Source organism: Salvelinus namaycush, chromosome 2 (assembly GCF_016432855.1).
Source record: "Salvelinus namaycush isolate Seneca chromosome 2, SaNama_1.0, whole genome shotgun sequence".
Taxonomy (NCBI): Eukaryota; Metazoa; Chordata; class Actinopteri; order Salmoniformes; family Salmonidae; genus Salvelinus; species Salvelinus namaycush.
The window spans coordinates 79,449,245-79,593,423 of NC_052308.1; the positions used below are offsets into that span (position 1 = coordinate 79,449,245).

Below are 144,179 nucleotides of genomic sequence, written 5' to 3' on the forward strand. Positions count from 1 at the left end.
GAGCCTGGACAACTGAAATGTCTGATCTATTTCAATGGGATCTATCCATAGGGGGAGCCTGGACAACTGAAATGTCTGATCTATTTCAATGGGATCTATCCATAGGGGGAGCCTGGGCAACTGAAATGTCTGATCTATTTCAATGGGATCTATCCATACGGGGAGACTTGGCAACTGAAATGTCTGATCTATTTCAATGGGATCTATTCATAGGGGGAGCCTGGACAACTGAAATGTCTGATCTATTTCAATGGGATCTTTCCATAGGGGGAGCCTGGACAACTGAAATGTCTGATCTATTTCAACAGTCTGACTGTGGACATCTGTATGAAAACCAAATTAAGGGAGACATAGATATGATTAAAATATGAAAAAAATAGGTGGAGGAGATGAATCATAAACCCAAATTGAGAACCTTTTGTTTGATTAATCCCATAAGGGATGGGTTGTCAATTGGCGATTTGAAACAAAAACAAATTTCATTCATTCATGTAATAACTACTCATCAATAGGGGGCCACAAAGGGCCTTCCTGCCACTGCAAATGTTATTGGAGGTCCCTGAAAGAGATCCTAGAGGGGAATGAGAGGAGCCTAAAGCATTGAGGAATCGGAGGAGCCTGAAGCATTGCCAAAACAAACAGTTAATAATAACCACAGTTAACCTCTTGTCACGCCCTGGCCTTAGTATTCTTTGTTTTCTTTATTATTTTAGTTAGGTCAGGGTGTGACATGGGGAATGTTTGTGTTTTGTCATTTTGGGTGGTTATATGGTAAAGGGGGTGTTGGGTGTAGTGTATGAGTTTGTGTTGAGTGAATGTTTCTAGGTATGTCTATGGTTGAGTGAATGTGTCTAGGTATGTCTATGGTTGCCTGAGTGGTTCTCAATCAGAGACAGATGTCTTTCATTTGTCTCTGATTGGGAGCCATATTTAAGGCAGCCATGGGCATCATGCATTTGTGGGTAATTGTCTATGTCTAAGTGTTTAGTGTCAGCACTTATGTTTGTATAGCTTCACGGTCGTCTGTTTTGTTGTTTTGTATAGTGTTCGTTTCGTTTTCGTCTTCTTCCTTAAATAAAGAAGATGTACTTTCCACACGCTGCATTTTGGTCCTCACTCTCTCCCATTGACGATCGTGACAGAATTACCCACCAACAAACAGTGTGAAAACACCTACCTTAATATGGCTCTCAATCAGAGGAAATGAAAACCACCTGCCTCTAATTGAGAGCCATATCAGGTCACCCTTAACAAACATAGAAACACACAACATAGACTACCCACCCAAACTCACGCCCTGACCGTCAAACACATACAAAATAACAGAAAACCGGTCAGGAACGTGACACCTCTCCACTCCGACTGTTGTTAAGTTGGCATGTAGTGAGGGTTTCCCTGACAGTTGTTTGGCTAGCTTAAATAGACAATGTGTGCGAGAGTTTTAGGAAACTGGGGATCACTGCAGTACTCAAGAAGTGCTTCCCCTGGGCTGGCTGGCAGTATGTATGGACCACCATGGTGTGTGTTATCTTTAGGAAACAGGCAGGGGATCACCACAGTAGAAACAAGAAGCTGGCACTGTGTCCAGATGCGTCATTCAAACAAAAACGTAAGCTATCTAGCTAGCAATAAAGAGCTAACCTGCCAGACAATCTGCAAGCCTGTAAATCTGTGGGAACAAATCACCAGATATATGCAATGAAAACTCAATGTTATCAAATATAAAACAGATGATAAAAAACAACAATTAAAAATACTTAAAAAATAACTAAATGTGTTCATATTTACAGAGCACATACCAGCATGCAATTCAAATAGATTATATATATATATTAAAGATATGCATAACTCAGTGTTTAAATGAATTAACCAATGTTAAATGTATTTGCATGATATTGATTCTTGACTAAATCATTCACCCCCAGATAAATAGGAGAAAACATGATCTTCCCAGATGAATAAAGGAAACCGTCTCAATATCTTTGCTAACACCCTGCAGTCACCAGTAGGCTAGCTAGCTATCTATAAACAATGCCGTCTGCAAACATGGTGATGACGGTTACAAGACGGTGCATATTTACATTTGGTAAGAGAATATTTTTAATACGTTACCATTTGTGTACTAAAGGGAGCAGAGAGCGTGTGACGCAGTGGCGGCCGCAGGACAGTTTCCCTGAGGGTTGGCTAGGTCGTTGTGTAGGTGGGATGATTCCTCACCAAACTAGAACGGGAAAAAAAAGACCATTGCTTTGGGGATTATTAAAGGCGGCCATTTTGGAACATTCAGTAACGGCTGAAGGGAACGGAATGACGAGAGGCGGAGTGTTTTGTATCTACATCCAAGTTGATTGGTGAAGTCACATCGAAATTGTTATCATATTGGCTTAGATGTGTTTTTTTATTTATTTTACATTGAGCATTGATCAATGCCTTCTTGGTGGTGGCCACCAGCTTCTTAATGTTTTGCTACGGTGTGCCTAATGAACACCACCTTGATTCCAATCCAACAAGTTGAGTACAACATTATTTAGATGATTGCGATATTAAAGTTGACTGTTATTATGACTGTTTGATATAGTATTACTTTTTGGTACATGGCCCTGTTCGTGGGATAAATTGCAGGACAATGAAGCAGAGGCTCCTATCATCAGGTCTTCAGTCATCCCAGATATAACAGCTGCCATAGAGATCAAGGCTATTACCAAAGCAGCAGATACACTGGACATCCTTCTATTCAACTCATTCACAGGCAGACAGGATCATTTCCCATATTTTCATGATTTAAATCAGTCGTCCAAATAATCGACTGGATGTGAAGTGTTCCACTTCTAAACATTGATTATTGGTGGGGCCATCTAGTGGAGTTTGTATGGTCATATCCTCTGGTGCAAATGGCAGCAAATCTGCCAATAAAGCAAAGCCAAATTACCTGAGATATACAGTGCATTCAGAAAGTATTCAGACCCCTCCCCATTTTCTTCATTCATGTTTCTACAATTTGGAGTCCACCTGTGGTAAATTCAATTGATTGGACATGATTTGGAAAGGCACACGCCTGTCTATATAAGGTCCCACAGTTGTCAGAGCAAAAAAACCAAGTCATGAGGTTGAAGGAATTGTCTGTAGAGCTCCGAGACAGGATTGTGTCGAGACTCAGATCTGGGGAAGGGTACCAAAACATGTCTGCAGCGTTGAAGGTTCCTAAGAACACAGTGGCCTCCATCATTCTTGAATGGAAGAAGTTGAGAACCACTAAAACTCTTCCTAGAGCTGGCTGCCCGGCCAAACTGAGCAATCGGGAGAGAAGGTCCTTGGTCAGGGAGATGACCAAGATCCCAAAGGTCACTCTGAAAGAGCTCCAGAATTCCTCTGTGGAGATGGGAGAACCTTCCAGAAGGACAACCATCTCTGCAGCACTCCACCAATCAGGCCTTTATTGTAGAGTGGCCAGACGGAAGCCACTCCTTAGTAAAAGGAACATGACAGCCCGCTTGGAGTTTGCCAAAAGGCACCTAAAGACTCTTAGACAATGAGAAACAAGATTATCTGGTCCGATGAAACCAAAATTGAACTCTTTGGCCTGAATGCCAAATGTCACGTCTGGAGGAAACCTGGCACCATCCCTACGGTGAAGCATGGTGGTGGCAGCATCATGCTGTGGGGATATTTTTCATCGGCAGTGACTGGGAGACCAGTCAGGATCCAGGGAAAAATGAACAGAGCAAAGTACAGAGAGATCCTTAATGAAAACCTGCTCCAGAGCACTCAGGACCTCAGACTGGGCCGAAGGTTAACCTTCCAACAGGGCAACGACCCTAAGCACACAGCCAACACAACACAGGAGTGGCATCGGGACAAGTCTCTGAACGTCCTTGAGTTGCCCAGCCATAGATCGAACATCTCTGGAGAGACCTGAAAATAGCTTTGCTACGACGCTCCCTATCCAATCTGACAGAGCTTGAGAGGATCTGCAAAGAAGAATAGGAGAAAATCCTCAAATTCAGGTGTGCCAAGCTTGTAGCGTCATAACCAAGAAGACTGGAGGCTGTAATCGCTGCCAAAAGTGCTTCAACAAAGTACTGAGTAAAGGGTCTGAATACTTATGTAAATGTGATATTTCAGTTTCAGTATAAAAACTGTTTCAGTATAAATCAAAAAACCTGTTTTTGCTTTGTCATTACTGGGGTATTTTGTGTAGATTGATGAGGAAAAACAACTATTTAATACATTTTTGAACAAGGCTGTAATGTAACAAAATGTGGAAAAAATCAAGTGGTCTGAATACTTTCTGAATGTACGGTATTGGTGTGGAGGCTGGATGTATTTCTGACACAACCTTTCTGAACATGGACATCTTGGGCTTGTAAATGATCTGCTTCAGTTTGCTTCCTGTAGCTCTGTCATCGACTGTATGGGATCAAATTGGAGTTTCAAGAACAGCTCAGCAATGTGGTTTGATACCATCTCTATGATGGAGGGTCATGAAACTTATGACGCAGTGTCATGAAGAAATCCCAAATGACTTTAGGCTGTCTGTATTTCTGACAGCCAGTTCTGGATCATGGCCATGGTTGGAGACGGTCACTTGCAGGGGATAATAATTGTGGACGTGTTTGTCCAAAGATTTGTACAACTTGCTGAAAAACACAACAGCACCCCATTTAATCCAAGTGTTTCTCCTTGTAAATATATTAGATTCATATTACATGCATCCCTCCATTGACTTCACACTGCATGCTGAAGGTGAAGACCTCATACCTTTACTGTGGACCACAGAGAGATCCGATACAGGCCAGCACATTATTTTGACCATATAAGTCAACCCTGAGATCCTCACATTGCTGACACCGTAATAGATTTACAGAGAGACATGTGATCTGGAAAATAAGATCTGAATTATCCGAGCCAAGCTTGTTGGTTTTGTGGATCCATGCCACAGCATGTGACATTTCACTCCCAGATTTAGATTTTTAATGGGTATGACATTTTAATGGATTGAATCATGTAAAAAAAAATGCTGACGTGAGCAAGGCACTGGGGTGTCTCAGGCCAACTACTTTGCGGGTCGTTTTACAGAACAAAATGTATTGGATCAGCAGTTACTATCCGATCCCCCCAAGGCCCTGCTAAAATACAAATGTACAATAACAGTTTTATAATGACAGTTTACTCAACTGCTTAATGACATCTGGCAGTAAATAACAGTATATCAGGGGCCTGTAACTCCTGTTCTGGACAGCCCATCCACATGGGGTGCAGGCTTTCATTCCACCCCAGCACTAACACAGTGGTTTCAGCTAAATCAAATGATCAAAACCTTCAATTTAGCCCTGAATTACTAGAAATCAGGTTGGGATTCCTATGAGTTGGGAGCCATCAGCCAATGAAGAATAATATAATTGACTACTCTAAAATGGAGATCGCCTCAATGGCACTGCCCATGCTGTCACAGACACTATAATGGCACAGATACAAATATGAGTATATCTGTTGTTAACACACAGTATCTGCCCTCTCATTGGCTAAAATGTTCCCGTCTAATCTCACCTCCTCCCACCTGCTTTCCATCTTTGAGGACATGTATTTCAATTGTTAGAGTGGTCACTCAAATTTCTTGTCAATATAATATACAATCTTTGGATAAATCAACTTGTTGTGAAGGGTGTGTCACTCCTACAGGACTCCCAATTGCTCCTAATTACCCTAGGCCACGCCCCTTCCCTCCACACCTGTTCCCACTCCCTAATCACCTGTTGCTGCCCTTTTCCACCCCTTTCATTTCCCATATAAGCAGCATGCTTCTACCTGAATACTAGTTCATGCTTGTCGATGCCCGATTCTGTCCGTTCTTTGTGTGGGACATGAGAAAGTAATTCTGCCTTAAACTTGCCCTTGTTAATCCTTATATTCATGCCCTCAGTTTATGCTAAATGCTAAATCCTATGTAATGTTTATGACTTGAAAGACACTAGCCATACTATGACACTCCTTGATTTACACAGCAGCAAAGTGGAGCTCCAAAATGCTAAGACATAAGGTTCCCAACACAGGCCTTCTGAATGAATGATAGAAGTACACCAAAATACCAGAAAATAGCTTTTATTTGTAATATTACTCTTTTGATGAGTAATGGTTTAAGTGCCGATCTTTGATAGGGAAATATTTCATGTACAAAAACCCACAAATAGCTTGATTCCAATGAAATGCTCAACTCAAATAGAGAGATGGGCCAAGTCTCACTGATATAAAGAAGTGGTTCACTGCACTCAATTAGGATAAATGTCCCACTTGATTTTACTGCACATCTAACCAAGTACCAACACCAGTTTGTCCACACGTGATAAGTTTCCTTGATAAGTCACACTGCAAAAGGGTAGACTGTTGGCCTAACGTACTAGATCACAAGCTAATGTCACATGGGAAGTGGTTTGTCTAATGTTTTAAAATACAACTTCATGTTTCCACAACCTAACCTCCCATCGGCCTTAACAAGCCCCAACTCCAACTCCAACTCCAACTCCTAAACCTTAATCAAACCCTCATGTGCTCTGTGTTCCTGTTCCACTGTGTAATAAATACTGAACCTGAATTCTTAATCTCAATCTCCTCATTGCATTCTGACCAATGGAAACATCTTAATACAATCAATATTTTGTTCTATATTTAATTCCTTTATTTTGGGGGGATTTGCCTGTATTGAATTGTTAGGTATTACTGCACTGATAGGAACATAAGCATTTCGCTGCACCTGTGATAACATCTGTAAAAATATGTGTTACGCGACCAATAAAATGTGATTTACAACTAATCATAATCTTAAATTTAGCCCTTAATTACTTTAAATCAGGTCCAGTATGTTAGTGCTGGAGTGGAAGAAATACAATTCATTTAATTCAAGAAGTAAGCAAAATTCAAATATTTCACAATGCTTTCAAATAGACATTTCAGTTCACTTCCTGAATTTACTTGAAATGACCCCTGATCTGCATTGTGAGAAGACCCATGGTTGTAAAGTCAGATGAGGTCTTTGTGGCCAAATGCACAGTTGTCTAGTTGGGTATGACAGCTGTACATATTCCTCTGACACTGATCTAAGCTCAGTTTTATCCGGGAGGGTAACTTCTGCCCAGAGCAAGTTTGGAGCTTAGAGAAACATCTCCCTCAAATACAAAAACACAGGCCATAGATCAAGCAAGATCTTTGCACATTAAAATAACTTAATGTCATAAACATTTAGTCTGCATGGTGCTAATGTTCTCTCCAACCACAAACACGTCAAGTAAATATCGTGTCTAATAACAGTGACATCGGTGCCAGAATTAGGCTGCGTTGGCAGATATACCAAACAATAAACCTTGGCTGCAGTGAAGAGGAGAGCACAGTCCAACAAATGAAAAGGCCTTTCCCCTACACATGGTGGGCTTCCCCCTCACGGCTCAGCCACATAATGCCAGGGTATACATGGTGGGCTTCCCCTCACGGCTCAGCCACATAATGCCAGGGTACACATGGTGGGCTTCCCCTCACGGCTCAGCCACATAATGCCAGGGTATACATGGTGGGCTTCCCCTCACGGCTCAGCCACATAATGCCAGGGTATACATGGTGGGCTTCCCCTCACGGCTCAGCCACATAATGCCAGGGTATACATGGTGGGTTTCCCCTCACGGCTCAGCCACATAATGCCAGGGTATAGATGGTGGGTTTCCCCTCACGGCTCAGCCACATAATGCCAGGGTATACATGGTGGGCTTCCCCTCACGGCTCAGCCACATAATGTCAGGGTATACATGGTGGGCTTCCCCTCACGGCTCAGCCACATAATGCCAGGGTATAGATGGTGGGCTTCCACTCATGGCTCAGCCACATAATGCCAGGGTATAGATGGTGGGCTTCCCCTCACGGCTCAGCCACATAATGCCAGGGTATAGATGGTGGGCTTCCCCTCATGGCTCAGCCACATAATGCCAGGGTATAGATGGTGGGCTTCCCCTCATGGCCCAGCCACATAATGCCAGGGTATAGATGGTGGGCTTCCCCTCATGGCTCAGCCACATAATGCCAGGGTATAGATGGTGGGCTTCCCCTCATGGCTCAGCCACATAATGCCAGGGTATAGATGGTGGGCTTTCTGCAGTAAGGATACATGTATTTCATACTCTATGAGGTCACAACAGTCTTTCCTCTTCTATACAATATCGACCTGTTTCAATACACAGGGGAAATGTCCCTGATCTTACCTGTTTCAATACACAGGGGAAATGTCCCTGCGCAGGGGAAATGTCCCTGATCTTACATGTTTCAATACACAGGGGAAATGTCCCTGATCTTACATGTTTCAATACACAGGGGAAATGTCCCTGATCTTACCTGTTTCAATACACAGGGGAAATGTCCCTGATCTTACATGTTTCAATACACAGGGGAAATGTCCCTGATCTTACCTGTTTCAATACACAGGGGAAATGTCCCTGATCTTACATGTTTCAATACGCAGGGGAAATGTCCCTGATCTTACATGTTTCAATACGCAGGGGAAATGTCCCTGATCTTACATGTTTCAAGAATAGTCTAGAATGTCATTGTATGCTGTAGTGTTAAGATTTCCCTTCACTGGAACTAAGGGGCCCAAACCATGAAAACTGCCCCACACCATTATTCCTCCTCCACCAAACTTTATAATTGGCACTATGCATTCGGGTAGGTAACGTTCTCTTGGCATCCGCCAAACTCAGATTAGTCCGTCAAACTGCCAGATGGTGATTTCAGAGTTCAACCCCCCTGCTCTTCATTAAGTACCTGTGTGTTATCAGAGTTCAACCTCCCCCTGCTCTTCATTAAGTACCTGTGTGTTATCAGAATTCCCACCCCCCTGCTCTTCATTAAGTACCTGTGTGTTATCAGAGTTCAACCCCCCTTGCTCTTCATTAAGTACCTGTGTGTTATCAGAGTTCAACCTCCACCTGCTCTTCATTAAGTACCTGTGTGTTATCAGAGTTTAACCCCCCCTGGTCTTCATTAAGTACCTGTGTGTTATCAGAGTTTAACCCCCCTGCTCTTCATTAAGTACCTGTGTGTTATCAGAGTTCAACCCCCCCTGCTCTTCATTAAGTACCTGTGTGTTATCAGAGTTCAACCTCCCCCCTGCTCTTCATTAAGTACCTGTGTGTTATCAGAGTTCAACCTCCCCCCTGCTCTTCCTGGACTTCCAATGGAATTTTTTGTGTTGTTTTGTTCCTAACTTATTAGGTTCCAGAACTGTAGAATATTTCATATCTGTATCTACTCAAGGTGTAGTAACTGCCCTCTCTGATATCTGTGTTAGAATAGGCAGTCTTTAATAAACACATGCTTTCTAAGATGGCCTCTTGTTTTCCTATCTTTACACTGTATAAATAAGTGCTCCGCTCTGCACATTACAGACCCCAGGTCCCTTAACTCATCGTTCCAATAAGGCTTGTTCAACTTGTAAACTTTCCTGACTTGGGGGTGTATTCTTTATTCAGATCATTTCCCCCCCATTTCAAAATATATATCACAAAATGTTTCATACCCCTCGTATAAATCAAATTGTGTCTCTCGAAATCCAAGCAGAGTTTTGATGAGTTCTCTCAGTGTGCCATTTCAGACCATAGGAAATCATTTGGCACATTTATTTTCATACATTTAGTCCTTTGTAGGGTATGTATATTTTGCCCTGAGTGAAGCTCAGTTATCGCTCAGAAAATGTATGGCCAACAGAAAAGGTCATAAATAAAGGTCATCATTGAAGCCAGCTCAGCTGCTCAGCGGTTAACTTCAGAGTGTAATAAACGTTTGAGACATTTATATCGCTGTCAGAAATATGAGTGGAAAAAATTGTTGAAATACTGTACTGGTGTTATGTAAGTCATAAGAATCCTACTGGACCGTTTTAGCCAACTGAAATGTGAGACAAATAAAAGCACCTCTAGAATCTTCAATAGATCATGGGTCATTCGACGAAATGAGTCCCTTTTGGATAGTGAAACTTGGTGAATGAAAACATTTTATTTTGCCTAAGTTTAACATTCCTTCATAGACAGCACGTGTTCAACTTAATAAAACACATGTTTAACCATCTCAAGAGGTTAAATAAAAGAAATACGTGGCTATTAAGTGCCAAATAAAGTAACAGGGTTGAGGTTTGAAATCAGCCATAAATCTCCTCGTGACAGGGGGTATGGAAGCTTGTTGTGTGCAACAGGGAAGGTTAATTGAATGCAAGCTTCACAATTTAAAATAAACTGGTTATAACATTTCTAGCCTGTTTATCTATGGTAACAGGCTTGACATGTAATTCTTGACCCCTTTAGATTTCCACCACAAAACATAAAGAGTAGAACCAGCTCACCTGCTTTTACATAAAGAGTAGAACCAGCTCACCTGCTTTTACATAAAGAGTAGAACCAGCTCACCTGCTTTTACATAAAGAGTAGAACCAGCTCACCTGCTTTAACATAAAGAGTAGAACCAGCTCACCTGCTTTAACATAAAGAGTAGAACCAGCTCACCTGCTTTTACATAAAGAGTAGAACCAGCTCACCTGCTTTTACATAAAGAGTAGAACCAGCTCACCTGCTTTAACATAAAGAGTAGAACCAGCTCACCTGCTTTAACATAAAGAGTAGGACCAGCTCACCTGCTTTAACATAAAGAGTAGAACCAGCTCACCTGCTTAAACATAAAGATTTGACTATAAGATGTTTAATGTTTGCATAGAAAAAAATATTTAAAAAGGAATAGATTCATCATATTAAAACGAGAGTTTTAACAGAGATGCAGGGAGTCAGGAAGCAGGTACAGTGGTGAGTTTAATAATAATGAACATGGGGAGATTCAAAACAAAAGCAATATACTACATGACCAAAAGTATGTGGACTGCCTTCGAACAGCTAATTCCAAAAATCATTAGCCCGAACCATGAAAAAGAGCCCCAGACAATTATTCCTCCTGCACCAAACTTTACAGTTGGCACGATCCATTTGGGCAGGTAGCGTTCCGCCAAACTTAGTCTGTCGGACTGCCAGATGATGAAGCGTGATTCATCACTCCATAGAACGCGCTTCCACTGCTCCAGAGTCCAATTGCGGCAATCTTTACACAACTCCAGCCAATGCTTGGCGTTGGGCATTGTGATCTTAGGCTTGTGTGCGGCTGCTCGGCCATGGAAACCCATTTCATGAAGCTCCCGACGAACAGTTCTTGTGCTGACTTTACTTCCAGACCATGGCAACTCTAGCAGGGCAGAAATTTGACAAACTGACTTGTTGGAAAGTTGGATTTCTATGAGGGTGCCACGCTGAAAGTCAATGAGCTCTTCAGTAAGGCCATTCTACTGCCAATGTTTGTCTATGGAGATTGCATGGCTGTATGCTCGATTTTATACACCTGTAAGCAACGGGTGTGGCTGAATTACCGAATCCACTAATTTGAAGGGATGTCCAAATACTTTTGTATATACTGTGCATTCGGAAAGTTTTCAGACCCATTCCCTTTTTCCACATTATGTTACGTTTAAGCCTTATTCTAAAATTGATTTAAAAAAATGTCCCTCATCAATCTACACTCAATACCATGCTTCACGGTGGGAACCACATATGCGGAGATCATCTGTTCACCTACTCTGCGTCTCACAAAGACACGGCAATTGGAACAAAACATCTCAAATTTGGACTCATCAGACCAAAGGACAGATTTCCACCGGTGTAACGGCAGCCTTCCCTCTCTTCACTATAAGAGAGGGTGAAACAGGGATCGGACCAACACGCAGCGTAGCCAGTGCTCAACATGTTTAATTAAACAAAAACAGTGAACACTTACAACGAACAAAATAACAAAATGTGGCAAACCGAAACAGTCCTATCTGGTGCAGAATAGAAACACAGAGACAGGAAACAACCACCCACAATCCCCAACACAAAACAAGCCACCTATATATGATTCTCAATCAGGGACAACGATTGACAGCTGTCTCTGATTGAGAACCATATTAGGCTGGACACAGAAACAGACAAACTAGACACACAACATAGAATTCCCACCCAGCTCACGTCCTGACCAACACTAAACAAGCAAAACACATAAGAACTATGGTCAGGACGTGACAGTACCCCCCCCTGAGGTGCGGACTCCGAACGCACCCCTAAAACTCAAGGGGAGGGTCTGGGTGGGCATCTGTCCGCGGTGGCGGCTCCGGCGGTGGACGAGGACACCACTCCACCACTGTCTTTGTCCCCCTCCTTAGCGTCCTTTGAGTGGCGACCCTCGCCCCCGACCTTGGCCTAGGAATCCTCCCCAAGGCCCCCACATGATTTAGGAGACAGCTCAGGACAGAGAGGTAGCTCAGGACAGAGAGGTAGCTCAGGACAGAGAGGTAGCTCAGGACAGAGAGGTAGCTCAGGACAGAGAGGTAGCTCAGGACAGAGAGGTAGCTCAGGACAGAGGGGCAGCTCCGGACTAATGGCAGCTCCGGACTAATGGCAGCTCCGGACTGAGGGGCAGCTCATGACTGGAGGGCAGCTCATGACTGGAGGGCAGCTCATGACTGGCGGGCAGCTCATGACTGGCGGGCAGCTCATGACTGGAGGGCAGCTCATGACTGGAGGGCAGCTCATGACTGGAGGGCAGCTCATGACTGGCTGGCGGCTCTGGCGGCTCCTGACTAACGGACGGCTCTAGCGGCTCCTGACTGACGAACGGCTCTGACGGCTCGGGACAGACGGGCGGCTTTAATGGCTCGGGACAGACGGATGGCTCAGAAGGCGCTGGGCAGACGGATGGCTCAGATGGCGCTGGGCAGACGGATGGGTCAGATGGCGCTGGGCAGACGGATGGCTCAGATGGCGCTGGGCAGACGGATGGCTCAGATGGCGCTGGGCAGACGGATGGCTCAGATGGCGCTGGGCAGACGGATGGCTCAGATGGCGCTGGGCAGACGGATGGCTCAGATGGCGCTGGGCAGGCAGGCAGCTCAGACGGCGCTGGGCAGACGAGCAGTGCAGGCGGCGTTGAGCAGACGAGCAGTGCAGGCGGCGTTGGACAGACGACCGACTCTGACCTGCTGAGGCGCACAGTAGGCCTGGTGCGTGGTGCCGGAACTGGTGGTACCGGACTGGAGACACGCACATCAAGGCTAGTGCGGGGAGCAGGAACAGGGCACACTGGACTCTCGAAGCGCACTATAGGCCTGGTGCGTGGTGCCGGAACTGGTGGTACCGGACTGAGGGCACGCACCTCAGGGCGAGTGCGGGGAGAAGGAACAGTGCGTACAGGGCTCTGGAGACGCACAGGAGGCTTAGTGCGTGGTGCCGGAACTGGAGGTACTGGGCTGGAGACACGCACCACAGGGAGAGTGCGTGGAGGAGGAACAGGGCTCTGGAGACGCACAGGAAGCCTAGTGCGTGGTGTAGGCACTGATGGTACTGGGCTGGGGCCACGCACCATAAGGCGAGTGCGGGGTGCTGGAACTGGAGGTACTGGGCTGGGGCGGGAAGGTGGCGCCGGATATACCGGACCGTGCAGGCGTACTGGCTCCCTTGAGCACCGAGCCTGCCCAACCTTACCTGGTTGAATGCTCCCCGTAGCCCGTCCAGTGCGGGGAGGTGGAATAACCCGCACTGGGCTGTGTTGGCGAACCGGGGACACCATGCGTAAGGTTGGTGCCATGTACACCGGCCCGAGGAGACGTACTGGAGGCCAGATATGTAGAGCCGGCTTCATGGCACTTGGCTCAATGCTCAATCTCGCCCGGCCAGTGCGGGGAGGTGGAATAACCCGCACCGGGGTATGCACACGTACAGGAGACACCGTGCGCTCTTCCGCATAACACGGTGTCTGCCCGTACTCCCGCTCTCCACGGTAAGCATGGGAAGTGGGCACAGGTCTCCTACCTGACTTCGCCACACTATCCTTTAGCCCCCCCCCCCCCAATAAATGTTTGGGGTTTCTTCACGGGCTTCTTACCGCGTCGTCGTGCTAACCTCATTCGCCGGTATCCCTCTGCACATTGCTCCATCGAATCCCAGGCGGGCTCCGGCACTCTCCCTGGGTCAACCGACCACCTGTCTATTTCCTCCCAAGTGGTGTAACCCAGATCCGGCTCCTGCTGCCGAGCTAGCTCCTCGAAACGCCGCCTCTCTGCTTTTGCTGCCTCCAGCTCTGCTTTGGGGCGGCGATACTCCTCTGGCTCTGCCCAGGGTCCTTTTCCGTCCAGCTCGTCCTCCCATGTCCATTTCTCCTGGTCCCGCTGCTGCTGCCGCTGCTGCCCGTTGCTACGCTGCTTGGTCCGAGTTTGGTGGGTGGTTCTGTAACGGCAGCCTTCCCTCTCTTCACTATAAGAGAGGGTGAAACAGGGATCGGACCAACACGCAGCGTAGCCAGTGCTCAACATGTTTAATTAAACAAAAACAGTGAACACTTACAACGAACAAAATAACAAAATGTGGCAAACCGAAACAGTCCTATCTGGTGCAGAATACAAACACAGACAGGAAACAACCACCCACAATCCCCAACACAAAACAAGCCACCTATATATGATTCTCAATCAGGGACAACGATTGACAGCTGTCTCTGATTGAGAACCATATTAGGCTGGACACAGAAACAGACAAACTAGACACACAACATAGAATTCCCACCCAGCTCACGTCCTGACCAACACTAAACAAGCAAAACACATAAGAACTATGGTCAGGACGTGACAACCGGTCTAATGTCCATTGCTCGTGTTTCTTGGCCCAAGCAAGTCTCTTCTTCTTGTTGGTATCCTTTAGTAATGGTTTCTTTGCAGGAATTTGACCATGAAGGCCTGATTCACGCAGTCTCCTCTGAACAGTTGATGTTGAGATGTGTCTGTTACTTGAACTCTGTGAAGCATTTATTTGGGCTGCAATCTGAGGCTGGTAACTCTAATGAACTTATTCTCTGAAGCAGAGGTAACTCTGGGTCTTCCTTTCCTGTGGCGGTCCTCATGAGAGCTAGTTTCATCACAGCTCTTGATGGTTTTTGTGAATGCACTTGAATGCACTTGAAAAGTTCTTGAAATTTTCTGTATTGACTGACCTTCATGTCTTAAGGCTGTCATTTCTCTTTGCTTATTTGAGATGTTCTTGCCGTAATATGGACTTGGTCTTTTACCAAATAGGCCTATCTTCTGTATACCACCCCTACCTTGTCACAACACAACTCATTGGCTCAAACACATTAAGAAGAAAATAAATTCCACAAATTAACAAGGCACACCTGTTAATTGAAAGGCATTCCAGGTGACTACCCCATGAAGCTGGTTGAGAGAATGCCAAGAGTATGCAAAGCTGTCATCAAGGCAAAGGGTGGCTACGCTGAAGAATCTCAAATATATTTTGATTTGTTTAACACTTTTTTGGTTACTAGATGATTCCATGTGTTATTTCATAGCTTTGATGTCTTCACTATTATTCTACAATGTAGAAAATAGTAAAAATAAAGAAAAACCCTGTAATGAGTAGGTGTGTCCAAACTTTGGACTGGTGCTGTATGTACTGTATATATTTATGAAGTGGTTGATAAGGATTAATAATACTAAAGTTGAACTAAATAAGGCTTAGATTTTCATGAAAACTGTATTAGTGGTAGTGGGGCAACATGGACTCACTCAATTACAGTATTTGAGGGTCAGTGGTAGTAACATTGGAATCAGTTTGAAAAATAAAACATTTCTGATTGTCATAATTATTAGTAATTCAGTGAAATTTTATTCAGACACAAATATGACATTAAAAAGTAATGTAATGGGAGTGTGGTGCTCCTGGAAGTGGGAGGTGCTAGTGAGACACAGACACACAGAGGTCTCTCAGTCAATACATTTCCTTTCCCAGAGTGGTCCATAATTAACTTTTGCCTGGTTGGCACTTCCAACCAGATATAAGGAGGCTGAGGCCCCAGCATCCATAAGTCAGATACCTTCTTCCTCTGTGGTAAGACCTCTCCACCTCCTTAGATTTGTATATTTGTCTCATCTTTGTAGAATCTGAGGCAGTAGCTAACTGCACTGTTTGTATTGACTTCTGCATGTCTCTTGTAAGATTTGACAATATGCAATCAAGTGGCATTTATAAAAAAATATATATATATATATATTGTATTACGTGTTTTACTTTAAATGTGTTTTATTTCAAAATCTGTAACTTTCATTTACAGTAAAAAGTGGTGCTCCTGCACTTGAAAGGGTGTTCTAGAATGTAACAGGGTTTTCAGGGGAATTTATTTGAATTCCTAACAGAATGTGTAGTAAAGTGAGTTTCCACTAGGAAAATAAAAGTTATCAGGTGCACCTTTAGTTGAATTTGACATGGCTGTAATGATTGAGTTACATGTTTTCTAGCCCTTCGGGGCAAAATGGCTTTAGTTATGTGTGTTTTCACAACACTCTAGTGTTTGACAGGGTCCTCCAAGAAGTACACATTCATCTGTAGGAGGGGAAAAAGGTGAGACATGGTTTGAGTCTTCACATAAAAAGTGATGAGAATATTCTGAGCGATACCGCTCACCTAACTCTGCTGACTGGGGAGGAAGCACCACAGAGGCAATAATGTTTCTTGTTTCATCTCTTTCCTAGTTATCCGTCACCATGAGTACGGACGCTGAGATGCAAATCTACGGCAAGGCTGCCATATACCTCCGTAAATCTGAGAAGGAGAGGATGGAGGCACAAGCCATGCCCTTTGATTCAAAGAACGCCTGCTATGTGGCAGACAAGGTGGAGCTGTACCTTAAGGGTTTGGTCACTGCCAGGGCCGACGGGAAGTGTACTGTAACAGTCACGAAACCTGACGGCACTAAGGAGGTAAGCCTGATCTGAAAAGTTTTCAAATTCAAGTTTGTGTACTATAATTCTTGTAAAATCTACTAAATGCAACAACAAAGAAATACTAATGTTTTTTGTAAGCAGAAAATAACCTTCAAGTACATCATTTTTATCGCTGCTATTTAAAAATGGCATGGATTTTTTGTTATTGACTAGTAAAAAAACAGATACGTGTCAGTGGGTGATAACTAAGTAGTGGATTAATGTGGATGTACATTTTGTTACTGATTAAACTTGTATTTAATGAGCAAAAAGCATTCAGTCGTGTCCACTTTGATCTGCGTGTAAACTAGATTTCTGATTGTTTCAGGAAGGAAAAGAGTTCAAAGATGCAGACATCTATGAGATGAACCCCCCTAAGTACGACAAGATTGAGGACATGGCCATGATGACCTACCTGAATGAAGCCTCTGTGTTGTATAACCTCAAAGAGCGTTATGCAGCATGGATGATCTATGTAAGAAACCTGCACATACAAACACACACATACATTACTACACACAAATGAAAGGTAGAAACCAAAACATATCAATACAGTAGACCCACATCAGTATACCAAAGTACACCCACATCCTCACATAAATCCAGGTAAAAGTACATCTGACTTTACTAATCCACAAATGTAAATATGCTTTCATCCAGACCTACTCTGGGCTCTTCTGTGCCACGGTGAACCCCTACAAGTGGCTTCCCGTGTACGACGAAGAGGTTGTCAACGCCTACAGAGGGAAGAAGAGGATGGAGGCTCCACCCCATATCTTCTCCGTCTCTGACAACGCCTTTCAGTTCATGATGATTGGTACGATATCTCATGGATGGATGGATGGATCAATCAATCACATGTATTTATAAAGCGATTTTTACATAAGCAGATGTCACAAAGTGCTTATACAGAAACCCAGCCTAAAACCCCAAACAGCAAGCAAAGCAAATGTAGAAGCACTGTTGCTAGAAAAACTCCATAGAAAGGCAGGACCTAGAGAGAAACCTGTCTCTGAGGGGTGGCCAGTCCTCTTCTGACTGTGCCGGGTAGAGATTATAAGAGTATATGGCCATTAAGGCCAGATTGTTCTTCAAGATGTTCAAACGTTCATAGATGACCAGCATGGTCAAATAATAATCACAGTGGTTGTAGAGGGTGCAACAGGTCAGTACCTCAAGAGTAAATGTCAGTCGGATTTTCATAGCCGAACATTCAAAGGTCGAGATAGCAGGTGCGGTATATAGAGAGAGAGAGGGCGTGAGAGAGAGAGTCAAAAAACAGCAGGTCAAGGACAAGGTAGCACATCCGGTGCACAGGTTAGGGTTCCATAGCCGGAGGCAGAACAGTTGAAACTGGAGCAGCAGCACGACCAGGTGGACTAGGCACAGCCAGGAGTCATCAGGCCAGATAGTCCCGAGGCATGGTCCTAGGGCTCAGTTCCTCAGAGAGAGAGAGAATACTTAAGTTCACACAGGATACCAGATAAGACAGACTGACCCAAGCCCTATTCTTCAGTAAAGACTGAGTAAAGGTTGAGACAGAGTCTGCGTCTCTCACATGGATAGACAGACCAATACATAAAAATGTCCACAAGTGCCGATGGATTGATGGATTGATGGATGGATAGATTAAAATATACTTCAGAGAGGTATCTACTGTTTTCTAGTCTAGGTAATAACAGTCTGCTGGGAATATCTGATTTCACTACCCTTGATAAGAAAATGTTCCAAAATGAAATTCATGATGATGCTATGAATTAAATAATGTCCCCATAATGTTTCTTGAGTATGATAAGCAATATGTTTTTGTTTTCAGATAAGGAGAACCAGTCAGTCCTGATTACGTAAGTTGTTTACTAAAATGTCACTTGAGAAAGTGTTTCTATTGTAATAAGTTGGGTCACTTGGTGTGATGAAATACATTACATTATGAATAGATTATGACATTAGGTTGTGTAATAACGAGTCGATTAAAGGGAATATTTGTTAATGATTTACTTATGTTAGAAAACAGGTATTGTTCAATGCTATTTCATGGTGAAAGACAATCTGACACTCAAACATGTAACTAAAACCCCTCTTTCTCTGTCATATAAACCAGTGGAGAATCCGGTGCAGGAAAGACTGTCAACACCAAGCGTGTCATCCAGTACTTTGCCACCATTGCAGTGTCTGGTGCCAAGAAGGAAGCAGACCCTGGCAAAATGCAGGTAAGTTGTTCTTATGTTTGCCTTTTTAACACATTTCAGTTTGGTTGGCTGTGTAAACTGTTTTTCCAGTGGTGAATCCTGTTTCAAGCTATTGAGAAAAACTAACTTTACCATGTTACCAGTTTTTGAGCAACTTGTGTTTGTCTCAATCAGGGGTCTCTTGAGGATCAGATCATTGCAGCTAACCCTCTGCTGGAGTCTTACGGTAATGCCAAGACAGTGAGGAACGACAACTCGTCTCGCTTTGTAAGTATGAAGGCATACTGTGGAAGTTACCTTATATTGGAAAAATTTAATTCAGTAGTTCCCTATTGTTACACACATTTAAGATATTTTTTATTGCTGAAAATTTGAAATTCAAACTTGTCGTATTTTCAAGGTTCTAACGTCAATATCCTACATCTGTATTAATAGATCCAACATCTGTCCAACAAAACTGTAACATTTTAAAGGGGTCTATCAAAGTATAATGTTAGATTAATTTGTTGGCCTATTTCTAACCCCCATGCTCTACTACAGGGTAAATTCATCAGGATTCACTTCCAAGGTGGTAAACTGGCTAAAGCTGACATTGAGACCTGTGAGTTGGTTTTGATTGTTTCTCACTGCTTTCCTAAATTCACACAGATACATTTAAATGTAATGATATCCAACAAATTATCTCATTCTCTTTCTCTCTCTCATTCACTCTCTCTCTACTCTTTCTCTTTGTGTCGTTCTCTCTTTCTCTCTACTCTCTTTGTCATTCTCTCTCTCTCTCTCTCTCATTCACTCTCTCTCTCTTTCTCTTTGTGTCATTCTCCCTCTCCCTCTCCCCCAGACCTGCTGGAGAAGTCAAGAGTGTCCTTCCAGCTGCCCGATGAGAGAGGCTACCACATCTTCTTCCAGATGATGACAGGCCACAAACCTGAGCTAGTTGGTACGCCAGTGGAAATTATTCCCACCCCCATCTATGGAATATATTTAAAATATTCATAATCCACACTAATAATACAATGAGTATACAATGAGTACATCCAAGGTAACAAGGCATCTAGACATTTGGAAGGTCTTTGGGAAATATCTATCAAGTAATGCACTGTGATGCACTAGTCCACAAGTCTCAGTCTCCTCTTCTCATGCTATTCATTATATACTACATGTATCATTGAGTCCATCTATTGAGTAAAGGAGGGAGAGATACTGTAAAGGTAGGACAGCAGCATTCTAAGAGATTAACTGACAAGCTGTTCTCTGTTGTCCACAGAAATGGCGCTCATCACCACCAACCCCTACGACTTCCCCATGTGCAGCCAGGGTCAGATCGCTGTGGCCAGCATCAATGACAATGAAGAGCTGGATGCCACAGATGTGAGTCAAACAAAGGGTTAACCAAACTCTAGATATGGAATGGATAGGACCACCATACACACTGAATGCTCTGTGCAATTCCAACTTGGTGGCAGCTGGGAATGTTTATGTATGTTTTTGTTTGATACTAAATGCCTTGTTAGTTAGGGGTTAGGCGTGTGTCTCAAGGAACTCTTTCGTGCCTTCCAGAAGAGAGCACCACAAAGTGCCCTGTGGAACTGTGCTGCCATCTACTAATGTGTTGGCCAAGCGCAATCATGTGGAACAGAGAAGCCAGTCAAATCTATCCATCCCATTTGTTCTGCAGTGAGCAGCACAGAACTGTAGTGTAACTGAGCAAACTACCGTTCAGTTCATCACTGTTGTACTTCCTCTTTAATGCCAGGATGCCATTACCATCCTGGGCTTCACTAATGAAGAGAAGGTTGGCATCTACAAGCTGACAGGAGCTGTATTGCACCATGGAAACTTGAAATTCAAGCAGAAGCAGCGTGAGGAGCAGGCTGAGCCAGACGGCACAGAGGGTGAGTCCCACTCATAGATATACAATATGTAGAACATTAGTCCCATTCCCCAACATAGAAATAGAACACCGAAGACAGACAGTGCCACATGAAAGTCAGGCAGGAGATCATTTTTGGAGAACAAATTACAACCTCCAGAAATGTGGGTGAATCAAAACCTAACCCACAAAGAAGTTAACCAAACTATTTTGTCAGTGTGAAATCAGAAACAAGTGATCTTGTGTCCCTGAGTCTGTTGTTGTTGGTTCTCTCTCCAGTGGCTGATAAAATCGCCTACCTGCTGGGCCTGAACTCAGCTGAGATGTTGAAGGCTCTGTGCTACCCCAGAGTGAAGGTCGGCAACGAGTATGTGACCAAGGGACAGACTGTGCCTCAGGTAAGGCGGCCAAACACAGCATCTACCATTTTCTGAGCACTGGATTTATATTGGGTACGAGTGCATTGCTTTTGTTTTTCCCAAGCTTGTATCACCTTATCACTAGACATGGTCAATACCTCATGTATTAATTTGAGGTATTATCATTGCAGGTTAATAACTCAGTCAGTGCTCTGGCCAAGTCCATCTATGAGAGGATGTTCTTGTGGATGGTCATCCGTATCAATGAGATGTTGGACACCAAGAATCCAAGGCAGTTCTATATCGGTGTGCTTGACATTGCCGGGTTTGAGATCTTTGATGTGAGCATGAGACCAGAACAAGACAATTAGATGTGATTGAGATGGATTACAGTCTTGTATGATGAAATGATCCCTTTTAAAACTCCATCAACAGTACAACAGCATGGAGCAGCTGTGCATCAACTTCACCAATGAGAAACTGCAACAGTTTTTCAACCACACCATGTTCGTCCTGGAGCAAGAGGAGTACAAGAAGGAGGGAATCGTCTGGGCCTTCATTGACTTCGGCATGGACTTGGCTGCATGCATTGAGCTTATTGAGAAGGTAAGCTGTCTGTGAGGATTTTAATGGACCATTATAATGGACCATAACAGCAAAGCTCATATGGAGCGTTGTGTGAAATATTATCACAGTGGTTCAACGTATACAGTATTAAAATCACTGGGGAAGCCAATCGAGTAAAAAAAATATATATATTACAACCTATGTGTTGTGATAATTGCATTGTTTGCTCTATAACCTGTTAGTTCATGTGCCTTGCCACCGTGATATATAGGCCTAAGCCCGAGACAATAAGAAGACACAGCGGCAGAATAAATTCAACCACACCTTTGTTTCATCACAAAACCGGAGAGCAACATCTGTCCCGTGGAGTCCACAAAGCATAATGAATGTAACAAACAGTTACATAACCTACAGCATGGTCAGTCAAGTACATCTTTCTGCCATTTTCGGACCACTAAACATCTATTGATTTAGAACCACGGAGTTACTGCAAGTCACAAAGAAAACAGGAGCTGCCTCCCTCCACTATTCCAATACCATTTCAACTTCAACCTTTCAATGTCATCAAATAACCGATGCTTAGTCTAATACAGTGACAACTAAAAGATTCCAAAAACGAGTTAATTCCAATCAATGTCAGCTAAATATCACGTGGCTGTCCATGGTACTAATTTATGTGAGTAGAAAAAACATGTTGACTCACCCTACTTGTAGAGAAACGCCAATGCCATCCTCCTGTCTTTCATGTTGCTGAAACAGTCTCTGTCATACAGTACACACTTTACAATTGTGTTGTCCTTGGCTACCTGGCTAAAACCATTGCTCGCTATTCTAACTTCCTTTCCTGGGCTACGATTAGCTAGCTAGTTAACATTCGCCTTCTACACCTTGCTACATATTGAACTTCCATACTCTCAGACCAAAATAACAATGTATGAATTTATGGTTGGATCAGAATTGCTGTTAGAATCATTGGCCAGGATGGCAAATTAAGTAATACTACGAGTACAAATCCCTATCTCTATCCATGGTTAATTTAGGAAAGGGCCCATTTTAGCTAGCTAGCTATCCACTGGAGGACAACAAAAATTGTTTTTCTTTCTGTCAATAATGTTTGGATTGATGTGAAGCCAAATTCAAACTGGCTTCATTTCACACATTTTTTGGTGCACCAGGACCATTCACAGATTAGCTCACTCAGTTTAGCTCAACTCTGATTCGCAGTTATTGTATAAAAAAAAGATCAACGGAGGCCAAATGCTCGTTGTCTTCTTCCCATATATTCAATGTTACAATATCATATTAGTTTTGACAGCATCAGATATAAGAGCTACACATACAGAGAAAGAGGGGCACAGTTTTGCTCGCTCGGATGCTTTACCTGGAGAGATACATTCAGGCTCTTGCTAAGCGAGACAAAAGATATAAAATAATGTGTCATTTTTGGGGGGAAGCCTGGCTTCCCTTGGCACCCATGAATACATGCCACTGACAAGTTATCTGACTGTTGAGAACTCAATAGGAAACCTATTATGTGTCCCTAAATGAATCTAATCCTATAATAGCATGTTCACCAAATGAATAAATGTGATCCTAAATGGAAATATCACTAATTTGATATACATCTCTTTTCATAAAGCCATTGGGCATCTTCTCCATTCTTGAAGAGGAGTGCATGTTCCCCAAGTCTTCAGACACTACCTTCAAGGACAAGCTGTATGCCCAGCATCTTGGCAAAACACAGGCGTTTGAGAAGCCCAAGCCTGCCAAAGGCAAGGCAGAGGCCCACTTCTCCCTGGTGCACTACGCCGGAACTGTGGACTACAACATCACTGGGTGGCTGGAGAAGAACAAGGATCCCCTGAACGACTCAGTTTGTCAGCTGTACCAGAAGTCCGGAGTCAAAATTCTGGCTGCCCTGTATCCCCCTCCCCCACCTGAGGGTAAGACCAGCATCATGTCAAATGATTTAACTAAGCACTACTTATAACTTAGACCGAATGTTCTTTAAAATCGTTGAATGTATAGCAATCTTTCAGGGTGTTTTCACCAGGTTAATTTATTCATACACTTGGTTAATTCAAATCATACAATAGGTGTTATTTTACACAATGACATTGGCAGCATTTGCCTCTAGATACGTGTGAAGTTAACCAGAGATTCTCTGGTTTATAATTAGTGTGCTTGCTGAAGACAAGACCACTCTTCTTACATACTCTTATTATTATTCTATTTCTTCCACCTGCTCCAGGAAATGTACTTTTCTAGTTATCTTTTACTTTTCCCCATTTTAACAGATAAAGCCAAGAAAGGAGGCAAGAAGAAGGGTGGTTCCATGCAGACAGTGTCCTCCCAGTTCAGGGTGAGCTTTTGAAATGTGTAGATTCAGTCCTTTAAAATGTGCATTGATTAGCATAAATGATGTCTGAGAAAATGGTTTGTAACCCCCTTACAGGAGAACTTACATAAGCTGATGACCAACTTGAGGAGCACTCATCCTCACTTTGTGCGCTGCCTGATCCCCAACGAGTCAAAGACTCCAGGTACAGGAAATATTGACTTAAATATGTCATCTTATCAGTACAGTATCAGTGACTTTAACAATCCCAATCCATAACCTGTTTATGAGTATTAAAAGAGACTTGTTTTGTTTTACCAGGTCTGATGGAGAACTTCCTGGTTATCCACCAGCTCAGGTGTAATGGTGTACTGGAGGGTATCAGGATCTGCAGAAAGGGCTTCCCCAGCAGAATCATCTATGCTGACTTCAAGCAGAGGTACACACGTACACACACGCACACACACCACATTAAATATCTGCTCCAAGGGTTTTCCCAGCATCAGAATAGTCTTACCTGTCATGTAATATAACCAACTTATTACAACTTGACATACTTAAAAAATGTCTCCTCATTCAGGTACAAAGTACTGAATGCCAGTGTCATCCCTGAGGGCCAGTTCATGGACAACAAGAAGGCTTCTGAGAAGCTGCTTGGGTCCATTGATGTGAATCACGAGGATTACAAGTTTGGACACACCAAGGTCAGTCAAATGCCCCCAGCAAAAGCTGACAACAAAACACAACTTGAATAATAATTTAAACCTGTACCATATAAAATCTCTCCAGGTGATCTATCCATCCTTTTGTTCTTTCTTCTTCATTTAACTAATGGTAAAGGTGGAAAAACATTGTCCAGTTTTTTTCTTCAAAGTCATACATGACAAGTATAGAAGAGAAACTAAACTCATTATCATTTGCATTGTGTTATAGTCGTATGGCTGCAGATATCTGTATCTGTGCACATTATTTATCTACAGTGCCTTCAGAAAGTATTCACACCCCTTGACTTTTTCCACCTTTACCTTTGAAAAGTTGGGATTTAACTGTGATTTATTGTCAATGAGCGACACAAAATATTTGAATGTCAAAATGGAAGAAAAATTGTAATGTTTGTAAATAACAATTATGAAAAATAGAACATGATTACATAAGTATTCAACCCTCTGGGCCAACACGTTAGACTTCCTTTTGGCAGCGATTACGGCTGTGAGCCTTTCTGGTTAAGTCTCTAAGCGCTATCCACACCTGGATTGTACAATATTTGAACATTACTCTTTAAACAATTCTTCAAGCTCTGTCAAGCTGGTTGTTGATCATTGCTAGACAGCCATTTTCACGTCTTGCCATAGATTTTCATGCCGATTTAAGTCAAACTGTAGCTTGGACACTCAGGAACATTCAATATCATTTTGGTTACAACTCCAGTGTAGATTTGGCCTTCTGCTTTGGGTTATTGTCCTGCTGAAAGGTGAATTTGTCTCCTAGTGCCTTTTGGCAAGCAGACTGAATCAGATTTTCCTCTAGGGTTTTTGCCTGTGCTTTGCTCTACTCCGTTTCTTTTTATCGAAAAAAAAAAACTCCCTAGTTTTTGTCAACAACAAGCATACCCACAACATGATGCAGCCACCACCATGCTTGAAAAAATGAAGAGTGGTACTCAGTGTTGTGTTGGATTTGCCATAATGCTTTGTATTCAGGACTTAAAGTACATTTCTTTGCCACATTCTTTTGCAATTTTACTTTAGTGCTTTGTTGCAAACAGGATGCATGTTTTGGAATATTTTTTATCTGTACAGACTTTCTTCTTTTCACTCTGTCATTTATGTTGGTGTTGTGGAGTAACTACAATTTTGTTGATCCATTCTCAGTTTTCTCCTATCACAGCCATTAAACTCTGTTTTAAAGTCACCATTCGCCTCATGGTGAAATCCCTGAGCGGTTTCCTTCCGCTCTGGCAACTGAGTTAGGAAGGATGCCTATATATTTGTAGTTACTAGGTGTATTGATACACCATCCAAAGTGTAATCGATAACTTTACCCATCTACCAATAGGTGCTTTTCTTTGCGAGGCATTGGAAAAACCTCCCTGGTCTTTGTGGTTGAATCTGTGTTTGAAATTCACTGCTCGACTGAGGGACCTTACAGATAATTGTATGTGTGGGGTACAAAGATGAGGTAGTCATTCAAAAATCATGTTAAACACTATTATTGGACACAGAGTGAGTCCATGCAACTTATTATGTGACTTGTTAAGCACATTTTTACTCCTGAACTTATTTAGGCTTGCCATAACAAAGGGGTTGGATACTTATTGACCGAAGACATTTCAGCTTTCATTTCAAATTAATTAATTTGTAAAAATGTGTCTAAAAACATATTTCCACTTTGACATTATGGGGTATTGTGTGTAGGCCAGTGACACAACATCTCCAATGTAATCCATTTTAAATTCAGGCTGGAAAAAGTTGAGGGCTGTGAATATTTTCTGAAGGCTCTGTACAACAGTACAATAACTAACAACTTAGAAACAACCTATCACATGGTTTGTTTGTAACCATTGCAAAGTTAATGTTGTTTAAATCAATCAAGTGGTGTTGTTCCCCTCTTTTGATTCAACCCTTTCTATCTGTCACCATCTGTGGTTCCATTGACCATGTTAACCTGTGTCTCAGGTGTTCTTCAAAGCCGGTCTGCTGGGTGTCCTGGAGGAGATGAGAGATGAGAAGCTGGCCACTCTGGTCGGCATGGTCCAGGCTCTCAGCCGTGGATTCCTCATGAGGAGAGAGTTTAGCAAGATGATGGAGAGGAGGTGAGGAATAGCAGACATCTTGGCAAAGCTTTCTATCAACCACCTGTATCTAATGCATTATGATTACATACTGTATATGCTGTGAGTTGTTCAGAATGAGAAAGTACATCTTATAATGGTCAACTAAATCTTTTGGGTTAATTAATTTAGTCCAGAAATGGATGTAGCAACTAAGGATTCTAGCTTTATAGTTGCAGTTTGAGACTTGGCTGTTCAATTGTCATTTAAATGTGTGGCATTTAAATATTCATTCTTGAAGTATATAAAATGCCTCATGAGCTTAGCATGCACGACCTGTCAGATCTTGCATCTAGAGCACTGTCTATGAATTTAAGAGGGGTTACATTTCCCTGGCCCCCTTCCTCAGCTGTAAACAAACAGTGGCAGGTGGTTCTGTTTTGTTATTCATCTAATCCCAGAATGTAGCTTTAAGCATGTCACTCATCATGTCACTCTGTCCTTTCTGTCGACCAGAGAATCAGTTTACGCCATCCAGTACAACATCCGCTCATTCATGAATGTGAAAACCTGGCCATGGATGAAGTTGTACTTCAAGATCAAGCCCCTGCTGCAGAGCGCTGAGACTGAGAAGGAGCTGGCCAACATGAAGGAGAACTATGAGAAGATGACAACAGACCTGGCCAAGGCTCTGGCCACAAAGAAGCAAATGGAGGAGAAGTTGGTGGCCCTGACGCAGGAGAAGAACGACCTGGCACTCCAAATAGCATCTGTGAGTGAAAAACTACCCTCAAATGGGCACATTTACACACACATGAATACACACACACACACACACACACACACATAAACACTCTGAAAAGTATGTGGCTAACTCACATTTCTATTGCCCATGTTATATGCTGTATATGTTTCATGAATTTCTATTGATTTGCTCTGACATCTTTCACTAAAGTGAGGCCTCTGATTCTTCCTCCTGTTCTGAAACCAGGAAGGAGAGAGTCTGAACGATGCTGAGGAAAGGTGCGAGGGGCTCATCAAGAGCAAGATCCAGCTGGAGGCCAAACTCAAAGAGACGACCGAGAGGCTGGAGGATGAGGAGGAGATCAATGCTGAGTTGACTGCCAAGAAGAGGAAGCTGGAGGATGAGTGCTCTGAGCTGAAGAAGGACATTGATGACCTGGAGCTCACCCTGGCCAAAGTGGAGAAGGAGAAGCACGCCACTGAAAACAAGGTCTTGTGTCTTATCATAGACAGTCTAACCAAACAATAATCAACTCAAAACATAGCTTAAGAGAAATGGAATTCAAGTTGTATTGTGGGTGCAGGAACAATTAAGACACAATAGGGGAATTTCAGTTGTGGGGAACTTCCCATCTAGTGTTGAATCTACAGTGCAGTAATTGTTGACACATTTCTAATCTAAATTAAATGAATGCAATACATAACAAACTAAATCTCCCCTTTATGGTGAAGTATAATTATGTTGTGGCCATTTACAGGTTAAAAACCTGACAGAGGAGATGGCGTCTATGGATGAGAGTGTTGCCAAGCTGACCAAGGAGAAGAAAGCCCTCCAAGAGGCCCACCAGCAGACACTGGATGACCTGCAGGCAGAGGAGGACAAAGTCAACACTCTGACCAAGGCCAAGACCAAGCTGGAACAGCAAGTGGACGACGTGAGTGGAGTTTGACATTTTGGCCATGATAGTAGGTAAGATGATATTATCTTCAGTTGTTTAGATTTGAACAATATATGTGTTTTTATCTTCTAGCTTGAGGGTTCTCTGGAGCAAGAGAAGAAGCTCCGTATGGACCTTGAGAGATCCAAGAGAAAGCTGGAGGGAGATCTGAAACTGGCCCAGGAGTCCATAATGGACCTGGAGAATGACAAGCAGCAAGCTGATGAGAAAATCAAGAAGTAAACACAAGCAAATGACTACAGTATTACCTTCTATAATGGTTGTTCTTGGCTAATACGTGTTATTATGAATTAGCATTTCCATGGAGATTCTGACAAGCAAAGCGAATGGTATGATAGTCTGTCTTTACACTATCAAACCAAAACTAACTCTGAAATCAACGTGTTTTTGTTTCTTAGGAAGGAGTTTGAGACCACCCAGCTCCTCAGCAAGGTTGAGGATGAGCAGTCTCTGGGAGCTCAGCTGCAGAAGAAGATCAAGGAACTCCAGGTACAGTACAGGATATAAGCTCCAGTACAGAAAAGCACAGACTTGAATCATTTCCTGAACAACATTTTTCTGGTAGCACATTTTTCCCAGTGGCTTCTGATGGCTGATCAGTTTGGAAGGTGGTACTTCTTATTGGTGATTCTAACCGTTGTAAAGATGGTGCGTCTTACCATTGTGGGTTGGCTCCTGCATGGGACACTGTCTACAGAATATATAACTGTCTTTGTATTAAAACACATTTATGCTAAATATACATACTATTATTATTTAGTGAGGTTCAATTGTTTCAACTGTATTGTAGTGTTCATCCCCCTGCTCCTGCCCCCTGTTCTAGGCCCGTATTGAGGAGCTGGAGGAGGAAATTGAGGCTGAGCGTGCTGCCAGGGCTAAGGTTGAGAAGCAGAGGGCCGATCTCTCCAGGGAACTTGAGGAGATCAGCGAGAGGCTGGAGGAGGCCGGAGGCGCCACTGCTGCTCAGATTGAGATGAACAAGAAGCGTGAGGCTGAGTTCCAGAAGCTGCGTCGTGATCTTGAAGAGTCCACCCTGCAGCATGAGGCCACAGCCGCTGCTCTGCGCAAGAAGCAGGCCGACAGTGTGGCTGAGCTCGGGGAGCAGATCGACAACCTGCAGCGCGTCAAGCAGAAGCTGGAGAAGGAGAAGAGCGAGTACAAGATGGAGATTGATGACCTCTCCAGCAACATGGAGGCCGTCGCCAAGGCTAAGGTGAGTAGTGATGTTTTGGTAAAGCAGTGTTGAGGAGGGTCAACTACATTACCATTCAAGTGAACTGAAGTTGACAGGAGTCCCATATATAAAGTAATGATGGAACATGTTACACTAACAGGGCAATCTGGAGAAGATGTGCCGTACTCTTGAGGACCAGCTGAGTGAGCTCAAGACTAAGAATGATGAGAATGTTCGCCAGGTCAACGACATCAGCGGACAGAGAGCCAGACTCCTGACAGAAAATGGTACCAACAACAATGATCAACAAGCCAATGCTTTCCTTCAGTAAAACATAAAGTATTGTGGGCTGTATCGACTTCTTCTGAGGAGCCTCCACTGGTCCACATAGTTTCTACTGTACTATTTACCTCCGAACAACATTAACTATGATACATTAAAATACATTTTCCATCTTAGAAAACAGTGACCCTATTAACAAGATGTCCCTCTGTCCTTGCAGGTGAGTTTGGTCGCCAGCTGGAGGAGAAGGAAGCCCTGGTGTCTCAGCTGACCAGAGGCAAACAGGCCTTCACTCAGCAGGTGGAGGAGCTGAAGAGGGCTGTTGAGGAGGAGGTCAAGGTAAGGCACCCAAGATGGAAAGTTTAGAGCCATATATTTACATAGATGGTGACTACGCCACCCTCAGACTCCTAGTGTCTCTCCACCCTCAGAGACTCCTACTGTCTCTCCACCCTCAGAGACCCCTACTGTCTCTCCACCCTCAGAGACTCCTACTGTCTCTCCACCCTCAGAGACTCCTCTGTCATTTGTTTGACTATCTCTCTTATCTCTCTTTGCATTTTGTCTTTCTTTCTCACAGGCTAAAAACGCACTGGCCCACGGTGTTCAGTCTGCCCGCCATGACTGTGACCTCCTGAGGGAGCAGTTTGAGGAGGAGCAGGAGGCCAAGGCAGAGCTGCAACGCGGCATGTCCAAGGCCAATAGTGAGGTGGCTCAGTGGAGGACTAAGTATGAAACTGATGCCATCCAGCGCACAGAGGAGCTGGAGGAGGCCAAGTGAGTCACACACAACAGAAAAAACTCAAATATGGTGTGGATGGTGAGGGTGGTAGGGGGCTCTGAGAAAATGTGAGATCAACAATATGTATTGTAACATTTGTTTTCGCAACATAAAACCATCCTCTGTTGTCTAACAGGAAGAAGCTGGCCCAGCGTCTGCAGGATGCTGAGGAGACCATTGAGGCGACCAACTCCAAGTGCGCCTCCCTGGAGAAGACCAAGCAGAGGCTGCAGGGAGAGGTGGAGGACCTCATGATTGATGTTGAGAGAGCCAACGCATTGGCCGCCAACCTCGACAAGAAGCAGAGGAACTTTGACAAGGTGAAAATGAATAAACCTCACCTTAGGCTGATATTTACTGTCTGGTATATGATCAATTGTAGTATAATTGAAGCATATTTCTGATTCAAAATTCTTCATCAATGACTTCTGATGAAAATCCCATGGATTTCCCTAGGTTCTGGCAGAGTGGAAGCAGAAGTATGAGGAGGGCCAGGCTGAGCTGGAAGGAGCTCAGAAGGAGGCTCGCTCTATGAGCACTGAACTCTTCAAGATGAAGAACTCCTACGAGGAGGCTCTGGATCATCTGGAGACTCTGAAGAGAGAGAACAAGAACCTGCAACGTGAGCATTTAACAGCAGTTCTATTTGGCTCATGTTTCATTAGCAATATTAATTGCTGTTAATAAATTCACTGTTATTATGATTCAATGTCAACTTCAGTACATTGGCGATATCCACTGAAAATCTCCCAAGTGTAAACTGCTCCTGTGTGTGTGTGTGCAGAGGAGATCTCTGACCTGACTGAGCAGATCGGAGAGACTGGCAAGAGCATCCATGAGCTGGAGAAGGCCAAGAAGACCGTGGAGACAGAGAAGTCTGAGATCCAGACCGCTCTGGAGGAGGCTGAGGTACAAACTACAGCTGTTTGATGGGGAAAGCAGTGTTACACTAGCCAACGCCAGCTACAGTCCAATGATCCCTGTATTTGAGTTTATTGTAGTCATATATATTTCACTCCTACATCCAAATGTATTGAACACAATTGGCCTGACTGCTTCTGTTTGTCCAGGGAACACTGGAGCACGAGGAATCCAAGATTCTGCGTGTGCAGCTGGAGCTGAACCAGATCAAGGGTGAGGTGGACAGGAAGATCGCTGAGAAGGACGAGGAGATGGAGCAGATCAAGAGGAACAGCCAGAGGGTGGTTGACTCCATGCAGAGCACCCTGGACTCTGAGGTCAGGAGCAGGAATGATGCCCTGAGGGTGAAGAAGAAGATGGAGGGAGACCTGAACGAGATGGAGATCCAGCTGAGCCACTCCAACAGGCAGGCCGCTGAGGCCCAGAAACAGCTGAGGAATGTCCAGGGACAGCTCAAGGTAAAGGGACTGGGACAGCAGGCTCAAGAACCTGAACATGGAGAGGGATTTGTTTTGAAATCTGTAGAAAATAATAGAACAGAGGATTTGAATAGAGTGGTTTATGTACTAAAGGTAGCGATACTGGGGAAATTCTTGCCAATGAACATTTCTATCACTGATCCTATCACCCCTACTTCCACAAGTCCAAATGAACGTATGTCATTGTGAACCCCAGGATGCCCAATTGCACCTTGATGACGCCGTCCGTGTCGCAGAAGACATGAAGGAGCAGGCAGCCATGGTGGAGCGCAGAAACGGTCTGATGGTGGCTGAAATCGAGGAGCTGAGAGTTGCTCTGGAGCAGACAGAGCGAGGCCGCAAAGTGGCTGAGACTGAGCTGGTAGACGCCAGCGAGCGTGTTGGCCTGCTGCACTCCCAGGTATGGGTCAAAAGCCATTTCTAATGAAACTCAACCAGGCATACAGTTTAAACACACCTGGAATTTGACAGTGTTTGCCTTAGATTTTCATAATTTCAGTCTTGTGACTTGCAAGTTTTCTTGAGAGTCAAACAAATCATCTTGTTTCCTTCTTCAGAACACCAGCCTTCTGAACACCAAGAAGAAGCTAGAGACTGACCTGGTGCAGGTGCAGGGAGAGGTGGACGACATCGTCCAGGAGGCCAGGAATGCAGAGGAGAAGGCCAAGAAGGCAATCACTGACGTGAGTCCTTGAATTACATCAACTTGATTTGTCCCCAAGTGCCAATGGTAGCAGGGCTGGTTAAGAACAACAAAGATCTGAGGGGGACGTTATGATTGGTGCATAAATTAAACAAACTACTATTCCAGGCGGCCATGATGGCTGAGGAGCTGAAGAAGGAGCAGGACACCAGCTCTCACCTGGAGAGGATGAAGAAGAACCTGGAGGTCACAGTCAAGGACCTCCAGCACCGCCTGGATGAGGCTGAGAATCTGGCCATGAAGGGAGGCAAGAAGCAGCTCCAGAAACTGGAGTCCAGGGTGAGTTACCAGCAGGGTGGATTAGGGTGGATTGAAAGACTGATTGCTGGACATGTATTTGATACACAGGAGCATTGTTTAGTGACTTGTTCTCGATATAACCCACCTAGATCAGGGGTTCCCAAACTTCTTTGCATCGGGGACCACCCCTTTTGTGATAGCGAATTCATCAGGGACCCTCTTCATAAGATCAGAACACAACTCCTACTTTAAAGTGCATCAGAAATAGCATCCACGCAGATTTACTATGACTTCTGCAGTGCATGACTGGACTAATCAAGTCTCGGGCCCTGGGAAATAACATTTTTAAGTCCCCCTTCTTTGCATCAGAGAGAAAATGTTGCTGTTTTAAAGGTAATTTCCTGTCATTCTACACATTTAGCCTTTGGGCAAAAAAAATGTTGCAGTTTTAAATCTTAAATTATGGTGAATTTATGATCATAACAAAACAAATTATAATAATTTTACACTTATTTAGTGGAGTTGATTAAAGACCTTTAAATAAATTCAAATGTACTCATCTAGTTGCTTCATTCAGGCTCAAACTGTGGTCTCAGCAGACTTCTTCTAATCTGCCATTTCATTCATAATAATAATAATAATAATAATTCACAATAAATATCAACACAGAATATAATATACATTCATCGAATTAATGTCATAGTAATAATTTCTCTCTCTTTCGTTATGTCTCATTCACCGGCCGTTGCTAGGGAAGCTAGCGTTGCTATGTTGGGATACCAGCTAGCAGGCTAATGGCTGAATTAGCTTGTAGGCTAGCGGACGTTAATAAGTTCATAAAACCTAAAAACACAACATAACATCTCAACAAACATATGTACATACTCCAGAAACATTACCGTCTTGAATATAGGGATTTTACACTCGCTTACCTTCAAAATAAAAATATATGAATGTATTTATGTCGATGATTCTGTCTTGCTGTTGACTCAAATGGCGAACTTCTCTCAACTGCCATGGCGCGAGCCCCAAAATAGAAGCAATTAAAACATGCGAGTGGCGGCCTCTAGTCACCTTACTGGTACTGCACCATACACCACTAAACGCATGACAACATGGATAGTCATGTTACTAATACAAGAAGAATTGAGTTGTGAGCCTCCCAGACCCGTTTATCTAAGAGTTAATAACATAAATTGTGGATGAATAATATTACATTGTACTGTATTGCACCCTCTAAACGTTTTCCAAAGATCTCTGGCTGTTTAATCTGTTCTTGCTAGAAATATACATAAACAAATTGAAATGTAAATTCCACTTTGAGAACCACTGACCTAGATAATGAAAAGTTGTTGTTATTATTACAGACCCCTTCAATAAATGTTTTAAAAGAGTACATAGGAACAGATGACAATTGTGCCCCCTTGACTGGGTTGAAGACTATACCTGTTTTACAAATATTTGTTACGTCTGATTTCACGACCTCCAACAAACTCCTACGTTTATTTCTTCCACAAAGGTGCGTGAGCTCGAGACTGAGGTGGAGGCAGAGCAGAGAAGAGGTGTAGACGCGGTCAAGGGAGTCCGCAAGTATGAGCGCAGAGTCAAGGAGCTCACTTACCAGGTAAGAGAAAGTACATTCTTCACACAGACAGGTTTGTGTGTATAACTATGGCACATTGATTCTGTGATCTCCCACAGACTGAGGAGGATAAGAAGAACGTTAGCAGACTTCAGGACCTGGTTGATAAGCTGCAGATGAAAGTGAAGGCCTACAAGAGGCATTCTGAGGAAGCGGTGAGTCACAGACTTAGTCAAATACTCTGAGAGCAGACATTCAAGAAGAAAAATCCCTAGTTAACATTATAAAACTTAATGTTCATAAAATGTAGTTTGAAGTAAGTGTTGCTACAGCACATCAGTCAACAATGACAATTGATAGTGCAAGTAATTGCTGATGAAATTGTACACATTTCTGAGTGCCTCCTATGTGTTACCAACTTAAAGGAGAGGGGTTGAATATTAATTAGCTGGTCTAGTGATCGTGCTGGAGGCAGCGGTTTGATCCCCCGTTCTGCCACTCACTTTCTCTGCTCTATCATATATCTCCCTGTATACATTGCTTTCCTAAATCTGCCAATATGTGTTTTGTTGAAAATAATATTTATATTTGCTACCTGAAGCTTCAAACTTTAAATGCTGATGTTCTGCTCTCCCTCTCATTTCCTCACCCAGGAGGAAGCAGCCAATAGCCATATGTCTAAGTTCAGGAAGGTTCAGCATGAGCTGGAGGAGGCTGAGGAGCGTGCTGACATCGCTGAGACTCAGGTCAACAAGCTCAGAGCCAAGACCCGTGACTCTGGAAAGGTACAGAACTGCTTCTAAACCCATACCTGACTCATGTTCAGATATGACCACATCAACACCACCTATGATTCAGTCTTCTCAGAGGTCAATACAGACCTTTTACACTCAACTGTATTGAAGATCTCTAAGAAGAACATTTCAGGAAGCGTTAAACAATAAAGATTAATTCAGTTGGAACTTCAAAATTGAAAATCCAAGCTGAGCACTGAGCATTAAAGACTTGATCCAATCTCTTCTATCCATATATTTATCATGTTCATTATTATTACTGATCCATTATATTCTATCCATATATTTATCATGTTCATTATTATTACTGATCCATTATATTCTATCAATATATTTATCAGGTTCATTGTTATTACTGATCCATTATATTCTATCCATATATTTATCATGTTCATTATTATTACTGATCCATTATATTCTATCCATATATTTATCATGTTCATTATTACAACTGATCCATTATATTCTATCCATATATTTATCATGTTCATTGTTATTACTGATACATTATATTCTATCCATATATTTATCATGTTCATTATTATTACTGATACATTATATTATGTATTTATTCTTACAGGGAAAAGAAGTTGCTGAATAAACAAGACCAAAGTATTGAAGATCAAAGTCTTACCATTTTCCCGTGTTGCATAAAATATGATTTTCATGGTGAAATGTTGAGCGTTGATTAAAAACATGTGGATCTACATACACTTCCTTTGTGACTGTGGACTTATTACTCAGCAAACAGATTTTTAATACCCCATAAAATATTGTACTTTAAATAATGGAGCAATCTGGGATTCTAACAACAACAAAGTGGTACACCAACAAAGCGTCCACATCAGCTGAGGGATGAGGCTGGAGAAATGTAACCACTCAAATTCTCAGACTGAGCTATGGATGTAAGGACTGACCAGCTAAAAATCTAATTATAGTTTTAAGTACTTTACATCACTGATAAATGTGCTTGAGCCATCCCCCTGGCATGATATTGGCTACACTGTCTAGCTACTTCCCATTCCTTACTGAGGAAAGCAGGAGCTAGAACACTGTGCCTGCCTCATGTCATTGTGTTGCCGGTGCAAACTCTCCCCATTGAGCAGTGTAGACTGTATCATCGTGGCATCCAAATGGTGACTACCAATATTACAAGTATTTTCTTGTGTAAGCTAGCCTGACGACTCACACTAAATTATTCCGCTGATCTGTTGTTTGCTACATACTTCATTGCTGAGAGAAAACTAGCGTCCGTCCGTGGACTTGGCGTAGTGTTTGGCCAGAGCAAGGACTCTGGGAAGCTAGGCAACACGTAGGCTGCTATCTTACTCGAAATAAAATCAAGTGCGAATGAACAAATTGGAGAGAGTGACTAAAATATCACTGTAAGCCTCCCAGGGCCGTTCTGCCTCTAAGTGTTAAGAACTAACATAGTGGATTAATAATTTTGTATTGTATTACACTCTCTAAACGTTTTCTTACAGAAACATTTCAATTTGGGTTTGTCAATATAGGCCTTTTCCCCTGACTGTAAAGGGTTCAACCTTCTCAGGGCTGCAGTCCCGTTAACGGGATCGATATGACAACAGCCAGTGAAAGTGCAGGACGCCAAATTCAAACAGAAATCTCATAATTAAAATTCCTCAAGCATACAAGTATTTCACACCATTTTAAAGATACACTTCTTGTTAATCCCACCACAGTGTCCGATTTCAAAAAGGCTTTACTGCGAAAGTACCACAAATGATTATGTTAGGTCACCGCAAAATCACAGAAAAACACAGCCATTTTTCTAGCCAAAGACAGGAGTCACAAAAAGCAGAAATAGAGATAAAATTAATCACTAACCTTTGATGATCTTCATCAGATGACACTCATAGGAGTTCATGTTACACAATACATATATGTTTTGTTCGATAAAGTTCATATTTATATCCAAAAACCTCAGTTTACATTGGCGCCATGTTCAGAAATGCCTCCAAAATATCTGGAAAAATTGCAGAGAGCCACATCAAATAACATAAATACTCATCATAAACTTTGATGAAAGACACACGTTTTACAGAGAATTAAAGATACACTTGTTCTTGATGCAACCGCTGTGTCAGATTTCAAAAAAGCTTTACGGCAAAAGCACAATATTCAATAATCTGAGAACAGCGTTCAGCCACAAAAGGAAGCCATACAGTTACCCGCCAAATTGTGCAGTCACCAAAAGTCATAAATAGCATTATAAATCTTCACTTACCTTTGCTGATCTTCGTCGGAATGCACTCCCAGGACTCCCACTTCCACAAGAAATGTTCGTTTTGTTCGGTAATGTCCATAATTTATGTCCAAATAGCTACTTTTGTTAGCTTGTTTGGTAAACAAATCCAAAGTCACGAAGCGTGTTCACTAAAAGCAGACGAAATGTCAAAAAGTTCCGTAACAGTCAGTAGAAACATGTCAAACGATGTATTGAATCAATCTTTAGGATGTTTTTAACATACATCTTCAATAATGTTCCAACCGGAGAATTCCATTGTCTTCAGAAGTGTGATGGAACAGAGCTCCCTCTCATGTGAACGCGCATGGTCAGAGCATGGTCAGCTCATGACAGACCTTACTCATTCCCGTCTCCTTCGGGCACACTTCACAGTAGAAGTATCAGACAAAGTTCTACAGACTGTTGACATCTAGTGAAAGCCGTAGGAAGTGCAAACTGACCCATATCCAACTGTGTATTCGATAGGTGATGAGTTGAAAACCTACAAACCTCAGATATCCCACTTCCTGGTTGGATTTTTTTCTCAGGTTTTTGCCTGCCATATGAGTTCTGTTATACTCACAGACATCATTCAAACAGTTTTAGAAACTTCAGAGTGTTTTCTATCCAATACTAATAATAATATGCATATATTAGCAACTGGGACTGAGCAGCAGGCAGTTTACTCTGGGCACCTCTGGGCACCTTTTCATCCAAGCTACTCAATACTGCCCCTGCAGCCATAAGAAGTAGTTGTAAAACTACTTTAAATGTAAGTATATTTTTGACAATTTTTACTCCACTATATTTCTAAAGAAAATAGTGTACTTTTTACTCCATACATTTTCCCTGACACCCAAAAGTACTCGTTACATTTGGAATGCTTAGCAGAACAAGAAAATGGTCCCATTCACGTACTTATCAAGAGAACATCCCTGCTCCTCCCTACTTCCTCTGATCTGGCGGACTCACTAACACGAACGCTTTGTTTGTAAATCATGTCTGATTTACAAACAAAGTCTGTGGTGATAAAACTAATTTGTGAGCACAGACTGAGTCGTTTAAAGCCCCCTTAACATGTATTGGATCAAGAGTTACTATCCAATCCTCCCAAAGCCCTGCTAAAATACATCAAATCAAGACCCTGGTCAAATACATCAAATATGTACAATAACAGTTTTATAATGACAGTTACCTCAAATGCTTAATGACAGTTAATAACAGTATATCAGGGGCCTGCAACTCCTGTTCTGGACAGCCCATCCACATGGTATGCAGGCTCTTGTTCCATCCCAGCACTAACACAGCGGGTTCAGCTAAATCAGACAGAAAGAGGTGAAGCGAGAGGTTTAACTTTTCCCAAAATTTGTCCATGAAAATAAGCGCACGATGAGAGGGTTGTCTAATTTGGTAATCAAACATTTTTAATTGCTAATTTGCTACGTGTGTCACTTTTGCCTGAGACACCCCAGCGCTTTGGCTCACGTCAGCATTTTCTTTACATGATTCAAACGTTCAAATGTCACAGCCAGTACAAATTTAAATTGTCAGAGCCGTGTGTATAGGTGGCAGGGAAGTCAGGCGCAGGAGAGTTAAACTGAGTGTAAATGGAGACTTTTAATAAATGTCCACTTAACAATGCTCCAAACACGAAAATGTACATACATAAAATAAACATGGGTACGAGGACCCGTCGCGCACCTATACACCAATAAACAACAGTTGACATAAAACAATCCCTGACAAAGACATGAGGGGAAACAGAGGGTTAAATACACAAGAGGTAATGGATGGGATTGAAAACAGGTGTGTGGGAAGACAAGACAAAAGCAATGGAAAATGAAAAATGGATCGATGATGGCTAGAAGACCGGTGACGTCGACCGCCGAACACCGCCCGAACAAGGAGAGGCAACGACTTCGGCAGAAGTCGTGACATAAATATGGATGTGAAATGTCAAATGCTGTTGCATGGATCCACAAAACAAACAATCTTGGCTCGGTTAATTCAGATTTTATTTCCCAGATCACATATCTCTCTGTAAATCTATTACGGTGTCAGCAATGTCAGGACCTCATGGTCGACTAATAAGGTCAATATAATGTGCTGGACTGTATCGGATCTCTCTGTGGTCCACCTTTCAACATGCAGTGTGACGTCAATGGAGGGTTAAATGTAAAATAATCTAATACATTTACAAGGTTGAACACTTGGATACAATGGGGAGTTGTTGTGTTTTTCAGCAAGCTTTACAGATCTTTGGACAAACAAGTAGTCAAAATTATTACTGTCAGTAACCTTCTCCAACCATGAGCCGAAACTGGGTGTCAGAAATACATGCAGTCGTTTAGGATTGCTTTCTTACCCTCCGTCATAAAGATGGTATCAAACCACATCTGCTGAACTGTTCTCGAAACTCCAATTTGATCCCATACATTTGATGGCAGAGTTACAGGAAGTGTACCAAAGCAACAGATAATTTACAAGCCCAATATGGACATGTTCAGAAACAGGTGTGTCAGAAATACATCCAGCTTCCGCAGCAATATATCTAAGTTAATTTGGCATTGCTTCATCAGCAGATCTGCTTCCATTTGAGCCGTGCACCAGAGGATATGACCATATATGATATAGATTGTAGGAAGACACAGTCAAGTCCATAACAGAGAATATAAATAAAACTGGGAATCCCACAACCTCCCTTCAGCTGCAGCTGTTGGAACACAAGCGTCTCTGGGGGAGCAGGGGACTCTTCCTAGCCAAGCATTTTGAAGAGTCAAGACAAGTGGCAGACCGATCCACCAATGATCAATGTTTAGAAACGATTAATTGGAAGATGGATTTAAATCATGGGATAAATTGAGTGTTCCTGTCTGCCGGTGAATGAGTTGAATAGAAGGTGTTGAATAGAAAGTTGTCCAGTTTAACTGCTGCTTTAGTAATAGCCTTGACCTCTATGGCAGCTGTTATTTCTGGGATGACTGAAGACCTGATGATAGGAGCCCCTGCTTTATAGTCCTGCAATTTATCCCACGGTCAGGGCCATGTACAAAAAGTCATAATATGTTAAACAGTCATAATAACAGTCAACTTTAATATCGCAATCATCTAAATAATGTTGTACTCAACTTGTTGGATTGGAATCAGGGTTGTGTTCATTAGGCACACCGTAGCAAAACATTAAGAAGCTGGTGGCCACCGGCTTCTTAAGAAGGCATTGTTCAATGCTCAATGTTAAATTAAAGTCTTTCTACCATCACATCTAAGCCAATATGACAACAATTTCGATGAGCCTTGAGCAATCAACTTGGATGAAAGTACACAACACACTCCCCGTCTCTCGTCATGGTCCCTTCAGCCGCGTCCGAGAACCACCTGGTTTTAACGGAGTCGTTAAATGTCACCAGTGTTCCAACTTCAGTTAATTATTTCTCAATAATGCGTTAAGGTACAAATGTCAACAACCGTTCTAGGGTTAGAATTTCATTAGGATCCTCATTAGCTGTTGCTAAAGCAGCAGCTACTCTTCCTGGGGTCCACACAACATGAAATATTACATAATACAGAACATTAATAGACAAGAACAGCTCAAGGACAGAACTACGTACATTTAAAACAATAATAATAGAAGTAAAAAAAAGTCCTGTACAGACGCAACACGGAGAAAAACAGAGAGACCTATTACTGTAGACCTACATTAAAATACATCAATATACACAGGCCTACAAGTTATTTAAGTCAGATAGGGGAGAGGTTTTGTGCCATGAGGTGTTATTTTAAATGTATTTTTTGTAGCTCATTTTGCTGTGATCATTGCTCTATAAAATACTGTGGGTTTCCTTGAATTTCTTTAGAATTTGAGGACTGTGAAGATACTATCTATGGATTAAATGTTGTTTAAATCCCTTAAGAAATCATGGTATTTTTTTCTTCCAGTTTGGTGAGGAACCACCCCAATAACTTTCTAATAGCTACAATAATGTGGCACTCAGACTGACTTTCTAGCTAACCTCCCTTCCTCAAGTAGTTAATGTTTCCTCTTTCAGAACCTGTTCATAATCCACTTCCCTCTTCCTATTTACATGTTGAACACTAAGTCTGTTCAAATTCACTACATTGAAATGACATCAGTGTGGAACCAATGTGTCTGATCAACTTTCCCTCACACTCCATGGCCCTGGGACAGGACCTTTCTCTTTGGTCATGTAGAATCATGATTCCAGAGTCTCTTAATGGTTGCGTGCCAAGTCAGATTGCAATATCATATGATGCGTTTAGCTGCTTTGTTAAAGGGATAGTTCACCCAAATTACACTTTTGTTTCCTTAACCCTGTAAGCAGTCTATGGACAAGGTATGACAGCAATCCATGCTTTGGTTTAGTTTCCTTGGCAGTGGCTGGCACTGCTTCTAAATAACATTTTGTGGTACAAATCTCATTAACGTCATCGGACCGATATTTTTATGCATCATGTTCAAATCATCTATAAGGGACTTTCTTGACCTCCACAATAAATTTAGATACTTTTTAATGATTTGGGCAAAAAAAAATCTAATATCGTTCCCAGAACATAAATGGGATTTGTGCCACAAATTCTAAAACGTTAGCATTTGGAAACAGTGCCAAGGAAACTAAACCAAAGTATGCATTGCTGTCATACAGTGTAAGGAAACTAATGTGTAATTTTGTAAACATCAATTCAAGCGTAATGAGATCTAGCATGCATCTGCAATTGTGTTTAAGAACCACAGATGTCACAAAACCTGCAAATTAAAGTAAGGTTACAGAGTGGGTAACTGCTCACTGCTCCAAAAACTGCCTTCTGACACCATGTATCTAGTCTGTTTTCACTGACTGTTTGGCCTTCATTCCAACCTCTCCCGTCACTGTGGATTCTACTTATAGCTTTCTCATAAAAGTGTGAAGCCTCTGCTATGCTGACAAAGATATGTAGCCTCAAACTCATTGAAATAAATCTATATAAGTATAACATTACAGAATACATAAACATTTTTTTTCCCTAAACGGGTCAATTTCAGTCCGATTTCAATAATTGACTTGCAAATTCTTAGGCCTGTTGTGTTGTGTGTGTGTGTGGGGGGGGGGGGGGGGGGTTCTTCACCTCTGATAAACAATCAGCATTTAGTGTGAGTACTTCAGTCTCCCCTGTTTTTTTCAGCGGCAGCTGTAAGCTTCGGTCTTGTCAAGCGAAGACGTTCGCCGAAACATAAATGGTTCCCTTTCAGTCAGTCAACTTCAATACCACATACAGTAGTATGGGGTGTCACACTCTCGAGACTTCAGTTGAAGGATCTACAATCCCACCTGGCGAGACCAATGACATCCTCGCCCAGCTGGAAGCCCTGCCTAGGCGGACCTCGCTCCAAACAGTCCCTGTGCTCATTGACGTGTACTGTGTACAAAAACCCTGGAAAGATGTGTAGCATTCTTGATGAAGCTTGGAATTACCAATGGTGACTTTCCTTTCCCGGACCGAGGTGCAGGAAGATTAGATGTATTGGGTGGTCGGAGCAAATGTCTTGTCTGCCCGGGCATGGGATATGTGGTGACTGCCCGCGTCCACCATGGCTCCTGTGCACTCTGTCGCCAGTTACGGGAGGTTACTCGAACAGAGTAGCTATTCCTGCCTCCCCACGATGGAGTTGCTGGGGTAGCTCTCTTGTTTAGTATACGTAGTGTTATGTCGCTTGGTTATTCTAAACAGACCATGCTGTGGGTTCCAGCTCTGCTAAGCCACATCTCAGTTGGGTCACACAGTGTCTATTCCTACTGGGGATGATGGTTTCTGTTGATGCGGCCCTTCAGCACTAAATGTTAGCCACTCAGTTGGATGTGTCTCGCAGGCCCAGTGGTGGGACCCCCCTGCTATTGTCAGGGGCCTCCCATGGGCTGAGTTGTATCCCGCAAGGTGAATCACGACAGACACATTCCCTGAGGGTTGAGCTATACAAAAGCAACTCGATTCGGGGGGTCGGACACTGATGCGGAGCGCACTGCATGTCATTACCCAAAGTTTTTGTCGGGCCGGCTTGTGCTGGTCAGAACCCCCAGTATGTCAATGGTGGCGTGTATCAACAGACTCTGTCTCTCTCCCTACTAACCAATGAGGGACATGTTAGAAACGGACACTCCGGCGCACCAGTGGCCTCGTACACTGGCAAATGTCTTCAACCTCTCCCTGACCAAGTCTGTAATACTTACATGTTTCAAGTAGACCACCATAGTCCCTGTGCCGAAGGAATCGAAGGTAACCTGCCTAAAAGATTACTGCCCCATAGCACTCACGTCGGTAGCCGTGAAGTGCTTTGAAAGGCTGGTCATGGCTCACATCAACACCATCATCCCAGAAACCCTAGACCCACTCCAATTCGCATACCGCCCCAACAGATCCACAGACGGCGCAATCTCAATCGCACTCCACACTGCTCTTTCCCACCTGGACAAAAGGAACACCTATATGAGAATTCTATTGAATTCATTGACTACAGCTCAGCGTTCAACACCATAGCGCCCTCAAAGCTCATCTAAGCTAAGGACCCTGGGACAAAACACCTCCCTTTGCAACTGGATCCTAGACTTCCTGACGGGCTGCCCCCAGGTGGTAAGGGGAGGCAACAACACATCTGCCATGCTGATCCTCCACACTGTGGCACCTCAGGGGTGCATGCTTAGTCCCCTCCTGTACTCCCTGTTCACCCACGACTGCGTGGTCAAACACGACTCCAACACCATCATTAAGTTTGCTGACGACACAACAGTGGTGGGCCTGATCACCAACAACAATGAGACAGCCTACAGGGAGAAGGTCAGAGACCTGTCAGTGTGGTGCCAGGACAACAACCTCTCCCTTAATGTGAGCAAGACAAAGGAGCAGATCGTGGACTACAGGAAAAGGTGGGCCAAACAGGCTCCCATTAATATCGACGGGCTGTAGCAGAGCGGGTCGAGAGTTTAAAGTTCCTTGGTGTCCACATCACCAACAAACTATCATGGTCCAAACACACCTAGACAGTCGTGAGGAGGGCACGACAACACCTTTTCCCCCTCAGGAGACTGAAAAGATTTGGCATGGGTCCCCAGATGCTCAAAAAGTTTGAGAGCATCCTGACTAGTTGCATCACCGCCTGGTATGGCAACTGCTCGGCATCTGACCGTAAGGCGCTACAGAGGGTAGTGTGTACGGCCCAGTACATCACTGGGGCCAAGCTTCCTGACATCCAGGACCTATATACTAGGCGGTCATAGACTGTTCTCTCTACTACCGCACAGCAAGCGATACCGGAGCACCAAGTCTAGGACCAAAAACGCTCCTTAGCAGCTTCAACCCCCAAGCCATAAGACTGCTGTAACAATTAATCAAATGGCCACCAGACTATTTACATTGACCCCCCCCCCCCCCCCCCCCCATTTGTTTTTACACTGCTGCTTCACGCTGTCTATTATCTCTGCATATTCACTTTACCCATACCTACAATTACCCATACCTACAGGTGGAACGCTACCGTCCCACCTGCCCATAAGAAGTTTTTAATCGTATTATTATATGAAATGGAAAGCGATGGGTTAGAAGAAGCTTACATAACCACCACAAAGTAAAATGTAACATCCAAAAATGGCCAGCTATGTAAACATTAACATTGATTTATCCTGCAATAGATGTCTTTCAAATGTTAACATACATTTTTGTCTTCTTCTAATGGCTCTTCAGGGGAAAGTAATCTAAAAGTAACGAAATGTAATCAGATTACGTAACAGAGTTTGGGGATTCCATAAGTTACGTTACTGATTACAATTTTGGACAGGTAACTAGTAACTGTAATGGATTACATTTAGAAAATAACCTACCCAACCCCACATTTCTCCAGCCTAATCCCTCAGCTGTTTACCAAAAAAAATGACTATACAGTAGTCTTCTACCCAGCCAAGGAGGCACAACTGTTATCTGTTCCTATGCACTTTCACCATTTTAATTGAAGGGGTCTGTAATTATTTCTACATAAGTGGTTCCCAAAGTGGAATTTACATTTAGATTTTTATGAATATTTCTAGTAATAACAGATTAGACTACGAGTGATCTGTGGAAAATGTTTGGAGGGTACAATACAATGTAATATTATTAAACCACAATTTATGTTTTTAACCTTTAGATAAACAACATGGTTCTGAGAGTCACAGTATTCCATCAATGATCCATTTAAAAATATATATAATTTCTTCTTGTATTTGTAATATGACAATTTATTCATTTTGTTATGCAGTTACAGTGAGGGAAAAAAGTATTTGATCCCCTGCTGATTTTGTACGTTTGCCCACTGACAAAGAAATGATCAGTCTATAATTTTAATGGTAGGTTTATTTGAACAGTGAGAGACAGAATAACAAAAAATCCAGAAAAACGTATGTCAAAAATGTTATAAATTGATTTGCATTTTAATGAGGGTAAATAAATATTCTGAATAAATATTCTGAAATAACTATTTTTTTAAATTGTAAGATAAGCAAACATTAGATAGGCATGGTCTAACTGACAACCAAAAACACCTATCTAAGTTTAGCTTTCTTAATTAACCTGAAAATGAGTAGTTATTTCTGGTTGTTTATCAAAGTTGATAATTGATGCTACTTTGTAGTATACCCTTCTGGTGAGTAAGGTTTCTCATGTATTTACCTGCAAACTATGGTTTCATGGAAAAACGACCCAGCAAATATATTATGAAGGTAACACATTGCTAACCAAAAGGAGAGTGTCTGACTGGTTGAATTGAGATAATGACAGTTAGCTTGTATTGATTGATGCAGATAGAAATTGAATACATTTCTGGAGGAAAATACACTTCAATTAAAATGTGATCCTCATGTCATAATTCATACTCTTTAGTACACTTTCCTATGAGAATATTGTGAATGTACTTTAGGTTTCACAGACTAAGGGGGAAAAACTCAATATTAGTTAGATGTGTAGTTGCCCAGCTTTGAAACTCCATTGTAAGTATAGGGCATTGCACCGTGCATTGCCTTCTGGTGTGCTTTAGAGCTCTTCCCACAGTGAGAGCAGTAGTAAAACTTATTTCCTGTGTGAGTTAGCTGGTGTGTCTCCAGAGTTGATAACTGACTGAAACTCCACCCACTCTGAAACCAGTGAAGCAGTCTGTTACAGGCTTTGGGCCTTCTCAACTCCTCTGGCTCATAGAAACTAGTGAAGCAGTCTGTTAGTTTTTGGGCCTTCTCAACTCCTCTGGCTCATAGAAACTAGTGAAGCAGTCTGTTACAGGCTTTGGGCCTTCTCAACTCCTCTGGCTCATAGAAACTAGTGAAGCAGTCTGTTACAGGCTTTAGGCCTTCTCAACTCCTCTGGCTCATAGAAACTAGTGAAGCAGTCTGTTACAGGCTTTAGGCCATCTCAACTCCTCTGGCTCATAAAAACTAGTGAAGCAGTCTGTTAGTCTTTGGGCCTTCTCAACTCCTCTGGCTCATAGAAACTAGTGAAGCAGTCTGTTACAGGCTTTAGGCCTTCTCAACTCCTCTGGCTCATAGAAACTAGTGAAGCAGTCTGTTACAGGCTTTGGGCCTTCTCAACTCTGGCTCATAGAAACTAGTGAAGCAGTCTGTTACAGGCTTTGGGCCTTCTCAACTCCTCTGGCTCATAGAAACTAGTGAAGCAGTCTGTTACAGGCTTTAGGCCATCTCAACTCCTCTGGCTCATAAAAACTAGTGAAGCAGTCTGTTAGTCTTTGGGCCTTCTCAACTCCTCTGGCTCATAGAAACTAGTGAAGCAGTCTGTTACAGGCTTTGGGCCTTCTCAACTCCTCTGGCTCATAGAAACTAGTGAAGCAGTCTGTTACAGGCTTTAGGCCTTCTCAACTCCTCTGGCTCATAGAAACTAGTGAAGCAGTCTGTTACAGGCTTTAGGCCATCTCAACTCCTCTGGCTCATAAAAACTAGTGAAGCAGTCTGTTAGTCTTTGGGCCTTCTCAACTCCTCTGGCTCATAGAAACTAGTGAAGCAGTCTGTTACAGGCTTTAGGCCTTCTCAACTCCTCTGGCTCATAGAAACTAGTGAAGCAGTCTGTTACAGGCTTTAGGCCTTCTCAACTCTGGCTCATAGAAACTAGTGAAGCAGTCTGTTACAGGCTTTGGGCCTTCTCAACTCCTCTGGCTCATAGAAACTAGTGAAGCAGTCTGTTACAGGCTTTAGGCCATCTCAACTCCTCTGGCTCATAAAAACTAGTGAAGCAGTCTGTTAGTCTTTGGGCCTTCTCAACTCCTCTGGCTCATAGAAACTAGTGAAGCAGTCTGTTAGTTTTTGGGCCTTCTCAACTCCTCTGGCTCATAGAAACTAGTGAAGCAGTCTGTTACAGGCTTTAGGCCTTCTCAACTCCTCTGGCTCATAGAAACTAGTGAAGCAGTCTGTTACAGGCTTTAGGCCTTCTCAACTCTGGCTCATAGAAACTAGTGAAGCAGTCTGTTACAGGCTTTGGGCCTTCTCAACTCCTCTGGCTCATAGAAACTAGTGAAGCAGTCTGTTACAGGCTTTAGGCCATCTCAACTCCTCTGGCTCATAAAAACTAGTGAAGCAGTCTGTTAGTCTTTGGGCCTTCTCAACTCCTCTGGCTCATAGAAACTAGTGAAGCAGTCTGTTAGTTTTTGGGCCTTCTCAACTCCTCTGGCTCATAGAAACTAGTGAAGCAGTCTGTTAGTTTTTGGGCCTTCTCAACTCCTCTGGCTCATAGAAACTAGTGAAGCAGTCTGTTACAGGCTTTAGGCCTTCTCAACTCCTCTGGCTCATAGACACTAGTGAAGCAGTCTGTTACAGGCATTAGGCCTTCTCAACTCCTCTGGCTCATAGAAACTAGTGAAGCAGTCTGTTACAGGCTTTGGGCCTTCTCAACTCCTCTGGCTCATAGACACTAGTGAAGCAGTCTGTTACAGGCTTTAGGCCTTCTCAACTCCTCTGGCTCATAGACACTAGTGAAGCAGTCTGTTACTAGTGAAGCAGTCTGTTACTATTGAAGCAGTCTGTTACTAGTGAAGCAGTCTGTTACAGGCTTTGGGCCTTCTCAACTCCTCTGGCTCATAGAAACTAGTGAAGCAGTCTGTTACAGGCTTTAGGCCTTCTCAACTCCTCTGGCTCATAGAAACTAGTGAAGCAGTTTGTTACAAGCTTTGGGCCTTCTCAACTCCTCTGGCTCATAGACACTAGTGAAGCAGTCTGTTACTAGTGAAGCAGTCTGTTACTATTGAAGCAGTCTGTTACTAGTGAAGCAGTCTGTTACAGGCTTTGGGCCTTCTCAACTCCTCTGGCTCATAGAAACTAGTGAAGCAGTCTGTTACAGGCTTTAGGCCTTCTCAACTCCTCTGGCTCATAGAAACTAGTGAAGCAGTTTGTTACAAGCTTTGGGCCTTCTCAACTCCTCTGGCTCATAGACACTAGTGAAGCAGTCTGTTACTAGTGAAGCAGTCTGTTACTATTGAAGCAGTCTGTTACTAGTGAAGCAGTCTGTTACAGGCTTTAGGCCTTCTCAACTCCTCTGGCTCATAGACACTAGTGAAGCAGTCTGTTACAGGCTTTAGGCCTTCTCAACTCTGGCTCATAGAAACTAGTGAAGCAGTCTGTTACAGGCTTTAGGACTTCTCAACTCCTCTGGCTCATAGACACTAGTGAAGCAGTCTGTTACAGGCTTTAGGCCTTCTCAACTCCTCTGGCTCATAGAAACTAGTGAAGCAGTTTGTTACAAGCTTTGGGCCTTCTCAACTCCTCTGGCTCATAGACACTAGTGAAGCAGTTTGTTACTAGTGAAGCAGTCTGTTACTATTGAAGCAGTCTGTTACTAGTGAAGCAGTCTGTTACAGGCTTTGTTTTTTCTCTCAGTTTCGTTTTTGATTTCGAGGTTGGTTCTCTTTGCCATGCTGATTGGTGTCATTCTCATTGGTCATGATACGTTACAGCTAGAGCTCTGCTACACAACCTGAGCTTGATGGGCCCCGACATTATACATTGGATTAGGGCTAGGTAGGGCCAGTGTTTTTTCATCAATAAGAAGGGTACAGGTAGTGGGGCTCGGGGTAACACTAAAGGGATCATTAACATTTTGAAGCTGAGCCATTTGCTTGTGCCATTTTGGAACCCTTTGTTCTAAGATTGCACCTATCTATGTGGTGGCTAGCTAGTACATGCAACAGTATATTATATTAGGGGTTTTAACCGTTTCAGGGAACAGAACCAAAAACAGGAAAATAACGTAATTTTCAGAGGAACAGAAACAGAGCAATGTATTGTGCGTGTTAATGATGTGTATTACTGTGTTTATAATGTATATTAGCTGGTTTATAATGTGTATTACTGTGCTTATAAGGTATATTACCGTGTTTATAATGTGTATTGCTGTGTTTGTAATGTGTATTACCGTAATTTCACCACTAGAGGGCTAATCATTATGGAAGTGTATATATGCCCAAAAAAATCTATTGGCAATCCAAATTGGAAAATTGGCACATAATTTCAGTTAAACACAGAAATAAACTCTCACATAATTTTTTCAAATGCTCGATAAACATTTATTTTTACATAGTCTTTCCACGAGTGATTAATGTGCGCATAATCTGTGACTAAATTAAAATGCAAAAATCTGATCTATTGTTACCTGAAACTTTCCCCACAAGTGTTCCCCTTTCCATTGCTTCCACGGTTAAGCATGTGCTTCTCATATGTTTTATTTATTTTAGAAGCATTTACATTTGGGCCAGTCCATATAAGCCAATTTCTGCAGGTGTAAAGGGTTAAAACTATAATTGTGATGTTTTGGATGGTCAGTTCTTACATCCATAGCTCAGTCTATGAATTTGAGAATGGTTACATTTCTCCAGCCTCATCCCTCAGATGTTTACCAAAAAAAGTGACTGCTTTGTTGTTGTTGGAATCCCAGATTGCTTGTCTAATGAAAGTACCATATTATTATGGTATGAAAAAGCTGTTTGCTGAGTAATAAGTCCACAGTCACAAAGGAAGTGTATGTAGATCCACATGTTTTTAATCAATGCTCAACATTTCACCATGAAAATCATATTTTATGAAACACAGGAAAATGGTAAGACTTTGATCTTCAATACTTTGGTCTTGTTTATTCAGCAACTTCTTTTCCCTGTAAGAAGAAAGAAAAAATATAATGGATCAGTAATAATAATGAACATGATAAATATATTATGAACACTTGGAAAGAACACTGTATAATGGAACAAGTATTCTAAGACTCGGTGCTCAGCTTGAATATTTCAACTTTTAAGTACCAGCTTAGATTGAATTAATCTTGTTTTTTTGCCCTACTTGACATGTGCTTCTTACAGATCTTTAATACAGTTGAGTGTAAAAGGTCTGTATTGATCTCTGTGAATAATTAATCATAGGTGGTGATAATGTGGTCATATCTGAACATGAGTCAGGTACAGGTTTAGCAGCAGTTCTGTACCTTTCCAGAGTCACGGGTCTTGGCTCTGAGCTTGTTGACCTGAGTCTCAGCGATGTCAGCACGCTCCTCAGCCTCCTCCAGCTCATGCTGAACCTTCCTGAACTTAGACATATGGCTATTGGCTGCTTCCTCCTGGGTGAAGAGAAGAGAGGGAGAGCAGAACATCAGCATTTAAAGTTTGAAGCTTCAGGTAGTAAATGAATATTCTGTTTTTAAAGGTATTTAAAAATAAAAATAAAATAACAGATTTAGGATAACAATGTATACAGGGAGATAGATGATAGAGCAGAGAAAGTGAGTGGCAGAACGGGGGATCAAACCGCTGCCTCCAGCACGATCACTAGACCAGCAAATTAATATTCAACCCCTCTTCTTTAAGTTGGTAACACATAGGAGGCACTCAGAAATGTGTATAATTTCATCAGCAATTACTTGCACTATCAATTGTTGTTGTTGACTGATGTGCTGTAGCAACACTTACTTCAAACTATATTTTATGGACATTAAGTTTTATAATTTTTCTTCTTGAATGTCTGCTTTCAGAGTATTTGACTAAGTCTGTGACTCACCGCTTCCTCAGAATGCCTCTTGTAGGCCTTCACTTTCATCTGCAGCTTATCTACCAGGTCCTGAAGTCTGCCAACGTTCTTCTTATCCTCCTCAGTCTGTGAGAGAAGATCAAATGATCAATGCCCCATAATTATATACACAAACCTGTCTGTGTGAAGAATGTACTTTCTCTTACCTGGTAAGTGAGCTCCTTGACTCTGCGCTCATACTTGCGGACTCCCTTGACAGCATCTACACCTCTTCTCTGCTCGACCTCCACCTCAGTCTCGAGCTCACGCACCTTTGTGAAAAAAAATTACGTAGGCAGTTGTTTGAGCTGTTGAAATCAGATGTAACGAATCTTTGTAACACAGGTAATCTTCTACCTAGTCAAGGAGGCACAATTGTTGTCTGTTCCTATGTACTATTTACAGTTTTTATTGAAGGGGTCTATAATTATAACAACTTTTCATTTTCTCGGTCAGTGGTTCCCAAAGTGGAATTTACATTTCAAATGTTATGAATATTGATAGTCAAAAGCGAGACAGAAGCACCGACATAAATTCATTTGGAAGGTAAGTGGGAAAGCACCATATTAAAGTAATGTTTCCAGAGTATGTACATATGTTTGTTAAGGTTTTATGTTGTTTTTTCACGTTTTTATGAACATATGAAAATCCGCTAGCCTACAAGCTAATTTAGCCTTCTAGCTGGTAGCCACACATAGCAACGCTAGCTTCCCTAGCAACGGCCCTTTTGCAGCAGAGTGAATGAGTCAAGTAGCTAGCGATCTAGAGAGAGAAATTAAACAATGTAACTAGATGAAGCCTAACAAAAAATTACAATGAGATGAATTTGATTCATGTACAGTATATTATATCGTGTGTTGATATTTATTTAGAATTTGTATTATTATTATTATTATGAATGAAATGGCAGTTTAGAAGAAGTCTGCCAGGACTTTTGTACAAGCTGGAACGAAGCAACTAGATTAATACATTTGTATATCTTTATTTTAAGGTCTTGGCTACAATTCTTCTCAACTCCGCTAAATAAGTGTAACATATTCCCCAAAATGTTGATTTTGAACATAAATACATCCTGAATTAAGCTTTTAAAACTGCTACATTTTCTCTCCGCCACATGGCAAAATGTGTAGAATTTCAAGAAATTAGCTCTAAAATTACAAAATGTTATTTCTGTCCAAAGGAAAAATGTGTAGAATAGCTGAACATTTGTTTTAAAACTGCAAAATGTTGTTTCTGATGCCAGAAGGTGACTTTAAAATGTTCTTTCCCAGGGGCCGAGACATGATTAGTCCAGCCATGCACTGGAGAAGTCATAGCAAGAGACTTGTAGACAATCCCTAAGCTCATGCACAGAAACATCGGGTCTAACGGTTGTGCTGAACTGCACATGTTCATGCGGTCAAAAGAACTCCTTCGGTAGATAGTTGTTTTTGATGAAAATTAAAACGCGTTAGTTTGTTACTTTCACTAGGTTGTAGTAATGACAGTTTCAGCTACTTAAAGATGCACTCCAGTATCTTAATACATTTACTCGAGTCTAGGTCTTGCCTTTAGATTTCAAGAAAATTAACAACCAAGGATGAAATTTTCACTTCTCCTATAGACATCTCAAACCCTGGTCTGGTCTGAATCGCAAACATTCCCGGAAGTCTTTCAATGTTGCACCTCTGGGTTTAGAAACTCTGTGGTAAAACTACCTGGATGCTATTTTTACTGAACTCTAAAGTAGGAATTGTATTCTGATATTATGAGGGGGTCCCTAAGGAATTTTCTATCACAAAAGGGGTCCCGTGTCAAAACGTTTGGGAACCCTTGATCTAGGTGGTTTAGGGTGGCAGGTATCCTAGCAGTTAAATGTTGCTGGTTCAAATACCTGAGCCTTCAATGTGAAAAATTGTGTTGATGTCCAAGGCACTTAACCCTAATTTGTACCTATCCAGTGTATATGACTTTATAGGATAAAAAGCATGTCCAGCAATCAGTCTTTCAATCCACCCCAATCCCCCCTGCTGGTAACTCACCCTGGACTCCAGTTTCTGGAGCTGCTTCTTGCCTCCCTTCATGGCCAGATTCTCAGCCTCATCCAGGCGGTGCTGCAGGTCCTTGACTGTGACCTCCAGGTTCTTCTTCATCCTCTCCAGGTGAGAACTGGTGTCCTGCTCCTTCTTCAGCTCCTCAGCCATCATGGCCGCCTGGAATGGTAGTTTGTTTAATTAATGCACCAATTGGCACAAATCATAACATCCCTCTGACATCTTTATTGTGGTTAACCAGCCCAGCTACCATTTCCCTTGAGGACAAATCAAGTTGATGTAATTCAAGTACTCACGTCAGTGATGGCCTTCTTGGCCTTCTCTTCTGCATTCCTGGCCTCCTGGACGATGTCGTCCACCTCTCCCTGCACCTGCACCAGGTCAGTCTCCAGCTTCTTCTTGGTGTTCAGAAGGCTGGTGTTCTGAAGGAGGAAACAAGATGATTTGTTTGACTCTCAAGAGAACTTACAAGTCACAAGGCTGAAATTCTGAAAATCTAAAAGCAAAGACTGTCGAATTCCAGGTGTGTGTAAACGGTATACTTGGTTGAGTTTCATTAGAAATGGCTTTGATCCATACCTGGGAGTGCAGCAGTCCAACACGCTCGCTGGCGTCTACCAGCTCAGTCTCAGCCACTTTGCGGCCTCTCTCTGTCTGCTCCAGAGCAACTCTCAGCTCCTCGATTTCAGCCACCATCAGGCCGTTTCTGCGCTCCACCATGGCTACCTGCTCCTTCATGTCCTCTGCAGCGCGGACGGCATCATCAAGGTGCAGTTGGGCATCCTGGGGTTCACAATGACATACGTTCATTAGGACTTGTGGATGGAGGGGTGATAGGATGGGTGATAGAAATGTTCATTGGGAAGAATTTACTCAATATCCCTCCCATTCTACAGTATATAGTTCAATCTATTCAATTCCTCTGTTCTATTATTTTCTACAGATTCACAAACAAATCCCACTCCATTTTCAGGTGTTTGAACCTGATGTCCCAGTCCCTTTACCTTGAACTGTCCCTGGACGTTCCTCAGCTGTTTCTGGGCCTCAGAGGCCTGCCTGTTGGAGTGGCTCAGCTGGATCTCCATCTCGTTCAGGTCTCCCTCCATCTTCTTCTTCACCCTCAGGGCGTCATTCCTGCTCCTGACCTCAGAGTCCAGGGTGCTCTGCATGGAGTCAGACACCCTCTGGCTGTTCCTCTTGATCTGCTCCATCTCCTCGTCCTTCTCAGCGATCTTCCTGTCCACCTCACCTTTGATCTGGTTCAACTCCAGCTGCACACGCAGAATCTTGGATTCCTCGTGCTCCAGTGTTCCCTGGACAAACAGAAGCAGTCAGGCTAATTGTGTTCAATACATTTGGATGTAGGAATTATATATATATATATATATATATACCGTATATATATGACTACACTAAACACCATTACAGGGAGCATTAGCCTGTAGCTGGCGTTGGCTAGTTTAACACTGCTTTCCCCATCAAACAGCTGTAGTTTGTACCTCAGCCTCCTCCAGAGCGGTCTGGATCTCAGACTTCTCTGTCTCCACGGTCTTCCTGGCCTTCTCCAGCTCATGAATGCTCTTGCCAGTCTCTCCGATCTGCTCAGTCAGGTCAGAGATCTCCTCTGCACACACAGACACACAGGAGCAGTTTAGACTTGGGGGATTTTAAGTGGATATGTCAATGTACTGAAGTTGACCTTGAATCATAATAATCGTTAATTAATTAACAGCACTTCATATGGTCTTGCAAATCTAATTACCCTCCACATCCTTTGGTTGTTCAAAGGAATAGTGATCACAGGTTAAAAAATAAATATATTTTGAACTGTACATGAAAATCTGAAATGGTATAATAGTAGTTTTGATGATTGCAGTTCCCTCCATTTTCAAAACACTAGTCAAACATGAGCCAAATAGAACTGCTGTCAAATGCTTACGTTGCAGGTTCTTGTTCTCTCTCTTCAGAATCTCCAGATGATCCAGAGTCTCCTCGTAGGAGTTCTTCATCTTGAAGAGTTCAGTGCTCATAGAGCGAGCCTCCTTCTGAGCTCCTTCCAGCTCAGCCTGGCCCTCCTCATACTTCTGCTTCCACTCTGCCAGAACCTAGGAGAATCCATGGAATTTTCATTAGAAGTCGTTGATGAAGAGTTTTGATTCCAAAATATGCTACAATTGATCATATAGCAGACAGTAAATATCAGCCTAAGGTGAGGTTTATTCATTTTCACCTTGTCAAAGTTCCTCTGCTTCTTGTCGAGGTTGGCGGCCAATGTGTTTGCTCTCTCAACGTCAATCATGAGGTCCTCCACCTCTCCCTGCAGCCTCTGCTTGGTCTTCTCCAGGGAGGCGCACTTGGAGTTGGTCGCCTCAATGGTCTCCTCAGCCTCCTGCAGACGCTGGGCCAGCTTCTTCCTGTTAGACAACAGAGGATGGTTTTATGTTGCGAAAACAAATGTTACAATACATATTGTTGATCTCACATTTTCTCAGAGCTCCTTACCACCCTCACCATCCACACCATATTTGAGTTTTTGCTGTTCCATGCGACTCACTTGGCCTCCTCCAGCTCCTCTGTGCGCTGGATAGCATCAGTTTCATACTTAGTCCTCCACTGAGCCACCTCACTATTGGCCTTGGACATGCCGCGCTGCAGCTCTGCCTTGGCCTCCTGCTCCTCCTCAAACTGCTCCCTCAGGAGGTCACAGTCATGGCGGGCAGACTGAACACCGTGGGCCAGTGCATTTTTAGCCTGTGAGAGAGAAAGACAAAGAGAGATTGGAGTCAAACAAATCATAGTAGAAGTCTCTGAGGGTGGTGTAGTCACCATGTATATCAAGATATGTCTTTAAACCAGGGTTCTCGAGCTGGAAGGCCGCGATTTTATTTGGCCCCTCACGTTTTCTGAATAAAAAATACATTTTTGGGCAGGGGGACCGTAAAAGACTGTAAAAACACCAACAAATCAGCTCCAAGTGATATTATTTTTGGAAATCCAATCCAAAGTTTTCCCATGCACAACAGACAGATATATATCATCAGAGGCGTCATGCCCATATGGGGCACAGGGGCATGTGCCCCCTCAGATTTGTCCTGTTGTTGTATCTCTTTAATACTACTAGTTACCTTGCAATTTTCTGAAGTTGGCTTTAGTCAGCCCAGACACTGTAGGTTCCCAAAATCCCAACCTCATAACTAGCTGCCAAGAAGCCATTTCAGGCTATCAATCAAGGTAGAGTGGCTAGCTTGTCTAACTATCTTAGCTGGCATGCCTGCTGGAAAGGCTGGTAGACTTAAGAAAAGCAAGCAATAACTAAATGTACTGAATGAGTCTCAAATTCCTTTCAATCTTTTACCCAGATTTTAACAGAGATGAAGAGAAGCATATTTAGTTTCTTTAAAAAAGGGAAGACACAGACAGCTGAAGAGGTATGCTTAGATATGTTTTTTTTTTTACAATTAATTAAGTATAAATATTATGGCTATAGATTGCAGGAAAAAGCTGTTTCAGGTGTTTGAAAAATGCAAAAATCTCCAACTTCAGGACTGGGGCCTACCCCTCCTCAGGACCGCACCCCCAGCCACCCTCACATACTTTGTGACCCATCAGATTTTTTTTTGGGGGGGGGGGGGGTGTATTATGTCCCTGTATGGGTTCGCATACAAATGTAAGCAAGGTTTGAAATTATGTTTTAGTCAAATATTATATCTGTTTGTGCTTCTTGCATTCAATTTGCAGTCCACAAATTATTTGTAATTATGTCCTGACCATCCTCACAAGAAAAAAAATCAGCACGCGGCTGAATCTAGTTGATGATCCCTGCTCTAAACTCTGTGGACGTGGAGCCCATTTTGGGTCCCTTACCTTGACCTCCTCCTCAATCGCCCTCTTCAGCTCCTCCACCTGCTGGGTGAAGGCCTGTTTTCCTCTGGTCAGCTGAGACACCAGGGCTTCCTTCTCCTCCAGCTGGCGGCCAAACTCACCTGCAGGGATAGAGGGATATCTTGTTAATGATTTCTTTGTTTTATAAGATTGAAAATGTATTTTAATGTATCATGGGCAATGTTGTTCGGTGGTGAATAGCACAGTAGAAACTATGTGGACCAGTGGAGGCTCCTCAGAAGAGGAAGGGGAGGACCATCATCCTCAGTGAAATGAATAAAAATAAAAATAGTGAAACATTAAAAAAGTTAGATAAAACTATACCAAATATATTCACGCCACCAAATCATTGATTAAAACACAATGTTATGCAATGAAGGTCTACAGTAGCCTCAACAGCACTCTGTAGCGTAGCACCATGGTGTAGCCATGTTTCCATTCAACAGCTAGTTTCCATCCTCCTCGGGTTACTTTGACTTCAATACAAAACCAAGGAGGCTCATGGTTCTCACCCCCTTCCATAGACTTACACAGTAATAATGACTACGAACTGCAACCTATCATAGCTCTTGCAGCATGAACTGACATGTTGTCCACTCAATCAAAGGACAAGAGAATGACGTTTTTTTTTCGACTGATCATAGACAGCTGATGTGTTTTGCACTGAAGTCCAGAAGGGAAAAGGTGAGACGAGGAGAGCATGTAGATGCGAGAAGGAATTATACAACGAGCAAAATGATCATGCTGTTTGTATGTGGTTTCTATGAAAGTGAACTGTGTTTGCGTGTGATCAGGGTAGTATTCATTCCGCACATTCTGTTGAAAACCTTTCTTAAACGGAACCAAATAGAACAAAATTAGAATAACATACCTGAATTTGTCCAATAGAAACTCTCATTTGCAACTGTTGGACTAATTATTACAACCTAGATCAGCTAGGTGCAGGCAAGAGTGTGCAAGGCAGTATTGAATGTATCACGGTCTCTCATCTCGATTACTCAAATGTTTCTCTCGACCTGTGCACATACGTTGTAAACTGTCATTCATAGGCTCGGTTGTAGCAACCTCATGATGGGTATATGGAACATTTGACTATCATGTAGTACTCTAAACCTATCAATGTTACATTGAGCTGGATGAATCGAATATGAAAGAGTCATCCAATATGCTGTAAAAGAAATAAGGCCAAGCTCCTAAAAAACAATAATCGTCCCGCTTTCATCTTAAATATCACTGACCGGCACTAATGTGGACTATGGACATAAATCCCCCAACACATTTTATTGTGTTCTACTGAAGTAAAGCATTAGTTTGTTGTTCATTGCTGATGGTACCATTTTCTGTCAGGAGTCTGGCCCTCTGTCCACTGATGTCATTGACCTGGCGAACATTCTCATCATTCTTAGTCTTGAGCTCACTCAGCTGGTCCTCAAGAGTACGGCACATCTTCTCCAGATTGCCCTGTTAGTGAAACATGTTCCATCATTACTTTATATATGGGAATCCTGTCAACTTCAGTTCAGTTGAATGGTAATGTAGTTGACCCTCCTCAACACTGCTTGACCAAAACATTACTACTCACCTTAGCCTTGGCGACGGCCTCCATGTTGCTGGAGAGGTCATCAATCTCCATCTTGTACTCGCTCTTCTCCTTCTCCAGCTTCTGCTTGACGCGCTGCAGGTTGTCGATCTGCTCCCCGAGCTCAGCCACACTGTCGGCCTGCTTCTTGCGCAGAGCGGCGGCTGTGGCCTCATGCTGCAGGGTGGACTCTTCAAGATCACGACGCAGCTTCTGGAACTCAGCCTCACGCTTCTTGTTCATCTCAATCTGAGCAGCAGTGGCGCCTCCGGCCTCCTCCAGCCTCTCGCTGATCTCCTCAAGTTCCCTGGAGAGATCGGCCCTCTGCTTCTCAACCTTAGCCCTGGCAGCACGCTCAGCCTCAATTTCCTCCTCCAGCTCCTCAATACGGGCCTAGAACAGGGGGCAGGAGCAGGGGGGATGAACACTACAATACAGTTGAAACAATTGAACCTCACTAAATAATAATAGTATGTATATTTTGCATTAATGTGTTAATACAAAGACAGTTAATATATTCAGTAGAGTGTCCAATACAGGAACCAAACTACCATTTGAAGCACCATCTTTACAACTGTAAGAAGCACTAGCAAGAAGCACCATCTTCCAACCTATTCAGCCATCAGAATCCACCGGGAAAAATTTGTGCTACCAGAATAATGTTTTTCAAGTCTGTGCTTTTCTGTACTGGAGCTTATATCCTGTACTATACCTGAAGTTCCTTGATCTTCTTCTGCAGCTGAGCTCCCAGAGACTGCTCATCCTCAACCTTGCTGAGGAGCTGAGTGGTCTCAAAGTCTTTCCTAAGAAAAACAAATATGCCGATTGCGGAGTTAGTTTCGGTTCGATAGTGTAAAGGTAGAGGATCAAACCGTTCACATTGCTTTTAAAGGGATACTTCAGCATTTTGGCAATTAAGCCCTGTATCTACTTCCCCAGAGTCAGATGAACTTGTGGATACCAGTTGTTTGTCTCTGCATCCAGTATGAAGGAATTTAGAAGTAGTTTTGCAAGCCAATGCTTACTAGCATGCTAGCAGTTACCATAGAATTCCAGTCATTGCGCTAACAGTTAGCAACTTCAAACTGCATGCAGAGACATAAAAATGGTATTCACGAGTTCATTTGGCTCTGGGGAAGTAGATAAAGGGCTTCCAAAATCCTGAAGTATCCCTTTAAGAATCACATGAATATGCTGATTCACAATTACAAGAATTAGACAAAAACAACAATTATAGCAGATAATACTGTACTCATAGGTTTGTGTTTACTTCTTGATTTTCTCATCAGCTTGCTGCTTTTCATTCTCCAGGTCCATTATGGACTCCTGTGCCAGTTTCAGATCTCCCTCCAGCTTTCTCTTGGATCTCTCAAGGTCCATACGGAGCTTCTTCTCTTGCTCCAGAGAACCCTCAAGCTATAAGATAAAAACACATATATTGTTCAAATCTAAACAACTGAAGATAATATCATCTTACATGCTATCTTGGCCAAAATGTCAAACTCCACTCACGTCGTCCACTTGCTGTTCCAGCTTGGTCTTGGCCTTGGTCAGAGTGTTGACTTTGTCCTCCTCTGCCTGCAGGTCATCCAGTGTCTGCTGGTGGGCCTCTTGGAGGGCTTTCTTCTCCTTGGTCAGCTTGGCAACACTCTCATCCATAGACGCCATTTCCTCTGTCAGGTTTTTAACCTGTAAATGGCCACAACATAATTATACTTCACCATAAAGAGGAGATTTAATTTGTTATATATTGCGTTCATTACATTTAGATTAGAACTGCATCAACAACTACTGTATTCTAGATTTAACACTAGATGTCAGTGAACACCATGCCAGTGTACTGAATGGAAGTCATAAATGAGGGGGAGTAGAACATGCAATGACTGTGGGGAGTGCTGAAGTTCTACTATTGTGTCATAATATTTCCTGCACCCATAATACAACTTGATTTCCATTTCTGTTAAGCTATGTTTTGACTTGATTAATGTTTGGAAGACCTTGTTTTCAGTGGCGTGCTTCTCCTTCTCCACTTTGGCCAGGGTGAGCTCCAGGTCATCAATGTCCTTCTTCAGCTCAGAGCACTCATCCTCCAGCTTCCTCTTCTTGGCAGTCAACTCAGCATTGATCTCCTCCTCATCCTCCAGCCTCTCGGTTGTCTCTTTGAGTTTGGCCTCCTGCTGGATCTTGCTCTTGATGAGCCCCTCGCACCTTTCCTCAGCATCGTTCAGACTCTCTCCTTCCTGGTTTCAGAACAGAAGAAAAAATCAGCGGCCTAATTTGGTGTATGAAAATATAGACGTCATTTAGTCAAATATGTCGGACCAAATCATGAAATATATAAATATCATGGGCAATAACAGTGTGCCTGTGTGTGTGTGTAAATGTGTGTTTAAATGTGCCCTCATGTAGGTCGTTGCTCACTCACAGATGTTACTTGGAGCGCCAGGTCGTTCTTGTCCTGTGTCAGGGCCACCAACTTCTCCTCCATTTGCTTCTTCGTGGACAGAGCCTTGGCCAGGTCTGTCTTCATCTTCTCATAGTTCTCCTTCATGTTGGCCAGCTCCTTCTCAGTCTCAGCGCTCTGCAGCAGGGGCTTGATCTTGAAGTACAACTTCATCCATGGCCAGGTTTTCACATTCATGAATGAGCGGATGTTGTACTGGATGGCGAAGATAGACTCTCTGTTCAACAGAAAGGATATAGTGGCATGGTGAGTGACATCCCACTAGGTACAGACGTCAGTTCAACGTTTTGTTTTGATTTACATTTGGTTGAGTTGTCAACTAACGTGAATTCAACGTGAAATTGAAGTCGGAGTAAAAGAACAACAAATCCTCTGCCCCCTTTTGTATACAGCTGAGGAATCGGTGTAGGGAAATGTAACCCATCTTAAACTCATAGACAGCTCTCTAGATGCAACGACTGACAGCCATGCTAAGCTCATGAGGAATTTTATGTTCTTCAAGAATGAATGGATAAATATCACAAATTTATATGATAATTTAACAGCCAAATCCCAAACTGCAACTATAAAGCTAGAATCCTTAGTTGCCACATCCATTTCTGGACTAAATGAATGAACCCAAAAGCTTTAGTAGACCATTATAAGATGTACTTTCTCATTCTGAACAACTCACAGCATATACAGTATGTAATCATAATGCATTAGATACAGGTGGTTGACAGAAAGCTTTGCCAAGATGTCTACTATTCCTCACCTCCTCTCCATCATCTTGCTAAACTCTCTCCTCATGAGGAATCCACGGCTGAGAGCCTGGACCATGCCGACCAGAGAGGCCAGCTTCTCATCTCTCATCTCCTCCAGGACACCCAGCAGACCGGCTTTGAAGAACACCTGAGACACAGGTTAACATGGTCAATGGAACCACAGATGGTGACAGATAGAAAGGGTTGAATCAGAAGAGGGGAACAACACCACTAGATTGATTTAAACAACATTAACTTTGCAATGGTTACAAACAAACCATGTGATATGTTGTTTCTAAGTTGTTAGTTATTGTACTGTTGTACAGAGCCTTCAGAAAATATTCACAGCCCTGAACTTTTTCCAGCCTGAATTTAAAATGGATTACATTGAGATGTTGTGTCACTGGCCTACACACAATACCCCATAATGTCAAAGTGGAATTATGTTTTTAGACACATTTTTACAAATTAATTAATTTGAAATGAAAAGCTGAAATATCTTGGGTCAATAAGTATCCAACCCCTTTGTTATGGCAAGCCTAAATAAGTTCAGGAGTAAAAATGTGCTTAACAAGTCTCACAATAAGTTGCATGGACTCACTCCGTGTGCAATAATAGTGTTTAACATGATTTTTAATGACTAGCTCATCTCTATACCACACATACAATTATCTGTAAGGTCCCTCAGTCGAGCAGTAAATTTCAAACACAGATTCAACCACAATGACCAGGGAGGTTTTCCCCTTGACTCGCAAAGAAAGGCACCTATTGGTAGATGGGTAAAAAAACACATTGACTAATCCTTTGAGCAGGGTGAAGTTATTGATTACACTTTGGATGGTGTATCAATACACCCAGGCAATACTAAGATATAGGCATCCTTCCTAACTCAGTTACCAGAGCGGAAGGAAACCTCTCAGGGATTTCACCATGAGGCGAATGGTGACGTTAAAACAGAATTTAACGGATGTGACAGGAGAAAACTGAGGATGGATTAACATAATTGTAGTTACTCCACAACACTAACGTAAATGACCGAGTGAAAAAATGGAAGCCTGTACAGATTAATAATATTCAAAAACATGCATCCTGTTTGCAATAAGGCACTAAAGTAAAACTGCAAAAGAATGTGGCAAAGAAATGTACTTTATGTCCTGAATTCAACGCATTATGGCAAATCCAACACAACACAACACTGAGAACCACTCTTCATTGTTCCAAGCATGGTGGTGGCTGCATCATGTTGTGGGTATGCTTGTTGTTGATAAAAACAAGTTCGTTTTTTTTACGATAAAAAGAAACGGAGTAGAGCTAAGCACAGGCAAAAACCCTAAAGGAGAATCTGGTTCAGTCTGCTTTACAACAGACACTGGGAGACAAATTCACCTTTCAGCAGGACAATAACCCAAAGCAGAAGGCCAAATATACACTGGAGTTGTTACCAAGACGACACTGAATGTTCCTGAGAGGCCAAGTTACAGTTTTGACTTAAATCGGCATTAAAATCTATGGCAATAATTGAAAATGGCTACATTGAATGTTTCTGAGTGGCCAAGTTACAGTTTCGACTTAAATTGGCATGAAAATATATGGCAAGAATTGAAAATGGCTGAAAACAGACACATCATCTAGCAATGATCAACAACTAGCTTGACAGAGCTTGAAGAATTTTTTAAAGAATAATGTTCAAATATTGTACAATCCAGGTGTGGAAAGCTCTTAGAGACTTACCCAGAAAGGCTCACAGCTGTAATCGCTGCCAAAAGGAAGTCTAACATGTGTTAGCTCAGAGGGTTGAATAATCAAGACGTATTAGTGTTTTATTTTTCATAATTGTTTTTTACAAATGCTAGAATTTTTCTTCCACTTTGACATTCGAATATTTTGGTTAGCTCATTGACAATAAATCACAATTAAATCCATTTAAATCCCAACTTTTCACACAATTTTTATTTTAAGTCAAGGGGTGTGAATACTTTCTGAAGGCACTGTAGATAAATAATGTACACCGATACAGATATCTGCAGCCATACCACTCTAACACCATGCACATGATAATGAGTTTAGTTTCTCTTCCAAACTTGTAATGTATGACTTTGAAGAAAAAAACACCACAATGATTTTCCACTTTTTCCATTAGTTAAATGAAGAAGAAATAATAATAAAATAATGGGTATACCAACTGAAGAGATTTTAAATGATCATAGTAGTTGTGTTTTGTTGTCATCTTTTACTGGGGTTTTTTGACTGACCTTGGTGTGTCCAAACTTGTAATCCTCGTGATTCACATCAATGGACCCAAGCAGCTTCTCAGAAGCCTTCTTGTTGTCCATGAACTGGCCCTCAGGGATGACACTGGCATTCAGTACTTTGTACCTGAATGAGGAGACATTTTTAAAGTATGTCAAGTTGTAATAAGTTGGTTATATTACATGACAGGTAAGACTTTTCTGATGCTGGGAAAACCCTTGGAGCAGATCTTTCTGTGATTGTGTTTGTGTGCAGTTGTGTTTGTGTGCACATACCTCTGCTTGAAGTCAGCATAGATGATTCTGCTGGGGAAGCCCTTTCTGCAGATCCTGATACCCTCCAGTACACCATTACACCTGAGCTGGTGGATAACCAGGAAGTTCTCCATCAGACCTGGTAAAACAAAACAAGTCTCTTTTAATACTCATAAACAGGTTAAAGATTGGGATTGTTAAGGTTACTGATACTGTACTGATAAGATGACATATTTAACTCAATATTTCCTGTACCTGGAGTCTTTGACTCGTTGGGGATCAGGCAGCGCACAAAGTGAGGATGAGTGCTCCTCAAGTTGGTCATCAGCTTATGTAAGTTCTCCTGTAAGGGGGTTACAAACCATTTTCTCAGACATCATTTATGCTAATGTAACGGATGTGAAATGGCTAGCTAGTTAGCGGGTACGCGCTAGTAGCGTTTCAATCAGTTACGTCACTTGCTCTGAAACCTATTAGTAGTGTTGCCCCTTGCTCTGCAAGGGCCGTGGCCTTTGTGGAGCGATGGGTAACGATGCTTCGTGGGCGTCAGTTATTGATGTGTGCAGAGGGTCCCTGGTTCGCGCCCGTGTCGGGGCGAGGGGACGGTTTAAAGTTATACTGTTACACTAATCAATGCACCTTTTGAAGGACTGAATCTACACATTTCAAAAGCTCACCCTGAACTGTGAGGACACTGTCTGCATGGAACCACCCTTCTTCTTGCCTCCTTTCTTGGCTTTATCTGTTAAAATGGGGAAAAGTAAAAGATAACTAGAAAAGTACATTTCCTAGAGCGGGTGGAATAAATAGAATAATAATAATAGTATGTAAGAAATCTAGAGTGGTCTTGTCTTCAGCAAGCACACTAATTATAAACCAGAGAATCTCTGGTTAACTTCACACTTATCTAGAGGCAAATGCTGCCAGTGAGATTGTGTAGAATAACACCTATTGTATGTGTAAATTAACCCAGTGATAAACCTTGAGAAATTGTGATATATTCAAAGACATTAAAGAAAATTGTAGCTAGTGCGTAATTAAATGATTTGACGTGATGCTAGTCTTACCCTCAGGTGGTGCGGCAGGATACAGGGCAGCCAGAATTTTGACTCCTGACTTCCCGTACAGTTGACAAACTGAGTCGTTCAGGGGATCCTTGTTCTTCTCCAGCCACCCAGTGATGTTGTAGTCCACAGTTCCGGCGTAGTGCACCAGGGAGAAGTGGGCCTCTGCCTTGCCTTTGGCAGGCTTGGGCTTCTCAAACGCCTGTGTTTTGCCAAGATGCTGGGAGTACAGCTTGTCCTTGAAGGTGGTGTCTGAAGACTTGGGGAACATGCACTCCTCTTCAAGGATGGAGAAGATGCCCAATGGCTTTACGAAAATAGATGTATATCAAATTAGTGATATTTCCATTTAGGATCACATTAATTCCTTTAGTAAACATGCTATTATAGGATTATATTCATTTAGAGGCACATAATAGAAAACATATTGAGATCTCAACAGTCAGATACATTTTACCACTGATACAGAAAGCTCATATGAGATATCAAACAGCGCTCCATATGAGCTTTGCTGTTACGGTCCACTAAAATGGTCCATTATAATCCTCACAGACAGCTTACCTTCTCAATAAGCTCAATGCAGGCAGCCAAGTCCATGCCGAAGTCAATGAAGGCCCAGACGATTCCCTCCTTTTTGTACTCCTCTTGCTCCAGGACGAACATGGTGTGGTTGAAAAACTGTTGCAGTTTCTCATTGGTGAAGTTGATGCACAGCTGCTCCATGCTGTTGTACTGTTGATGGAGTTTTAAAAGGGATCATTTCATCATACAAGACTGTAATCCATCTCAATCACATCTAATTGTCTTGTTCTGGTCTCATACTCACATCAAAGATCTCAAACCCGGCAATGTCAAGCACACCGATATAGAACTGCCTTGGATTCTTGGTGTCCAACATCTCATTGATACGGATAACCATCCACAAGAACATCCTCTCATAGATGGACTTGGCCAGAGCACTGACTGAGTTATTAACCTGCAATGATAATACCTCAAATTAATACATTAGCTATTGACCGTGTCTGGTGATAATAATAATTTTGGGAAAACAATAACACTATTCAAAAAAAGCAATGCACTCGTCCCCAAAATAATTCCGGTCCACAGAGAATGGTAAAAGCTTTGTTTGGCTGCCTTACCTGAGGCACAGTCTGTCCCTTGGTCACATACTCGTTGCCGACCTTCACTCTGGGGTAGCACAGAGCCTTCAACATCTCAGCTGAGTTCAGGCCCAGCAGGTAGGCGATTTTATCAGCCACTGGAGAGAGAACCAACAACAACAGATTCAGGGACACAAGAACACTTTTTTTCTGATGTTAAACTGGCTAAAATAGTTTGGATAACTTCTTTGTGGGTTAGGTTTTGATTCACCCACATCCATAACTTCAAATCATTTGAGGAGGTTGTACCTGTTCTCCAAAAATGATCTCCTGCCTGATTTTCATGTGGCACTGTCTATCTTAGGCATTCTGTTTCTATGTTTGGGACTGGTAATGGGACTAATACTTTACATATTATATATTTTTTTAATGTGGGACTCACCCTCTGTGCCGTCTGGCTCGGCCTGCTCCTCACGCTGCTTCTGCTTGAATTTCAAGTTGCCATGGTGCAATACAGCTCCTGTCAGCTTGTAGATGCCGATCTTCTCTTCATTAGTGAAGCCCAGGATGGTAATGGCATCCTGGCATTACAGATGAAGTACAACAGTGATGAACTAGTTTTGGTCAGTTACACTACAGTTCTGTGCTGCTCACTGCAGAACAAATGGGATGGATAGATTTCAATGGCTTCTCTGTTCCACATGATAACGCTTGGCCAACACATTAGTAGATGGCAACACAAAAGGAGTTTTCACAGTTCCACAGGACACTTAGTGGTGCTCTCCTGTGGATGTCTTACATGTATGTGCCTCAAGGCGAAGTGTGAAGGCATGAAGAGTTCCTTGAGGCACATGTCTAACTAACACAAGGCTTTAGAATTAAACAAAAAAATACATAAAAATTCCCAGCTGCCACTAAGTTGGAATTGCACAGTACATTCAGTGTGTATGGTGGTCCTATCCATTCCATATCTAAGAGTTTGGTTAACCCTTTGTTTGACTCACATCTGTGGCATCCAGCTCGTCATTGTCATTAATGCTGGCCACAGCGATCTGACCCTGGCTGCACATGGGGAAGTCGTAGGGGTTGGTGGTGATGAGCGACATTTCTGTGGACAACGGAGAACAGCTTGTCAGCTAAATCTCTTAGAATTCTGCTCTCCTACCTTTACAGTATCTCCCCCCTCCTTTACTCAATAGATGGACTCAAGGATACATGTAGTATATAATGAATAGCATCAGAAGAGGAGACTGAGACTTGTGGACTAGTGCATCACAGTGCATTACTTGATAGATATTTCCCAAAGACCTTCCAAATGTCTAGATGCCTTGTTACCTTGGATGTAATCATTGTAATAGCATTATTTGCGCGGGCTATGACATATTTTTATAAGTTCCATAGATGGGGTGTGAATAATTTCCCATGAATCTCTACTTTGTCGTACCAACTAGCTCAGGTTTGTGGCCTGTCATCATCTGGAAGAAGATGTGGTAGCCTCTCTCATCGGGCAGCTGGAAGGACACTCTGGACTTCTCCAGCAGGTCTGAGAGAGAAAGAGAGAGAGAGAGAGAGAGAGAGAGAGAGAGAGAGAGAGAGAGAGAGAGAGAGAGAGAGAGAGAGAGAGAGAGAGAGAGAGAGAGAGAGAGATTATAATATTACATTTACATTTACATTACATTTCATCTGTGTGAATTTAGGAAAGCATTGAGAAACAAGCATTGAGAAACAATCAAAACCAACTCACATGTCTCAATGTCAGCTTTGGCCAGTTTACCACCTTGGAAGTGAATCCTGATGAATTTACCCTGTAGTAGAGCATGGGGGTTAGAAATAGGCCAACAAAATAATCTAACATTTTACTTTGATAGACACCTTTAACTGTTACAGTTTGTTGGAAAATTGTTGATATAACAATAGGGAACTAGTGAATTACAATTTTCCTATGTATGGTAACTTCCACAGTGTGCCATTTATACTTACAAAACGTGACGAGTTGTCGTTCCTCACTGTCTTGGCATTACCGTAAGACTCCAGCAGAGGGTTAGCTGCAATGATCTGATCCTCAAGAGACCCCTGATTGAGACAAACACAAGTTGCTCAGAAACTGGTAAAGCACATTTTTCTCGATTGATCACTTTTCTTGAAACATGATTCAACCAAACTGAAATAAGAAGGCAAACATAAGAACAACCTACCTGCATTTTGCTGGGGTCAACTTCCTTCTTCTTCTCTCCACCAGACACTGCAATGGTGGCGAAGTACTGGATGACACGCTTGGTGTTGACAGTCTTTCCTGCACCGGATTCTCCACTGGTTTATATGACAGAGAAAGAGGGGTTTTAGTTACATGTTTGAGTGTCAGATTGGCTTTCACTAAGAAAGAGCATAGAAAAATACACTGTTAACCTGTGTTCCGACATAAGTCTTTAACAAATACTCCTTCTCATTGACTCATTATTACACATAACCTAATGCTCTAATCTATTCATAGTGTCATGTATTTCATCACACCAAGTGACCCAACTTATTATAATAGAAACACTTTCTCAAGTGACATTTTAGTAAACAACTTACGTAATCAGGACGGACTGGTTCTCCTTATCTGGAACCAAAAAACACATTACTTATCATACTCAAGCAACATTCAGGGGACATTATTTAATTCAAAGCATCACCACGAATTTCAATTTGGAACATTTTCCATTCAAGGGTAGTGAAATCAGATATTCTCAGCAAACTGTTAGAAAACAGTAGATACCGCTCTGAAGTAAATTTTAACTTCCATTGATGCATCCATCCATCTATCCATGAGCACTTAATGGACATCCATCCAACTATCCAACCAACCAAACATCCATCCTTTGTCTATCCATCCAATCATCCATTCATCCAACCGACCATCCTTTCATCCGTCCGTCCGTCCATCCATCTATCCGTCCATCCATCCAACCATCCATCCAATTATCCAATTATCCATCCAACAATCCATTCTTCCGTCCATCCATCCATCCAATCATCCATCCATCCAACCATCCGTCCATCCATTTATCCATCCATCCATGGGAGCTTGTACCAATCAGCATGAACTGAAAGGCGTTGTCAGAGACGGAGAAGATATGGGGTGGAGCCTCCATCCTCTTCTTCCCTCTGTAGGCGTTGACAACATCTGTGTCGTATACGGGGAGCCACTTGTAGGGGTTCACCGTGGCACAGAAGAGCCCAGAGTAGGTCTGGATGAAAGCATAATTAGTTTAGGAGATTAGTAAAGTCAGATGTACTTTTACCTGGATTTATGTGAGGATGTGGGTGTACTTTGGTTTACTGATGTGGGTCTACTGTATTGATATGTTTTGGTTTCTACCATTCATTTATGTGTAGCACTGTATGTGTGAATTTATTATGTTCATGTATGTGTGTGTTTATTATCTTCACGTATGTGTGTGTTTATTATTTTCATGTGTGTGTGTGAGTTTGTATGTGCAGGTTTCTTACATAGATCATCCATGCTGCATAACGCTCTTTGAGGTTATACAACACAGAGGCTTCATTCAGGTAGGTCATCATGGCCATGTCCTCAATCTTGTCGTACTTAGGGGGGTTCATCTCATAGATGTCTGCATCTTTGAACTCTTTTCCTTCCTGAAACAGTCAGAAATCTAGTTTACACGCAGATCAAAGTGGACATGACTGAATGCTTTTTGCTCATTTAATACAAGTTTAATCATTTAAAAAATGCATATCCACATTAATCCAACTACTTTGTTATCACCCACTGACACATATCTGGTGATTCTTGACTAGTCAATAACAAAAAATCTATGCCATTTTTAAGTAGCTGCGTTAAAGATGATGTGTTTGAAGGTTATATTCTGCTTACAAAAAACAAGAAATGCTTCATAATATATATTTTGTTAAAGATTTCATATTGAAATGTTTTTGATCATTTCGATGATTTTTCAAGAAATTGAGTAATTGCACAAACTTTAATACTTTTCAGATCAGGCTTACCTCCTTAGTGCCGTCAGGTTTCGTGACTGTCACAGTAGACTTCCCGTCGGCCCTGGCAGTGACCAAACCCTTAAGGTACAGCTCCGCCTTGTCTGCCACATAGCAGGCATTCTTTGAATCAAAGGGTGCGGCTTGTGCCTCCATCCTCTCCTTCTCAGATTTACGGAGGTATATGGCAGCCTTGCCGTAGATTTGCATCTCAGCGTCCGTACTCATGGTGACGGATAACTAGGAAAGAGATGAAACAAGAAACATTATTGACTCTGTGGTGCTTCCTCCCCAGTCAACAGAGTTAGGTGAGTAGTATCTCTAACAGAATATTCTCATCACTTTTTATTTGAAGAGTCAAACCGTATCTCACCTTCTTTTTCCCCTCCTACAGATGAATGTGTACTTCTTAGAGGACCCTGTGAAACATGAGAGTGTTGTGAAAACGCACAAGTCTAAACCAGTTGAGGCTGCTGAGGGGAGGACGGCTCATAATAATGACTGGAGTGTAGCAAATGGAATGGCATCAAACACCTGGAAACCATGTGTTTTATGTATTTGAAGCCGTTCCACCCTTTCCACTCCAGTCACTACCACGAGCCCATCCTCCCCAATTAAGGTACCACCATCCTCCTGTGATCCAAAGCCTCATCATTTAGTCCCAGAAGGGCTAGTAAGCATTTATCTCAATCATTACAGCCATGTCCAATTCAACTTTTATACCTTTATTTAACTAGGCAAGTCAGTTAATAACAAATACTTATTTTGCAATGACAGCCTAACCCCGCCAATCCCGGGCAACGCTGGGCCAACTGTGCGCCGCCCTATGGGACTCCCGATCACAGCCGGTTGTGATACAGCCCGGAATCGAACCAGGGCCTGCAGTGACGCCTCTAGCTCTGAGATGCAGTGACTTAGACAAGGTCGCTGTTGCAAATGAGAACTTGTTCTCAACTAGCCTACCTGGTTAAATTAAGGTGAAATAAAAGACTGCTGCGCCACTCAGGAGCTGAGGTGCCACTGGTAACGTTCATTTTCCTAGTGACAACAAACTTTACTACTATTTTTTTATTTGATTAAAATGAATATCGCTGAAACCCCAGTTACATTCTAGACCCTTCAATTTACAAACAAAAGAAAATTTGAGATTTAAAGTAAAACATTTAAAGTAAAAAACAAATGTTACATTTGATTGCATATTATCAAATCTTACAAGAGACATGCAGAAGTCACTTCAAACAGTGCAGTTAGCTACTGCCTCAGATGCTGAGTGCAAAGATGAGACAAATGTAAAAATATAAGGAGGTGTAGAGGTCTTACCACAGAGGAAGAAGGTATCTGACTTATGGATGTTGGGGCCTCAGCCTCCTTATATCTGGTTGGAAGTGCTAACCAAGCAAAAGTTAATTATGGACCACTCTGGGGAAGGACATGGATTGTAGGAGAGACCTCTGTGTGTCTGTGTCTCACTAGCACCTCCCACTTCCAGGAGCACCACACTCCCATTACATGACTTTTTAATGTCATATTTGTCTCTGAATTGAATTTCACTAAATAACATAAATGAGATGTCATTACTAATAATTATGACAATATCAAAAGTTTGATTTATCAAATTCATCCCAATGATACTTCTACTGAACCTCATATAGTGTAATGGAGTGAGTCCATGTTGCCCCACCACCACTAAAATAGTTTTCATTAAATCTAATCTGACCTTATTTAATTACATTTTAGTGGCATTAATCCTCATCAACAACTTTATATATATGTTCACCTGTTATTTATATTATTTAGCTTGTAAACACATCGGAACTGTCTCCTCACCTCATGCTTGTGACGGAGTTGGCCGTTACCTCGTGCTTTGCTTAATTTGATGTATCACCCCTGTGGAACCATATTAAATGAATATTTAAAAGCTAGAACGGACACTTTTAGGCTTTCAATAACAGCTTATAAAACCGTTAAATCTAATGTGTTATTTATCTACAGTATGATCTATTAAAAAGAAACATTTCAATTTCAGTTCATAAAACCTATAAATTGAATGTGTTGTTTTTATCTACAGTTTGATATATTGAAGATGCTGTAGGCTTGTTCTATTTGTCTCACATTTCAGTTGGTTAAATCTTCTTATGACCAGTACAGTATTTCAATAATCTTATCCACTCATATTGCTGACAGTGATATAGCTGCCTCAAACTTGAATTACACTCTGAAGTTAACCGCTTAGCAGCTGAGCTGGCTTCAATAAAACTGATATAAAATGAATAGTTACAATAAAGTCATTTCTTTACATTTACAATACATTTATATGAATCCGTTACATTACAGTGTTTATATCCTTCTAAAAGACAGCTCTAGCAACTTGTCGAGAGAAATTATTTTTAAGTAATTGAGCAAGTTATTTTTTGAAGTCAGTTATTTCACATTCTTCAATGTTGATCACATCTCTTCTGCTTTCAAACATTCACATTCAATTAGTCCTTTAAGATATTTGTGTCTAATACGGTGCAGCTAAATTAATGTTCAATAGGGTGAAACCTTACAGAACGTTCAGATAGAAATGTATTGTTAAGAACAGATATGACTGTCTGTCAGGTAGAATAGGGAATAATGTCAGCTTTATTCAATACGTTTCTATCAGCAATGTTCAGAACATTTCACCTCACTGAATACACCCTGTTTGTTCAGGTTCAGTGTCCACCCAGCACATCAGTACAAGAAGCCCCATATCTGCTGAATACACTAGTTGAGCAGGGTGACCATCTGGAAGGACCCCATCAAAGCCTTTTCATTTCTTGGACTGTGCTCTCGTCTTCACGACAGCCAAGGTTTATTGTTTGATATATCTGCCAACACCGCCAAATTCTGGCACAGATGCCACTGTTATTAGACAATATATTTACTTGACGTGTTTGTATGTTGAGAGAACATTCACATTAAGTTATTTTAATATGCAAAAATGTAATATGTACACCTGCAGGGCCGGCTCCAAACATAAGTGATATATGCGGTCGCTAAGCGGGCCCCAGGGGTTGCTATGGGGATTAGGTCGGGGTCTCAACTTACTGTTAAGAGTTACAATAGTGTAGTAAGGTGCAAGTTATAAATGTGGCATCAGCAGTTTTTCTCTTGTTATGTCAGTCACTGACAATCACTCAATTAGCCATGTCAGCTAACAATTTTTAGATTGGTAAGTTAGTCACTGGTATTTTGACCACCCTTTTTCTATCTAAACTTGCAGTAATCATGGCCGAATACCGACCCGGCATGTGCCGAGGACCCCTGAACTCCAGGGGGGACCCCATTGATTTTCTTAATCAATCTCACTCAGATATCATTAACATGGCATAAGTCATGGCAAAATGTGTAGAATTGCAAGAAATTAGCTTAAAAGAGCAAAACAAATATCTGCCCCATGGCAAAATGTGTAGAACTGGTATCCTAGTGGAAAGAGCGTTGGACCAGTAACCGAAAGGTTGCTGGATCGAATCCCTGAGCTGACAAGGTAAAACTCAGTCGTTCTGCCCCTGAACAAGCCAGTTAACCCACTGTTCCCTAGTAGGCTGTCATTGTAAATAAAAATTTGTTCTTAACTGACTTGCCGAATTAAATAAAGGTAAAAAATTCTCTCCATCCTAAGGCAAAATGGGTAGAATTTAAGGAAATTAGCTTAAAATAGCAACAACAAAAAATCTCTGCCCCATGTCTAAAAGTAATCTGCACCCCACGGTCATGTTGTCAACAAGGAAACGTGATTCATAGTTCAGAAACATACAACATCTCTTTTCCATAAGATATGTTTGAATTTTCAAACTAGTTTTCATTGGGAAGGCAGATAAAGCCTTTTTATCAAAAGTAATCACGTTTGTATGTGAAAAGACGGAATTGTACTCATCACTCCACGTTCTTATTTAATTCACTTTTGTTTTGAGACAACTTCGCCTTCGGACAAAATGGGGAACCTAGCTCACGCCCTGGGGGCAGCCTGGTTCCAAAACGAATGCAATAGACACTAACCCCTTTGACCCGGGGCATGCACTGGACATTAATAGAATTCCCTCACTGGTATTTTGACCACCTGATCTGATTGGTCAAAATACCAATGATTGTCAAAACGCAGCCTAACATACTGAATCTGATTTCAAGTAATTAAGGGCTCAATTTAAGATTCTGATCATTTGATTCAGCTGAACCTGCTGTGTTAGTACTGGGTGGAATAAAAGCCTGCACACCATGAGGATGGGCTGTCTAGAACAGGAGTTGAAGGCCCCTGATATACTGTTATTAACTGCCAGACGTTATTAAGCAGTTGAGGAAACTATCATTATAAAATGCATTGTACATATTTGACGTATTTTGGCATTGCCTTGGGACGATAACAACTCTTGATCCAATACATTTTAAAGGTGCTTTAAACAACTCAGTCTGTGCTCACAAAGTAGTTTTATCATCACAGACAAGAATTTGATCTGAGACACCCCAGCGCTTTGGCTCACGTCAGCATTTTCTTTACATGATTCAATCCATTCATATGTCAGCCAGTAAAAATCTAAATCTGGATATGAGAGGTGGGGTCAAGCTGTGTCATGGATCCACATGACAACCAAGAATGGCTAATTAAGGTTTTATTTTCCAGGTCACATATCTCGCTGTAAATCTATTATGGTGTCAGCAATGTGAGGACCTTATGGTTGACTAATAAGGTCAAAATTATGTGCTGGCCTGTATCAGATCTCTCTGTGGTCTACAGTATAGGTATGATGTCTTCACTTTTCAGGATACAGTGTGAAGTTAATGAAGGGATAAATGTAATATTTACAAGGATAAACACTTTGTAGTCCAAATTATTACTCCCTGTCAGTGACCTCCAACCATGGCCATGTTCCAAAACTGGGTGTCAGAAATACATGCAGCCTGAGGTCGTTTAGGATTGCTCTATGACCCTCCGTCATAGAGATGGTATCAAACCACATCTTCTGAACTGTTATTGAAACTCCAATTTGATCCCATACAGTCCATAGCAGAGTTACCAAAGCCACAGATAATGTACAAGGGCAACAGATAATGTACAAGGGAAACAGATAATGTACTAGCCCAATATGGACATGTTCAGAAATGGTTGTGTCAGAAATAATCCCAGCTTCCACAGCAATATATCTAAGTTAATTTGGCATTGCTTTATTGCTTCATCAGCAGAGCTGCTTCCATTTGAGCCGTGCACCAGAGGATATGACCATATATGATATAGATTGTAGGAAGACACAGTCAAGTCCATAACAGAGAACATAAATAAAACTGGGAATCCCACAACCTCCCTTCAGCTGCAGCTGTTGGAACACAAGTGTCTCTGGGGGAGCAGGGGACTCTTCCTAGCCAAGCATTTTGAAGAGTCAGGACAAGTGACAGTCCAATCCACTAGATCAGGTATTCCCACAAGGGGTATGCACAATGTCGTCGGGGGTGCGCCAAATAAAAACATGATTCACATCAACAACAAAAATAATGAATCATTATTATTATTATTATTATTTTAAATCTTCACATTTTCTAACAGTCCATTTATATTTTCCAACGGGGCTATACATTTGGCATTTTTCTCGCCTGAGTAGCCTCGTTTCACTGCCAAAAATAAAATTGAACCGTCTAGTGTTCAGCAAAAAAGCAAAACAATGTCAACAGTTCATATGTAGCCAAACGTACGCCCTTTGTTAAATTTTCGGCTAAAATGACATACCCAAATCTAACTGCCTGTAGCTCAGGACCTGAAGCAAGGATATGCATATTCGGAATAGCATTTGAATGGAAACACTTTGAAGTTTGTGGAAGTGTTAAATTAATGTAGGAAAATATAACACATTAGATCTGGTCAAAGATAATACAAAGAAAAAAACGTATTTTTTATTTTTTTGTTTTTTTATTTTTCTGTACCATCATCTTTGAAATGCAAGAGAAAGGACATAATGTATTATTAAAGCCCAGGCGCAATTTAGATTTTGGCCACTATATGGCAGCAGTGTATGTGCACAGTTTTAGACTGACCCAATGAACCATTGCATTTCTGTTCAAAATGTTGTATCAAGTCTGCCCAAATGTGCCTAATTGGTTTATTAATACATTTTCAAGTTCATACCTATGCATTCTCCTCAAACTATAGCATGGTATTATTTCACTGTAATAGCTTCTGTAAATTGGACAGTGCTGCCCATATCAGATATGTATGTCCTGGGATTTTTTGTTTGTTACTAATCACATTAGCGCACGTTAGCTCAACCGTCCTGCGGGGGGGACACCGATCCTGTAGAGCAGGTTGCTCGTGTTGGTATCTGTACTGATGGCGCAAAAGCCATGACAGCGAGACATAGTGGAGTGGTAACATGTGTGTATGCAGTTGCTCCCGACGCCACTTGGGTACACCGCAGCATCCACCGAGAGGCTCTTGCTGCCAAAGGGAATGTCTGACAGCTTGAAAGATGTTTTGGACACTACAGTGAAAATGGTTAACTTTGTGAAAGCAAGGCCCCTGAACTCTCTTGTATTTTCTGCATTATGCAATGGTATGGGCAGCGACCATGTTACGCTTTTACAACATACAGAGGTGCGCTGGTTATCAAGGGGCAAAGTATCGACACGTTTTTTTAAAAATTGAGAGACAAGCTTTTTCTTTACTGACCATTATTTTTACTTGTCTGACCTTGTCTGCATAATGACGAGTTTCTCACACGACTGGCCTATCTGGGTGATGTTTTTTCTCGCATGAATGATCTGAATCTAGGATTACAGGGACTCTCCGCAACTATATTTAATGTGCGGGACAAAATTGAGGCTATGATTAAGAAGTTGGAGCTCTTCTCTGTCTGCATTAACAAGGACAACACACAGGTCATTCCATCATTGTATGATTTTTTGTGTGCAAATGAACGCAAGCTTACAGACAATGTCAAATGTAATTTAGCGAAGCACCTGAATGAGTTGAGTGCGCAATTACGCAGGTACTTTCCCGAAACGGATGACACAAATAACTGGATTCGTTATCCCTTTCATGCCCTGCCTCCAGTCCACTTACCGATATCTGAACAAGAGAGCCTCATCGAAATTGTAGCAAGCGGTTATGTGAAAATTTAATTTAATCAGAAGCCACTGCCAGATATCTGGATAGGGCTGCGCTCAGAGTATCCTGCCTTGGCAAAACGGCTGTTAAGACACTGATGCCCTTTGCAACCACGTACCTGTGAGAGTGGATTCTCGGCCCTCACTAGCATGAAAACTAAATACAGGAACAGACTGTGGGTGGAAAATGATTTAAGACTGAGACTCTCTCCAATACAACCCAACATTGCAGAGTTATGTGCATCCTTTCAAGCACACCCTTCTCAATAACCTGTGGTGAGTTATTCACAATTTTCAATTAACAATAAGGTTTTGTATGTAAGATGGTTAAATAAAGAGCAAAATGATTGATTATTGCTATATTATTATTTGTGCCCTTGTCCTATAAGATCTCTTTGTCACTTCCCACGAGCCGGGTTGTGACAAAAACTCACACTCATTCTTGTGTTTAATAAATGTATCGTATATTGTGTGTGTGGCAGGCTTACAATGATGGCAAAAAACAACATTTGAGAGTGCGCTGACCCTGGTGCTAGAGGGGGTGCACATTTTCAGTCACATCCAGGTTAATGTCAAGCCCTGCATGTTTTTTTCAAACGTCTCATGGAATGTAGTCATACATTGAACACCTCTGACTGGCTGCTACTGTAAGCTGAATGATAGAACAGCTATTTCCATGTTAAAATGTTATGGGATGCATCTTCTCCATTGTTTTTTGATGGTAGGCCACTCTGGTAGGCCAACATTATGATCCAATAGCCACAGTAGTCTACTTGGCCACTGTTAAAACTGTAACTTAAAGCGGGTACAGCCTGTTCACAGTAAAACTGTAACTTAAAGCGGGTACAGCCTGTTCACAGTAAAACTGTAACTTAAAGCGGGTACAGCCTGTTCACAGTAAAACTGTAACTTAAAGCGGGTACAGCCTGTTCACAGTAAAACTGTAACTTAAAGCGGGTACAGCCTGTTCACAGTAAAACTGTAACTTAAAGCGGGTACAGCCTGTTCACAGTAAAACTGTAACTTAAAGCGGGTACAGCCTGTTCACAGTAAAACTGTAACTTAAAGCGGGTACAGCCTGTTCACAGTAAAACTGTAACTTAAAGCGGGTACAGCCTGTTCACAGTAAAACTGTAACTTAAAGCGGGTACAGCCTGTTCACAGTAAAACTGTAACTTAAAGCGGGTACAGCCTGTTCACAGTAAAACTGTAACTTAAAGCGGGTACAGCCTGTTCACAGTAAAACTGTAACTTAAAGCGGGTACAGCCTGTTCACAGTAAACGTGCGCTGGAAGTTGCACTGAATTTTCATCATGTTCAAGTTTGCAATCAGCAGACCTGAAATTTGCTCAGTGCCAAAAGGAAACATTGGCTGGCATCGTTTCCAAATGCAAACGTTTTAGCATTTGTGGCACAAATCCCATTCTTGTCATGACACAGACATTAGCATTTTTCACGCATCATGTTCAATTCAGCGATAAGGGACTTTGTTGAGCATCACAATACATTTTTGATACTTTCAAATTATTTGGAAATGTGAAAAATGCTAATATCGGCCCCATGACTTTGTGTCACAAATGCTAAAACGTTAGCATCTGGAAACAGTGCCATGGAAACTAAACCCAAGCATACATTGCTGTCATACCTTGTCCATAGACTGCTTACTGGGTATGGAAACCTGTGTCATTTTGCAATTTGGGTGAACTATCCTAAACATCAATCCAGGCGTTCTGAGATCTGGCATTCATCTGCAATGTAGTCAGCGTGGAGGGTGCCCATTGTGTGTAGCCTTTCCTGCAGTCAAATTACCAAATCGCCCTGTAGTGCCCTCATGGGTGGAATGGTATTTATACATTTTCATAATTAAAGTCGAAAGTTTACATACACTTAGGCTGGAGTAATTAAAACTAGTTTTTCAACCACTCCACAAATTTCTTGTTAACAAACTATAGTTTTTGCATGTCGGTTAGGACATCTACTTTGTGCATGACACAAGTAATTTTTCCAACAGTTGTTTGTAGACAGATTATTTCACTTATAATTCACTGTATCACAATTCCAGAGGTTCAGAAGTTTACATACACTGAGTTGACTGTGCCTTTAAACAGCTTGCAAAATTCCAGAAAATGATGTCATGGCTTTAGAAGCTTCTGATAGGCTAACTGACATCATTTGATTCAATTGGAGGTATACCTGTGGATGTATTTCAATGCCTACCTTCAAACTCAGTGCCTCTTTGCTTGACATCATGGGAAAATCAAAAGAAATCAGCCAAGACCTCAGAAAAAAAGTGTAGACCTCCACAAGTCTGGTTCATTCGTCAATTTCCAAACGCCTGAAGGTACCACGTTCATCTGTACAAACAATAGTACGCAAGTATAAACACCATGGGACCACGCAGCCGTCATACCGCTCAGGAAGGAGACGCGTTCTGTCTCCTAGAGATGAACGTACTTTGGTGTGAAAAGTGCAAATCAAACCCAGAACAACAGGAAATGACCTTGTGAAGATTCTGGAGGAAACAGGTACAAAGTATCTATATCCACAGTGAAACGAGTCCCCTATCGACATAACCTGAAAGGCCGCTCAGCAAGGAAGAAGCCACTGCTCCAAAACCGCCATAAAAAAGCCAGACTATGGTTTGCAACTGCACATGGGGACAAAGATCGTACTTTTTGGAGAAATATCCTCTGGTCTGATGAAACAGAAATAGAACTGTTTGGCCATAATTACCATCGTTATGTTTGGAGGAGAAAGGGGGATGCTTGCAAGGCGAAGAACACCATCCCAATTGTGAAGCACGGGGGTGGCAGCATCATGTCGTGGAGGTGCTTTGCTGCAGGAGGGACTGGTGCACTTCACAAAATAGATGGCATCATGAGGGAGAAAAAAAATGAAAAAATTATGTGGATATATTGAAGCAACATCTCAAGACATCAGTCAGGAAGTTAAAGCTTGGTCGCAAATGGGTATTTCAAATGGACAATGACCCCAAGCATACTTCCAAAGTTGTGGCAAAATGGCTTAAGCACAACAAAGTCAAGGTATTGGATTGGCCATCACAGAGCCCTGACCTCAATCCTATAGAAAAATTGTGGGCAGAACTGGAAAAGCGTGCGCGAGCAAGGAGACCTACAACCCTACTCAGTTCCACCAGCTCTGTCAGGAGGAATGGGCCAAAATTCACCCAACTTATTGTGGGTAGCTTGTGAAAGGCTACCCGGAACATTTGACCCAAATTAAACCATTTAAAGGCAATGCTACCAAATACTAATTGAGTGTATGCAAACTTCTGACCCACTGGGAATGTGATGAAAGAAATAAAGCGGAAATAAATCATTCTCTCTACTATTATTCTGACATTTCACATTCTTAAAATAATGTGGTGATCCTAACTGACCTAAGACAGGGAATTTTTACTAAGATTAAATGTCAGGAATTGTGAAAAACTGAGTTTAAATATATTTGGCTAAGGTGTATGTAAACTTCCGACTTCAACTGTATGTAATGTCTAGCTAGTTTTAGCAACAGTATATTATATTAGGGGTTTTAACCGGTTCAGGGAACAGAACCAAAAACCGGAAAATAACAGAACAGAGCAATGTATTTTGCCTGTTAATGTGTATTACCTGGTTTCTAATGTGTACTATTGTGTTCATAATGTATATTACCGTGTTTAAAAATGTTTATTACTGTGTTTGTGTATTACTGTGTTTATAGTGTGTATTACTGTGATTGTAATGTGTATTACCGTAATTTCACCACTAGAGGGCAAATCATTACAGAAATGTATATATGCCAAAAAATCTATTTGTAATCCAAATTGGAAAATTTGGCGCATAATATCAGTTAATTACAGAAATAAACTCTCACATAATTTTTTCAGATGCTCGGTTAACATTTATTTTTTACAAAGTCTTTCCACGAGTGATTAATGTGCGCATAATCTGTGACATAATTAAATGCAAAAATCTGTTATATCGTTTCCCCACAATATCCAAAGTGTTCCCATTTCAATTGCTGCCACAGTTATGCATGTGCTTCTCATATTTTTATTTATTTTAGAAGCATTTAAATGTGGGCCAGTCCATGTAAACCAATTTCTGCAAGTGTAAAGGGTTAAAACTATAATTTTGATGTTTTGGATGGTCAGTTCTTACCTCCATAGCTCAGTCTATGAATTTGAGAGTGTTTTCATTTCTCCAGCCTCATCCCTCAGATGTTTACCAAAAAAGTGACTGCTTTGTTGTTGTTGGAATCCCAGATTGCTTGTCTAATGAAAGTACCATATTATTATGGTATGAAAAAGCTGTTTGCTGAGTAATAAGTCCACAGTCACAAAGGAAGTGTATGAAGATCTACATGTTTTTAATCAACGCTCAACATTTCACCATGAAAATCATATTTTATGAAACACAGGAAAATGGTAACACTTTGATCTTCAATACTTTGGTCTTGTTTATTCAGCAACTTCTTTTCCCTGTAAGAAGAAATAAATAATATAATGTATCAGTAATAATAATGAACATGATAAATATATGGATCAGCTTGGATTTTCAACTTTTAAGTACCAGCTTAGATTGAAATAATCATGTTTTTTTGCCCTACTTGACATGTGCTTCTTAGAGATCTTCAATACAGTTGAGTGTAAAAGGTCTGTATTGACCTCTGAGAAGACTGACTCATAGGTGGTGTTGATGTGGTCATATCTGAACATGAGTCAGGTATAGGTTTAGAAGCAGTTCTGTACCTTTCCAGAGTCACGGGTCTTGGCTCTGAGCTTGTTGACCTGAGTCTCAGCGATGTCAGCACGCTCCTCAGCCTCCTCCAGCTCATGCTGAACCTTCCTGAACTTAGACATATGGCTATTGGCTGCTTCCTCCTGGGTGAGGAAAAGAGAGGGAGAGCAGAATATCAGCATTCATTATATAACTTTTTCTGAAGATAAATATGTTTTAGAATGTATGCTTTCAGAGTATTTGACTAAGTACGTGACTCACCGCTTCCTCAGCCTGCCTCTTGTAGGCCTTCACTTTCATCTGCAGCTTATCTACCAGGTCCTGAAGTCTGTTAACATTCTTCTTATCCTCCTCAGTCTGTGAGAGAAGAGCAAAGAATCAATGTCCCATAGTTTTAAACTCAAACCTACAGGTGTTAGAGTCAAGTGTATAAAGAATGCACTTTCTCTTACCTGGTAAGTGAGCTCCTTGACTCTGCGCTCATATTTCCGGACTCCCTTGACTGCGTCTACACCTCTTCTCTGCTCTGCCTCCACCTCAGTCTCGAGCTCACGCACCTTTGTGGAAGACATAAACATAGGCATTTGTTTGAGCTGGTGAAATCAGATGTAACGAATCTTTGTAACACAGGTAATCTTCTCCCTAGTCAAGGAGGCACAATTGTTTTTTGTTCCTTTTCACAATTTTTATTGAAGTCGTCTGTTATTATAACAACTTTTCATTATCTAGGTCAGTTGTTCCCAAAGTGGAATTTACATTTCAAATGTTATGAATATTGATAGCAACAGCAGATTAAACAGGGATCTGTGGAAAATGTGTGCAATACAATACAATGTAATAGTATTAATCCACAATTGATGTTCTTAACCCTTAGATGCACAATATGAGCCTGGGAGGCTCACGTGATATTGGTATCCACAGTACTCCATCACTGATCATTTTCTCCCAAGTCAATTAATCTTGTATTTGTAATATATTGTATATTACTATTTATACATTGTGGCATGTATTTAGCAGTGTATAGTTCAGTACCCATATGGCCTCTAGAGGCCGACACTCGCCTGTTTTAATGATGTGAGGTTGCTTCCACCACAGATAGACAATGTTTCTACCATGGGGAGCTCGTGCTATGGCATTTAAGAGACGTTTGCCAAGTGAGTCAACAGCGAGACAGAAGCACCGACATAAAATTTATGTCATAAATTCATTTGGCAGGTAAGTGGGAAAGCTCCATATTAAAGACAGTAATGTTTCCGAAGTATGTACAAATGTTTGTTAATATGTTATGTTGTATTTTCACGTTTTTATGAACTTGTGAAAGTCCGCTAGCCTACAAGCTAATTTAGCCTTCTAGCTGGTAGCCCCACATAGCAACGCTAGCTTCCCTAGCAACGGCCATTTTGCAGCAGAGGGAATGAGTCAAGTTGCTAGCGATCTAGAGAGAGAGAAATTTAACAATGTAACTAGATGAAGCCTAACAAATGATTACAATGAGATGAATTGGATGCATGCACGGTATATTATATCGTGTGTTAATATTTATTGAGAATTGTTATTTATTATTATTATTATGAATGCAACTAGATAAATACAATACAAAAAAATACAATTGTATATCTTTATTTTAAGGTCTTGGCTGCAATTCTTCTCAACTCCACTAAAGTGAGTTGCAAAAAGTTGCGAAAATCACTGAAGCAAATCCCTCACTAACTTTAAGCACCAGCTGTCAAAGCAGCTCACAGTTCACTGCACCTGTACGTAGTCCATCTGTAAATAGCCCATCCAACTTCCTCATCCGTAAACTGTTCTTTTTTTTATATATTATTTTTTTGCTCCTTTGCACCCCAGTATCTCTACTTGCACATTCATCTTTTGCACCTCTATCACTCCAGGGTTTAATTGATAAATTGTAATTATTTCGCCACTATGGCCTATTTATTGCCTACCTTCCTTATCTTGCCTTATTTTCACACACTGTATATAGACTTTTTCTCTATTGTGTTATTGACTGTATGTTTGTTTATTCCATGTGTACCTCTGTGTTGTTGTTTGTGTCGCACTGCTTTGCATTATCTTGGCCAGGTCGCAGTTGTAAATGAGAACTTGTTCTCAACTAGCCTACCCGGTTAAATAAAGGTGAAATATATATACATTTTTTAAGTGTAACATATTCCCCAAAATGTTGATTTTGAACATAAATGCATCCTGAATTAAGCTTTTAAAACTGCTACATTTTCTCTCCGCCACATGGCAAAATGTGTAGAATTTCAAGAAATTAGCTCTAAAATTACCAAATGTTATTTCTGTCCAAAGGAAAAATGTGTAGAATAGTTGAACATTTGTTTTCAAACTGCAAAATGTTGTTTCTGATGCCAAAAGGTGACTTAAAAATGTTCTTTCCCAGGGGCCGAGACATGATTAGTCCAGCCATGCACTGCAGAAGTCGTAGCAAATCCAAAGATGGAGACTTGTAGACAATCACATTGCGACCTTAGCTAGCTAAGCTCATGCACAGAAACACATCATCGGGTCTAACAGTTGTGCTGAACTGCAAATGTTCATGCAGTCAAAAGAACTCCTTCGGTAGAAAGTTGTTTTTGATGAAAATTAAAACGTGTTCGTTTTTTACTTTCACTAGGTTGTAGTAATGACAGTTTCAGCTACTTAAAGTTGCACTCCATCATCTTAAGACATTGGCTCGAATCTAGGTCTTGCCTTTAGATTTCAAGAAAATTAACAACAAAGGATGACATTTACACTTCTCCCATAGACATCTCAAACCCTGGTCTGGTCTGAATCGCAAGCATTCCCGGAAGTCTTGCAATGTTGCACCTCTGGGTTTAGAAACTCTGTGGTAAAACTACCTGGATGCTATTTTTACTGAACTCTTAAGTAGGAATTGTATTCTGATATTATGAGGGGGTCCCTCGTGAATTTTCTATCACAAAAGGGGTCCCGTGTCCAAACGTTTGGGAACCCTTGATCTAGGTGGTTTAGGGTGCAGGTATCCTAGCAGTTAAATGTTGCTGGTTCAAATACCTGAGCCTTCAACGTGAAAAATGTGTTGATGTCCAAGGCACTTAACCCTAATTTGTACCTATCCGGTGTATATGACTTTATAGGATAAAAAGCATGTCCAGCAATCCGTCTTTCAATCCACCCTAATCCACCCTGCTGGTAACTCACCCTGGACTCCAGTTTCTGGAGCTGCTTCTTGCCTCCCTTCATGGCCAGATTCTCAGCCTCATCCAGGCGGTGCTGCAGGTCCTTGACTGTGACCTCCAGGTTCTTCTTCATCCTCTCCAGGTGAGAACTGGTGTCCTGCTCCTTCTTCAGCTCCTCAGCCATCATGGCCGCCTGGAATAATAGTTTGTTTAATTTATGCACCAATCATAACATCCCTCTGACATCTTTATTGTGGTTAACCGGCCCAGCTACCATTTCCCTTGAGGGACAAATCAAATTGATGTAATTCAAGTACTCACGTCAGTGATTGCCTTCTTGGCCTTCTCCTCTGCATTCCTGGCCTCCTGGACGATGTCGTCCACCTCTCCCTGCACCTGCACGAGGTCAGTCTCCAGCTTCTTCTTGGTGTTCAGAAGGCTGGTGTTCTGAAGGAGTAAACAAGATGATTTGTTTGACTCTCAAGAGAACTTGTAAGTCACGAGACTGAAATTATGAAAATCTAAGGCAAACACTGTCAAATTCCAGGTGTGTTTAAACTGTATACTTGGTTGAGTTTCATTAGAAATGGCATTTGACCCATACCTGGGAGTGCAGCAGGCCAACACGCTCGCTGGCATCTACCAGCTCAGTCTCAGCCACTTTGCGGCCTCTCTCTGTCTGCTCCAGAGCAACTCTCAGCTCCTCGATTTCAGCCACCATCAGGCCGTTTCTGCGCTCCACCATGGCTGCCTGCTCCTTCATGTCCTCTGCAGCGCGGACGGCATCATCAAGGTGCAGTTGGGCATCCTGGGGTTCACAATGACATACGTTCATTAGGACTTGTGGATGAAGGGGTGGTAGGATGAGTGATAGAAATGTTAATTGGGAAGAATTTACTCAATATCCTACCGTTCTACAGTATATAGTTCAATCTATTAAATTCCTCTGTTCTATTATTTTCTACAGATTCACAAACAAATCCCACTCCATTTTCAGGTGTTTGAACCTGATGTCCCAGTCCCTTTACCTTGAACTGTCCCTGGACATTCCTCAGCTGTTTCTGGGCCTCAGAGGCCATCCTGTTGGAGTGGCTCAGCTGGATCTCCATCTCGTTCAGGTCTCCCTCCATCTTCTTCTTCACCCTCAGGGCATCATTCCTGCTCCTGACCTCAGAGTCCAGGGTGCTCTGCATGGAGTCAACCACCCTCTGGCTGTTCCTCTTGATCTGCTCCATCTCCTCGTCCTTCTCAGCGATCTTCCTGTCCACCTCACCTTTGATCTGGTTCAACTCCAGCTGCACACGCAGAATCTTGGATTCCTCGTGCTCCAGTGTTCCCTGGACAAACAGAAGCAGTCAGGCCAATTGTGTTCAGTACATTTGGATGTAGGAATTAAATATATATGACTACACTAAACACCATTACAGGGAGCATTAGCCTGTAGCTGGCTTTGGCTAGTGTAACACTGCTTTCCCCATCAAACAGCTGTAGTTTGTACCTCAGCCTCCTCCAGAGCGGTCTGGATCTCAGACTTCTCTGTCTCCACGGTCTTCTTAGCCTTCTCCAGCTCATGGATGCTCTTGCCAGTCTCTCCGATCTGCTCAGTCAGGTCAGAGATCTCCTCTGCACACACACACACACACAGGAGCAGTTTAGACTTGGGGGATTTTAAGTGGATATGTCAATGTACTGAAGTTGACCTTGAATCATAATAATCGTTAATTAATTAACAGCACTTCATATGGTCTTGCAAATCTAATTACCCTCCACATCCTTTGGTTGTTCAAAGGAATAGTGATCACAGGTTAAAAAATAAATATATTTTGAACTGTACATGAAAACTCTGAAATGGTATAATAGTAGTTTTGATGATTGCAGTTCCCTCCATTTTCAAAACACTAGTCAAACATGAGCCAAATAGAACTGCTGTCAAATGCTCACGTTGCAGGTTCTTGTTCTCTCTCTTCAGAGTCTCCAGATGATCCAGAGCCTCCTCGTAGGAGTTCTTCATCTTGAAGAGTTCAGTGCTCATAGAGCGAGCCTCCTTCTGAGCTCCTTCCAGCTCAGCCTGGCCCTCCTCATACTTCTGCTTCCACTCTGCCAGAACCTAGGAGAATCCATGGGAGTTTCATCAGAAGTCGAAGATGAAGAGTTTTGAATCAGAAATATGCAACAATTTATCATATAGCAGATAGAAAATATCACCCTAGGGTGAGGTTTCTTTGTTTTCACCTTGTCAAAGTTCCTCTGCTTCTTGTCGAGGTTGGCGGCCATTGCGTTGGCTCTCTCAACATCAATCATGAGGTCCTCCACCTCTCCCTGCAGCCTCTGCTTGGTCTTCTCCAGGGAGGCGCATTTGGAGTTGGTCGCCTCAATGGTCTCCTCAGCATCCTGAAGACGCTGGGCCAGCTTCTTCCTGTTGGACAACAGAGGGAGGTTTTAGGGGCTGAAACAAATGTTACAATACATATTGATGGAACATTTTCTCAGAGTCCCCTACCACCCTCACCATCAATACCCTATATTTAATTTTTTTCTGTTGCGTGCGACTCACTTGGCCTCCTCCAGCTCCTCTGTGCGCTGGATAGCATCAGTTTCATACTTAGTCCTCCACTGAGCCACCTCACTGTTGGCCTTGGACATGCCGCGCTGCAGCTCTGCCTTGGCCTCCTGCTCCTCCTCAAACTGCTCCCTCAGGAGGTCACAGTCATGGCGGGCAGACTGAACACCGTGGGCCAATGCGTTTTTAGCCTGTGAGAGAGAAAGACAAAGAGAGATTGGAGTCAAACAAATTATAGTAGAACTCTCTGAGGGTGGTGTCGTCACCATGTATATGAAGATATGTCTTTAAACCAGGGTTCTCCAACTGGCTGGGCGTGATTTTATTTGGCCCCTCAAGTTTTCTTAATGTGTGAAAGTTAAATATTTCAAAAAAATATTTTTGAATTTCCCGCCCTGCCTTTTCAGCGGAATGTTGGGGGGGGGGTTCCGCTAGCGGAACGTGTGTCCTAGAAAGGTTAATAAAATAATATTTTGGCGGGGGGGCATAAAAGACTGTAAAAACACCAACAAATCGGCTCCAAGTGATTTTATTTTTAGAAATCCAATCCAAAGTTTTCCCATGCACAACAGACAGATATATATCATCAGAGGCATCATGCCCATATGGGGCACAGGGGCACGTACCCCCTCAGACTTGTCCTGTTGTTTCTCTGTAATACTACTAGCCACCTTGCAATTGTCTGAAGTTGGCTTTAGTCAGCCCAGACACTGTAGGTTCCCAAAATCCCAACCTCATAACTAGCTACCAAGAAGCCATTTTAGGCTATCAATCAAGGTAGAGTGGCTAGCTTGTCTAACTATCTTAGCTGGCATGCCTGCTGGAAAGGCTGGTAGACTTAAGAAAAGCAAGCAATAACTAAATGTACTGAATGAGTCTCAAATTCCTTTCAATCTTTTACCCAGATTTTAACAGAGATGAAGAGAAGCATATTTAGTTTCTTTAAAAAAAGAACCACCAGTCAGGAAGACACAGACAGTGAAGAGGTATGCTTAGATATGTTTTTTACAATGAATTAAGTATAAATATTATGGCTATAGATTGCAGGAAAAGCTGTTTCAGGTGTTTGAAAAATGCAAAAATCTCCAACTTCAGGACGGGGGCCTACCCCTCCTCAGGACCGCACCCCCAGCCACCATCACATACTTTGTGACCCATCAGATTTTTGTTTTTGGTGCATGACGTCCCTGTATGTGATTGCATACATGCAAGGTTTGAAATTATGTTTTAGTCAAATATTATATATGTTTGTGCTTCTTCCGTTCAATTGGCAGTCTACAAATTATTTGTAATTATGTCCCGACCATCCACTCAAGAAAAAAAATCAGTACATGGCTGAATCAAGTTGAAGATCCCTGCTCTAAACTCTGGGGTCGGTGGAGTCCATTTTGGGTCCCTTACCTTGACCTCTTCCTCAATCAGCCTCTTCAGCTCCTCCACCTGCTGGGTGAAGGCCTGTTTTCCTCTGGTCAGCTGAGACACCAGGGCTTCCTTCTCCTCCAGCTGGCGGCCAAACTCACCTGCAGGGATAGGGGGATATCTTGTTAATGACGTCTCTGTTTTCTAAGATGGAAATGTATTTTAATGTATCATAGGGCAATGTTGTTCGGTAGTTTCTATTGTACAATTCACCATGTGGACCAGTGGAGGCTCCGCAGAAGAGGAAGGGGAGGATCATCCTCCTCAGTGAAATTACATTGACTTCAATAACAAAACCAAGGAGGCTCATGGTTCTCACCCCCTTCCAGACACTTACACAGTAGTAATGATGACATACTACAACCTATCATAGCTCTTGCAGCATGAACTGATATGTCCACTCAATCAAAGGACCAGAGAATGAGTCTAGTGCAGAAAGCATATGCTACAGCTAGCTAGCACTGCAGTGCATAAAATGTGGTGAGTAGTTGACTCAAAGAGAGAGAAAGAACATAGTTTAACAGATTAATTTCTTTAAAAATGAGGGAGAAGCAAGAAAGAGAGAGAGATGTATTTTTTTCACTTAGCTAGCAAATTCAGCTAGCTAGTTTAGCCTACTCAAAAACCTGACTCAAACAGAGAGGGATGCTATGTTAGTTAGCTGTCTGTGGCTATCTAACAATAGAACTCTTCCAAGCCAAGGTAAGCTTTTGGTTTTATTAATTTATTGCCAGCGGGATCCACTGTGTAACTGCTAAACTGCTTGCTGACTGTACTGCATTATTGTAGCGGGTTTACTAAAGCGTTAGTAGCTACGTTGACTAGCTATGATGTTAGCTAATATGGTGACATCGATAGAGGCTGTGTGTAGCGGTTAGTGTTTATGCTATGAAGGTTTGGCTTGGAAAGTTTTGGAAAGCTGATGTGTTTTGCACTGAAGTCCAGAAGGTAAAAGGTGAGACGAGGAGAGCACGTAGATGCTAGAAGGAATTATACAACGAGCAAAATGATCATGCTGTTTGTATGTGGTTTCTATGAAAGTGAACTTTGTTTGCGTGTGATCAGGGTAGTATTCATTCCGCACATTCTGTTGAAAACCTTTCTTAAACGGAACAAAATAGAACAAAATTAGGATAAACATACCTGAATTTGTCCAATAGAAACTCTTGTTTGCAACTGTTGGACTAATGATTACAACCTAAATCAGCTGGATGCAGGCAAGAGTGTGCAAGGCAGTATTGAATGTATCACGGTCTCTCATCTCGATTACTCAAATGTTTCTCTCGACCTGTGCACATACGTTGTAAACTGTCTAGGCTAGGTTGCAGCAACCTCATGATGGGTATATGGAACATTTGAGTATCATGTAGTACTCTAAACTATCGATGTTACATTGAGCTGGGTGAATCGAATATGAATTAGAGTCATCCAATATGCTGTAACAGAAATAAGGCCAAGCTCCTACAAAAAAAATTATTGTCCTCCTTCATCTTAAACATCACCGACCGGCACTAATGTGGACTATGGACATAAATCCCCAAGACATTTTATTGTGTTCTACTGAAGTAAAGCATTAGTTTGTTGTTCATTGCTGGTGGTACCATTTTCTGTCAGGAGTCTGGCCCTCTGTCCGCTGATGTCGTTGACCTGGCGAACATTCTCATCATTCTTAGTCTTGAGCTCACTCAGCTGGTCCTCAAGAGTACGACACATCTTCTCCAGGTTGCCCTGTTAGTGAAACATGTTCCATCATTACTTTATATATGTGACTCCTGTCAACTTCAGTTCACTTGAATGGTAATGTAGTTGACCCTCCTCAACACTGCTTGACCAAAACATTACTACTCACCTTAGCCTTGGCGACGGCCTCCATGTTGCTAGAGAGGTCATCAATCTCCATCTTGTACTCGCTCTTCTCCTTCTCCAGCTTCTGCTTGACGCGCTGCAGGTTGTCGATCTGCTCCCCGAGCTCAGCCACACTATCGGCCTGCTTCTTGCGCAGAGCGGCGGCTGTGGCCTCATGCTGCAGGGTGGACTCTTCAAGATCACGACGCAGCTTCTGGAACTCAGCCTCACGCTTCTTGTTCATCTCAATCTGAGCAGCAGTGGCGCCTCCGGCCTCCTCCAGCCTCTCGCTGATCTCCTCAAGTTCCCTGGAGAGATCGGCCCTCTGCTTCTCAACCTTAGCCCTGGCAGCACGCTCAGCCTCAATTTCCTCCTCCAGCTCCTCAATACGGGCCTAGAACAGGGGGCAGGAGCAGGGGGGATGAACACTACAATACAGTTGAAACAATGAACCTCACAAAATAATACTAGCATGTGTATTTTGCATTAGTCTGTTAATACAAAGACAGTTAATATATTCAGTAGAGTGTCCTATTCAGGAACCAAACTACCATTTTGAAGCACCGTCTTTACAACAGTAAGAAGCACTAGCAAGAAGCACCATCTTCCAACTTTTTCAGCCATCAGAATCTACCGGAAAAAATGTGTGCTACCAGAATAATGTTTTTCAAGTCTGTGCATTCCGGAGCTTTGTACCTGGATGTGTCTGGAGCTTAGATCCCTAGATCCTCTACAGTACCTGGAGTTCCTTGATCTTCTTCTGCAGCTGAGCTCCCAGAGACTGCTCATCCTCAATCTTGCTGAGGAGCTGAGTGGTCTCAAACTCCTTCCTGAGAAACACAAATATGCCGATTGCAGAGTTAGTTTCGGTTCGATAGTGTAAAGGTAGAGGATCAAACCGTTCACATTGCTTTTAAAGGGATACTTCAGCATTTTGGCAATTAAGCCCTGTATCTACTTCCCCAGAGTCAGATGAACTTGTGGATACCAGTTTTATGTCTCTGCATCCAGTATGAAGGAAGTTAGAAGTAGTTTTGCAAGCCAATGCTTACTAGCATGCTAGCAGTTACCATAGAATTCCAGTCATTGCGCTAACAGTTAGCAACTTCAAACTGCATGCAGAGGCATAAAAATGGTATTCACGAGTTCATCTGGCTCTGGGGAAGTAGATCAAGGGCTTCCAAAATCCTGAAGTATCCCTTTAAGAATCACATGAATATGCTGATTCACAATTACAAGAATTAGCCAAAAACAACAATTATAGCAGATAATACTGTAGTCATTTGTTTGTGTTTACTTCTTGATTTTCTCATCAGCTTGCTGCTTGTCATTCTCCAGGTCCATTATGGACTCCTGGGCCAGTTTCAGATCTCCCTCCAGCTTTCTCTTGGATCTCTCAAGGTCCATACGGAGCTTCTTCTCTTGCTCCAGAGAACCCTCAAGCTAGAAGATAAAAACACATATATTGTTCAAATCTAAACAACTGAAGATAATATCATCTTACATACTATCATGGCCAAAATGTCAAACTCCACTCACGTCGTCCACTTGCTGTTCCAGCTTGGTCTTGGCCTTGGTCAGAGTGTTGACTTTGTCCTCCTCTGCCTGCAGGTCATCCAGTGTCTGCTGGTGGGCCTCTTGGAGGGCTTTCTTCTCCTTGGTCAGCTTGGCAACACTCTCATCCATAGACGCCATCTCCTCTGTCAGGTTTTTAACCTGGAAATGGCCACAACATAATTATACTTCACCATAAAGGGGAGATATAGTTTGTTCGTTTAATTTAGATTAGAAATGAATCAACAATTACTGTACTATAGATTCAACACTAGATGGCAGTGTTCACCATGCCAATGTTTCGAATGGAAGTCATAAATGAGGGGGAGCAGAACATGCAATGAATTTTGGAAGTACCCCGCATCTGAAATTCCACTATTGTTTCTTAATTTTTCCTGCACCCCCAGTACGACTTGAATTCCATTTCTGTTAAGCTATGTTTTGAGTTGATTATTGTTTGGTTAGACTGTCTATGATAAGACCCAAGACCTTGTTTTCAGTGGCGTGCTTCTCCTTCTCCACTTTGGCCAGGGTGAGCTCCAGGTCATCAATGTCCTTCTTCAGTTCAGAGCACTCATCCTCCAGCTTCCTCTTCTTGGCAGTCAACTCAGCATTGATCTCCTCCTCATCCTCCAGCCTCTCGGTCGTCTCTTTGAGTTTGGCCTCCAGCTGGATCTTGCTCTTGATGAGCCCCTCGCACCTTTCCTCAGCATCGTTCAGACTCTCTCCTTCCTGGTTTCAGAACAGGAGAAGAAATCAGCAACCTAACTTTTTGTATGAAAATATAGACTTAATTTAGTCAAATAGGTCAGACCAAATCATGAAATATATAAATATCATGGGCAATAACAGTGTGCGTGAGTCTGTATGTGTGTTTAAATGTTTGTGTAAATGTGCCCTTATGAAGGTCGTTGCTCACTCACAGATGTGACTTGGAGTGCCAGGTCATTCTTCTCCTGCATCAGGGCCACCAACTTCTCCTCCATTTGCTTCTTTGTGGACAGAGCCTTGGCCAGGTCTGTCTTCATCTTCTCATAGTTCTCCTTCATGTTGGCCAGCTCCTTCTCAGTCTCAGCGCTCTGCAGCAGGGGCTTGATCTTGAAGTACAACTTCATCCATGGCCAGGTTTTCACATTCATGAATGAGCGAATATTGTACTGGATGGTGTAAATTGAATCTCTGGTCGACAGAAAGGACAGAGTGGCATGGTGAGTGACATCCCACTGGGCACAGAATCCTTAGTTGCTACATCCATTTCTGGACTAAATTAATTAACCCAAAAGCTTTAGTTGACCATTATAAGATGTACTTTCTCATTCTGAACAACTCACAGCATGTACAGTATGTAATCATAATGCATTAGATACAGGTGGTTGACAGAAAGCTTTGCCAAGATGTCTACTATTCCTCACCTCCTCTCCATCATCTTGCTAAACTCTCTCCTCATGAGGAATCCACGGCTGAGAGCCTGGACCATGCCGACCAGAGAGGCCAGCTTCTCATCTCTCATCTCCTCCAGGACACCCAGCAGACCGGCTTTGAAGAAGACCTGAGACACAGGTTAACATGGTCAATGGAACCACAGATGGTGACAGATAGAAAGGGTTGAATCAAAAGAGGGGAACAACACCACTTGATTGATTTAAACAACATTAACTTTGCAACGGTTACAAACAAACCATGTGATCGGTTGTTTCTAAATTGTTAGTTATTGTACAGTTGTATATTAATAATGTACACACATACAGATAACTGCAGCCATACCACTCTAACACAATGCACATGATAATGAGTTTAGTTTCTCGTCTATACTTGTGATGCATGAATTTGAAGAAAAACACTACAATGTTTTCCACCTTTTCCATTAGTTAACTGAAGAAGAAAGAAGAAAATAATGGATATGCCAACTGAAGAGATTTTAAATTATCATTAAAGTTGTTTTTTGACAAACCTTGGTGTGTCCAAATTTGTAATCCTCGTGATTCACATCAATGGACCCAAGCAGCTTCTCAGAAGCCTTCTTGTTGTCCATGAACTGGCCCTCAGGGATGACACTGGCATTCAGTACTTTGTACCTGAATGAGGAGAAATGTGTAACATATGTCAAGTTGTAATATGTTGGTTATATTACGTAAAAGGTAAGACTATTCTGATGCTGGGAAAACCTTGGAGCAGATATTTCTGTGGTTGTGTGTGTGTGTGTGTGTGTGTGTGTGTGTGTGTGTGTGTGTGTGTGTGTGTGTGTGTGTGTGTGTGTGTGTGTGAGAGAGTGTGTACCTCTGCTTGAAGTCAGCATAGATGATTCTGCTGGGGAAGCCCTTTCTGCAGATCCTGATACCCTCCAGTACACCATTACACCTGAGCTGGTGGATAACCAGGAAGTTCTCCATCAAACCTGGTAAAACAAACCAAGTCTATTTTAATTTGTAAGTCGCTCTGGATAAGAGCGTCTGCTAAATGACTTAAATGTAAATGTTAATACTTATGAACAGATTAAAGATTGGGATTGTTAAAGTCACTGACACTGTACTGATAAGATGACATATTTAACTCAATATTTCTTGTACCTGGAGTCTTTGACTCGTTGGGGATCAGGCAGCGCACAAAGTGAGGATGAGTGCTCCTCAAGTTGGTCATCAGCTTATGTAAGTTCTCCTGTAAGAGGGTTACAAACCATTTTCTCAGACGTACTGTAGTTTATGATAATTGCACCTTTTGAAGGACTGAATCTACACATTTCAGAAGCTCACCCTGAACTGGGAGGACACTGTCTGCATGGAACCACCCTTCTTCTTGCCTCCTTTTTTGGTTGTATCTGTTAAAATGGGGAAAAGTAAAAGATAACTAGAAAAGTACATTTCCTAGAGGGAGTGGAATAAATATAATAATTAGAAGAGTGTGTAAGAAATCTAGAGTGGTTGTCTTCAGCAAGCACACTAATTATAAACCAGAGAATCTCTGGTTAACTTCACACGTATCTAGATGCAAATGCTGCCAGTGAGATTGTGTAGAATAACACCTATAGTATGTGTAAATTAACCCAGTAATAAACCTTGAGAAATTGTGATATATTCAAAGACTAAAGAAAATTGTAGCTAGTGCGTAATTAAATGATTTGACGTGATGCTAGTCTTACCCTCAGGTGGGGCAGCAGGATACAGGACAGACAGAATTTTGACTCCTGACTTCCCGTACAGTTGACAAACTGAGTCGTTCAGGGGGTCCTTGTTCTTCTCCAGCCACCCAGTGATGTTGTAGTCCACAGTTCCGGCGTAGTGCACCAGGGAGAAGTGGGCCTCTGCCTTGCCTTTGGCAGGCTTGGGCTTCTCAAACGCCTGTGTTTTGCCAAGATGCTGGGCATATAGCTTGTCCTTGAAGGTGGTGTCTGAAGACTTGGGGAACATGCACTCCTCTTCAAGGATGGAGAAGATGCCCAATGGCTTCACGAAAAGAGATTTGTATCAAATTAGTGATATTTACACTTAGGATCACATTCATTACTTTAGTAAACATGCTATTATAGGATTATATTCATTTAGAGGCACATAATAGGAAACATATTGAAATCTCAACAGTCAGATACTGATAATATTGTCACGTTCCTGACCTGTTTTCTGTTGTTTTTGTATGTGTTTGACGGTCAGGGCGTGAGTTTGGGTGGGTAGTCTATGTTATGTGTTTCTATGTTGGTTAAAGGGTGACCTGATATGGCTCTCAATTAGAGGCAGGTGGTTTTCATTTCCTCTGATTGAGAGCCATATTAAGGTAGGTGTTTTCACATTGATTGTTGTGGGTGGTTGTCTCCTGTGTCAGTGTATGTTACGCCACGCGGGACTGTTTCGGTTTTGTTTGTTCGTTCGTTTTATGTAGTCAGTTTTCCTGTTCTTGCGTTCTTCGTGTTTCATGTAAGTTCGTCGTCCAGGTCTGTCTACGTCGTTTGTTGTTTTGTAATTATTCAAGTGTTCGTCGTGTTTTCTGTTTTGTTGATTAAAAATCATGTCTTATCACAACGCTGCATTTTGGTCTAATCCTTGCTACTCCTCTTCGGATGAGGAGAAGGAGGAAGCCCGTTACAAATATCTCACACAGCGCTCCATTTGAGCTTTGCTGTTGAGGTCCATTATAATCCTCACAGACATCTTACCTTCTCAATAAGCTCAATGCAGGCAGCCAAGTCCATGCCGAAGTCAATGAAGGCCCAGACGATTCCCTCCTTCTTGTACTCCTCTTGCTCCAGGACGAACATGGTGTGGTTGAAAAACTGTTGCAGTTTCTCATTGGTGAAGTTGATGCACAGCTGCTCCATGCTGTTGTACTGTTGATGGAATTTTAAAAGGGATCATTTCATCATACAAGACTGTAATCCATCTCAATCACATCTAATTGTCTTGTTCTGTTGTCATACTCACATCAAAGATCTCAAACCCGGCAATGTCAAGCACACCGATATAGAACTGCCTTGGATTCTTGGTGTCCAACATCTCATTGATACGGATGACCATCCACAAGAACATCCTCTCATAGATAGACTTGGCCAGAGCCATGACTGAGTTATTAACCTGCAATGATAATACCTCAAATTAATACATGAGATATTGACCATGTCTAGTGATAAGGTGATAATAATTTTGGGAAAATAACATCACTATTCAAAAAAAGCAATGCACTCGTCCCCAAAATAATTCCGGTCCACAGAGAATGGTAAAAGCTTTGTTTGGCTGCCTTACCTGAGGCACAGTCTGTCCCTTGGTCACATACTCATTGCCGACCTTCACTCTGGGGTAGCACAGAGCCTTCAACATCTCAGCTGAGTTCAGGCCCAGCAGGTAGGCGATTTTATCAGCCACTGGAGAGAGAACCAACAACAACAGACTCAGGGACACAAGATCACTTGTTTCTGATTTCACACTGACAAAATAGTTTGGTTAACTTCTTTGTGGGTTAGGTTTTGATTCACCCACATTTCTGGAGGTTGTAATTTGTTCTCCAAAAATGATCTCCTGCCTGACTTTCATGTGGCACTGTCTGTCTTAGGTGTTCTATTTCTATGTTGGGGAATGGAACTAATGTTCTACATATTGTATATCTATGAGTGGGACTCACCCTCTGTGCCGTCTGGCTCAGCCTGCTCCTCACGCTGCTTCTGCTTGAATTTCAAGTTGCCATGGTGCAATACAGCTCCTGTCAGCTTGTAGATGCCAAGCTTCTCTTCATTAGTGAAGCCCAGGATGGTAATGGCATCCTGGCATTAAAGAGGAAGTACAACAGTGATGAACTGAACGGTAGTTTGCTCAGTTACACTACAGTTCTGTGCTGCTCACTGCAGAACAAATGGGATGGATAGATGTGACTGGCTTCTCTGTTCCTCATGATTACGCTTGGCCAACACATTAGTAGATGGCAGCACAGTTCCACAGGGCACTTAGTGGTGCTCTCTTCTGGAAGGCACGAAAGAGTTCCTTGAGACACGCCTAACCCCTAACTAACAAGGCATTTAGTATCAAACAAAAACATACATAAACATTCCCAGCTGCCACCAAGTTGGAATTGCACAGAGCATTCAGTGTGTTTCGTGGCCTTACCCATTCCCTATGTAGAGTTTGGTTAACCCTTTGTTTGACTCACATCTGTGGCATCCAGCTCTTCCTTGTCGTTGATGCTGGCCACAGTGATCTGACCCTGGCTGCACATGGGGAAGTCGTAGGGGTTGGTGGTGATGAGCGACATTTCTGTGGACAACGGAGAACAGCTTGTCAGCTAAATCTCTTAGAATTCTGCTGTCCTACCTTTACAGTATCTCTCCCTCCTTTACTCAATAGATGGACTCAATTATACATGTAGTATATAATAAATAGCATCAAAAGAGGAGACTGAGACTTGTGGACTAGTGCATCACAGTGCATTACTTGATAGATATTTCCCAAAGACCTTCCAAATGTCTAGATGCCTTGTTACCTTGGATGTACTCATTGTAATAGTATTATTAGTGGGACTATGAATATTTTTAACAAGTTCCACAGATGAGGGTGGGAATAATTTCCCCTGAACCTCTACTTTGTCGTACCAACTATGTCAGGTTTGTGGCCTGTCATCATCTGGAAGAAGATGTGGTAGCCTCTCTCATCGGGCAGCTGGAAGGACACTCTGGACTTCTCCAGCAGGTCTGAGGGTGAAAGAGAGGGAAAGAGATTATAATATTAGATTACATTTGTCTATATGATCTCCAAAAAAGACTCTGTGTGAATTTATGAAAGCATTGAGAAACAATCAAAACCAACTCACAGGTCTCAATGTCAGCTTTAGCCAGTTTACCACCTTGGAAGTGAATCCTGATGAATTTACCCTATAGTAGAGCATGGGGGTTAGAAATAGGTCAACAAAATAATCTAACATTTTACTTTGATAGACCCCTTTAAAATGTTACAGTTTGTTGCACATCTATTTATATAACAATAGGGAACTACTGAATTACATTTTTCCTGTGGAAGGTAACTTCCACAGTGTGACCTTTATACTTACAAAGCGTGACGAGTTGTCGTTCCTCACTGTCTTGGCATTACCGTAAGCCTCCAGCAGAGGGTTAGCTGCAATGATCTGATCCTCAAGAGACCCCTGATTGAGACAAACATAAGTTGCTCAGAAACTGGTAAAGCACATATTTCTCGATTGATCACTTTTCTTGAAACATGATTCAACCAAACTGAAATAAGAAGGCAAACATAAGAACAACCTACCTGCATTTTGCTGGGGTCAACTTCCTTCTTCTTCTCTCCACCAGACACTGCAATGGTGGCGAAGTACTGGATGACACGCTTGGTGTTGACAGTCTTTCCTGCACCGGATTCTCCACTGGTTTATATGACAGAGAAAGAGGGGTTTTAGTTACATGTTTGAGTGTCAGATTGGCTTTCACTAAGAAATAGCATAGAAAAATACACTGTTAACCTGTGTTCTGACATAAATCATTAACAAATACTCCTTCTCATCGACTCGTTATTACACATAGCCTAATGCTCTAATCTATTCATAATGTCATGTATTTCATCACACCAAGTGACCCAACTTATTACAATAGAAACACTTTCTCAAGTGACATTTTAGTAAACAACTTACGTAATCAGGACTGACTGGTTCTCCTTATCTGGAACCAAAAAACACATTGCTTATCATACTCAAGCAACAATCAGGGGACATTATTTATTTCAAAGCATCACCACGAATTTCAATTTGGAACATTTTCCATTCAAGGGTAGTGAGATCAGATAGAAATGAGATATTCCCAGCAAACTGTTCTAACCTAGACTAGAAAACAGTAGATACTTCTCTAAAGCATATTTTAACATCCATCTATCCATCCATCCATCTGTAAGCATTTATGGACATCCATCTATCCATCCAACCATCCATCCTTCATCCATCCATCCAATCATCCATCCAACCAACCATCCATCCAACCATCCTTTCATCCATCCATTCTTCCATCCATCCAACCATCCATCCATCCATCCATCCAGCCATGAGAGCTCGTACCAATCATCATGAACTGAAAGGCGTTGTCAGAGACGGAGAAGATATGGGGTGGAGCCTCCATCCTCTTCTTCCCTCTGTAGGCGTTGACAACCTCTTCGTCGTACACTGGCAGCCACTTGTAGGGGTTCACCGTGGCACAGAAGAGCCCAGAGTAGGTCTGGATGAAAGCATTAATTTAGGAGATGAACAAAGTCTGATTGACTTTTACCTGGATTTATGTGAGGATGTGGTTGTACTTTGGTAAACTGATGTGGGTCTACTGTATTGATATGTTTTGGTTTCTACCATTCATTTATGTGTAGTAATGTATGTGTGAATTTATTATGTTCATATATGTGTGTGTTTGTATGTGCAGGTTTCTTACATAGATCATCCATGCTGCATAACGCTCTTTGAGGTTATACAACACAGAGGCTTCATTCAGGTAGGTCATCATGGCCATGTCCTCAATCTTGTCGTACTTAGGGGGATTCATCTCGAAGATGTCTGCATCTTTGAACACTTTTCCTTCCTGAAACAGTCAGAAATCTAGATTACACACAGATCAAACTGGACATGACTGAATGATTTTTGCTCATTAAATACAAGTACAATCGTTTAAAAAATGCATATCAATATTTAATCCAACTACATATTCTTGACTAGTCAATAACAAAAAATCTATGCAATTTTTAAATAGCTGTGTTGATGTGTTTGAAGGTTATATTCTGGCTACAAAAAAAACAAGAAATCCTTCATAATATTTATTTTGTTAAAGATTTTATATTGAAATGTTTTTAATAATTTTGATGATTTTTCAAGAAACAGAGTAATTACACAAACTTGAACTTGAATAATTTTCAAATCAGACTTACCTCCTTAGTGCCGTCAGGTTTCGTGACTGTCACAGTACACTTCCCGTCGGCCCTAGCAGTGACCAGACCCTTAAGGTACAGCTCCGCCTTGTCTGCCACATAGCAGGCGTTCTTTGAATCAAAGGGTGCGGCTTGTGCCTCCATCCTCTCCTTCTCAGATTTACGGAGGTATATGGCAGCCTTGCCGTAGATTTGCATCTCAGCGTCCGTACTCATGGTGACGGATAACTAGGAAAGAGATGAAACAAGAAACATTATTGACTCTGTGGTGCTTCCTCCCCAGTCAACAGAGTTAGGTGAGTAGTATCTCTAACAGAATATTCTCATCACTTTTTATTTGAAGAGTCAAACCGTATTTCACCTTGTTTTTCCCCTCCTACAGATGAATGTGTACTTCTTAGAGGACCCTGTGAAACATAAGGTGTTGTGAAAACGCACAAGTGTAAAGCAGTTGAGGCTGCTGAGGGGAGGACGGCTCATAATAATGACTGGAGCGTAGCAAATGGAATGGCATCAAACACCTGGAAACCATGTGTTTGATGTATTTGATACCATTCCACCCTTTCCACTCCAGTCACTACCACAAGCCCATCCTCCCCAATTAAGGTACCACCAACCTCCTGTGGTCCAAAGCCTCGTCATTTAGTCCCCGAAGGGATAGAAAGCATTTATCTCAGTCATTACAGCCATGTCCAATTCAACTACAGGTGCAACTGGTAACTTTCATTTTCCTAGTGGCAACTCACTTTATTTTTATTCAAATGAATACCACTGAAACCCCAGTTACATTCTAGACCACCCCCTCAATTTACAAACAAGACCATAAATGAAAGTTACTGATTTAAAGTAAAACATTTGAAGTTAAAAAAAAAAAGTTACATTGTAAACTAATGCCTTTTGATTGCATATTGTCAAATCTTACATACAAGGGACATGCAGAATTAAATTCAAACAGTGCAGTTAGCTACTGCCTCAGATGCTGAGTGCAAAGATGAGACAAATGTAAAAATCTGAGGAGGTGGAGAGAGTCTTACCACAGAGGAAGAAGGTATCTGACTTATGGATGCTGGGGCCTCAGCCTCCTTATATCTGGTTGGAAGTGCCAACCAAGCAAAAGTTAATTATGGACTACTCTGGGAAAGGAAATAAATTGGATGACAGACCTCTGTGTGTCTGTGTATCACTAGCACCTCCCACTTCCAGGAACACCACACTCCCATTACATTACTTTTTAATGTCATATTTGTCTCTGAAGCGAGATTTGATTTCTAATAGTTATAACAATGTCAAAAATGTGATTTATCAAACTGATTCCAGTATTACTCCCACTGACCCTCAAATACTGTAATGGGGTGAGTCCATGAGTCCATGTTCCACCACTATTTAGTTCCATTTTAGTGCATTAATCCTCATCAACAACTTTATATATATGTTCACCTGTTATTTCTATTATTTAGCTTGTAAACACATCTGAACTGTCTCCTCACCTCATGCTTGTGACGGAGTTGGCCGTTACCTCGTGCTTTGCTTAATTTGATTTATCACCCTGGTGGAACCACATTAAATGAATATTTAAAAGCTAGAACGGACACATTCAGGCTTTCAATAACAGCTTATAAAACCGTTGAATCTAATGTGTTATTTATCTACAGAATGATCTATTAAAAAGATTCTGGAGGCGCTTTTATTTGTCTCACATTTCAGTTGGCTAAAACGGTCCAGTAGGATTCTTATGACTTACATAACACCATACCAGTATTTCAATAATCTTATCCACTCATATTGCTGACAGCGATATAGCTGACTCAAACATTTATTACTCTCTGAAGTGAACCGCTTAGCAGCTGATCTGGCTTCAGTAAAACTGATATCAAATGAATAGGGAATAGTTACAATAAAGTAACAGATTCCTTTACATTACATTTCAATCAGTCCTTTACATAACAGTTTTTATAACTTTTAGAAAAGACAGCTCTTGCCACTTGTAGAGAGAAAAAACAATAATAAGCAGTTGAGTAAGTTCTTTTATCAAGTCATGCATTTCACATTCTTCAATGTCGATCACATCTTTTCTGATTTCAAACCTTTGCATTCAAATTGTTGTTTAAATGCTATTTGTGTCTAATATGGTGGAGCTAAATTAATGTTCAATAGGGGGAAACTTTACAGAACGTTCAGATAGAAATGTATTGTGAAGAACAGATATGACTGTCTGTCAGGTAGAACAAGGAATCATGTCAGCTCTATTTAATCAATTTCTATCAGCAAAGTTCAGAATATTTCACCTCACTGAATACACCCTGTTTGTTCAGGTTCAGTGTCCACCCAGCACATCAATACAAGAAGCCCCATAAAGGGGAGCTGCTGGATACACTAGTTGAGCAGGGTGACCATCTGGAAGGACCCCATCAAGGCCTTTTCATTTCTTGGACTGTGCTCTCGTCTTCACGACAGCCAAGGTTTATTGTTTGATATATCTGCCAACACCGCCAAATTCTGGCACAGATGCCACTGTTATTAGACAAGATATTTACTTGACGTGTTTGTATGTTGAGAGAACATTCACACCATGCGGACTAAACATTTACGGCATTAAGTTATTTTAATATGCAAAAATGTAATATGTACACCTGCAGGGCCGGCTCCAAACATAAGTGATATATGCGGTCGCTAAGCGGGCCCCAGGGGTTGCTATGGGGATTAGGTCGGGGTCTCAACTTACTGTTAAGAGTTACAATAGTGTAGTAAGGTGCAAGTTATAAATGTGGCATCAGCAGTTTTTCTCTTGTTATGTCAGTCACTGACAATCACTCAATTAGCCATGTCAGCTAACAATTTTTAGATTGGTAAGTTAGTCACTGGTATTTTGACCACCCTTTTTCTATCTAAACTTGCAGTAATCATGGCCGAATACCGACCCGGCATGTTGGGCACGTGCCGAGGACCCCTGAACTCCAGGGGGGACCCCATTGATTTTGTTAATCAATCTCACTCAGATATCATTAACATGGCATAAATCATGGCAAAATGTGTAGAATTGCAAGAAATGTGTTTAAAAGAGCCAAAAAGTATCTCTGCCCCATGGCAAAATGTGTAGAACTGCTTTAAAACTGCAACATTTCTCTACATGTCGTTCAGTACAAACCATTCCGCAACATAGCAAACGTTCAAGCGAACTAAACGCAACTCATGTGTTTAAATGTTTGTTGCATAGTGCAGTTGGGAGTTGGAGGTCAGCAAGGAAAGACCTGTTTGTTTGTATTGTTTTATTGCAGCCAAGTTTCACCTTAGCGACAGTCGGATATGATGTGAACAGGCAAAAGCGGTGAGGGAGGAGCGCCCTTCTCAAATCTAACAGTAATCTGCGCCCCTCGGTCATGTTGTCAACAAGGCAACGTGATTCATTGTTCAGAAACATACAACATCTCTTTTCCATAAAATATGTTTGAATTTTCAAACTAGTTTTCATTGAGAAGGCAGATAAAGCCTTTTTTTTGTACGTAAAAACACAGAATTGTACTTATCACTCCACATGCTTAATTAATTCACTTTTGTTTTGAGACGACTTCGCTGTCGGACAAATTGGGGAACCTGGCTCACGCCCGGGAGGCAGCCTGGTTCCAAAACGAATGCAATAGACATAAACCCCTTTGACCCGGGGCATGCACTGGACATTAATTAATAGAACTCCTTCACTGGTATTTTGACCAACCTTTTTAAGAGCTGATCTGATTGGTCAAAATACCAATGATTGAAAAAAAGTTCAGAATTGGGCAGCCTGTCTAAACGCAGCCTAACATACTGAATCTGATTTCAAGTAATTAAGGGCAATATTTTTGATCACTTGATTCAGCTGAACCCGCTGTGTTAGTGCTGGGGTGGAATAAAAGCCTGCACACCATGAGGATGGGCTGTCCAGAACAGGAGTTGAATGCCCCTGTTATTAACTGCCAGACGTTATTAAGCAGTTGAGGAAACTATCATTATAAAATAATTGTACATATTTTACGTATTTTGGCATTGCCTTGGGACGATAACAACTCTTGATCCAATACATTTTAAGGGTGCTTTAATCGACTCAGTCTGTGCTCACAAAGTAGTTTTATCACCACAGACAGGAGTTTGCCTGAGACACCCCAGCGCTTTGGCTCACGTCAGAATTATTTTCATGATTCAATCCATTCAAATGTCACAGCCAGTAAAAATCTAAATCTGGATGTGAAATGTCACATGCTTTGGCATGGATCCACCAAACCTCCCAATCTTGGCTCGGTTCATTCAGATCTTATTTTCCAGATCACATGTCTCTCTGTAAATCTATTACGGTGTCAGCAATGTCAGGACTGTCTGGTTGACTAATAAGGTCAATATAATGTGCTGGACTGTATCGGATCTCTCTGTATTCCACAGTACAGGTTACAGTGGCGTGTATTCATGGATGCCCAGGGAAACCAGGTCCCCCCCCCCCCAAAAAAAAAAACAATAAAAAAATTAATAAACATTAATTATCTTTCGTCTCTCTGTGTTTTTATCATTTTCCTTCAACTTGCAAGAGGCTGAATGTATCTGACCGGAGAAAGCATTCGAGCGAGCGAAACAGCGCCCCTCTGTCTCTGTATGTGTAAGCCATATATCTGATGCTGTGTGGTCAAAAAGAGTATGATATTGTATCATTGAATGCAAGGGGGAGCCAGCGAGCATTTGGCCTCCCTTGATATTTTATTTCAGACAAAAATAGCCAATCAGCGTTGAGATAAACTGAGTGAGTTCAAATGTGAATTGTCCCGGCGCACCAAAACAAAGTATCAACCTTTTAGTTGCCACTCTATTAGACTAAGCAGAGGTGATTTAATGATGTTGAAATGTTGAAGTTGAAATGGTGCTGGAATAGTGGAGGGAGGCAGCTCCTGTTTTCTTTGCGACTTGCAGTAACTCTCTGTGGATCTAAATCAATAGATCAGTTGTCCAAAAATGTAGGAGAAATGAACTTGCTTGACCGTGCTGTAGGTCATGTAATTGTCTGTTACTGTACATGCAATATTCTTTGTCGACTCCACGGGACAGATGTTGCTCTCCAGTTTCATGGTTAAACAAAGGTGTGGTTGAATTTATTCTGCCACTGTGTCTTCTTATTGTCTCGGGCTTAGGCCTATATATCACGGTGGCAAAGCATATAAACTAACAGGTTACAGAGCAAACAACGCAGTTATCACAACACATTGGTTGTAATATGACTTTTTGTTCCTGGCTTGGCTTCCCCAGTGATTTTACCCACCACTGCTGATAGGTTATGAGGTCTTCACCTTTCAGCTTGCAGTGTGAAGTCAATGGAGGACTCAATGTAATATGAATCAAATATATTTACAAGGAGAAACACTTGGACACTTGTGTTTTTCAGAAAACTGTACAGATCTTTGGACAAACATACTAAATGGCATAAATGGCCGTTACAAGACGTCGTCAACAGTTTTACCCTCTGTCAATGACCTTCTCCAACCATGGCCATGATCCAAAACTGGCTGTCAGAAATACATGCAGCCTAAAGTAGTTTAGGATTGCTCTATGACCCTCCGTCGTAGAGATGGTATCAAACCACATCTTCTGACAGGTTTTTGAAACTCCAATTTGATCACATACAGTCCATGACAGAGTTACAGGAAGCAAACTAAAGCAACAGATCATTTACAAGCCCAATATGGCCATGTTCATAAAAGGGTGTGTCAGAAATACAAACATAAAGCGCCGTAGGGGGGAGAGAATTGAGAACCACTGACTTAGTCAACCGTTCTCTATTGATACAAGGCCATACGTGAGTCTTTCACAAGACACCGTCAATGGCTATAATCGTATATAAAATGTAATGGCATGACACAACAGATTAGATGAACTGGAATGACACTCTCACTCACTGCTGCACAAAAACAACTGCGAACAAACCCCACCCCAGACTTCAGATAAAGCGATAACTTTTGTATGTGAAAACACAGAATCCTACTCATTACTCCACATGCTTAACCTATGTCACTTTAGTTTTGAGCCAACGTTGCCGTCGGCCAAAACGGGGCACCTGGCTCATGCACGAGAGGCAGCCTGGTTCCAAAACGAATGCAATCAACCCTAACCCGCATCACCCGGGGCATGCCCTGCACATTAACAGAACTCCCTCACTGGTCTTTTAATCAATCAGACAATTTCACATCAGATCCTTTTCAGAGCTGTTCTGATTGGTCAAAAGACCAATTTTTGAAAAAAAAGATCTGAATTTGGCTGCCTGTCTAAACGCATCCTAACATACTGAACCAATTTCAAGTAATTCATGGCTAAATTGAAGGTTATGATAATTTGATTTAGCTGAAGCTGCTGTGTTAGTGCTGGGGTGGAATAAAAGCCTGCACCCCATGTGAATGGGCTGTCCAGAACAGGAGTTGAAGGTCCCTGATATACTGTTATTAACTGTCAGATGTCATTAAGCAGTTGAGTAAACTGTCATTATAAAACTGTTATTGTACATTTGTATTTTAGCAGGGCCTGTAACTCTTGATCCAATATATTTTAAGGGTGCTTTAAACGATCAGTCTGTGCTTGCAAAGTAGTTTTATCACCACAGACAGGAGTTTGGCTGAGACACCCCAGTGCTTTGGCTCACGTCAGCATATTTTTTTACATCATTCAATCCAGTAACATGTCACAGCCAGTAAAAATCTAAATCTGGATGTGAAATGTCACATGCTGTGGAGAGGCGGGGTCATGCTGTGGCATGTATCCACATGACAACCAAGCTTGGCTAATTCCGATTTCATTTTCCAGATCACATATCTCGCTGTAAATCTATTACGGTGTCAGCAATGTGAGGACCTTCTGGTCAACTAATAAGGTCAATATAATGTGCTGGCCTGTATCAGATCTCTCTGTGGTCTACAGTATAGGTATGAGGTGTTCACCTTTCAGCATGCAGTGTGAAGTCTATGGAGCGCTAAATGTAATTTATCATGAATCTCATGCCATGTTGTCAACATGCCAATAAAATACATGTTCGAACGTTCAAACTCATTTTCATTGGGAAGGAAGACAAAGTTCTTTTTTAAATCAAAAGCAATCACTTTTCCATTGTGACACCGCAGAATTCTACTCATTACTCAACCTATGTCACTTTTACATTGTGACACCTCAGAATTCTACTCATTACTCAACCTATGTCACTTTTACATTGTGACACCTCAGAATTCTACTCATTACTCAACCTATGTCACTTTTACATTGTGACACCGCAGAATTCTACTCATTACTCAACCTATGTCACTTTTACATTGTGACACCTCAGAATTCTACTCATTACTCAACCTATGTCACTTTTACATTGTGACACCTCAGAATTCTACTCATTACTCAACCTATGTCACTTTTACATTGTGACACCTCAGAATTCTACTCATTACTCAACCTATGTCACTTTTACATTGTGACACCGCAGAATTCTACTCATTACTCAACCTATGTCGCTTTTACTTGGAGCCAACTTCGCCGTCAGCCATGACGGGGCATCTGGTTCACACACGGGAGTAGACACTAACATGCTTCCCCCGGGGCAGTAATAGAACTCCCTCACTGGTCCTTTGACCAATCACATCTTTTCACATCAGATCTTTTTTCAGAGCTTGTCTGAATTGGTCAAAAGACCAATTATTGAGAGAAAAAAAGATCAGTATTGGGCTGGCTATCTAAACGCAGCCTGAACCCACTGTGTTAGTGCTGGGCTGGAATAAAAGCCTGCACCCCATGTGGATGGGCTGTCCAGAACAGGAGTTCCAGGCCCCTGATATACTGCTATTAACTGCCAGATGTCAATAAGAAGTTGAGTAAACTGTCATTATAAAACTGTTATTGTACATATTTGTCGTATTTTAGCAGGGCCTTGGAGGATCAGATAGTAACTCCTGATCCAATATATTTTAAGGCTGCTTTAAATGGTTTTATCACCACAGACAGGACTTTGCCTGAGACACTTTTCAAGCATCAACATCTATAAGTGACTTTGTTGAGCTTCACAATACATTTTTGATACTTTCGAATGATTTGGACATGATGCCCTAAAAATGCTAAAATCGGTCCCATGACTTGAATGGAAATTGTGACACAAATGCTAAAACTCTAGCATTTGGAAACAGTGCCAGGGAAACTAAACCCAAGCATGGATTGCTGTCATACCTTGTCCATATAATTCTTACAGGGTTAGAAAATCAATGTGTAATTTTGTAATTTGGGTGAACTATCCCTAAACATCAATCCAGGCGTTCTGAGATCTGGCATTCATCTGCAATGTAGTCAGCGTGGAGGGTGCCCATTTGCTTAAGAACCACAGATTTCACAAAACCTGCAACTAATGTAAGCTTACAGAGTGGGTAACTGTTCACTGCTCCAAAAACTGCCTTCTGACACCATGTATCTAGTCTGTTTTGACTGACTATGTGGCCTTTATTCCAACCTAAAGGCCACACAGTCTGTGGATTCTATTTATAGCCGTCTCATAAAAGTGTGAAGCATCTGCTATGTGTGAAGCCTCCGCTTTGCTGACAAAGCTATCTAGGGGGTCACGGAGCTATCTAGGGGGTCACGGTGGCGTGAGTTTGGGGGGTGAATGTAGCAGATGAGGATCTCTCAGCCTGATGTGTCTCGGCTGAATAGCCAGGTTTTTGGCGGCGCGACAGGGTAACAGGAGGGCAGTCGGTACTCGCCAAGCAGCCTGACATCATTTAGACCTCGTTCAAAGTGAACGTTGACAGCACAATTAATAAAAAGCTTCTGTGTCTGAAACCTGTCTTGCCTACTGCTTAGAAGTGCAGTCACCTCCAAAATGATTGACACCCTTGATAAAAATGAGCAAAAATACTGTATAAAATAAATAATTCAAATACTGAGCTATGTTGTATGCAAAAAAACATTTTGGCAAATGTTCATATTTTATACTAATTCACTTGCTCAGAGATAGATATTTTTTGAACAAGTGTCACGTTCCTGGCCTTATTTCCTTTGTTTTGTCTTTGTTTAGTTGGTCAGGACGTGAGCTGGGTGGGCATTCTATGTTATATGTTTCTATGTTGGGTTCTTTTCAATTAGCCTGATATGGTTCTCAATCAGGGGCAGGTGTTTTACGTTTCCTCTGATTGAGAACCATATTAAGGTAGGCTGTTCACACTGTTTGTTTGTGGGTGATTGTTCCTGTGTCAGTGTTTGTGCCACACGGGACTGTTTCGTTTGTGAGTTTGTTCCTGTTCGTGTGTTCTTCGTTGTCTGTAAGTTCTCATGTTCAGGTCTGTTTACGTCGTTTATTATTTTGTAGTTTGTTCAAGTGTATTTTCGTCTTCGTTATTATTATTAAAATCATTATGTCTTCATACCTCGCTGCATATTGGTCCGATCCTTGCTCCTCCTCAGACGAGGAGGAGAACGAACGTTACAACAAGTAATATTTTCTTCGGAGTGGCTGCAGATCAGACTATTCCCTGACCTTTCTATTTCTTCTGCTGACCAGCTAAAAGTCTCGGAAGCTTCTGCGCGTCTGCGGGATTCTCTACGTAGATTTTTTTAAGTAGCTGCTGCTCACTCTGCTACCGCTTCCCCATCCTTCCTCCCAGCAGCAATGATTGGACACCTAAATAGGCAGTCTATTTAGGCACGCTATTTATAGTTAGCATATCAAACACAAGCAAGACACAGACAGGTAGTCTAAACAGCAATTACATTTTATTTTTTCATTCATTGCACACATTGGCTAAACAGGAGGCAGACAGGCCATTCAAAGTAGGTAGTGTTCTTTTTTTCAGCAACAGACTACGATATGACCAATAGCAGTAGGCCCTGGGCCTGTTCCAAAACTAACTCGCCCACTATCAAACTCTGGTTAGCGGCTACACGCTTCAGCTGCCCAGAGTTGGAACAGCTACTCTGGCGAATTTCAATCATGCACAGATCATCGTGTCGATCATGACATCGGCTACATCATCGTGTCGGACATATCGGTTGAGGTTTGAGACATCGGCTACATCATCGTGTCGGACATATCGGTTGAGGGTTCAGACATCGGCTACATCATCGTGTTGATCATATCGGTTGAGGGTTCAGACATCGGCTACATCATCGTGTCGATCATATCGGTTGAGGGTTCAGACATCGGCTACATCATCGTGTCGATCATATCGGTTGAGGTTTGAGACATCGGCTACATCATCGTGTCGATCATATCGGTTGAGGGTTCAGACATCGGCTACATCATCATGTCGATCATATCGGTTGAGGGTTCAGACATCGGCTACATCATCGTGTCGATCATATCGGTTGAGGGTTCAGACATCGGCTACATCATCGTGTCATACATATCGGTTGAGGTTTGAGACATCGGCTACATCATCGGGTCGATCATATCGGTTGAGGGTTCAGACATCGGCTACATCATCGTGTCGGACATATCGGTTGAGGGTTCAGACATCGGCTACATCATCGTGTCGATCATATCGGTTGAGGGTTGAGACATCGGCTACATCATCGTGTCGATCATATCGGTTGAGGGTTCAGACATCGGCTACATCATCGTGTCGGACATATAGGTTGAGGTTTGAGACATCGGCTACATCATCGGGTCGATCATATCGGTTGAGGGTTCAGACATCGGCTACATCATCGTGTCGGACATATCGGTTGAGGGTTCAGACATCGGCTACATCATCGTGTCGATCATATCGGTTGAGGGTTCAGACATCGGCTACATCATCGTGTCGATCATATCGGTTGAGGGTTCAGACATCGGCTACATCATCGTGTCGGACATATCGGTTGAGGTTTGAGACATCGGCTACATCATCGTGTCGATCATATCGGTTGAGGGTTGAGACATCGGCTACATCATCGTGTCGATCATATCGGTTGAGGGTTCAGACATCGGCTACATCATCGTGTCGATCATATCGGTTGAGGGTTGAGACATCGGCTACATCATCGTGTCGGACATATCGGTTGAGGGTTCAGACATCGGCTACATCATCGTGTCGATCATATCGGTTGAGGGTTGAGACATCGGCTACATCATCGTGTCGATCATATCGGTTGAGGGTTCAGACATCGGCTACATCATCGTGTCGATCATATCGGTTGAGGGTTGAGACATCGGCTACATCATCGTGTCGGACATATCGGTTGAGGGTTCAGACATCGGCTACATCATCGTGTCGATCATATAGGTTGAGGGTTCAGACATCGGCTACATCATCGTGTCGATCATATCGGTTGAGGGTTCAGACATCGGCTACATCATCGTGTCGGACATATCGGTTGAGGGTTCAGACATCGGCTACATCATCGTGTCGGACATATCGGTTGAGGGTTCAGACATCGGCTACATCATCGTGTCGATCATATCGGTTGAGGGTTCAGACATCGGCTACATCATCGTGTCGATCATATCGGTTGAGGGTTCAGACATCGGCTACATCATCGTGTCGTACATATCGGTTGAGGGTTGAGACATTGGCTACATCATCGTGTCGATCATATCGGTTGAGGTTTGAGACATCGGCTACATCATCGTGTCGATCATATCGGTTGAGGGTTGAGACATCGGCTACATCATCGTGTCGATCATATCGGTTGAGGGTTCAGACATCGGCTACATCATCGTGTCGATCATATCGGTTGAGGGTTGAGACATCGGCTACATCATCGTGTCATACATATCGGTTGAGGGTTCAGACATCGGCTACATCATCGTGTCGATCATATCGGTTGAGGGTTCAGACATCGGCTACATCATCGTGTCGATCATATAGGTTGAGGGTTCAGACATCGGCTACATCATCGTGTCGATCATATCGGTTGAGGATTGAGACATCGGCTACATCATCGTGTCGATCATATCGGTTGAGGTTTCAGACATCGGCTACATCATCGTGCCGATCATATCGGTTGAGGGTTCAGACATCGGCTACATCATCGTGTCGATCATATCGGTTGAGGGTTGAGACATCGGCTACATCATCGTGTCGATCATATCGGTTGAGGGTTGAGACATCGGCTACATCATCGTGTCGATCATATAGGTTGAGGGTTCAGACATCGGCTACATCATCGTGTCGATCATATCGGTTGAGGGTTGAGACATCGGCTACATCATCGTGTCGATCATATCGGTTGAGGTTTGAGACATCGGCTACATCATCGTGTCGATCATATAGGTTGAGGGTTCAGACATCGGCTACATCATCGTGTCGATCATATCGGTTCACAGTTCAGAAGAGGGGGATTAAAGAGAGAAATGTGCAGGGAGGGGGAGGATGAGCAGCAGAGATGGAAGAAACATTTCAGGACAATTTGTGTTATAGTCTTGGTAAGTGTTGGGTGTTTTAAGAGGGAGTGTCCTTACCTATCTTCCCTGACTATTTCATGAGACTCACTTGGCCCCAGTCTCAGTGCCCCAGTCTCAGTGCACCAGTCTCAGTGCACCAGTCTCAGTGCCCCAGTCTCTGTGCCCCAGTCTCTGTGCCCCAGTCTCTGTGCCCCAGTCTCATCTAAGGACATCAGCTCCTTCAAGAGTATCAAGTGTCTTTTTTTGATTCAGTAAGTTGTTGCTAGGGCAATTGAATTCAAGTTACGATCCTCTATCTAGTAGCCTACTTAATAATTGTTGTTTGAGCTGTCTGATTGGTCAGTACTTGTGACTGTTGCTGTGGACATAGATTAGTTTTCAGGCCTGTTTATGTAATTGTCGTGCTAATTTGTAGGCCTGTTGTCATCTAGGGGGTATTTTTCTTCACCTCTGCTAGGTAATCGGCAATTAGACTGGGTACTTAGTGTCTCCCTTGTTTTTTCAGCAGCAGCTGTAAGCGGCGGTCTTGTCAAGCGGAGGTGTTGTCACCAAAACTAAGACTGTCTCCGAAACAAAAATGTTCTGAGTTATTCAAAGACGTAAAGAGTTATTCAGAGGAAGGAAAGAGAGGAAGGCTCTCTCACTTGAGTATCTTCGTTATTTTTAGTATTGTAGCTTTGTCAACTATGTGTGTGTTTTCTATCTCTGTTCGTTCCTCTACTTGTAGGTTTTGCAGACGTCCATGGCGCCCCACTGCCCGTGACTGCAACCCTTCTAATTTAGTGTACCCTGCGCGCACACAGCCCATGTGGAATTCCTGGCCTCCGGCAGTGTTTGGAACTGTCGATCTGCGGTCATCTGCAGTCATTTCAGACAGAGACGTGTATTACTTAAATGGAGATGATCTTTTCCCTCTCTCTCCTGTCCATCTCCTCATTTGAATTACATGCTGTCACTGTAACTCAGCCCCTACCCACTCAGACCCTACCCACTCAACCCCTAACCCCCCGGCCCCTACCCACTTAGACCCTACCCACTCAGACCCTACCCACTCAACCCCTAACCCCCCGGCCCCTACCCACTTAGATCCTACCCACTCAGACCCTACCCACTCAACCCCTAACCCCCGGGCCCCTACCCACTTAGCCCCAACCCAGATGGACATGTGCCATCGCAATCTTTGCGCTCTCTCTCCCACTACTCTCCTCTATCCTATCATCTCTCCCTTCTGCTAAATCATTCTCCCTCCTATCTCCTGATTCTGCTCCTTCAACCCTACTCTCAATCAAATCAAATGTTTTATTCGTCACATGCTTCGTAAACAACAGGTGTGGACTAGCAGTGAAAAGCTTACTTACTTGCTCTTCCCAACAATGCAGAGAGAAACAACAGGTGTGGACTAGCTGTGAAAAGCTTACTTACAGGCCCTTCCCAGCAATGCAGAGAGAAACAACAGGTGTGGACTAGCCGTGAAATGCTTACTTACAGGCCCTTCCCAGCAATGCAGAGAGAAACAACAGGTGTGGACTAGCTGTGAAATGCTTACTTACAGGCCCTTCCCAGCAATGCAGAGAGAAACAACAGGTGTGGACTAGCCGTGAAATGCTTACTTACAGGCCCTTCCCAGCAATGCAGAGAGAAACAACAGGTGTGGACTAGCTGTGAAATGCTTACTTACAGGCCCTTCCCAGCAATGCAGAGAGAAACAACAGGTGTGAACTAGCATTTTAGAGTGGCCTTTTATTGTCCCCAGAACAAAGTGCGCCTGTGTAATAATCATGTTGTTTAATCAGCTTCTTGATATGCTACACCTGTCCGGTGGATGGATTATCTTGGCAAATGAGAAATTCTCACTAACAGGGATGTAAACACATTTGTGCACAAAATGTGAGAGAAATAAGTTTTTGTGCATATGGAACATTTCTGGGATCTTTTATTTCACCTCATGAAACATGGGACCAATACTTTACATGAAGCGTTTCTATATTTGTTTCAGTATAATAGTCAAGTCATAGTGTAAAAACAGTTGAACTGTTTCTAAACAGGTGAGCTGGTTAAAGTTTCTGGTGTTTTGTGTTGGAAAACGGAGTGGGTTGAGCATAACACATCAACCCTGTTACCCATAGATATACAGGCTAGAAATGTTTTAACAATTTCAACTACAAAAAATGTGTTGCTTGCATTCAATTGCCACTCCCTGTTACACACAACAAGCTTCACAAGGGGATTTATGGCTGATTTAAGATGAAATCGTCAACCCTGTTAGTCAACTCTTTTACAGTCAACCCTGCTACAGTCAACCCTGTTACTTTATTTGGCACATAGTAGGCACATACTATAGTATTTTTTTTATTTAACCTCTTGAGATTGGAAAACGTGTTTTTTATTAAGTTGAACATGTGCTTTTTATGACAGAATGTTAAAGCCCACATGCAGTATTTTTTATTTTCAAATCATCATTGTGTTTATTTAACGAAAATAACTCCAAATACATTTAAATGTTTTAATGATGCATCTTTCCAACAACCGCCGAAGATGTAAAAATGCGTTTCACAAAACACCACGCAGAGAGAACGGTCTCTGAGAACGGTGCGTCCTTGGAGCATGTGTGTGTGGATACTGATAAAAGATCGGAAGAAAGGGAGCACTGCTCTCGGATCAGTTTTCTCCATTCAAATCTTACCTTTACATGACAATTATTTCACAATACCGACGACGGATCGGCTACTAGAGAGGTATTTCCACCTATGGCTGCACATTTTGATGTGGCTTATTGTAATCCTTACCCAATAAAACGGCACTAAATCACCGATTTGGCACATCATTGCGCACAGGTTAGGTTACCCGTCATGAAATAAATTGAGACAAATTACAGACAGTAGCCTACAAGTAGCAAAATATAACTCAATTAATTGAACATGAAGTGTATGTCAATATGATTGAAATAGGCCTATTTCCGCACACTATTTATATTGAATGCAGTCATCTCGTTTTTCATTTGAAGCGTAATTTCATATGTTGTTTGTTTGTATTAATTGAAAAGACATTGCCAACTTTGTATTTGTAGTCAACTTTGTTGTGGAGTTATCATCGGTCACAGAGAAACTGATAAACGATGATTCTATGTTTACCCGAGATGTGTATAAAGTGATGCAGAAGGGTAAAATAAACCCATCGAACGATGCAATTAGCTGTTGTTCCAGTGTTCGGAGGCAGTCGTTATATTACGAGTATTTTCAAGTGCAACGTCAATAGCGATGATTTTGGGAAACAGCTAGTAGATTTAACGACGCTCCTACGAAGGTTATAACGATGAATTTAGCCTTTAGATGCTTTTGGAAAACCTGGCCCAGAACGATATGTGCCGTGATAGCAATGATACAGTCATGTTCTCAAGACCGTCATGGCTGCGCGACATACGATGCGATCATTGTGGAACTTAACTAAATCGTTCTGGGATAATATTATATTTTTACAAAGTTGTTTGGAGGTTATGGTAATTTTCAGCTCAGATCGTATGTGAAACGGCTTGAAGACCGTTTTAATGGTTTGTCACGTCACCACTGTTGCAGCAGCCTAAAGCTGAGGGGAGGCATTGTAAATAATAATTTGTTCTTACCTGACTTGCCTAGTTAAATAAAAAAAGAATGCAAGTTCTTGCACTTCTTCTTTTTATTAGGGGTCATGGTTCCATCTTCTATTTGGGGGGTGGGGGGGGGGGGGGGGGGTAACTCAGTCTGTGTCAGAATAGACGCTAATATCACCCATTTCATTCATCACACCTTCACTGATATCTCTTCAAGTAGGTTAAGTTTAAGTCACCACGATAATACAAACAACAGGTATCCTGAATGATGCCCAAACTTAAACTGTCAGTTATGGGGAGGATGTGTTTGAGTGTGTCTGTTGGTCATGGGAAGAACACACCTGTAGTCCTGGGAGCTCCATGACTGGAGGTGGAGGGGGTCTGGGAGGGGGGTCTGGGAGTGGAAGGGGGTCTGGGTGGGGGTCTGGGAGTGGGAGTGGAAGGGGGTCTGGGTGGGGGTCGGGGGGTCTGGGAGAGGGGGCTGGGAGAGGGGGCTGGGAGGGGGTCTGGGGGTGGAAGGGGGTCTGGGGGTCTGGGAGAGGGGGTGGAAGGGGGTCTGGGAGAGGAGGCTGGGAGTGGAAGGGGGTCTGGGGGTGGAAGGGGGTCTGGGAGGGGGCTGGGTGGGGATCTGGGAAAGGGGGGTGGAAGGGGGTCTGGGAGAGGGGTCTGGGAGGGGGTCTGGGAGAGGGGGCTGGGGGCTGGGAGTGGAAGGGGGTCTGGGGCTGGAGAGAGCACAGGGTCTTGGTGGGGCGCTGGGTAAGGCTATTTAAACCTATCAAAAGCATATGCCTGACAAACCTGACTAACTTGAAAGGGCGGTTTACCAAACACAAGTTAAGCCTAAAAATAATTTTCAATGGAGATTTGTCCATTAGTTACTACAGGAGGACCCCCAGGAGACTGGTCACACTGGGTACCAGGTCAGCCCACAGCTCCCCCACCTGGAGAGAGAGAGAATTACAACAACACTCAGTCAATAACACAGTCAATACAGTCATATTCTATTCTATTCATGCATGTGTATATAGTAAAGATCATATATAGAATTTAATGGCAGGTTGTCGTTATAGGTGATATGTGTGTGTTTGTACTGAACTTTGTTGCTGTTTTTAATACTGTTTTTTAAAAATGTGAGAACTCAAGAGGGGTATACTACTTAGCAGGATTAATGATTTAACAACCAAAAACGCAAATTGAAGTTTATCTTTCTTAATTAACTTGAAAATCAGTCGGTCTTTTTGCTTATCAAAGTTAGCTGGCTAACTCATTGATTCTGCTGTGTAGTAGACCCCTCAGAGGTCTCACATTATATACAACTATATTAAAACAGCTCTCATATAGACCCCTCTGGTGATTGAGGTTTATAATGTATTTACTTCTTTGTCCAGAGTCCTCCTCTTCTTCCTTGACTGATCTCTCTTCTTCCCCTTCTTTCACTCCTCTCTCCTCCACTGCCTTTGTGACTCCTCTCTCCTCCACTGCCTCTGTGACTGCTCGCTCTTCCACCTCCTCTGTGACTGCTCTCTCCTCCACCTCCTCTTTGACTCCTCCCTCCTCCACCCTCTCTGTGACTCCTCTCTCCTCCTTTTTGAGTGCTTTCTTCTCAAACTCCTTTTCTTCATCTCCTGTCTCCTCCTCTCCAGACGTGTTAGTCTATGAGTTGGATCTGTAGGTAGTATGATCAAAACAAGACCAAACAGTAATATGAATTCCATATAGCTAGTTAGCACAAACTACTTTACAGAGTGGTTTTTTGAAGTTGTTCGCTACCTAGCTATGTGGTAGCTAGCTAGTAAAAGCTACATTGCATCACGGGTTGGAACCAGTTCGGTGAACAGAGCCGAAAACCGGAAAATAAATACATTTTTTGAGTAACAGAAAACAGAAACGGAAGTGATCTATAATGTTTTTCAATATAACTGTTATTTTAAAAGCGTGTGAACCAGTTAATATTTTTTTTTTTACAGTCCCACAGAAAACATGACAAAGTAGGCCTACCGAGTGGTGCAGCAGTCTAAGGCAATGAAATGCAATGAACTGGGCCTGGCAGAAGGTGAAACTCGTAGTAAACTGCTGATTAGTGTAGAAAGGGGGTGAATCTACTTCAACATTCTGGTCAATAACCTTAGTAATATCCGCAATGTGAATTTCACCACTAGTAGGCAGGAGGGGAACTCTAATCGTTATGGAAGTGTATATCTGCCAAAAATCTATTGGATAATGCAAATTGGCTAATGATAAATCAATATCACATTTGTAATTTCTTTTCCCATTTATGTGCGCATAATCTCGGTTAAACCCAGAACTAAAATGTAGCGTTATTTTGTCAGATGATCGTTAACCATTTTAAGGTCGTCTGTCCACGAGAGGTTAATGTGTGCCTAATCTGTGACAAAATTCAAATGCAAAATTCCTGTTTCCTGAGAACTTTTTTCTGAGAAGTGTTCCCTTTTAAATTGTTACCATGGTTTTGCCTATGCTTCTCATATTTTTTTTCTTTTAGAAACATTTAGATTTGGGCCTGTCTATAGGGGCCAATTCCTCCAAGTGTAAAGAGTTAAAACTATAATTTTGATGTTTTGGATGGTCAGTCTTTACATCCATAGCTGTCTATGAATTTGAGAGTGGTTACATTTCTCCAGCCTAATCCCTCAGCTGATGTGAACGCTTTGTTGGGGTGGCCACTTTGTTGTTGTTGGAATCCCTCAAATGCATTGAGGACGGGCTGTGCTTACTGAGATGTAGCCTACAGTGTTGCCCAAAATGTAATTTTATGAATGCCCATCCATGTGGGCCTACCTACCGTGGTAGACCCATCCATGTGGTAGGCCCATCCATGTGGTAGGCCCATCCATGTGGTAGGCCCATCCATGTGGTAGGCCCATCCATGTGTTAGGCCCATCCATGTGGTAGGCCCATCCATGTGGTAGGCCCATCCATGTGGTAGGCCCATCCATGTGTTAGGCCCATCCATGTGGTAGGCCCATCCATATGGTAGACCCTGTGTTTGTAAAACAGGCCGTTGCATTGGCTTTATTAGTCCTGATTCCTGTGACTAATCCATTTGGCAATTTAAGCTCTGAATATCACCTCCCCAACTTCATCAGGCGTCATCATGAGCCTATTTTCAATGTGTTTACACAGCGGGAAATCCAAAAGTAGTATATTTTTCGCTATGATCAGCTTGTCAAAAATGTATGGATACAAACTTGAAACCACTGATCATGACAATGGGGTGAAACTCCTGTACAACAGTTGTGATTGTCCATTCCATTTTGTCCATTTTATTTTGAACTGTCCTGTTTTTAGGAAATGTTTGTTAACATGACAGCTCATTTTGTATTTGATTGAGCGCCATCTAGGTTAGGCTATTTGATCAGAGAAACCTGCATGATGTAAAAAGTGTGCATCTCATTACATTGTCATACAATTTGTTTCCAGCCAGTAGGATACAGGAAAGGCCACATACTTTTTCTACCATGTTCTATATCTGCTACATGATGGAAAGTTGGCTTCTCTCCAAAAGAACCCTGGAGAGGCACGTTGGGAATGGACAAGCAAAATACTTTGTGCCCCTGCCTTTGACAAAGTTGGCACTGGTTATCAAAGGGCGACATCAGAGCTCACCTAAAATGCCCATATGGCACTTGTTGAGAGAAATTGTCATGGTTTTTGGGCAGAATTATGTTTTATGTGTTGTTGGAGGTACGTCTTGGTCAGTTTAGAAAATGCCGCCCTGGTCAATCTGCCAACATAGGCAAACGCCTAATCCTGCCTAATGAGTGGGTCGGCGGTGGGATTAATTTAAATGTAATGTAAAGGAATCTGTTACTTTATTGTAACTATTCCCTATTCATTTGATATCGGTTAGATTTGGGGATGTCATTTTAGGTGAAAATTTAAGAAAAAAAAGGGTCCGATCCTAAGAAAAGATAGATTGAGAAGCGTTTTGTTTTGTAGGCAGTATATAGTCTTCATTTCTATTGCTGCTATTTAAAAATGACATTTCTTATGTTGACTCGCCAAGAATCACCAGTTATGTCAGTGGGTGATAACTAAGTAGTTGGATTAATGTGGATATGCATTTTTTAAATGATTAAACTTGTATTTAATGAGCAAAAATCATTCAGTCATGTCCACTTTGATCTGTGTGTAATCTACATTTCTGACTGTTTCAGGAAGGAAAAGAGTTCAAAGATGCAGACATCTATGAGATGAACCCCCCTAAGTATGACAAGATTGAGGACATGGCCATGATGACTTACCTGAATGAAGCCTCTGTGTTGTATAACCTCAAAGAGCGTTATGCAGCATGGATGATCTATGTAAGAAACCTGCACATACAAACACACACATACATGAACATGAGATATACAGTGCATTTGGAAAATATTCAGACCCCTTGACTTTTTCCACATGTCTTTATGTTACAGCCTTATTCTAAAATGTATTCAATTGTTTTTCCCCTTGTCAATCTACACACAATACCCCATAATGACAAAGCAAAAACAGGTTTTTAGAAATGTATTACAAATGAAAAACTGAAATATCACATTTACATAAGTATTCAGACCCTTTACTCAGTCCTTTGTTGAAGCACCTTTGCCAGCGATTACAGCCTCAAGTCTTCTTGGGTATGACGCTACAAGCTTGGCACACCTGTATTTGGGGAGTTTCTCCCATTCTTCTCTGCAGATCCTTTCAAGCTCTGTAAGGTTGGATGGGAAGCGTTGCTGCACAGCTATTTTCAGGTCTCTCCAGAGATGTTCGATCGGGTTCAAGTCCGGGCTCTGGCTGGGCCACTCAAGGACATTCAGAGACTTGTCCCGAAGCCACTCCGGCATTGTCTTAGCTGTGTGCTTAGGGTCGTTGTCCTGTTGGAAGGTGAACCTTCGCCCCAGTCTGAGGTTCTTAGTGCTCTTGAGCAGGTTTTCATTAAGGATCTCTCTGTACTTTGCTTGGTTCATCTTTCCCTTGGTCCTGACTAGTCTTCCAGTCCCTGCTGCTGAAAAACATCCCCACAGCATAATGCTGCCACCACCATGTATCACCGTAGGGATGGTGCCAGGTTTCCTCCAGACGTGACGCTTGGCATTCAAGCCAAAGAGTTCAATCTTGGTTTCATCAGATCAGAGAATATTCTTTCTCATGATCTGAGAGTCCTTTAGCGGCCTTTTGGCAAACTGTCCTGTGCCACTTACTGAGGAGTGGCTTACGTCTGGCCACTCCATCATAAAGGCCTGATTGGTGGAGTGCTGCAGAGATGGTTGTCCTTCTGGAAGGTTCTTCCATCTCCACAGAGGAACTCTGGAGCTCTGTCAAATCAAATCAAATCATATTGTATTAGTCACATGCGCCGAATACAACAACCTTACAGTGAAATGCTTACTTACAAGCCCCTAACCAACAATGCAGTTAAAAAAAAATACAAATAAGAATAAGAAATAAAAGTAACAAGTAATTAAAGTGCAGCAGTAAAATAACAATAGCGAGACTATATACAGGGGGTACAGAGTCAGTGTGCGGGGATAATTGAGGTAATATGTACATGTAGGTAGAGTTATTAAAGTGACTATGCATAGATAATAACAGAGAGCAGCAGCGGCGTAAAAGGAGGGGGGGGGGGGGCAATGCAAATAGTCTGGGTAGCCATTTGATTAGATGTTCAGGAGTCTTATGACTTGGGTGGTAGAAGCTGTTTAGAAGACTCTCGCCATGTTCCGTTCAGCTGTTACTGAATGTTCCAACTTCAATTAGTTATTCTCAAATATGCTTTAAGATACAATTGTCAAATATATGTCAACAATCCTTCCTCCAAAGGACCCATCTCTGGATGGAATGTCATGAAAATCCATTTTTGTTCAAGTTTCGTGATGAATAGCTTTCTAATAGCTACAATAATGTGGCATACAGACAGGCTTTCTAGCTAACCTTCCTTTCTCAAGTTGTTAATGTTTCCTCTTTCAGAACCTATTCATAATCCACTTCCCTGCCGGTGACAAGCATACCCATAACATGATGCTGCCACCACAATACTTAAAAAATCCAAAAGGGATCAACATCATTGCATTCACTACACTCGCATTAACATCTGCTAACCATGTGACCACAGTGGTGGGCCGTCAGGGCCTGCAAGGCCTTCTCTGCTGGCCTAAACATCATTAGAATATAATTTTTTTTTAAATATATTTTCCCACAAATATGTATTAAATTATTCCCCAGAGTAAGAGTTATACTCTTCATTTCATAGCTTTCATCTTGGTTGCACTGCTTCCAGCCCCAGGTTGAGATTTTGAGGGCTGGTCTTTATGTTAGATCTTTTATCCAATCATATTCAGCCATCATGTGTTGCCAGGGGTCTAAAATCTGCCCTCAGGCCTTCAGAATCAACAGTGCGGGCGCTTGTAGCTTATAGTGAATGGAAATGAAAATTTAGTGTCAACCAATCAGCTTTAGAGTTGGCTATTGTACGCCTTCTGGCTGGCTCCAGTGTTACACAGGAGCCAGCTAGCAGGCGTAGTGCGTGCACGTCTTTTGATTGGATTACCAATATTGAGAGGCAGGTCCTATGGAGATCTAGGAAACTGAATTTGATAAACGAATTAATTCGCGTACTACTAAGCTGTTTTTTCAACCCACAATGGCGGAAGGAGGAGAAGATATCGATTTGGTCGAGGATATAATTATAACGCCATTCTCAAGACGAACTTTTCAAGAAAAGTTAGACATTGTAAGGAGAGGTCGCCCGACGCCACAAAGCCTGTCACAGGCGGGAAAGTGCTTCGTTCGCTCGCCACTTTCAAAGTTTCAACTACGAGCGCTGTCAATGGCTCACAGGCTCCTTGGCTCCGAGAAGCACTGCAAACTGTACTGCTGGGAATGCCTATTATTTGCAAGTGATCGATTTGGTGTTTGGAGCCACACTGGCTTTGCAAACTTGAGTTGTCTAACCAAGGCAGCAACGAGACACCAAAGTACAGCTGGGCACTAACAAGCAATGGTGCTTTTGAAAACTTTTGGGGACACCGGAGTGGATCGACAGCTCAAAGAACAAACGCGCAGGGCAACGGAGCTGCACAATGAAAAGGTGAAGGGAAATATTGAAAAGACTCATTGATTGTGTCATGTTTTTGGGTAAACACTGTTTACCCAAAAATGTCAATTTGTCAATTTCAAGGTGACGCAACGCCTGGTTATACTGCGTTTCTGTCTAAATATATAGTTTCTAGAGCCATGGCATCATAATGAGGTGGATTAATTCGGGTGGGACTGTGTAGTACCTCACTGAAGGCCCCAGGCCCACGGCACGCCACTGTGTGACCAATACAATTTGGTTTGATTCACTCCATGTTACTGGCCTGTAAGATAAAGTGAAAAGGAAGAAGCGTGTGTTAAAGAATCCACTCCCATTCTGTTAGCAACAAGGCTGTTAAGTAATACTGCAAGACAAAACTTTTTGGCATAAATTAAAAACTACAGGGTTGGGTCAAATCCAATCCAACACAGACTGAATCAGTCTATTGTTAAGTATTGTGGTGGCAGCATCATGTTATGGGTATGCTTGCCATTGGCTGGGAGTGGGGAGTTTGTAAGGATCCAATGAAATATGAAAGGTAGAAAGTTAGAGGAAAACCAGTCTGTCTTCTGAAAACCCTGGGATAGAATACAACTTTTCAGCCAGACAATTACACAAATGTTTTTGCCAAAGACACACCAAAATGGATTTCCAAGAGGTGTTAAGTGTTCTGGAATCATCTAGTCTCAGTCCTGATTTGAATTTGCTTAAAAATCAGAGACTAGGTTTGAATACTGCAATCCATCAATGATTCCCAACCAAATTTAATGAGCTTGAGCAATTTTGACAAAAACAATGGATATATGTAGCCCTAACAGTTGTGCAAATTTGGTCAAATCTTATGCAAAATTATTCACAGCTGTAATGGCTGACAAAGGTGCTTCCACCAAGTATTAACTTAGGGGCATTTTTTTCTTAATTTGGAAAATTGTATAACCTTCTTTCACTTTGAAAATATGGAGTAAATCTGAAGGAAAAATTATCAAATTTAATAATTTTTCAGGTTTCATTTTAAAGGCACCAAGCTGTGAAAAAAGTTAAACAGGGAATTCAGGGCACAGCGAGCATTGCAGAGCAGCTAGCTAAAAGCTAGGCTAGGTTGAAGATGCCATTGTAGCTAGCAACAAAACAAACAAAACGTTTGAAAAATGTCAACGTATGCAGTGTCCGTCTCGCAACGGTACCTTGAACCACAAGGGGGCGTTGCTTTTTCACTCCGTTGTGGACGTCTCCATTAAAATGCAACGTAATGGAGTGTTTATGGGTGATGTGAACAAGGCTTAAGTTCCATCGCTATCGGGAAACCGGGCCCAGACTGATTACCACTGGAATCCGTGTAACGAAACAAAATGTAACCTTGCGAGACTTCCGCATGGTTGTACGACATTAAGCAACCTTTGCAGTGGCAGGCAAGAAAAGGCCCCTTGCATAGCATCTTCTAGCCTGGGCGTTTATTCCCCTTTATTGGAGAATAGTGATACTACATGTTGATTGGATATTTGCTATACACGGTTGTTTGTATATTTGCGATACACACCTACGTATTTATTTAGACAGTGAAGTTAAAACGTTTAATTTGGCTCTATACTCCAGTATTTTGTTTCATATGAGGTGACAGTACAGAATGTCACCTTTTATTTGAGGGTATTTTCATACATATATGTTTTACCGTTTAGGAATTGTCGTGGAAATTACCACCAGGGACACCTGAAGTCAATCTTAAATGAATCATTCTTTATTATCAGCAAGCCGGGGAGGTTCCAACAAACGTAATGCACCATAGTACACATGACAATCAGGAGCTCCCCCGGGGCAGTCCCGTTAGTTCTCTTATATACTGCTTACACAGACAAGTTATATTTGCATGATTTAACTTATTCATTATTCATAATTAATTCATCATTAACATTTGGTTCATGCATGTGACCGACTATTACCTCACGAGGCCTCTTCGCTCCAAGCTGAGACCTTGAAACTAAGACATCTCTTTCGGTTTTCACATTTTTTTTATGGGCGTGCTGCCAAATTGCTTATACTGATAGTGAGGATTCCTCCCAGGCACGATCAATCAGTCACTTGCATGAACCCAGTCAAATTGGTTATTAGAAAACCACAAACATAAAATGTTCCTTCACAAAATGAAAGCACTTTATGTATCTAGTCCTCCCATTTGAAGGTGTCATAAGTATTGGGACAAAATCACTTACAGTATATGTATTAAAGTAGTCAAAAGTTTAGTACTTGTTGGATGCATTTGAAGTTTGTTTTAGTTGTGTTTCAGATTATGTTGTGCCCAATATAAATAAATGGTAAATAATGTGTTGTTTCATTTTGGAGTCACTTATTGTAAATAATAGAATATGTTTCTGAACACTTCTACATTAATGTGGATGCTACCATGATTACAGATCATCCTGAACAAATTAATAATAATGGTGAGTGTGAAAATTAGAGGCACAAAGATCATACCCCAAAACATGCTAACCCCTCACCATTACCAATAACAGGGGATCCCCAAGACATGCTAACATCTCACCATTACCAATAACAGCTGACACTGTCAGTGATTTATTTAGAATTCAAGCACACTTAACCAGCATGGCTACCACAGCATTCTGCAGCGAAACGCCATCCCATCTGGTTTGCGCTTAGTGGGACTATAATTGTTTTTTCAGCAGGACAATGACCCAAAACATACCTCCAGGCTGTGTAAGGGCTATTTGACCAAGAAGGAGAGGGATGGAATGCTACATCAGATGACCTGGCCTCCACAATCACCCGACCTCAACCCAATTGAGATGGTTTGGGATGAGTTGGACCGCAGAGTGAAGGAATAGCAGCCAACAAGTGCTCAGCATATGTGGGAACTCCTTCAAGACTGTTGGAAAAGCATTCATACTGAAGCTGGTTGAGTGACTGCCAAGAGTAGGTGTGTTCAATCTTTTGACTGGGACTGTTTGTTTTAAACATTAATTCATAGGCCAGGTTGTAGCAACCTCATGATGGGTACAGGGAAAATGAGTATCATGTAGTAGCCTAAACCTATAGATGTTACATTAAACTGGGTGAATGGAATATGAATTACAATATCATGTAAAAGGCATAAACAAATCATCCTGTAATAGAAATAAGGCTCATAAAAAAATACAAATTATAATCATCCTCATCTTAAACGGCACCGACCGCCACTGCCTTACTTACAGTATAGCCTACCTGTAAAGCACCAGAAATAATGAACCTTCAACCTTCCATAATAAACTAAGACAGGAGACTGAGCTTAGTAATTGAAATACAATATGTTTATTCATTTTTGGTTATATTCCCGCTAATTAGAAGTTATTGTTGCATACATTTTTTTGTGACTAAATTATATAATTTTTACAACTTTAAAAAAAAAAAGTGATTATAGAAATCCAACTAGAATATATGATGTCTGATTACTGAGGATTCTCTATGGACAGATATTAGCTATGGATTCCACAATGGCAAATACATCTTCACTGAATTGTCCTCTGTGACTGCTGAAGGTCTGCTGGTGTAGAAAGTATTGCCCAACAAGACAGCTGTATAGTGGAAATACTGACATTGACAAGACATGTCTGTTAAGCACCAACAAAATAAACACTGTTTCTGTCAAACTGCCTTTTCTCTGCATTTCTGACTTTTTGGTGATTCCTGAAAAAGTGATATGATGATAATGGCTTATTGTGAACATACCAGCTTCATTTCAATAAACAATATTCAAACAACTCCAGAACACGGTAAGTCTTCTCTACAGTGGGAGTTAAATGCTGTGTCTTCAAATGTGATGCCTGACTGAAGCTTTCCACACAGACAACATGTTCCACACTCCTTTGCAAGTTTTAACCCCCTTTAAGTAACCAGGTAAGTTATTGTTAGTCATAATTAGTTGGTGTTATATTTTATTAGTATAAACTGGTGAAACTATCCCCATATTGACAGCAGAGTGTAGGCTTCTCCCCTATGTGAATAAGCTAGTGTCTTCAGCTTTGACGACACAGCTTTCTCCTGAGTGAGTTCTCTGATGTTTCTTCAAAGTTGATGACTGGCTGAAACTCTTCCCACACTGAGAGCAGCGGTGAGGCTTCTCTCCTGTGTGAGTTATCTGATGTGTCTTGAGAGTTGATGAATGACCAAAACTCTTCCCACACTGAGAGCAGCGGTGAGGCTTCTCTCCTGTGTGAGTTATCTGATGTGTCTTCAAAGTTGATGAATGACTGAAATTCTTCCCACACTGGGAGCAGTGGAATGGCTTTTCTCCTGTGTGAATTAGCTGGTGTTTCTTTAGGAAATATGAACTGGTGAAACTATCACCACATTGAGAGCAGTGGTAAGGTTTCTCTTCTGTGTGTGTTATCTGGTGTGCCTTCAGTTGATATAACCTGGTGAAACGCTTCCCACATTGAGAGCAGGGGTAAGGCTTCTCTCCTGTGTGAGTTAGCTGGTGTTTTTTCAGAGTTGATAACTGACTGAAACTCTTTCCACATTGCGAGCAGTGGAATGGCTTCTCTCCTGTGTGAGTCCTCTGGTGCGACTTTAAGTCTTTTGGATGACTGAAATTCTTCCCACATTGAGAGCAGTGATATGGCTTCTGTCCTGTGTGAATTAACTGGTGTGTCTTTAGATGGTGTAACTGACTGAAACTCTTCCCACAATGAGAGCAGCGGTAAGGCTTCTCTACTGTGTGGGTTAGCTGGTGTCTCTTTAGGTTTCCGACCAGACTGAAACGCTTTCCACACTGCGAGCAGTGGTAAGGCTTCTCCCCTGTGTGCGTTCTCTGGTGTGTCTTCAGGCTGTGTAACCAACTGAAACTCTTTCCACACTGAGAGCAGTGGTAAGGCTTCTGTCCTGTGTGCGTTCTCTGGTGTGTCTTTAGTTGGTTCGACTGACTGAAACCCTTCCCACAAACAGAGCAGTGGTATGGCTTCTCTCCTGTGTGAGTTCTCTGGTGCGTCTTTAGTTTGCTTGGTGTTTGAAATCTCTTCCCACATTGACCACATGGGTACACCTTCCTCCTTTTTTGAGTCTGTTTTGATTTGAGGTGAGTTGGGCAAATAAAGCTGCCACTGCAATCTGAACAGGGGTGGGGCCTACAAGTGTGTCTTCTCAACTCCTCTGGCTCATAGAAACTAGTGAAGCAGTCCATGCAGTGGTGATGTTTCTGTCTTGAGTTCCTCTGTCTGTGTTGTTTATGGTTTCCTGATGCTGTGGAACTGGGCTCACTGTCTGAACCTGGGTTGGAGATCTCTCCTGTGGGAATAAGAACAGATATGGGGTTAGAATCAGGAACAGCATTGAAATGGTCTTTAAAATACTTGTTTAAAGGCCTAATGCAGCCGTTTTATATCAATATCAAATCATTTATTAGGTAACAATTAAGTACTTTACTTGAATATATTTAACAAAAATATAAAAATGCAACATGCAACAATTTCAAGAATTATACTTAGTTTCAGTTCATAAGGAAATCAGTCAACTGAAAAAGGCCCTAATCTTCATTAGGCCCTAATCTATGGATTTCACATGACTGAGAATACAGATATGCATCTGTTGGTCACAGAAACCTTTAAGAAAAGGTAGGGGTGTGGATCAGAAAACCAGTCAGTATCTGGCGTGACCACCATTTGCCTCATGCAGAGCGACATCTCATTCGCATAGAGTTGATTAGGCTGTTCAAATGAAATTGTATTGGTCACATACACCTATTTAGCAGATGTTATTTCGGGTGTAGCGAAATGCTTGTGTTCCTAGCTCCAACAGTGCAGTAGTATCTAATAATTCACAACAATACACACAAATGTAAAAGTAACAATGTTATTAAGAAATATATAAATATTAGGAAAAGCAATGTCAGAGTGGCATTGACAAAAATACATGAAATGAGTAAAGCAGTATGTAAACATTATTAAAATGACTAGTGTTCCATTATTAAAGTGACCAGTGATTCCATCTATGTAAATGGGGCAGCAGCCTCTAAGGTGCAGGGTTGAGTAACCGGGTGGTAGCCGGCTAGTGATGGCTATTTAACAGTCTGATGGCCTTGAGATAGAAGCTGTTTTTCAGTCTCTCAGTCCCAGCTTTGATGCACCTGTACTGACCTCGCCTTCTGGATGATAGCGGGGTGAACAGGCCGTGGCTTTGGACTTCCTGTGACATCGGGTGCTGTAGGTGTTCTGGAGGGCAGGTAGTGTGCCCCGTTGATGCGTTGGGCAGACAGCACCGCCCTCTGGAGAGCCCTGCGGTTGCGGGGGGTGCAGTTGCCGTACCAGGCGGTGATACAGCCCGACAGAATAATCTCAATTGTGCATCTGTAAAACTTTGTTAAGGTCTTAGAGGCTAAGCCACATTTTTTCAGCCTCCTGAGGTTGAAGAGGCATTGTTGCACCTTCTTCACCACACTGTCCTTGTGGGTGGACCATTTCAGATTGTCAGTGATGTGTACGCCGAGGAACTTGAAGCTTTCCACCTTCTCCACTGTGGTCCCATCGATGTGGAAAGAGGCGGGCTCCTTCTGCTGTTTCCTGAAGTCCACGATCAGCTCCTTAGTTTTGTTGACGTTGAGGGAGAGTTTCTTGATTGTGGCCTGTGGAACATTGTCCCACTCCTCTACAAAGGCTATGCAAAGTTGCTGGATATTGGCGGGAACAGAACACGCTGTCATACAAATCGATCCAGAGCATCTCAAACATGTACAGTGGGTGACATGTCTAGTGAGTATGTAGGCAATGGAAGAACTGGGACATTTTCAGCTTTCAGGAACTGTGTACAGATCCTTGTGACATTGGGTTGTGCATTAGCTTATGCCTGCCCATATCGTAACCCCACCGCCACCATGGGGCACTCCACCCACACGACGCCATACACACTGTCTGTCATCTGCCCAGTACAGTTAAAACGGGGATTAATCTGTGAAGAGCACACTTCTCCAGTGTGCCAGTAGCCATCGAAGGTGAGCATTTGCACACTTAAGTCGGTTACGACGCCAAAATGCAGTCAGGTCAAGACCCTGATGAGGACAACGAGCACGCAGATGAGCTTCCCTGAAACCATTTCTGACAGATTGTGCAGAATTCTTCGGTTGTGCAAACCCACAATTTCACCAGCTGTCCCGCAGGTGAAGAAGCCGGATGTGAAGGTCCTGGGCTGGCGTGGTTACACGTGGTCTGCAGTTGTGAGGCCAGTTGAACATAATGCCAAATTCTCTAAAATGACGGTGGAGGCGGCTTACGGTAGAGAAATTAACATTCAATTATCTGGCAGCAGCTCTGGTGGATATTACTGCAGTCAGCATGCCAAGTGCTCCCTCAAAATTGCAGACATCTGAGGCATTGTGTTGTTTGACAAAAGTGCACATTATAGTGTGGCCTTTTATTGTCCCCAGCACAAGATGCACCTGTGTAATGATGATGTTTAATCAGCTTCTTGATATGCTACACCTGTCAGGTGGATGGAATATCTTGGCAAAAGAGAAATGCTCACTAACAGGGCTGTAAACAAATTTGTGCCCTAAATTTCAGAGAAATAAGCTGTTTGTGCATATGAAAAATACCTGGTATCTTTTACTTCAGCTCATGAAACGTGGGACCAACACTTTACATGTTGTGTTTATATTTTTGTTCAGTGTAGATTACCATTATAAACGGGAAAAATAATTGCTTTTTAGTAGAAAAAAAAATATTTCTCCAGCAAGAAGTTTGCCAGATGGGCTTTGAGATACGTAACCACTCAAATGAATAGACAGGTAATAGACGGCTCCACCGCCACACAAGCTCACAGAACAGGACCACAGAGTGGTAGGCCACACAAGCTCACAGAACAGGACCACAGAGTGGTAGGCCACACAAGCTCACAGAACAGGACCACAGAGTGCTGAAGCGCGTAAGATTAATCTGTCCTCGGTTGCAACACCGAGTTACAAACTGCTTCTGGAAGCAACATCAGCAGAAGAACCGTTCGGCGGGAGCTTCATGAAATGGGTTTCGAGGGCCGATCAGCCGCACACAAGCCTAAGATCACCACGTGCAATGCCAAACATCGGCTGGAGTGATGTAAAGCTTGCCGCCATTGAACTCTGGTGCAGTGGAAACACGTTCTCTGAAGTGATGAATCACGCTTCACCATCTGGCAGTCTGATGGACGAATCTGGGTTTGGCAGATGCCAAGAAAACGCTACCTGCCCGAATGCATAGTGCCAACTGTAAAGTTTAATGGAGGAGTAATAATGGTCTGGGGCTGTTTTTCATGGTTTGGGCTCGGCCCTTAGTTCCAGTGAAGAGAAATCTTAATGCTACAGCATACAATGACATTCTAGACGATTCTGTGCTTACAACTTTGTGGCAATAGTATGGAGAAGGCCCTTCCCTGTTTCAGCATGACAATGCCCCCGTGCACAAACGAGGTCCATACAGAAATGGTTTGTCTTGATCGGTGTGGTAGAACTTGACTGGCCTGCACAGAGCCCTGACCTCAACCTCATCGAACACCTTTGTTTTTGGAAAGCCGAGTGCGAACCAGGCCTAATCGCCCAACATCAGTGCCCAACCTCACTAATGCTCATGGCTGAATGGAAGCAAGGCCCTGCAGCAATGTTCCAACATCTAGTGGAAAGCCTTCCCAGAAGAGTGGAGGCTGTTATAACACCAAAGGTGGGGGCAACTCCATGATTTTGGAATGAGATGCTCAGACACGCAGGTGTCCACATACTTTTTGTCATGTCGTGTATTTCAAGGCACTCTCAGTAGACCATTTGAAACCACTTCATTCATAGGCTACTGGGCTAATGGCCAGGATAAAAAGAAGCACATACAGTAGTCAAAAGTTTGGACACACCAATTTACTGCTGGGGTTTTCTTAATTTTGACTATTTTCTACATTGTAGAATAATTAGTGAAGACATCAAAACTATGAAATAACAGAGGGATTACCGAGGGATTACCAGGACGTGTGCTCCGGGCATGTGCTGACCAACTGGCAGGTGTCTTCACTGACATTTTCAACATGTCCCTGATTGAGTCTATAATACCAACATGTTTCAAGCAGACCACCATAGTCCTTGTGCCCAAGAACACGAAGGCAACCTGCCTAAATGACTACAGTTGCACTCACGTCTGTAGCCATGAAGTGCTTTGAAAGGCTGGTAATGGCTCACATCAACACCATTATCCCAGAAACCCTAGACCCACTCCAATTTGCATACCGCCCAAACAGATCCACAGATGATGCCATCTCTATTGCACTCCACACTGCCCTTTCCCACCTGGACAAAAGGAACACCAATGTTAGAATGCTATTCATTGACTACAGCTCAGCGCTCAATACCATAGTACCCTCAAAGCTCATCACTAAGCTAAGGACCCTGGCACTAAACACCTCCCTCTGTAACTGGATCCTGGACTTCCTGACGGGCCGCCCCCAGGTGGTGAGGGTAGGTAGCAACACATCTGCCACGCTGATACTCAACACTGGAGCCCCTCAGGGGTGCGTGCTCAGTCCCCTCCTGTACTCCCTGTTCACCCACGACTCCAACACCATCATTAAGTTTGCAGACGACACAACAGTGCTAGGCCTGATCACCGACAACGACGAGACAGCCTATTGGGAGGAGGTCAGAAACCTGGCTGGGTGGTGCCAGAATAACAACCTATCCCTCAACATAACCAAGACTAAGGAGATGATTGTGGGCTACAGGAAAAGGACAACCGAGCACACCCCCATTCTCATCGACAGGGCTGTAGTGGAGCAGGTCGAGAGCTTCAAGTTCCTTGGTGTACACATCACCAACAAACTAGAATGATCCAAACACACCAAGACAGTCGTGAAGAGGGCACGACAAAGCCTATTCCCCCTCAGGAAACTAAAAAGATTTGGCATGGGTCCTCAGATCCTCAAAAGGTTTTACAGCTGCAACATTGAGAGCATCCTGACTGGTTGCATCATTGCCTGGTACGGCAATTGCTCGGCCTCCGACCGCAAGGCACTACAGAGGGTAGTGAGTACGGCCCAGTACATCACTGGGGCTAAGCTGCCTGCCATCCAGGACCTCCCACAGGCGGTGTCAGAGGAAGGCCCTAAAAATTGTCAAAGACCCCAGCCACCCCAGTCATAGACTGTTCTCTCTACTACCGCATGGCAAGCAGTACCGGAGTGCCAAGTCTAGGACAAAAAGGCTTCTCAACAGTTTTTACCCCCAAGGCATAAGACTCCTGAACTGGTAATCAAATGGCTACCCGGATTATTTGCATTGTGCACCCCCCCCCCCCCCCCCCCCCCCCCCGCACCCAACCCCTCTTTTACGCTGCTGCTACTCTCTGTTTATCATATATGCATAGTCGCTTTAACTATACATTCATGTACATACTACCTTAATCAGCCTGACTAACCGGTGCCTGTATATAGCCTCGCTACTGTTATAGTCTCGTTACTGTATATAGCCTCGCTACTGTTATAGTCTCGTTACTGTATATAGCCTCGCTACTGTTATAGTCTCGTTACTGTATATAGCCTCGCTACTGTTATAGTCTCGTTACTGTATATAGCCTCGCTACTGTTATAGTCTCGTTACTGTATATAGCCTCGCTACTGTTATAGTCTCGTTACTGTATATAGCCTCGCTACTGTTATAGTCTCGTTACTGTATATAGCCTCGCTACTGTTATAGTCTCGTTACTGTATATAGCCTCGCTACTGTTATAGTCTCGTTACTGTATATAGCCTCGCTACTGTTATTTTTCACTGTCTTTTCTGTTGTTTTTATTTCTTTAATTATCTATTGTTCACCTAATACCTTTTTTGTACTTTTTTTGCACTGTTTGTTAGAGCATGTAAGTAAGCATTTCACTGTTGTATTCGGCGCACGTGACAAATAAACTTTGATTTTGATTTGTCATCGAGGCAAAGGGGTGGCTACTTTGAAGAATCTCATATATAAAATATATTTTGGTATTATTTTGGTTACTACATGATTCCATATGTGTTATTTCATAGTTTCGATGTCTTCACTATTAAAATAGTAAAAATAAAGAAGAAAAGAATGAGTAGGTGGTATGTGTATGTGATGCTGCTAAACCAGCCATGATTTATAGGTGTGGGGGGGGTATGCTTGGTTTTTAGTCAAATTAAACTGAATGGGGGGGCGGAAACCAAAAATGTTTCGATGTTTGTAAATACGAGATTCACCAGCACAAAATGAACATCTCTCTACCATGGGCACTGTGTGTCATGGCTGGATAGGTTCCGCTCTCAAAATCAACTGTGTTACCTAGAAGACCTGCTGTTTGTGGGTCTGAAACATTCCCTTTAGCGCTGTATGAAACTGTCAGTTTTGCGTGATTTTAAGGACACGCCTCCAATATTGCCACCCCTCCCACCTCAGCACAAGTGAGCTGATGTTAGACAGGTACATTGCTGAACCTGGCGTTAGGGCTGGAAAATGCCAGCACTCATGTTTTTACATGACGAAATTCCAAACTAACATGTTTGACACTTGGGCCTCCTAACCACCAGCTGAAAACAGGCCCAGAATCTTAAAGCCCCAAAGCAGTATTTTTAAATCATCCCTGTATTTCTAATACATCACTGTGTGTGTTTTATTTCATGAAAATAACCAAATATATTTGTTATCATTGATTTCCCTGAGCCTCCTTTTGCCATTGAAATGCTCAGTCTGATCTTCTGGGCATGTGGATACAAATTCAAATATATTTACATACACAGCCCTGATTGGTGGACAGAGCATACCCCGCAAACCCCTTTAAATAAGGAAGATATAAATGCAAATAAACGATGCCTGGTAATTCAGATAAGATTCTGATGTCATGATCTGGGCCAAAAACTCCATCCAACCTGAAAAGGCTGAAATTCCAGGAATTCTTTTCAAAACAGGAATGTCACATTTTTAACTGCACTGCCCCTTTAAAATTAGTTGAAAGCAAGTTACTCTTCAGAAAATGGCACCAGATTGGTGGAAAGACTCAATAATAGTTCTGGAATCCCCTGTGGCTGTCAATACACTCAACCTCCCCATCCTACACAACTGAACTTACCTGGGTCAGTGTTACCATCTACTTCTTCCTCCTCTTCCCTGTTCTCCACTTCTGTGACTGCTCTCTCCTCCACCTCCTCTTTGAATGCTCTCTCCTCCGCCTCCTCCTCTTTGAATGCTCTCTCCTCCACCTCCTCCTCTTTGAATGCTCTCTCCTCCACCTCCTCTTTAATCCCTATCTCCTCTTCTTTGACTTCCCTCTCCTCCTCTTCCTCTTTGACTATCACATTGAGTTCCAGTGGTTGACTACAGTCCTCCAGCTTCACTAAGACCATCTCTGGGCCCCACTGTGAGCTTCTCTGTGCTGGAACACCACAGTAAGAACCCGGGGACTTGGGTTCAGACATGGAAGGCTATAGTAGGATTCAAAAGAGGCACAAACAAAATGTAAGGTGAGTTTCACAACTGGAACAGCTTAGTTAATAAAGGAATATAACTAAATATTCCAACCACTAGGAATCTACTAATACATTTAGCTAGCTAGCATTGCTGTGGTAATCGTACAGCTAGCGTTAGCAATGTTGAGCTAGTTGGGTTAGCTTTAGCTCACTGACACCTTTCTCACTAGGATGAAACGATCTAGCTAGATAACCAAATTACCAGCAAGAAGTTATATTGAAGCAACGGCGAACCAAAATAACATTTGATTTGTAATCTATAAATGACCAGTTAGCTAATGATTAGATACTGAAAGTAAATTAACTAGTTAGCTAGCCAGCCTTAGATAACGGCCAAGCTAACTAGCCATGCTCACTTATTAGCTAAGGGTGCCAATATATTTATGACATCTTGAAGATGGACAATTCACATTGCTGTCTTAATAACTAATAACGTTATCATTCACAACAGTGTCTTGAAGATAAACACATTTGCTTGGTAGGATAGATAGTTAGCTTGGGTAGCCATTTTACTGGCTAGCTAACGTTAGCACAAATGGCTATTGTTGACACATGATCTGGTGGACGTGGACAAATAATCCAACTCTTAATGTTTACATATGGAAACGTTTCAGAATATGTTAGAAATCTTGATTTTACCATCACGCGTGACTTTGAATTGGCAGCTGTTGTTGTTCTAGCTAGCGTAACTCCTTCTTTGGTGGGGTTTAACGGCGGTTGGCATACAATATAATGTTGCATTACCGCCACCAGCTGGACAGGAGAATATAGCCATTATACTTTGCGATAGAAAAATGTAAATTACCCTGCCAACTATTGTTGATGTTCTCCGTATCCACAGCCAGAATGATTTTGTAGTGCATGGTGATCGAAAATATGTCTTGTAGTATTCAGAAGTTTAGGGAGGGTGACGTCTGTGAATCCAAAAAACAGTAATTATACAGATGATTAACAAAACATGCACAAGACAGTATTCATACCTTGCTTTTTGTGGTGAATGTGAATGAAAACTGTTTTGATAATGGTTTTCATACACATGCCTTGTCCATAATGTAGAGGCCTATGGGATATTCATTGAAGAGGTAAGGGAAGAGGATGGTACATGTGATCTCGATAACATACCAAAACCAATTGACATAACTTTGTAGGCATCCTTGTCTGTATACCTGCAGACACAGACACAAAACTGAGCAGTTCAGTCATCTGCATCCAATAGAGCTAGCTTTCAACATATCGTTATAGCCTACATATTCTTACTGCTTTGTTGATTGATTTTCGGCTTTAGATAGATTTGCACAAATATGAAAAGATATTTAGCTAATTTCCTCAAATTATTTCAGATTTTGAAATTGTTTTAATTGTGTATTTATTGTATGCTAGCTGTCCAACTGGAGTTAGCATGCTAGAATTCCTGCTATTTATGACCAAATACTGCAAAAATGTCATTCTCATCACACGTCATTGCCACCACATAATGAACTGTGATGGTAAGGGCAGATGGTTATGACAAATGCATTAGTTGATAAATTTTTACTTACCTTAAACCGCTACAGGATCGGTGGGCCCACCGCGGAACGGTTGAGCTAACGTAGGCTAATGCGATTAGCATGAGGTTGTAAGTAACAAGAACATTTCCCAGGACATAGACATATCTGATATTGGCAGAAAGCTAAATTCTTGTTAAACGAACTGCACAGTCCAATGTACAGTAGCTTTTACAGTGAAATAATACCATGCTATTGTTTGGAGAGTGCACAGTTATGAACTTGAAAAGTTATTAATAAACCAATTAGGCACATTTGGTCAGTCTTGATACAACATTTTGAACAGAAATGCAATGGTTCATTGGATCAGTCTAAAGCTTTGCACATACACTGCTGCCATCTAGTGGCCAAAATTATAATTGTGCCTGGGATGGAATAATACATTATGGCCTTTCTCTTGCATTTCAAAGATGATGGTACAAAGAAAAGAAAAGACGCATGTTATTTCTTTGTATTATCTTTTACCAGATCTAATGTGTTATATTCTCCGACATTCATTTCACATTTCCACAAACTTCAAAGTGTTTCCTTTCAAATGGTACCAAGAATATGCATATCCTTGCTTCAGGTCCTGATCTACAGGCAGTTAGATTTGGGTATGTCATTTTAGGCGAAAATTGAAAAAACGGGTGGATCCTTAAGAGGACCTGAAAAGACAAACAAATTGCATATGATCATGGTTAAGTTGAAATTGAACACTTATTTGCTAAATAAGACCATCACATGTATTATGTTAGGATGATTGAGGGATTTTGATGTCTATTTATGTGATTTACAAAGTTTATTACTGACTTTATTTATTTTTAATGTTTCTATAAGATTCCCCCTAAATCAACTAAGGAGAGGACAAGGACATGCACTATATATACAAAAGTATGTGGACACCCCTTCAAATGAGTGGATATGGCTATTTCAGCCACACCAATTGCTGAAAGGTGTATAAAATCAAGCACACAGCCATGCAATCTCTATAGACAAACATTGGCAGTAGGATGGTCCATACTGAAGAGCTCAATGACTTTCAATGTGGCACAGTCATAGGATGCCACCTTTCCAACAAGTCGGTTTGTCAAATTTCTGCTCTGCTAGAGCTGCCCCGGTCAACTGTAAGTGCTGTTATTGTGAAGTGGAAACATCTAGGAGCAACAACAACTAAACGGCGAAGTGGTAGACCACACGAGCTCCCAGAACAGAACCGCTGATTGCTGAAGCATGTAGTGCATACAAATAGTCTGTCCTACGTTGTAACACTCACTACCGAGTTCCACACTGCCTCTGGAAGCAACTTCAGAAAAATAACTGTTAGTCGGGAGCTTCATGAAATGGGTTTCCATGGCCGAGCAGCTGCACACAAGCCTACATACAGTGGTAGCCTACACACTTCAATGCAAAAGATCAACTGTCTGTTCACCTGTTAAATTCTGCTGTATGTTATAAACAGAGTGCCATTTCGGATGCATAGACTATTATCATTTCTAGTTTTTGCTTTATCTAATAGGCCCAATTAAATGAGAGATGTGTATGGTAATTTGTTGTATGGCTACTTTGGGAATATGAACTCATGGCCAGAAAAGGTGAGGAAATGATTCTGCAATGTTTATGATATATGTATAATGTATTATGTTTATAAATTAAATATTGTCTACTTGATAAATTTGACATTACAGTATTCAGACGTAGCCTACAAACGTCAATGTAAAAGGTGAACTGTCTGTTTACCGTTTAACTTCGGATCGGAGCTATAGAGAGCAAATTACTTGAAATAGCTTATCTGTTTACTACTATTCAATTTACTACTGTGAAGTAGGTCCAATTAGAGATGGGGCGAATGGTAGGTGGCCTATCCTAACTTGTTGTAGGCCTATAGGCTATTTCAGAGTATGAAACCATGACAACCAGTGAAGGTGACTGTTTCAAGGACAGCTGTTTTCCATCTATGTAACATTGCAAAAATCAGACATTTTCTGTCCAAAAATGATGCAGAAAAATGAATCAATGCTTTTGTCACTTCTAGGTTAGACTACTGCAATGCTCTACTTTCCGGCTACCCGTACAAAGCACTAAATACATTTCAGTTAGTACTAAATACGGCTGCTAGAATCCTGACTAGAACCCCAAAAAATAATCATATTACTCCAGTGCTAGCCTCCCTACACTGGCTTCCTGTTAAGGCAAGGGCTGATTTCAAGGTTTTACTGGTAACCTACAAAGCATTACATGGGCTTGCTCCTACCTATCTTTCCGATTTGGTCCTGCCGTACATACCTACACGTATGCTACGGTCACAAGACGCAGGCCTCCTAATTGTCCCTAGAATTTCTAAGCAAACAGCTGGAGGCAGGGCTTTCTCCTATAGAGCTCCATTTTTATGGAATGGTCTGCCTACACGTGAGAGACGCAGACTCGGTCTCAACCTTTAAGTCTTTACTGGAAACTCATCTCTTCAGTAGGTCATATGATTGAGTGTAGTCTGGCCCAAGGGTGTGAAGGTGAATGGAAAGGCACTGGAGCAACTAACCGCCCTTGCTGTCTCTGCCTGGCCGGTTCACCTCTATCCACTGGGATTCTCTGCCTCTAACCCTATTACAGGGGCTGAGTCACTGGCCTACTGGTGCTCTTCCATGCCGTCCCTAGGAGGGGTGCGTCACTTGAGTGGGTTGAGCCACTGATGTGGTCTTCCTGTCTTGGTTGGCGCCCCCCCTTGGGTTGTGCCATGGCGGAGATCTTTGTGGGCTATACTCGGCCTTGTCTCAGGATGGTAAGTTGGTGGTTGAAGATATCCCTCTAGTGGTGTGGGGGCTGTGCTTTGGCAAAGTGGGTGGCGTTATATCCTGCATGTTTGGCCCTGTCATCGGATGGGGCCACAGTGTGTCCTGACCCCTCCTGTCTCAGCCTCCAGTATTTATGCTGCAGTAGTTTGTGTCGGGGGGCTAGGGTCAGTCTGTTATATCTGGAGTATTTCTCCTGTCTTATCCAGTGTCCTGTGTGAATTTAAGTATGCTCTCTCTAATTCTCTCTTTTTCTCTTTCTTTCTCTCTCTCGGAGGACCTGAGCCCTAGGACCATGCCTCAGGACTACCTGGCATGATGACTCCTTGCTGTCCCCAGTCCACCTGACCGTGCTGTTGCTCCAGTTTCAACTGTTCTGCCTGCGGCTATGGAACCCTGACCTGTTCACCGGACATGCTACCTGTCCCAGACCTGCTGTTTTCAACTCTATAGAGACAGCAAGGGCGGTAGAGATACTCTTAATGATCGGCTATGAAAAGCCAACTGACATTTACTCCTGAGGTGCTGACTTGTTGCACCCTCGACAACTACTGTGATTATTATCCATTTGAACATCTTGGCCATGTTCTGTTATAATCTCCACCCGGCACAGCCAGAAGAGGACTGGCCACCCCTCATAGCCTGGTTCCTCTCTAGGTTTCTTCCTAGGTTTTGGCCTTTCTAGGGAGTTTTTCCTAGCCACCGCCTGCTTCTACACCTGCATTGCTTGCTGTTTGGGGTTTTAGGCTAGGTTTCTGTACAGCACTTTGAGATATCAGCTGATGTAAGAAGGGCTATATAAATAAATGTGATTTTATATTTGATCTCAAACCTAGACTTTCAAACCTCTTAATATTTGCTGTATTTCGGGCTCTTTATATCTGAATCCCACAGTTCTTACCTTTCTAATGTGTTTGTAGGACAGAAATGTACTTTATGAGGGTAGTATACAATATTAAGCGTCGGTTAGAAAGTGCCTTCAGAAGTGGTTAGAGGTTAACAGGTTAAGAAGGAAGTTTATACCCCAGAGAGCAGTGGAGGCTCCTCAGAGGAGGAAGGGGAGGAGCCACCTCCTCAGTGAATTTCATAAAAATCTAAATAATGAAACAGTATAGGTAAATCTATACTAAATATATTCACCTCACCAAATAATTGATTAAAACACTGTTTTGCAATGAATGTCAACTGTAGCCTCAACAGCACTCTGTAGGGTAGCACCATGGTGTAGCCAGAGGACAGCTAGCTTCCGTCCTCCTCTGGGTACAGTGACTTCAATACAAAACCTAGGAGGCTCATGGTTCTCACCCCCTTCCATAGACTTACACAGTAATTATGACACCGTCTGGAGGATGTCCTCCAACATATCGGAGCTCTTGCAGCATGTATTGACATGTTGTTCATCCAATCAAAGGATCAGAGAATAAATCCAGTACTGAAAGCATAAGCTACAGCTAGCTAGCACTGCAGTGCATAAAATGTGGTGAGTAGTTGACTCAAAGAGAGAAATACAATATTTGAACAAATTCATTTATTTAAAAATTAAGGAGAAGTGAGCGAGAGGGAGAGCTAGCTATATCTGGTTGTATTTTTATTTTACTTTCACTCCGACCAGTGCACATATGTTTTAAACTTTCATTCATAGGCCAGGTTGTAGCAACCTCATGATGGGTAGAGGGAAAATTTGAGTATCATGTAGTAGCCTAAAGCTATCAATATTACATTGATCCGGGAGAATGGAATATGAATGACTGTCATCCAATATGCTGTAATAGAAATAAGGTCATGATCGATTTGGAGGTGGAGGGTCCGTCATGGTCTGGGGCGGTGTGTCACAGCATCATCGGACTGAGCTTGTTGTCATTGCAGGCAATCTCAACGCTGTGCGTTACAGGGAAGACATCCTCATGTGGTACCCTTCCCGCATGTGGTACCCTTGGAGTCTCCTATCTCAACTTAAAGAACATATTCTGGGCATTCTTCCAGATGGTCCTAAAGAGGGGGTCATGACACCCCCCATATCTTTACCATGCACAGGCAGGAACCAAGGATTGTTTATGACACCAAAGACAAGATTAAAATGTTCTAGGCTCTCTCTTCACACAATACAATTTTCTTCACACCTTCAACCCTCCATAATAAAGTGAGACAGGAGACTGCGCTTTACAATATGTTTATAAATTTTTGGTTATTTTCTGCCATTTATGTTGCATATATTTTTTGTGACTAAATAAAATTATATTTTTTAAACTTGAAAAGAAAGAAAAAAAGAGCGATTATAGAAATCCAACTAGAAGATATTAGCTCTGGATTCCACCACGAACTACAACTTCACTGAATAGT

General features: G+C 42.2%; 4 protein-coding genes across 6 annotated transcripts; 1 reads left to right on the forward strand and 3 right to left on the reverse strand.

Annotated features, from left to right (window-relative positions):
* The first annotated feature begins 16,443 nt into the window (after positions 1 to 16,443).
* LOC120019531 (myosin heavy chain, fast skeletal muscle-like) lies at positions 16,444 to 36,318 on the forward strand. Its single transcript, XM_038962830.1, has 40 exons — positions 16,444 to 16,487; positions 16,619 to 16,846; positions 17,178 to 17,324; positions 17,510 to 17,666; positions 18,666 to 18,693; positions 18,951 to 19,059; positions 19,213 to 19,305; positions 19,579 to 19,639; positions 19,880 to 19,978; positions 20,306 to 20,409; positions 20,795 to 20,933; positions 21,191 to 21,309; positions 21,462 to 21,611; positions 21,706 to 21,876; positions 23,477 to 23,780; positions 24,135 to 24,199; positions 24,293 to 24,380; positions 24,497 to 24,614; positions 24,756 to 24,879; positions 26,851 to 26,987; positions 27,462 to 27,717; positions 27,937 to 28,179; positions 28,448 to 28,624; positions 28,721 to 28,866; positions 29,047 to 29,137; positions 29,472 to 29,861; positions 29,983 to 30,109; positions 30,325 to 30,443; positions 30,685 to 30,881; positions 31,022 to 31,205; positions 31,342 to 31,507; positions 31,670 to 31,794; positions 31,956 to 32,264; positions 32,482 to 32,685; positions 32,843 to 32,968; positions 33,097 to 33,267; positions 34,748 to 34,852; positions 34,930 to 35,025; positions 35,464 to 35,595; positions 36,185 to 36,318. Exons 2-40 carry the CDS (start codon positions 16,631 to 16,633, stop codon positions 36,203 to 36,205), a joined length of 5,814 nt encoding a protein of 1,937 aa, XP_038818758.1. The 5' UTR covers positions 16,444 to 16,487; positions 16,619 to 16,630; the 3' UTR covers positions 36,206 to 36,318.
* A 14,561-nt stretch (positions 36,319 to 50,879) lies between these two features.
* Positions 50,880 to 71,513, reverse strand: LOC120019431 (myosin heavy chain, fast skeletal muscle-like). Of its 3 annotated transcripts, none has more exons than XM_038962731.1 (39): positions 71,290 to 71,513; positions 70,774 to 70,908; positions 70,355 to 70,511; positions 69,856 to 69,883; positions 69,477 to 69,591; positions 69,262 to 69,354; positions 69,026 to 69,086; positions 68,726 to 68,824; positions 68,286 to 68,389; positions 67,724 to 67,862; positions 67,321 to 67,439; positions 67,008 to 67,157; positions 66,743 to 66,913; positions 66,185 to 66,488; positions 65,795 to 65,859; positions 65,373 to 65,460; positions 65,139 to 65,256; positions 64,866 to 64,989; positions 62,625 to 62,761; positions 61,832 to 62,087; positions 61,404 to 61,646; positions 60,919 to 61,095; positions 60,677 to 60,822; positions 60,119 to 60,209; positions 59,410 to 59,799; positions 59,162 to 59,288; positions 57,810 to 57,928; positions 56,500 to 56,696; positions 56,176 to 56,359; positions 55,885 to 56,050; positions 55,445 to 55,569; positions 54,950 to 55,258; positions 54,525 to 54,728; positions 54,242 to 54,367; positions 53,934 to 54,104; positions 52,080 to 52,184; positions 51,904 to 51,999; positions 51,335 to 51,466; positions 50,880 to 51,010 (listed from the first exon to the last, which is right to left on the reverse strand). In XM_038962731.1, the coding sequence occupies exons 1-39, from the start codon at positions 71,503 to 71,505 to the stop codon at positions 50,990 to 50,992; spliced, it is 5,808 nt and encodes a 1,935-aa protein (XP_038818659.1). In that variant the 5' UTR covers positions 71,506 to 71,513; the 3' UTR covers positions 50,880 to 50,989. The 3 variants fall into 3 exon arrangements, with proteins under 3 accessions (XP_038818659.1, XP_038818666.1, XP_038818651.1); XM_038962738.1 differs by having other exon boundaries at positions 65,795 to 65,853; positions 69,498 to 69,591; positions 70,774 to 70,920; XM_038962723.1 differs by having other exon boundaries at positions 70,774 to 70,920.
* Positions 71,514 to 82,736: 11,223 nt separating this feature from the next.
* On the reverse strand, positions 82,737 to 102,271 carry LOC120019410 (myosin heavy chain, fast skeletal muscle-like). Its single transcript, XM_038962702.1, has 39 exons — positions 102,056 to 102,271; positions 101,566 to 101,712; positions 101,202 to 101,358; positions 100,785 to 100,812; positions 100,427 to 100,520; positions 100,191 to 100,283; positions 99,954 to 100,014; positions 99,736 to 99,834; positions 99,297 to 99,400; positions 98,775 to 98,913; positions 98,399 to 98,517; positions 98,081 to 98,230; positions 97,816 to 97,986; positions 96,808 to 97,111; positions 96,422 to 96,486; positions 96,239 to 96,326; positions 95,949 to 96,066; positions 95,623 to 95,746; positions 95,084 to 95,220; positions 94,595 to 94,850; positions 94,161 to 94,403; positions 93,657 to 93,833; positions 93,415 to 93,560; positions 92,857 to 92,947; positions 92,122 to 92,511; positions 91,874 to 92,000; positions 90,255 to 90,373; positions 88,848 to 89,044; positions 88,526 to 88,709; positions 88,235 to 88,400; positions 87,792 to 87,916; positions 87,322 to 87,630; positions 86,898 to 87,101; positions 86,615 to 86,740; positions 86,316 to 86,486; positions 83,582 to 83,686; positions 83,391 to 83,486; positions 83,141 to 83,272; positions 82,737 to 82,870 (listed from the first exon to the last, which is right to left on the reverse strand). The coding sequence occupies exons 1-39, from the start codon at positions 102,269 to 102,271 to the stop codon at positions 82,850 to 82,852; spliced, it is 5,799 nt and encodes a 1,932-aa protein (XP_038818630.1). The 3' UTR covers positions 82,737 to 82,849.
* Positions 102,272 to 128,395: 26,124 nt separating this feature from the next.
* On the reverse strand, positions 128,396 to 137,222 carry LOC120019509 (zinc finger protein 239-like). The gene is made up of 2 exons (XM_038962809.1): positions 137,131 to 137,222; positions 128,396 to 130,339 (listed from the first exon to the last, which is right to left on the reverse strand). The coding sequence occupies exon 2, from the start codon at positions 130,233 to 130,235 to the stop codon at positions 129,051 to 129,053; it is 1,185 nt and encodes a 394-aa protein (XP_038818737.1). The 5' UTR covers positions 130,236 to 130,339; positions 137,131 to 137,222; the 3' UTR covers positions 128,396 to 129,050.
* Between the last annotated feature and the right edge of the window lie 6,957 nt (positions 137,223 to 144,179).

What these genes read in the sequence shown, in the direction of transcription:
- LOC120019410 (XM_038962702.1), bottom strand. Translation starts at nt 102,271, where the DNA reads ATGAGTACGGACGCTGAGATGCAAATCTACGGCAAGGCTGCCATATAC. An exon ending in AACCAGTCAGTCCTGATTAC is followed by an intron (nt 100,521 to 100,784) that starts GTAAGTTGTTTA and finishes CATATAAACCAG; the next exon opens with TGGAGAATCCGGTGCAGGAA. An exon ending in AGGCCGTCGCCAAGGCTAAG is followed by an intron (nt 92,001 to 92,121) that starts GTGAGTAGTAAT and finishes TTTCACTAACAG; the next exon opens with GGCAACCTGGAGAAGATGTG.
- LOC120019431 (XM_038962723.1), bottom strand. Translation starts at nt 71,505, where the DNA reads ATGAGTACGGACGCTGAGATGCAAATCTACGGCAAGGCTGCCATATAC. An exon ending in AGCAAGATGATGGAGAGGAG is followed by an intron (nt 62,088 to 62,624) that starts GTGAGGAATAGT and finishes TCTGTTGAACAG; the next exon opens with AGAGTCTATCTTCGCCATCC. An exon ending in GCTGATGAGAAAATCAAGAA is followed by an intron (nt 60,210 to 60,676) that starts GTAAACACAAAC and finishes TGTTTTTCTTAG; the next exon opens with GAAAGACTTTGAGACCACTC.
- LOC120019531 (XM_038962830.1), top strand. Translation starts at nt 16,631, where the DNA reads ATGAGTACGGACGCTGAGATGCAAATCTACGGCAAGGCTGCCATATAC. An exon ending in AGCAGAGGAACTTTGACAAG is followed by an intron (nt 31,206 to 31,341) that starts GTGAAAATGAAT and finishes GGATTTCCCTAG; the next exon opens with GTTCTGGCAGAGTGGAAGCA. An exon ending in ATGTCCAGGGACAGCTCAAG is followed by an intron (nt 32,265 to 32,481) that starts GTAAAGGGACTG and finishes TGTGAACCCCAG; the next exon opens with GATGCCCAATTGCACCTTGA.
- LOC120019509 (XM_038962809.1), bottom strand. Translation starts at nt 130,235, where the DNA reads ATGGACTGCTTCACTAGTTTCTATGAGCCAGAGGAGTTGAGAAGACAC.